At 46.8% G+C, this 144,179-nt stretch overlaps 1 protein-coding gene across 4 annotated transcripts; it reads left to right on the top strand.

Moving 5' to 3' along the window:
* Nucleotides 1–35,074: 35,074 nt before the first annotated feature.
* Nucleotides 35,075–120,053, top strand: CCNT1 (cyclin T1). 4 transcript variants are annotated; one of them, XM_063952748.1, is made up of 10 exons: nucleotides 35,075–35,319; nucleotides 38,364–38,445; nucleotides 62,873–63,001; nucleotides 72,221–72,281; nucleotides 76,165–76,227; nucleotides 79,564–79,662; nucleotides 81,482–81,527; nucleotides 98,577–98,740; nucleotides 100,894–100,964; nucleotides 109,062–120,053. In XM_063952748.1, the coding sequence occupies exons 1-10, from the start codon at nucleotides 35,087–35,089 to the stop codon at nucleotides 110,220–110,222; spliced, it is 2,109 nt and encodes a 702-aa protein (XP_063808818.1). In that variant the 5' UTR covers nucleotides 35,075–35,086; the 3' UTR covers nucleotides 110,223–120,053. The 4 variants fall into 4 exon arrangements, 3 of the variants coding, with proteins under 3 accessions (XP_063808818.1, XP_063808819.1, XP_063808820.1); XM_063952750.1 differs by lacking the exon at nucleotides 35,075–35,319 and adding an exon at nucleotides 36,193–36,373; XM_063952749.1 differs by lacking the exon at nucleotides 79,564–79,662.
* Nucleotides 120,054–144,179: the final 24,126 nt, after the last annotated feature.

The following is a 144,179-nucleotide window of genomic DNA, read 5'->3' on the forward strand; positions in this document are numbered from 1 at the left end:
TTTACTTTAGTAAAGAAGTAATGTAATTTTCCCTCCACCTCAGGAGCAGTCTCTTGGAGGGAGTCTGATTTAACCTGAAAAGAAATTTCAGATTCCCAAAAGGAATTCAGGCAGCTTACCTTTTTCCAAAAAAGGTGGGAGTCACCCCGTATTTTAGACAGGCCCCTGTCATAAAAGAGAAAAGGTGTTTCTCACTGCGCCTGGAATGGCTTCACTTAAGGAGCCGACAGACCGCAAGTGAGTGAGGTGATCTATTGATGTGGCCAATGGGACACTACTCAGGCCTACCATTGTCTTTGAGTGGGTGAGTAGTGGTATTGAAAAGTGGTCAGAAAACTTGTCATTAGACATTGACACAATAGATGGAGACGAGATACTCCTAACGATAGGTCATATCAAAGACCCTGCTGCGTACGTACTAGAAACCATGAAATATATTGGTTTCTTGGGATCAAGAACCGCTACCATGGCAGTATCGGCTCGGAGGGCGTTGTGGATTCGCCAGTGGAATGCTGATGCAGATTCCAAAAGAAATATGGAGGCTCTCCCTTATAAAGGTGAGGCCTTGTTTGATGATGGGCTGGATGCGTTAGTCTCGGCGGCTACAGCAGGTAAGTCGACATTCTTGCCTTATGCTCCTACACCAGCGAAAAAGACACATCACTCTCACATACAGTCCTTTCGGCCCAACAAATACAAACAGCCCAAAGGTTCCCCCTTTTTTGCAGGTAGGGGAAGGGGAAAAGGAAAGAAATCTGCAGCGTCTCCCGGATCGCAGGAGCAGAAGTCCACCCCTGCTTCTGCCAAATCTGCAGCATAACGCTGGGGCTCCCTTGCGGGAGTCCACTTGGGTGGGAGCCTGTCTGAAACTTTTCAGCCAAATCTGGATTCAATCTGGCCTGGACCAATGGGTCTTACAAATAGTGTCCCATGGGTACAAACTAGAGTTTCAAGATGTCCCCCAATGCCGATTTTTCAAATCGACCTTGCCAGCTTCTCTTCTGGGAAGAGAGGCAATTAAAAAATTATGTCAGGATCAGGTCATTGTTCTGGTACCCTTGGCACAGTAAGGAGAAGGTTTTTTAGTCAAGCCTCTTCGTAGTTCCGAAGCCGGACGGCTCGGTCAGACCGATTTTAAACCTGAAAAATCTGAATCTCTTCCTGAAAAGGTTCAAGTTCAAGATGGAATCCCTGAGGGTAGTGATTTCCAGTCTTCATGGTGTCAGTAGACATAAAAGATGCTTGCAAGGTATGGGAAAACTTATTGGGCGCTAGAAGGGAATCAGGCAGCCTGGGATACATCTACGGGGTTTTCCTTCTTTCCCCCAAAAATACAAATGTAAAGGGATGGTGATGTACCTTGGGCGCCTACCCTTTCTGTGGACTTATGAGAGGGCCAAAACAATGGTCACCTTATAATACTGGTAAAGTATCTGTATGATTGGAAAACTAATAACGTACAGTGTAATAATAAAATTAACACATAATTTACCGACATGGAGACTTAACGAGACATTATTGAAGATACCTAAGTTCCAAGACCTAATTAAAACTGAGCTTCGGGAATATTTTGAGGTTAATGTAGAAAGTGACTGCAGTATAGCCACTATATGGGAAGCCCATAAGGCGGTCATCAGAGGATCCATTATCAAATTTGCATCCCACCGTAAGAGAAACCGGGAAAGCCAAATTACACTGTTAACAAATAACATTGCAACATTGGATCAGGAACACAAACGTACATGCTCCAAAAAAACTTTAGCCGAACTTTCTAAAGCACGTGATGGCCTACAATCACTTCTGGCGGAAAATATCGAGCGCTCGCTTCGATGGGCTAATCAATCGTTTTATGACAAAAGTAACAAAGCACACACATTGTTGGCCAATCGCTTACGGGCCAAAAAGGCTAACCAATGCATCCATTCTATAAGACAACCCTCAGGTAACATTACCTACGACCCAAAAAAAATTAATAGTGTCTTTTTTGATTACTATAAGACACTCTATAACCTTGAACCCCTGTCTGACCCTTTAGCACAAGCCGACCAAGCAAAACAATATCTAGACTCGTGCGCTCTCCCTCGGTTAGACGAGGAGACTAACTCAGCTCTCAATGCTGAAATCTCTGCTGAGGAAATTGAGGCTGCATTAAAAACCCAGAAACCCTCTAAAGCACCCGGTCCGGATGGCTATCCGATGGTGTACTATAAAACCTTCGCCCCTCAACTCATTCCTCACATGGTTTCTCTGTTTAATAAAATACTACAGGGTACTCCTTTTCACACTGACTCCACGACGTCCCGCATTATAGTAATCCCGAAACCCGGAAAAGATCCCTCGCAGTGCTCTAATTATAGACCCATTTCTTTGATTAATACCGATCTCAAACTTTTTGCCAAAATACTGGCTACACGTCTAAACACTGTGCTGCCATCATTAATAGATCCTGATCAAGTAGGGTTTGTTCCTGGCCGCCAGGCCTCGGACAACACCAGGCGCATAGTTAATTTGATTCATCAAATAAACATGACGAAAACACCAGCGATTGCTTTAGCGCTAGATGCCGAAAAGGCATTTGATCGCATCTCTTGGCCCTTTTTGTTTTCTACCTTATCAACATTTGGCTTCCATGGTAATTTCATCACTGCAATAGCGGCTCTCTATTCTAACCCCTCATCTGCGGTCTTGACCAATGGCTTGAGCTCACCTCGATTTAGCCTGAAGAATGGTACACGGCAGGGTTGCCCCCTCTCGCCCCTACTTTTTGCCCTATGCATTGAACCTCTTGCGGCCCGAATCAGACTTAATACCGACATTGGGGGTGTTACAGTGGGACAGAACTCGTATAAAATATCTTTGTTTGCAGACGACGTGTTCTTGACTCTCTCTAACCCTCTGATATCTCTCCCTAACCTACAGAAAGAATTACTCTTATATGGTTCCCTATCTGGTTACAAAATAAATCACACCAAATCTGAGGCCCTTACATTTAATATTCCATCTCATACCCGTTTGATTTTAACTTCCTCCTTCCCCTTTCTTTGGAGACCTTCGGCTATTAAATACCTTGGCATATTTATTACTAAATCCTACACCAGCCTATACCAGGCTAACTATGTTCCCATGATTAAAACTCTCACTCAAGATCTAGATAAATGGGACCGTCTATTTGTTTCATGGATCGGGAGGATCAATGCCCTAAAAATGAATCTCCTACCACGTATTCTTTACCTGTTTCAGACCATTCCAATAATGGTACCCAGAGTGACTTTGGCTTCCCTACAATCAATGTGCAACAAATTTATTTGGGCTCATCGTAAATCTCGACTGAGACGATCGTTGTTGACTAAGAGTGCCTCCTCGGGGGGCTTGGGATACCCTGACCTTCAGGCTTACTTTAACGCCTGTCACCTCAATCATATAGTGTCCTGGCATTCCCCCCAAGGTAACAGAAAATGGGTTGATATTGAGAACTCAATATATCAGGGTATACCCCTCAACTCACTTCCATGGCTCCCCAGGTCCTGCAGACCAGCCTCGGCCTATTCAGCTCCCACGATTAAATTCACCCTTGGACTGTGGGACAAACTCCGCAGCACTCACAATCTATCTTCATACCCCTCACCTTTATCGCCTATTTGGGGACACCCTGCCTTCCCCCCAGGCTGCGAACGTAGAATAGCGGCCCCATGGCAATCCCAGGGTGTCACAAGATTTATACATGTTAAAGGTCACTCAGCACCGACCTCTTTTGGAGATTTTCAAGAGCGCTTTGGTATCCCTTCCTCGTGTCAATACCATTATGTCCAAATTCTTAGCTTCCTCAAATCTCAGCTTAAAACTACCCCTTTGAAATCACCCACCTCCTTTGAACATATGTGTCTACTTTCAATTGGCAAAAAGGGGAATATCTCAACAATATACAACTCAATCTTGGCTCCAGATCCCCCGACCCGTGAACCCCATGAATTAGCTTGGGAATCAGATCTCTCCCACTCGCTGGAAGATGATCAATGGGAGGAAATCAGAACACGCATAGCGAAAGCTTCTATTAGTGTGGCACTTAAGGAAACATGTTATAAGGTCTACACCAGGTGGTATCTGGTTCCTTCCAGACTTCACTCCATCTTCCCTACGACATCAGACTTGTGTTGGAGACTCTGTGGAGAGGAGGGCACCTTTTTTCACATATGGTGGACGTGCCCCTCTGTTCGCCCCTTCTGGAACACGGTTGGAGCACTTGTTGCTCAAACCTGCGGGCATAACCTTGCCCTCTCCCCTGAAATCGCTTTGCTTCACGCCCCCACACCGTCACTACCCAAAACCCAAGACAAGCTTACCATGCATATTTGCATGGCGGCTAAATCACTGATTGCTAAATGCTGGAAAGATCATAAACCACCCTCCAAGGCTGTACTATTGACCAAGATTAACCACATAGCCAATATGGAATATATTACAAGCCTAAGGAATAATACTGTGGCTCAGTTCCACAACGTTTGGTCTCCCTGGTACCTTGCACGCTCTTTATTGATGCCCGGACTCTGCTAACGGTGCCAACACTGCTCATAACACTATCTCCTCTAGCACTTCAATTATCCCTCCCCCTGTTATTAATACAGAGAACTGCTCCCAACCTCTTACTTTCCTATAGGCAACATCCACTACGTTCCTCCTTTATTAACATTTGTTTTCTTGCTTTTTCTCTCCTTTCCTCCTCTTTCTCTCTCTTGCTTTCACTCACCATAAGACTATACTCTGCTATGATACAGACTCGACTCGATATTTGAAAAAATAAAAAATAAAATGAGACTGATCAAGTACACACACAGAATTACACAGACCACATATTGCTATTACCTGTTAGCCTATATCACCATAAAACTGTCTTTATTGGTATGGTATAATATGTACACTGTATGTTGTTATGTTCAATACCTTAATCTGTACAACTGTGCTACTGTTACTGTTTTGATTATCGATCACTCTCAATAAAAAACCTAACTTTAAAAAAAAAAAATTAACACATAATTTAATACACAATTACATAAAACAACTTAAAAGCGTACCAATAAGGTAAGCTAGGAGCCGCAGGTGTTAAATAGGGCAGGGTGGTCCAAGCTTCACCCTGCTCTGGCTCCTAAGCTTAATAATGGGTCGATATCCCCGGATGGATGACAATACTTGTATAATTTTGTTCAAACAAAGCTGAAACGTACCGGTGAGGTAGCTGAGGAGCCGCAGGTGTTTATGAAAAGCAGGGTGGTCCAGACTTCACCCTGCTCTGGCTCCCAAGTTTACCACGGGTCGATGTCAGATGGATGAACAATCGGAGTTCCTTCTTTAGTCCAGTAGCCGAAGATCAGGTATCCAACGCGTTTCGAGATATATAATCTCTTCCTCAGGGCTTGATGGTTCCTTTCCTCTTCAGATTTGGATTGATTTTAACAGGCCTATTTCTACTTGAAATAGCCTGATCATGACACCTCCCCCTTTAAGATCAGCATGGGAGCAGTGGCACGTCAGGCCAGTACTGTTCTTTCATTTGTCTTGAAGACAGCAGTGTAAACAGGCAGAGTATTCACAGCAGTTTCAGGGTGCAGATTTCTCCAGGACAGAGAGCTACTAAAGGTGCAGCCTCTCCCACACAGTCCCCCTCTGTCCTGGAGAAATCTGCACCCTGAAACTGCTGTGAACCATCAAGCCCTGAGGAAGAGATTATATATCTTGAAACGCGTTGGCTACCTGATCTTCGGCTACTGGACTAAAGAAGGAACTCCGATTATTCATCCATCTGACATCGACCCGTGGTAAACTTGGGAGCCAGAGCAGGGTGAAGTCTGGACCATCCTGCTTTTCATAAACACCTGCGGCTCCTCAGCTACCTCACCGGTACGTTTCAGCTTTGTTTGAACAAAATTATACAAGTATTGTCATCCATCCGGGGATAAAAGATGCTTACTTGCATGTTCCCATTTATCCTCCTCACCAAGCTTATCTGAGATTCGCAGTACAGGATTGCCATTACCAGTTTCAGACATTGCCGTTCGGACTCTCCACGGCACCGAGGGTATTCACCAAGGTGATGGTGGAGATAATGGCCCTCCTTCGTTAAAAAGGAGTCAATATAATTCCTTATCTGGACGATCTCCTGATAAAAGCGAGATCCAGGGAACAGTTGGTGCAGAACATCGCACTCTCCCTGTCAATACTCCAACAACACGGTTGGATCATGAATTTTCCAAAGTCGCAGTTGGAACCGACGACAAGATTGTCCTTTTTAGGGATGATTCTGGACACAGAAGTATGGAGAGTATTTCTTCCAGTGGAAAAGGCTCTGGAAATGCAGAAAATGGTCAAACAAATATTGAAACCAACAAGCGTGTCGATCCATCAATGCATTTGGTTGTTGGGGAAAATGGTAGCAGCCTACGAGGCCATACAGTTTGGCCGATTTCATGCCAGAGTATTCCAGTGGGACCTGTTGGACAAGTGGTCCGGATCCCACCTACACATGCACGGGAAAAAAATCCTGTCCCCCAAAGCCAGGATTTCGCTCCTGTGGTGGCTACACAGTTCTCACCTACTATAAGGACGCAGGTTTGGGATTCACGACTGGGTCCTAATAACCACGGATGCAAGTCTCCGAGGCTGGGGAGCTGTCACACAGTGGGAAAGCTTCCAAGGAAAATGGTCAAGTCAGGAAGCCTGCCTTCACATAAACTTTCTGGAATTGAGAGCCATTTACACCTGCCTTCTACAAGTGGTACATCTTCTTCAAGATCCCGTGCAGTTCCAGTCGGACAATGTAACAGCAGTCACGTACATAAACAGGCAAGGCGGAACGAAAAGCAGAGCGGCAATGGCAGAGGTGACAAGGATTCTCCTCTGGGCAGAAAGCCATGTTAGAGCTCTGTCAGCAATTTTCATTCCGGGAGTGGACAACTGGGAAGCAGACTTCCTCAGCAGACACAATCTCCATCCAGGAGAGTGGGGCCTCCACCAAGAAGTCTTCGCAGAGGTGACAAGTCTTTGGGGAGTTCCTCAAGTAGACATGATGGCATCTCGTCTAAACAAGAAGCTTCAGAGATATTGTTCCAGGTCGAGAGACCCTCAAGCAATAGCAGTGGATGCACTGGTGACCCAGTGGGTGTTTCGGTCGGTATATGTTTTCCCTCCACTTCCACTGATTCCAAAAGTTCTCAAAATAATAATAAGAACAAGAGTTTGAGCAATCTTCATTGCCCCAGACTGGCCAAGGAGGGCTTGGTATCCAGATCTTCAGGAGTTGCTCATAGAAGATCCTCGGCCTCTTCCTCCTCGAGAGGACCTACTACAGCAGGGGCCGTGTGTGTATCAAGACTTACCGCGGCTACATTTGACGGCATGGCTGTTGAGTGTCGGATCCTAGCCCGAAAGGGTATTCCCAAGGAAGTCATCCCCACTCTTATTCAGGCCAGGAAAGGAGTAACGTCTAAACATTACCACCGTAATTGGAGAAAATATGTGTCTTGGTGTGAATCCAAGAAGGGTCCTACGGAAGAATTTGAGTTAGGACGTTTTCTCCATTTTCTGCAGGCTGGTGTGGAGGTGGGCCTTAGATTGGGGTCAGTCAAGGTCCAGATTTCGGCCTTATCAGTTTTCTTTCAAAAACAATTGGCCTCCTTGTCAGACGTTCGTGAAATGGGTTCTACACATCCAGCCTCCATTTGTGCCTCCAGTGGCACCATGGGACCTTAATGTGGTGTTGCAGTTCCTTCAATCAGATTGGTTTGAACCTCTGCAGGAGATAGAATTGAAGTTTCTCATTCGGAAAGTGGTGATGCTTTTGGCCTTGGCATCCGCAAGGCGGGTGTCTGAGTTGGGGGCCTTGTCTTACAAGAGCCCTTACCTGATCTTCCATGAAGATAGGGCAGAGTTAAGAACTCGTCAAAAATTTCTTCCAAAGGTGGTTTCGTCCTTCCACATAAACCAACCTATTGTGGTGCCAGTAGCTACTGACACTTTCACTGAGTCACAGTCTCTAGATGTGGTTAGAGCTTTGAAGATTTATGTCGCAAAAACAGCTCAATTACGGAAAACAGAGGCTCTGTTTGTCCTGTATGCTCCCAGCAAGATTGGGTGTCCTGCTTCTAAGCAGACTATTGCGCGCTGGATCAGAGGGACAATTCAGCACGCTCATTCTACGGCAGGCTTGCCGGTACCGAAGTCGGTGAAGGCCCATTCTACTAGGAAAGTGGGCTCATCCTGGGCGGCTGCCCGGGGCGTCTCGACTTTACAACTTTGCCGAGCAGCTACTTGGTCAGGGTCAAACACAGTTGCTAAATTTTATAAGTTTGACACCTTGGCCGATGAGGACCTCAAGTTCGGTCAATCAGTACTGCAGGGTCATCCGCACTCTCCTGCCCGTACTGGAGCTTTGGTATAACCCTGGTACTGAAGTGGACCCCAGCATCCTCTAGGACATATGAGAAAATAGGATTTTAATACCTACCGGTAAATCCTTTTCTCCTAGTCCGTAGAGGATGCTGGGCACCCGACCCAGTGCGTACTTTACCTGCAGTTTGTTCTTTATAGTTATAGTAAATGGTTCATGCCTGTTGGCGTGTGTCATGTTGAATGCCATGTTGTGCAGCATGGTTGAGGTGTGAGCTGGTACGAATCTCACCATTAGTATAAAAGTAAATCCTTTCCTCGAAATGTCCGTCTCCCTGGGCACAGTTCCTATAACTGAGGTCTGGAGGAGGGGCATAGAGGGAGGAGCCAGATCAGACCCTTGAAAAGTCTTAAAGTGCCCATGGCTCCTGCGGAACCGTCTATACCCCATGGTACTGAAGTGGAACCCAGCATCCTCTACGGACTAGGAGAAAAGGATTTACCGGTAGGTATTAAAATGCTATTATTTTTTGCAGGGCCCCACCTCCGTGCCTCTTACATTACCTCAACACTGGTTGTCATTGGCAACTTATCCACTGGCTCACTTCTCCACTCTTTTCACTGTTTCATGAATACACCCATATGACACTTTAGGCGCAAGATTTAAAGCAATTCAAAAACACTTGAAATCTTGCAGCAGAATTGCAGAAATCTCCTATGCTATGACATTTGATCCATAGAGTCTCTCTTAAATGAGGATGATAGTGGCAGATTGTAACTAGAGTCTGCAGCAGGTGCGCATCAAGAGAGGAGGAGGAGGCCCATGTGAAGTCTCCGTTCTCTCTAGCCAGCAGAGTAATAGACTCTGGGCACTAGGGTCACTAGGAGACCCTAGCGCTGTCCCAGAGTCTACTGCGCATGTGCAGGTCTTTGGGGAAATGTTTTCCAGTGAGCCTTCTACTACGCATGCACAAAATGCTGGAAAAGGTCTGCTGCAACATCTTTCTGGTCATTTCTGCAGCACTGCTGCTGCTGACGCAGGACTCCGGAGGGTAAGTATTGAAAAAATGGGAGCAGGGTGTTTGATTTGGGCCTGTAAGCACTGCACTCATTATATATACGCCAGTGGGCTGCAGCCCCCAGTAAAATCCACAACTCTACTGTGAGCCTCTAGTTAACCAGTAAGCATATTAGCAGTGCTCCATCCCTAGTGCTTTCTACTAATCGCACATCAGACAGGCCCAGGGGGAAGTGTTTTCTCCCCGTAGGATCTCCAGTCTGGACTGCAATTAGTGGAAAGCACTTGCAATGGAAAACCACCTCTTCTTTTCTCTGGTTTGTAGGAACTGCAATCCTTATATGCTTGTTTTTCTGTGCATGCTTGAATTTTGATCTATAGTAAAAAGGAAGGAAACGCCACTGGTGACAATAACTTAATGTCAAGGTTCACTGGGTGAAATATGAATGCTAGTAATTTGATAGTTGGGAAGAAGGAGCCAATTTACCAATACCCCTTTCACACCGTCACTTCGACCTGTGTTAACCCGGGTTCGTACCTCGTGTGAAAGGGTCCCTTAAAAAAATACCTGGGTAGCTACCTGGATTGTACATGGAAACGATCTCTGTAACGGGGCAGTATAATCGGGGTACAACCTGGGTCATCTGACCTGGGTTCCATTTACACTATAGAAAGAGCGGGTGTAGTATGGCATGCCGGCTGTCGGTGTCCCGACGCACAGCATACCAGCGCCAGAATCCCAACCGCCGGCATACTGACAGCATGGCAAGCGCAAATGAGCCCCTTGCGGGCTCGCCATGCTGCAGGCACGGTGTGTAGTATGGTATGCCAGCTGCCGGGGTCCCGACGCTCAGCATACCGGCGCCGGAATCCCAACCGCCGGCATTTTGACAGAGTCGCAAGCGCAAATGAGCCCCTTGCGGGCTCGCTGCACTCGCCATGCTGCAGGCACGGTGGTGTGCTAAGCTATCTATTCTCCCTCCAGGGGGGTCGTGGACCCCCAAGAGGGCGAAATGGTGTCGGTATGCCGGCTGTCGAGATTCTGGCGCCGGTATACTGAGTGCCAGGACCCCGACAGCCAGCAAACTGAAGACCACCCGGAAGAGCCGGCTCATCAGTGCTTGAAGCATTAACACTGCACCTGTGTGCAGTGTAAACGTCGCTGACCCGGAAATAACCTAGGTCAGAGCTGCGGTGTTATGGAGTCAGTCCCGGGTCTGACCTGGATTGGAACCGTGGCCCTCATTCCGAGTTGTTCGCTCGCAAGCTGCTTTTAGCAGCATTGCACACGCTAAGCCGCCTACTGGGAGTGAATCTTAGCTTAGCAAAATTGCGAACGAAAGATTCTCAAAATTGCGAATAGAAATTTCTAAGCAGTTTCTGAGTAGCTCGGGACTTACTCTGCCACTGCGATCAGTTCAGTCAGTTTCGTTCCTGGTTTGACGTCACAAACACACCCAGCGTTCGCCCAGACACTCCCCCGTTTCTCCAGCCACTCCCGCGTTTTTCTCAGAAACGGCAGCGTTTTTTCACACACTCCCATAAAACGGCCAGTTTCCGCCCAGAAACACCCACTTCCTGTCAATCACACTCCGATCACCAGAACGAAGAAAAAACCTCGTAATGCCGTGAGTAAAATACCAAATTTCTTAGGAAATTTACTTGGCGCAGCTGCAGTGCAAACATTGCGCATGCGCAGTTAGCGGAAAATCGCTGCGATGCGAAGAAAATTAACGAGCGAACAACTCGGAATGAGGGCCCGTGTTCCAGATCTCGGGTCAGACCTAGTAATTTGTTGTGAAAGGGATTTATATGTGAATACCACTAATTAATAATGTGGCTGGTTCGGGGAAGGAGGTCCAGAGTGTTTGTTGCTTAGCTTCAAGGAGGAGAATAGCACTTATCCCTTTTCCAAACATAACTCCAACATTCCAGGATCCAAACAGGTAACAACTGAGGGATTGGGAACAAAATGCAGATGATCAGGAGACCATCAGGGGCATCCTGACAGCAGAAATGTCGATTTGGTAATATGGGATGTTAAGGAGTCCAACCCAACCCTACGTCTCCCTATTTGGTGCCTAACTCCCCCCCCCACACACACACACACACACACACACACACACACCCTCACCCTAAACCTCCAGGCTGGTGCCTAAACCTAATCCCCCTCTCTTCACACCCTACACCTAACCATCTCTTCACACACTAAACCTACCCCCCCCCCCCCACCCGTGGTGCTTAACCCTAACCTTTCCTCCCTGCACCCTAAATCTAACCTGTCACAACTGAGGGCTGGTGCTGACCAGGGGGAAGCCTCAGCTGTAGGGGCTGAGGTATATGTGTACCTGGGAGGCAGTACAGGGTTCTTGGACATGCAGGGAACCTTTAGAACAAATGCCCGAAGGCGTGACCACGACAACAAGGGAAAGTTCAAAGGTTTTATTAAACACAGTTCAGAGGAAAACTGATGACTTGGTACTGGTAATAGGAAACACAGTTCAGAGAAATACTTGGGATCGATGACGGAACACCGATGGTGACTTGGAATCGATGACGGAACACCGATGGTTACTTTGGGATCGTTGGTAAGCTTTGAGTGAAGCTGGGGTCCGCAGAAAGAAATGCACTATTGTACTTAGAAGCACAGGTGAAGCATGAAGTAATGCTGGGGATCGCTGCTGGGAAGCCCGAGTTCAGACACAGGTGAATCAGGGTAGACTGTAGAGGGTTAATCACTGGAGTGTCGGGTTACACTGCAGAGTGTAATCACCAGGGAGTCAGGCTGTACTGCAGAGAAAGTTCATGGGAGAACTGCACACTGGAATCACTGAAGACAATTGAAGCACTGACATCTTTCCACCCCAGGAACAGGATATTTATACCTGCTGAGAAGCAGGGATTGGCTGGCTGATTAACCAGAGACCAGAGTGCAGCTGCTGTGTAATCAGGCTGAGAGCAGAGTGCAGCTGATAGGCTGAAAGGTAACATGTGATTAGGAAAACATGGCTGCGCCCATGGTAGCTTTTGGAGGGAAAGATTGTGTGTAACTTGAATGTGAGCTTTAACCATGAAGCTGCCAGTGTCACGATCCGGGTATCTGGACGCCATTTCTTACCCATCAGATGCCTCCTAAGGCTGGCTCAGCGCTCCAGGACCGGATCCCATCTGTTATCCTGATGTGTACATTCCTGTATCCTCTCCTGTCACTCTGGGACGCTGTCACAGTAAACGCCATATTACACCTGGCATGGCGTCTCCCGCGGCCTCCGCCGCCGTCCCTGAACTTCTGCATGCAGAGTGTCTGAGTGGCGATTACGTCAGCCGCGGCCTCCGCTGTGTCCGCGTGGTTGGATGTGCATCTGTCAGCCTGGCGTCTCCGGTGGCCGGCGCCGCCATTACTGTTTTCATTACCACATGGATTACAAACCAAACTTCCCTCCAAGTGTCTGCATGGGCGCAGCCATCTTGGATTCTGTCAGCTGATCATTTCCACCAATCTGTTCTCAGTATTGATAATCTGCATAATTGCCTAGCCAATCCCTTCCTTGCTGCAGGTATAAATACACTGTGCCTGAGCAAGGAAGGCGTCAGTGCTTTGGTTGTCAAACCTAGTTCCTGTTTGTCTCTCTCCTGTGATTGTCTTCCAGGTTCCAGCTCCTGTCTCAAGACTTCCACCATAGAGACCCGCACCAGCATTCCACCTGCGGTGTAGCCTGACTCTCCAATCCATTGTGGATTCATCTGTTTCCAGCTACAACATTACCTGCTTCCAGCTCAGCTTCCAGCAGAGTACAGCTTCCCTTAAAGGGCTGGTGTCCTTTCTACACTTTACCACTCTCCACCGGTATTATTATTTCTCCGCTCTCAAGTTCTACATTTCAGTTCATATTTCATCGCTCCCAAGTTCATTTATTATTTAACTGGTTCCAGCCAGTATCCACTCCGTGCTAACAACAGTCTGGTTCCAGCCAGTATCCACAGCAGCTGTTTTATCTTCAGCAACCCAGCTTTTCCTGGAACACCAGCTGGCACAATCCTGGGTTATCTCCATTGCTACAGTCGGGCCTGGTAAGGACTTTCCATCTAGAAGATCATAAGAACTATCTCACACTACCAGTGCCCTGTGGCTCCTGCCATCCTGTAGTACCCAGGAACTGTATTTATTCTTTGCTGACTTTTACGTTTTCTTTTACTGCTGCTGTGTTGCGGAGTTGTCATAATAAACATCATTGACTTTTATCCAAGTTGTCGTGGTCACGCCTTCGGGCAGTTATTATTCATGTTACTTACATGTCCAGGGGTCTGATACAACCTCCCAGGTTCCGGTACATCTCAGCCCCTACAACTGAGGCTGCCTCCCGTCAGCTCAGGCCCTCAGTTGTGACAGTAAGCACTGACCTAATGAATCCAGCCGGAGACCAGGATCAAGCGGCCAGGCCGATGCAAGAACTGGCAGCCCGACTAGAACATCAGGAGGCTGCACAGGGCCACATCATCCGCTGTCTCCAGGATCTCTCTACTCGGCTGGATGGGATTCAGACAACTCTCCGTGGATCAGGCGCGTCTGGTGCATCAACCACAGTGACTCCAGCTATAACCCCACCCACCTTACCCATTTCTGCTCCACGTCTTCATCTTCCAACGCCAGCAAAATTTGACGGATCTCCAAGATTCTGCAGGGGATTTCTCAACCAGTGTGAGATTCAGTTTGAGCTACAACCTGGCAATTTTCCCAGTGACCGTACAAAAATTGCCTACATTATTTCTCTTCTCAGTGGCTCAGCCCTTGATTGGGCATCACCGTTATGGGAGAGGTCCGACACCCTGCTATCTTCCTACACTGCCTTCGTGTCAACATTCAGGCGCATCTTCGACGAGCCAGGCCGGGTAACCTCAGCTTCATCCGAGATTCTCCGTTTACGCCAGGGGTCATGTACTGTAGGACAATATCTGATACAGTTCCAGATCCTGGCATCCGAACTGGCATGGAACGACGAGGCCCTGTATGCTGCATTCTGGCATGGCTTATCTGAGCGTATTAAAGATGAGTTAGCTACCAGAGACTTACCTTCTAAGTTAGATGAGCTAATCTCACTCTGCACGAAAGTTGATTTACGTTTCAGAGAGAGAACAACTGAGCGTGGAAGATCATCTGCTCCAAAATCTTCTGCTCCTCCTCCTCGTCAACTGTCACCATCTAAAGATGAGCCCATGCAACTTGGCCGTTCCCGTTTAACTCCTGCTGAGCGCCGAAGACGTCTCTCCGAGTCTCTCTGTCTCTATTGTGCAGCTCCGTCTCACACCATTAATGCCTGTCCCAAACGTCCGGGAAACTCCAAATCCTAGCTCGCCAAGGAGAGGGCCGGCTAGGAGTAATGATCTCCTCTCCATCTCCTCAAGATTGTAATCTCCCAGTCTCGCTTCAAGTTGCTCAACGTTATCGGAACGTCATTGCCCTCCTTGATTCCGGAGCAGCTGGGAACTTTATTACCGAAGCCTATGTTAAACGGTGGTCCCTACCCACCGAGAGACTTTTTTCGTCCATTTCTTTAACTGCCGTGGATGGCAGCAAAATTTTTGATGCAGTTATTTCTTTAAGGACTCTACCAGTTCGTCTGAGAGTGGGAGTTCTTCATTCCGAACTTATTTCTTTTTTAGTGATTCCAAGAGCCACACATCCTGTGGTCCTGGGCCTTCCATGGCTCCGTCTTCACAATCCTACAATTGATTGGACGACTACGCAAATCCTGGCATGGGGTTCCTCCTGTGCTGAGACATGTTTGTTTAAAGTATTGCCTGTCTGTTCTTCCTCCCCCAGGTCGTCTGATGTTCCACCTCCTCCATATCAAGATTTCACGGATGTGTTCAGTAAAGCTTCTGCTGATATCCTTCCTCCTCATAGAGAATGGGACTGTCCGATTGATCTCGTTCCAGGGAAGGTTCCACCTCGAGGCCGAACTTATCCGTTGTCTCTGCCTGAGACGCATTCTATGGAGGAATATATTAAAGAGAACCTAGCAAAGGGGTTCATTCGACCTTCTTCTTCTCCAGCCGGCGCAGGCTTCTTTTTTGTAAAGAAGAAAGATGGTGGTCTGCGGCCGTGCATCGACTACAGAGGTTTGAACGACATTACCATCAAGAACCGTTATCCTTTACCCCTGATTACTGAGCTCTTTGACAGAGTTAGCGGAGCTACCATCTTTACAAAGCTGGACTTGCGAGGTGCATACAATCTCATCCGGATCCGTGAGGGTGACGAGTGGAAGACCGCCTTTAACACCCGTGACGGACATTATGAGTACCTCGTCATGCCCTTCGGATTGAGCAATGCTCCAGCTGTCTTCCAGCATTTTGTCAATGAGATCTTCAGAGACATTCTATACCGTCATGTCGTGGTCTATCTAGACGATATCCTCATTTTTGCCAACGATTTAGAGGAACATCGTTTTTGGGTTAAAGAGGTTCTGTCCCGTCTCCGTGTCAATCATCTCTATTGCAAATTAGAAAAATGCGTCTTTGAAGTCAAGTCCATTCCGTTTCTAGGGTACATTGTGTCCGGTTCCGGACTAGAGATGGATCCTGAGAAACTACAAGCAATCCAAAATTGGCCGGTACCCTTAACCCTCAAAGGGGTCCAGAGGTTCTTAGGGTTCGCCAACTATTACCGAAAGTTTATACGAGACTTTTCCACCATTGTGGCGCCTATTACTGCTTTCACTAAGAAGGGTGCTAACCCGTCCAAGTGGTCTGAAGAAGCCATGCAAGCATTTCATCTTTTAAAACAAAGGTTCATCTCTGCGCCTGTTCTGAAACAGCCTGACATCGACTCTCCTTTCATCTTAGAGGTGGATGCCTCCTCCGTTGGAGTAGGAGCGGTGTTATCTCAGAGGGCTAAAGATGGCCATTTACACCCTTGCAGTTTCTTCTCCCGGAAGTTCTCCCCAGCTGAGCGCAACTATGCCATTGGCGACCAGGAGTTGCTAGCCATCAAGCTCGCTCTAGAAGAGTGGAGGTATCTGTTGGAGGGAGCTTCTCATTCAATCACCATACTTACAGACCACAAGAACCTTTTATACCTGAAGGGCGCACAATGTCTCAACCCTCGTCAGGCCAGATGGGCACTTTTCTTTTCCAGGTTCGACTTTAAACTCCAGTTCTGTCCGGGCTCTCAGAATCGCAAGGCCGATGCCCTTTCCCGCTCATGGGAGCAAGAAAATGAGTCAGAGTCTTCAGACAAGCATCCTATTATAAATCCGTTGGCATTCTCCACGGTAGGGATGGACTCTACGCCCCCATCAGGGAAAAGTTTTGTGAAGCCGATGCTAAGGAAGAAGCTCATGCATTGGGCCCATGCTTCCCGTTTTGCCGGACATACAGGTATCCAAAAAACCCTGGAGTTTATCTCTAGGTCCTATTGGTGGCCAACTCTGAAAAAGGACGTCTTGGAGTTTATTGCATCTTGCCCAAAGTGTGCCCAACATAAAGTATCCCGCCAGTCGCCTGCGGGGCAACTGGTTCCACTATCCGTTCCCCGTCGACCATGGACCCACTTGTCGATGGATTTCATTACAGACTTACCCATGTGCAACAAGTTCAATACCATCTGGGTGGTAGTTGACCGGTTCACCAAGATGGCACACTTCATTCCTCTCACCGGTCTTCCGTCAGCTTCCAAGTTGGCTCAAGTATTCATACAAGAGATCTTCCGACTCCACGGTCTTCCTGAAGAAATTATCTCAGATCGAGGAGTTCAATTCACAGCCAAATTCTGGCGAAGTTTATGTCAAGTCCTCCAAGTCAAGCTAAAGTTTTCCACGGCTTACCATCCTCAGACCAATGGTCAAACCGAGAGGGTGAATCAGGACTTGGAGGCCTTCCTCCGCATCTATGTGTCCTCCTCTCAAGATGACTGGGTTCAATTACTTCCCTGGGCCGAGTTCTGTCATAACAACCAGTATCATTCTTCATCTGCTTCAACACCATTCTTCACTAACTTTGGATTCCACCCTAAAGTCCCTGAGTTCCAACCGCTTCCAGCAACTTCTGTTCCCGCAGTGGATATCACCTTGCATCAGTTTGCCAATATCTGGAAGAGCGTACGATCAGCTCTGCTCAAGGCATCGTTCAGGTACAAGAAGTTTGCGGATAAGAAGCGTCGAGCAGTTCCTGCTCTCAAGGTGGGTGATCGGGTATGGTTATCCACGAAGAATTTGAGGTTAAGAGTTCCCAGTATGAAGTTTGCACCTCGCTATATCGGTCCTTTCAAGATTGAACAAGTCATCAATCCTGTTGCTTACAGACTCCAGTTGCCTCCCTTCTTAAAAATACCCAGGACATTCCATGTTTCCCTGTTGAAACCGCTGATCTTGAATCGGTTTCATTCCTCACTTCCTCCAACTCCGAAAGTCCAAACTCAACGAGGCGTTGAGTATGAAGTGGCCAAGATCCTGGACTCACGTCACCGTTACGGTCAACTACAATATCTTATTGACTGGAAGGGTTATGGTCCTGAGGAACGTTCATGGACCAATGCTTCTGATGTCCATGCTCCTGCCTTGGTCCGGAGATTCCATTCCAAGTTTCCTCAAAAGCCAAAGAAGTGTCCTGGGGCCACTCCTAAAGGGGGGGGTGCTGTCACGATCCGGGTATCTGGACACCATTTCTTACCCATCAGATGCCTCCTAAGGCTGGCTCAGCGCTCCAGGACCGGATCCCATCTGTTATCCTGATGTGTACATTCCTGTATCCTCTCCTGTCACTCTGGGACGCTGTCACAGTAAACGCCATATTACACCTGGCATGGCGTCTCCCGCGGCCTCCGCCGCCGTCCCTGAACTTCTGCATGCAGAGTGTCTGAGTGGCGATTACGTCAGCCGCGGCCTCCGCTGTGTCCGCGTGGTTGGATGTGCATCTGTCAGCCTGGCGCCTCCTGTCTCCGGTGGCCGGCGCCGCCATTACTGTTTTCATTACCACATGGATTACAAACCAAACTTCCCTCCAAGTGTCTGCATGGGCGCAGCCATCTTGGATTCTGTCAGCTGATCATTTCCACCAATCTGTTCTCAGTATTGATAATCTGCATAATTGCCTAGCCAATCCCTTCCTTGCTGCAGGTATAAATACACTGTGCCTGAGCAAGGAAGGCGTCAGTGCTTTGGTTGTCAAACCTAGTTCCTGTTTGTCTCTCTCCTGTGATTGTCTTCCAGGTTCCAGCTCCTGTCTCAAGACTTCCACCATAGAGACCCGCACCAGCATTCCACCTGCGGTGTAGCCTGACTCTCCAATCCATTGTGGATTCATCTGTTTCCAGCTACAACATTACCTGCTTCCAGCTCAGCTTCCAGCAGAGTACAGCTTCCCTTAAAGGGCCGGTGTTCTTTCTACACTTTACCACTCTCCACCGGTATTATTATTTCTCCGCTCTCAAGTTCTACATTTCAGTTCATATTTCATCGCTCCCAAGTTCATTTATTATTTAACTGGTTCCAGCCAGTATCCACTCCGTGCTAACAACAGTCTGGTTCCAGCCAGTATCCACAGCAGCTGTTTTATCTTCAGCAACCCAGCTTTTCCTGGAACACCAGCTGGCACAATCCTGGGTTATCTCCATTGCTACAGTCGGGCCTGGTAAGGACTTTCCATCTAGAAGATCATAAGAACTATCTCACACTACCAGTGCCCTGTGGCTCCTGCCATCCTGTAGTACCCAGGAACTGTATTTATTCTTTGCTGACTTTTACGTTTTCTTTTACTGCTGCTGTGTTGCGGAGTTGTCATAATAAACATCATTGACTTTTATCCAAGTTGTCGTGGTCACGCCTTCGGGCAGTTATTATTCATGTTACTTACATGTCCAGGGGTCTGATACAACCTCCCAGGTTCCGGTACATCTCAGCCCCTACAACTGAGGCTGCCTCCCGTCAGCTCAGGCCCTCAGTTGTGACAGCCAGAATCACAGTAAAGAGATTTGAGACAATGAGATGCAGCGTGCTGCACACAGACAGTGCAGATGGAATCCAGGCTTGGAACACTGGGACAGTCTCAGGAGGCATTTGGAAGGTAAATACTGATAAGGAATTACCTAGATCGTGACAGCACCCCCTCCTTTAGGAGTGGCCCCAGGACACTTCTTATAAGTTCTTTACCTGAACAAATGGAAAGATCTAGATTGAATCCTGATGAACTTGAACTGGCTGGGACCAGAGGAGACTGTACCGGATCTATGGACGAGACCAAATTAAGTCCAGACAACCTTGAACCGGTTGAGACCGGCGGAGACTTTAGACCGACGGATAGGACCGGATTAGATCCGAAGGTATTGGAATCGGCTGGAACCGAAGGAGGCTGATCCGGACAGACGTTGGGACCGGATTGGGTCCAGAAAAGCTTGAACCGGCTGGGACCGGAGGAGTCTTCGGATTGACGGTTGAATCAGCTGGAACTGAAGGAGTCTTTGGACCTACGGATGGAACCGGATTGGGTCCAGAGATATCGGAATTGGCTGGAACCGAAGGAATCTTCAGACAGACGGATGGAACCGGATTGAGTCTAAAGACAGTTGAATCAGCTGGAACTGAAGGAGTCAGAATCCGGTTAGAACCGGAATGAGTGGTATCCGAGTGTTCAGTTAGACCATCCTGGACCTGGTCCATGCTGGATGCCAACAGGGTGGTGCTCTCTGAAGACGGCAAACAGGAGTTCATAACTGCATCTGTAGCACAAAAATTTCCATCTGGGAACTTGGCTCTGGATACTTCCCTTGGGACTGAAACTTTGGTGACCCCTCCTGGGGTTGATGAATCAGACACCTCTCTCAGGGTTGTTTTCTCCAGCACCCCTCCTGGGGTTGACAGATCAGAAACTCCTTTTTGAGAAGACTTATATGCCCCTACTAGAGCTTGAACATTGGATACCCCTCCTAGGGCTGTAGACACAGACGCTCCTCCTTGGGCTGTAGACACAGACGCCCCTCCTTGGGCTGTAGACACAGACGCCCCTCCTTGGGCTGAGTAAAGAGCATCATCATTCCAGGAAAGTTCGGACGCTAGGATCTGGTACTGTACCAGATATTTACCGACTGTTCGTGTCCCCTGACGTAGCCGGAGGATATCAGAGGAGGCAGAGGTCACACGACCTGGTTCATCAAAGATGCGCCTGAAGGTTGCCACGAAATCTGCATATGAAGAGAGCAGGGCATCAGACTTCTCCCATAGAGGTGATACCCAATCGAGGGCGGAGCCACTGCGGAGGTAGATGATGTAAGCAACCTTGGTGCGGTCAGTTGGGAAACTGCCAGGCTGTAACTCAAAATATATCTCACACTGATTTAGGAAACCCCGACAGGCTTTTGGGGAACAATCAAACTTGGCAGGTGTCGGTAAATGGAGACAAGGAGCTGAAACGGGAATGGTGGGTGGGGATATCACCAAAGGTACTGCAGTCGGCACACTGGACGCCCCTTAACCACGGAGGGTTACTTGTATTCCATCCAGCCGAGAGGAGAGGTCCTGGAGACAGCGGATCACATGGCCCTGTGCAGTCTCCTGACGTTCAAGGCAGGCTGCAAGTTCTTGCATCGGCCTGGTAGTTTGGACCTGGTATCCGGCCGGCTCCATTAGGTCAGTGCTTACTGTCACAACTGAGGGCTGGTGCTGACCAGGGGGAAGCCTCAGTTGTAGGGGCTGAGGTATATGTGTACCTGGGAGGCAGTACAGGGTTCTTGGACATGCAGGGAACCTTTAGAACAAATGCCCGAAGGCGTGACTACGACAACAAGGGATAGTTCAAAGGTTTTATTAAACACAGTTCAGAGGAATACTGATGACTTGGTACTGGTAATAGGAAACACAGTTCAGAGAAATACTTGGGATCGATGACGGAACACCGATGGTGACTTGGAATCGATGACGGAACACCGATGGTTACTTTGGGATCGTTGGTAAGCTTTGAGTGAAGCTGGGGTCCGCAGAAAGAAATGCACTATTGTACTTAGAAGCACAGGTGAAGCATGAAGTGATGCTGGGGATCGCTGCTGGGAAGCCGGAGTTCAGACACAGGTGAATCAGGGTAGACTGTAGAGGGTTAATCACTGGAGTGTCGGGTTACACTGCAGAGTGTAATCACCAGGGAGTCAGGCTGTACTGCAGAGAAAGTTCATGGGAGAACTGCACACTGGAATCACTGAAGACAATTGAAGCACTGACATCTTTCCACCCCAGGAACAGGATATTTATACCTGCTGGGAAGCAGGGATTGGCTGGCTGATTAACCAGAGACCAGAGTGCAGCTGCTGTGTAATCAGGCTGAGAGCAGAGTGCAGCTGATAGGCTGAAAGGTAACATGTGATTAGGAAAACATGGCTGCGCCCATGGTAGCTTTTGGAGGGAAAGATTGTGTGTAACTTGAATGTGAGCTTTAACCATGAAGCTGCCAGAATCACAGTAAAGAGATTTGAGACAATGAGATGCAGCGTGCTGCACACAGACAGTGCAGATGGAATCCAGGCTTGGAACACTGGGACAGTCTCAGGAGGCATTTGGGAGGTAAATACTGATAAGGAATTACCTAGATCGTGACATAACCCTTTTTCCTGATAACCTAACCCTAAGTCCCCCCAGGGGTTGCCTAAAACCACCCACCCCCATCCCTGCTGTAGTACTTACCCTGGCCACTGTGTTGACGATTCTGGTGTCGGTATTCTGCCATGTGTCAGGATTCCGGCACCAGGATGGTAACCGCATTCTCAACTGAGCCTAAAGCTGTTCATACACTGCAGAACAGTGAGCCAACCAGCCAACAGAGAAGGACATAAAACTATTTTGTGTTTAAGTACCATCCCCAAGATACCTCATTATGGTATGCAAATATTCCAAAATACTGAAAAATCCAAAATATTTCTGGTCCAAGGTATTTTGCAGATGGATAACTCAACCTGTATTAAATTAATGTGAATACAACAATGGTGCTGTGATCTTCTCATTTAACAAAAAATAGCCAGAGATTCTCCCAAGTGTATTTTAATTATTTGTAATTTGTAACTTAAAATGTTGATTTTTGTGTGCTCTATACATTTCAGAGATATATTGCTAAAATGTATTTACACATCCCTTATGTGAGGGTGATATACATAATTAAATGTAATGGCTAAGGGACTATAAAGTTGCTTAGCTGTGAAGTATATTAGTGTGAAGTATGAGGATAATATTAATATGAACATCGGAGCTATACGGAGATAAACAGGAGAGAAACAGAAGGACAGCAGACTATGGTGGTCATTCCGAGTTGTTCGCTCGCTAGCTGCTTTTAGCATCATTGCACACGCTAGGCCGCCGCCCTCTGGGAGTATATCTTCGCTTAGCAGAATAGCGAACGAAAGATTAGCAGAATTGCTACTAAAAATTTTCATGCAGTTTCTGAGTAGCTCCAGACCTACTCCTAGATTGCGATCACCTCAGTCCGTTTAGTTCCTGGTTTGACGTCACAAACACGCCCTGCGTTCGGCCAGCCACTCCCCCGTTTCTCCAGCCACTCCTGCGTTTTTCCCTGGCACGCCTGCGTTTTTTAGCATACTCCCGGAAAACGCTCAGTTACCTGTAGAGATGTGCCCTGTGGGCACATCAGTGGTGCTGTCACTGGTTGGGGACAGCGCTGGGGCAGCTTGTCTGTCCCCAGCGCTGGGTGCGTGGCGGCAGCGGGTGTCCGGTGCAGGGATTACCCTTTTCCCTGCACCGGACCAGAGGCTGCGGGGGCATTTGAATGTTGGCGCCCTCCGTGAGCCAATCGCGGCTCCCGGAGCGGCAGCCAATCGGAGAGGGGCACGGCGAGCCAATCGGCGCTCGCCGCGTCATAGGCCCCGCCCCCGGCGTCTGACGCCGGGCGGGAGCATGAATTTAAGACCGCGCGCGGGAGCGCGAAGAGAGGAAACGCCGCGAGGAGGAGACGACGGGAGGCCACGCCGAAGAGCGGTGAAGAGGTCCTGAGGCCGCGGAAGAGGCCAGAAGACGCCAGGCCCCTTGAAGAAGATGTCCAGCGGCGGCTGGACGCGGAGAAGAGACGGAGGCGCCGCTGGCCAGGACGGGTCAGCGGCAGAAGAGGGTGCCGGAGACCCCCGGATTAGGTGAGGCCTCAGTGAGGCTAACCTTCCCCCTCCCCTTTTCCTCCCTCGACCACCAAGGACGGGCATTAGGCCCGAGGGCACAATTCGGGCACTAGGCCTGGGCGCAGATAGGAGGTTGGGGGTCGTCATTGGATTAGGTGGTTTGGGCATTAGGCCCAAGCCACCAGAAAGCGGCACAGTAGGCGGGCATTAGGCCCGGGGCAAACGCAGGCAATAGGCCTGGGGGACATTTGAGGGCATTAGGCCCTAGTGCAGTTGGCGGCCGCTAGGGATACTAAGGTGACGCTGGGTACTAGGCCCAGGTCACCCAACGGGCAACAAGTTAGGCGGGCGCTAGGCCCGTGGGTGAAGTCAGGCCTCCGGCCTGTGTGCAGCTAGGGGGCGCTAGGCCCAGTGAATAAGACCCCCGAGGTGAATAAAGGTGGCACTGGGCGCTAGGCCCAGGCCACCCTGAGGTATTTAGGTAGGTAGGCCTGAGGCCCACATAAGGGAAGGTACAGGAGGTGGGTAGGCCGTGCGGTGCCCACCCCCTTTCCAGCGGGGGGGGGATTTAAAGGGACAGCACCGTGTGATCTTGTATTCCGATATTGTGATGTATGTTGTTACCGTGCAGGGCAAAGTGTATGCGTTGTTTAAGTTGTGCATAGTTGTGTTGCACCACCCACACGAGCTAGTTTGAGGGCTCTGTTTATGTAGCTAGTGTAGCGGACGCACACTAGGGTAGTTCTTGGCCCTGCACGGCTGTTTCTCTTTGCCTCCTTACAGGGACCTGTAAGTGGAGAAGATCGGAGTGCAAGACTTGTGACGGTGAGTAGCATCCGTGTACGTTTGTCCCTTGTCTGTCCCCGAGCGCCGGAGTCGGGATTGCTCACGGACGTGAGAATCCTTTTCATCACACTACGTGCGAGAGCGCGAGTGTGTGAAATCTGGGTGGCTGAGGCTTTGTGCCTGTGATGACCTTTCACCCAACCGGTGAAGGTCGCCGTCACCCCTGGGGTATCCCCTTTTCCGGTGGAAGAAGGGTTGATACCCCCCTTGAGGTAACCTATTCTCTCCTCAGCTCGGTCGTCGGTCAGCTCCGAGAGGGAATCGCCGTGTCCGGATCCGATTGAAGATTGCCAGGTCCGTTGAAGGTTCCGGTACCTGAAGGTGAGAGAGAGCGGCGCCCGGTGAGTACCGAGACTACACCTGCACGGCAGCAGGCACCACCACACGCGCAGCCGCACCTCTTACATTTTGGCGTAGTCGGCAGGATCAAGGATACCGGATCACGGACACGATGTGGAACGCCACCAAGAAGACCTCCCTGCGGACGGCTCCGGAACAGACCCACCCACGGACGCGTGCGGACCAGAGCGACTGGGTGACGGTGTCTTGGGCAGACCTCCTGAAGATGGTGCAGCGGTCGGTCCAGCGTGAAAAGGAAGGGCGCCGGGAGAAGGGGCGCAAGAAGGCTGCTGTGACGCCCTGCAAGAAATGTCGGCAAACAGGGCACTTGGCGAGAGACGTCCCCAAAGAAGGTGGTCCAGGAAGCGGACCGAAGATGTCAGAAGGGCCAAGCGAAGAAGGAGTCCTGGTGTTTGCTCTGCGGAAACTACGGGTATGAGCATAACAGTTGTCCCTGGGACGAAGAGTTGAGCCAAGACGAGGTTGATTCCCGGTGTGAAAGCTGTGGAGATCCCCGACATCGGCTCCTGGAATGTCCATGGACTGAAGACAGGATGGACTACGAGGCCACGGTGAAGCAGATGACGGAGTCTCGTCAGCAGCTTTGGGACCGGGTGGCTGCAGAGCCTGTGTGTGCGCTCTGCGAGGCGAGAGGACATGCGCTTCCCGATTGTCCGTGGAATGAAGACCGGATGATTGCGGATGGTCGCGCCCAGAGATGGGAGGAGGAAACCAGGGAAATGGAGCGGAAGACCCTGCTTGAAGGTAGTTCGCAGGTGCCCATTTCCTCTGAGCCGGAACCAACGGGTGAAGATTCCCCAGTGAAGGAGGTGGACCAGGAACCCGTCGTGGAGAAGGTGGCAGTGGCCCTCCCTTGTTGGAAGTGTCGGCGACCAGGACATGCGGCCAGTGAGTGCCCCTGGGAAGATGCCGCGGACCTACTCTGTCCCAAGAAAGTGACCCCAGTAAGGCAGAATCCTTTCCCGCATAAGGCGGAGGTGGACGACTGGTAGGTGAAGAGACCACGCTGCGAAGAAAAGCGTGAAGACCCAGTGACGGAGACGTCCGGAATCTCCTCGCGATGGAACCGTCCACGACCAGGACGTGCGGAACAGATGTGTCCTGGGTACCTAGAGATGCCAGCGGAAGCGAAGGAGTACGCTGAGGAAGTAACGATGCCAGCGGAAGCGAAGGAGTACGCTGAGGAAGCAGAGGTGCCAGCGGAAGCGAAGAAGTACGCTGAGGAGGAAAATAATACCCCAGTCCAGATATCGGAGGAGGACTCGGACTACGGTGAGCTGTCCGCCAACGAATCCCTCCAAGAACAGATGGAGGACGACTCTGGCATCGGAAGCGCCGACGAGAGTGACTGGCAGGATCGGGTGGAGTCGTGCTCCCAGTTGAATGCCCTCCGTGAAGAGGAGGAGGTAGTCCTGGAGCAAGAATACCTGCCGGAAGTGCCGAAATGGACGGACGTATGGGGAGAGGATCGCGATGCCGTGGGAGGACCCGTTCCAGAGGAAGACATGGGACCTTTGGAGATGCCCCACGAGGAGATGCGACAGATGGTGGTTGTTGCCCGGGAGGAAACGGATGCCCCGGAGGATTCCACTGTTGGGTGGTGGTCGGTACCACCCCCTGAAGACAGGGACGATGCCACAGACGATCTGAAAGGTCAAGAGTGGGTGACTGTTGTCCCCGTGGAGGAAGATTCCCCTTGGTGGCCAACGTCGAGCGACCGCGAGGAGATGGCACTCCCCCAGAGGATCCGCCGATGGAGGTCAGGAGGTAAGCAGAGGAACCCGGAGGTGGAAGGATGTGGGGTCACAGCCCGTCTGGGCTGGACCCTCAAACACAACCTCGCCGGAGGGATCTCGGAATTCCCTGACCCGCGGACAAGGGACATCGTGAGGAACTTTGTAGGGACTACAAAGGAAAAAGGGGGGAAATGTAGAGATGTGCCCTGTGGGCACATCAGTGGTGCTGTCACTGGTTGGGGACAGCGCTGGGGCAGCTTGTCTGTCCCCAGCGCTGGGTGCGTGGTGGCGGCGAGTGTCCGGTGCAGGGATTACCCTTTTCCCTGCACCGGACCAGAGGCTGCGGGGGCATTTGAATGTTGGCGCCCTCCGGGAGCCAATCGCGGCAGCCAATCGGAGAGGGGCGCGGCGAGCCAATCGGCGCTTGCCGCGTCATAGGCCCGGCGTCTGGCGTCAGACGCCGGGCGGGAGCCTGAACTTAAGACCGCGCGCGGGAGCGCGAAGAGAGGAGACGCCGCGAGGAGGAGACGACGGGAGGCCGCGCCGAAGAGCGGTGAAGAGGTCCTGAGGCCGCGGAAGAGGCCAGAAGACGCCAGGCCCCTTGAAGAAAATGTCCAGCGGCGGCTGGACGCGGAGAAGAGACGGAGGCGCCGCTGGCCAGGACGGGTCAGCGGCAGAAGAGGGTGCCGGAGACCCCGGATTAGGTGAGGCCTCAGTGAGGCTAACCTTCCCCCTCCCCTTTTCCTCCCTCGACCACCAGGGACGGGCATTAGGCCCGAGGGCACAATTCGGGCACTAGGCCTGGGCGCAGATAGGAGGTTGGGGGTCGTCATTGGATTAGGTGGTTTGGGCATTAGGCCCAAGCCACCAGAAAGCGGCACAGTAGGCGGGCATTAGGCCCGGGGCAAACGCAGGCAATAGGCCTGGGGGACATTAGAGGGCATTAGGCCCTAGTGCAGTTGGCGGCCGCTAGGGATACTAAGGTGACACTGGGTACTAGGCCCAGGTCACCCAACGGGCAACAAGTTAGGCGGGCGCTAGGCCCGTGGGTGAAGTCAGGCCTCCGGCCTGTGTGCAGCTAGGGGGCGCTAGGCCCAGTGAATAAGACCCCCGAGGTGAGTAAAGGTGGCACTGGGCGCTAGGCCCAGGCCACCCTGAGGTATTTAGGTAGGTAGGCCTGAGGCCCACATAAGGGAAGGTACAGGAGGTGGGTAGGCCGTGCGGCGCCCACCCCCTTTCCAGCGGGGGGGGGGATTTAAAGGGACAGCACCATGTGATCTTGTATTCCGATATTGTGATGTATGTTGTTACCGTGCAGGGCAAAGTGTATGCGTTGTTTAAGTTGTGCATAGTTGTGTTGCACCACCCACACGAGCTAGTTTGAGGGCTCTGTTTATGTAGCTAGTGTAGCGGACGCACACTAGGGTAGTTCTTGGCCCTGCATGGCTGTTTCTCTTTGCCTCCTTACAGGGACCTGTAAGTGGAGAAGATCGGAGTGCAAGACTTGTGACGGTGAGTAGCATCCGTGTACGTTTGTCCCTTGTCTGTCCCCGAGCGCCGGAGTCGGGATTGCTCACGGACGTGAGAATCCTTTTCATCACACTACGTGCGAGAGCGCGAGTGTGTGAAATCTGGGTGGCTGAGGCTTTGTGCCTGTGATGACCTTTCACCCAACCGGTGAAGGTCGCCGTCACCCCTGGGGTATCCCCTTTTCCGGTGGAAGAAGGGTTGATACCCCCCTTGAGGTAACCTATTCTCTCCTCAGCTCGGTCGTCGCTCAGCTCCGAGAGGGAATCGCCGTGTCCGGATCCGATTGAAGATTGCCAGGTCCGTTGAAGGCTCCGGTACCTGAAGGTGAGAGAGAGCGGCGCCCGGTGAGTACCGAGACTACACCTGCACGGCAGCAGGCACCACCACACGCGCAGCCGCACCTCTTACATACCTCCCAGAAATGCCCCTTTCCTGTCAATCACTCACCGATCAGCAGTGCGACTGAAAAGCGTCGCACGAACACCAGCAAATCTACAAAGTTTTGTGTTAAATAACTTAGTGCATGCGCATGCGCATTTTCCACCTAATTGCTGTGTTGCGAAAAACGGCAACGAGCGAACAACTCGGAATGACCACCTATCTTCCCCACCTCCACAACAGAACTGCAATCCACATACTACAGTGAGTTACCTAATCCACGACTACCAACGCCTGCAGACTGCACAGCCTGGACACTGAACTCCCTGTCTGATTTTAACAGCCCTACTGCTCTCACACATTGCTTTCTGCTCCTCAGTTATGCTATCTACATCCACTGTGTAACAATCTCAGCCTTTCTATTCCTTCCATTATTTCCCAAAAATTCCTGTTTGCACTGTCTTTGATTTTGCTATACCGCCCTTCTCATTGTTCATTCTATATTACACCCACTCCATTTTATATTATTCCTCAGAACAACACTACTGTTCTGGAACTATGGCTCCTCGATCCTGTCCCTTACCAAGCCTCACTGCTAGGTCACCCCTTCCCCCCCATTTCCAGACCACCCACATTCATTCAGAACCCAGCCAACCTGATCCCCATCTTCCCTCCCCCCTCCCTTCCTTTCTCCAGTGCACTCTGGAATGCTAGAACAATCTGCAACAAGCTGCCAACTATCCACGACCTCTTCATGTCCCACTCTTTTAACCTTCTCGCCATCACTGAAACCTTGCTCTCCTCCTCTGACACCACCTCCCCTGCTGCCCTCTCCTATGGAGGCCTCTCCTTCACCCACACGGTCAGACCTGATGACCGCCAGGGTGGAGGCGTGGACATCCTTCTCTCCTTAAACCGCACCTTTCGTGTCATCCCACCTGAGCCCTCCCTCACCTTCTCCACCTTTTAGGTCCACACTATCCGCCTCTTCTACCCCATTCACCTCCTTGTGGCAGTGATCTATTGCCTCCCTGGCCGCTGTTCACCTTTCCTTGATAACTTTGCTGCCTGGTTTCCCCAATTTCTCTCCTCCGACCTCCTCTCTATCATCCTCGGTGACTTTAACATCCCTATTGACATCACTAATGCTGCTTCCACTAATCTTCTTGCCCTTTCTACCTCCTTTGGACTTTCTCAATGGACCTCACAATCTCGGCCACTCCCTGGACCTTGTCTTCAGCCACCAATGTGATCTCTCTGACTTCTCAAACTCTTCCTTCCCTCTCTTTGACCAACATCTGCTTTCTTTCACCCGCTCATCTTCCCTTTTCCTCTCCACACCCAGACCCACCATCACCAGACGCAATCTCGGGTCTCTCGACCCCGCTATCCTGTCCTCCCTTGAGACTTTCCTCTCTCCTCTTTCCACTATGACTTGTCCCAACCAGACAGCCTCCTTCTATAACTCTTCCCTAACTGCTGCTCTTTACTCTGTGGCCCCCCCCTCTCCTCTGTCCCCCTCCGCTGCTCCAAACCCCAACCCTGGCACACCAAACTAACACGATGCTTACAAAAATGTTCACGCTCCGCCGAATGATCCTGGAAGAAGTCTCACTCTCTGGCAGACTTCTTCCATTTCAAGTTTATTCTCTCCTCCTACAGCTCTTCTTTTTCTCTCACCAAGCAATCCTTTTTCCAATTACTCATCTCTTCTCAGTCCTCCAGTCCACGCTGTCTCTTTGAAACTTTCAACACTCTCCTTCGCCCCCCTTCTCCCATCCTCCCTCACTGCCACTGACTTTGCCTCTTTCTTCATCTCCATATCCAACACAAAATCTCCTCCCGTCACCCCTCTGCTGCCCCTATTATCCTTCCCCTCCATCTATCCCACCCTGTCCTCCTTTCGTCTCACTACAGACAAGGAAGTCCACTCCCTCATCTTATCCTCTCCCCTCAACCTGCCCCCTGGACCCCCTCCCCTCCCATCTTCTCTGCTTCCTTTCCCCCACTGCCTGCTCCCACCTTGCTCACCTCTTTAACCTTTTGCTCCCTACTGGCATCTTTCCCTCACAATTCAAACATGCTCTGGTCTCAAAATACAAGGTTTGTCCCAGAGCTGCGCTTACAGGTTATAATGACAGCCCGTGTTCCCACAAAGAAGCCTTCACCACGACTTTACCTATACACCATGAAAATACCAAAGTGAGAACTCGTGGCGCTACTGTAACCACAAACACATTCAGAAAAGAGTGGTCTAATATTCACAGAGACCAAGATAAAATCCATTTACACAGATTTAAAACTGGATTCTAGAACAATAAAAGAAATAAACACAATAGTGTAATAAGAAATGATAAAAATCCAAGGCGTGCTTTTATTGGTTCCACTCACATAGATGAGGTTAATCTGTGCATATCATCCTCATAAGAGGTATATCCAGAAATCACCAGCAGGGTAGTAGTTGAAATTAATCTGTGCACATCATCCTCATGAGAGGAATATCCAGGAATCACCAGCGAGATACTGAAGACTTAAAAAGACCAATATAGTGCAATACAGCCTTAAAAGGAACAAAATTTAATAAAAAATACACTCACAATTTAAAAAACATAAAGGGCATATATCACCAAACAGATGGTGTGTCAATTGGTATCCCGCCGCTGCATCGACCCGAAATCCCTCTGCATCCAAAAGGAAATCCCAACTATCAGAGACGTTTGGTGTGGAGCCAATTACCAGGTATTAAGAGCGCAGGAATCCCAAATGGAAAATTGCTTAAACGCGTTTTCGGTCCTAAGACCTTCCTCAGATGCTTGTGAGTGTATTTTTTATTAAATTTTGTTCCTTTTAAGGCTGTATTGCACTATATTGGTCTTTTTAAGTCTTCAGTATCTCGCTGGTGATTCCTGGATATTCCTCTCATGAGGATGATGTGCACAGATTAATTTCAACTACTACCCTGCTTATGATTTCTGGATATACCTCTTATGAGGATGATATGCACAGATTAACCTCATCTATGTGAGTGGAACCAATAAAAGCACGCCTTGGATTTTTATCATTTCTTATTACACTATTGTGTTTATTTCTTTTATTGTTCTAGAATCCAGTTTTAAATCTGTGTAAGTGGATTTTATCTTGGTCTCTGTGAATATTAGACCACTCTTTTCTGAATGTGTTTGTGGTTACGGTAGCGCCACGAGTTCTCACTTTGGTATTTTCATGATGCTCTGGTCTCACCTATTCTAAAAAAAAAACCTCAACCCTTCATCACCCACTAGCTACTGCCCCATCTCTCTTCTCCCATTCGCCTCCAAACTACTTGAACAACTGGTCTACAGCCGTCTCATAAGCTACCTCTCTGACAACTCCATCCTTGATCCACTACAATCTAGCTTTCACTCACTCCACTCCACTGAGACTGCCCTGGTGTAAGTCACCAATGACCTGCTTACGGCCAAATCCAGGGGCCACTTCTCTCTGCTCATCCTTCTGGACATCTCTGCTGCCTTTGACACCATGGATCATCCTCTCCTCCTCCACACACTCCAAAATGTTGGCCTCTCTAGCACGGTCCTTGACTAGTTTACTTCTTACCTCACAAACCGCTCCTTCTCTGTGTCTGCCTTCGGCACCACCTCACCAATCCTTCCTGTTGGTGTCCCTCAGGGTTCTGTCCTAGGCCCCCTTCTTTTCTTCCTGTACACCTCTTCCCTGGGTGCGCACATTAACTCCTTTGGCCTTGAATATTACCTCTATGCTGATGACACACAACTCTACCTCTCCTCTCCTGATCTGTCCTCTCTCAGGTTTCCAGCTGCCTCTCTGCCATCTCCTCCTGGATATCTGAGTGCTCTCTGATGCTCAACATTGACAAAACTGAACTCATTATCTTTCCCCCAGCCAGAGTAACACCCCCTACCAATATCTCTATCACTGTTGACAACACCATCATCTCCCCCGTTCCCCAACTCCGCTGCTTTGGTGTCACTGTTGACTCCTCCCTCTCCTTTGCACCCCACATCCAAGCTCTGGCACAATCCTGTCGGTTCCAGCAACGCAACCTTGCTCGCATCAGGCCATTTCTTTCCCAGAGTGCAATTAAACTTATCATCCACTCACTGGTCATCTCACGACTCGACTACTGCAATGTTCTCACTGGCCTCACTTGCTCCCCTCCAATCTGTCCTCAACTCCGCAGCTAGGCTTATCTTCCTCTCCCACCGCTCCACATCTGCCACTCCCCTTCGACAAAATCTGCACTGGCTCCCATTCCTACAGAATCCTCTTCAAACTCCTCACCCTCACATACAAGGCCATCTCTAATTCCACTGCTCCCTACATCTCCAACCTCCTCTCCCTTCATACTTCCTCCCGCCCCCTATGGTCGGCCAATAACTGTTGCCTCTCCTCTACCCTGGTCACTGCCTCCCATACTCGCGTTCAAGATTTAGCTCGTGCTGCACCCCTTCAGTGGAACGCGCTCCCCCGCTCCATTAGACTCTCCCCGACCTTGGAATGCTTCAAATGGGCACTGAAAACCCACCTATTCATCAAAGCGTACCCTTCCGATGCATAACTTAGTGCTGAGGCTGCTCCTCCATCCCCCTGCCTCATGCCTTGAACATCTCTGCTCTGCTTACATACTGCCATCAGGCTACCTCCTGCTTGCTTGCATCTCATGCCATCTGTCGTCCCTTCCCACTAGATTGTTAGCTCTTCAGAGCAGGGCCCTCTTTCCTCTTGTTGCCAAAGCCCTCTTCTCGACACATTTCACTCACAGCTCTCTCCTACTCAGCGACCATCTTTACCCACTTTTTCTCCTGCTGGTAATGGCTCATCTCTATCTATGGCCGCCAGGCCCAAGTAGTACGATGATTACTCCCTCGCTACTTACATCTTAGCTGTATTATGTTTTGAGTATTGTGCTGCTCTTTGTTGCCTGTACTCTATTTTTGATATTTATTTACTGTAATGTTAAGTTTTGTCTCCCTGTACTGTCTTTTGTTCGGCGCTGCAAAACACTTGTGGCGCCTTATAAATAAAATGTAATAATAATAATAATAATGGGTGCACACAGATATTTCTAGGAAGGAAACCAACTGAAGTGATATATGGCAGCAGAGCACACAGACAATGCAAGGATAATTCTGCAAAAGGTGGTGTACCCATTAGCTGGTCTAGCACTTGCTGCCAGTGATTATTTCTCCACAACTCGCTAATTTGCATCTCAGTACAAAAAGGCTGTGTCTGGCTGCTGAGAAATTTTAAGTTCTGCTGCTCTAGCAAATCAAATTAATTATGCAGCAGCACCCTGGTATGTCATACCCCCTACCATCCTACCTGCTGGCTATAATGTCCCACTAGGGGGGCGTGGGGGTGGAGAGAGCACGTACTGTTGCTATGCACAATAAAAGAGCTGGTGAATAGATGCCATGCGCAGTGGGGGTGAGTCTGGCAGGGTTGGGTATGCGTGACCTCCGCCGGGATCGCGGTAGCAGAATGCCGGCGGGGATGGGGGGGGGGGGGGGTGATCGCAACAAGCCCCTTGCGGGCTCACTACACTGCAGGCTCGGTGGACACCCACGAGTGGGAATAGTCCCTGCTAGTTGGCATGCTGACTGTCTGGATTCTCAGGTCACATAACTACATCCTGCCTGGCAGCAGCCCAGCACCTTGAGAAGCGCAGAGTGACAGAAATGGGGTATGATGCAAAGCCATGACCCCTTGCCATAACACATACCCCTTTTTTAAACTAGCTTCATCCGAGCGAGCAGGTGTCCTAAATTCATATTCCCATATGTTAAGTGTTTTAAGTTGGGTACACACTCGAGCGATGTGTACCCAGCCGATATGTCGACTTGACGGGCCAACATATTGGAACCTGGGTACTCATTGGGCATGATTCAATTCTAAGAGAGTTGAATAGTGCTGGGACTTAGCTCCTAGGGATATTCAATACAGCGCAATGGTAAGTCAGAGAATGCCGTTCTTCCGAACTAAAGAGGGTGTTTTGTCAGGAGAAACGGCATTCTTCTTCGACTTAAGTGCCCGGCGCAATGCTGTTTCCGCAGCACTAAGGGCAGAAATCAGCATTGCGCCAACACTTTTGTTGGATTTCGACTCACACCCCTCTAGGGGTGCAAGAAGAAATCCCGTCGAGTGTCACAGGGTACTGTATTAAATAGCCCTGAGAGCTAATTCCCCGTGCTATTAAACTTTCTTCTAATTGCATTGTGCCCAATGAGCGATGTTAACCTTGGACGGAGTGATCATGTTCCATCCTCCTTTAGCATACTACAGGATGCCAGCTATATCAACTAGTTCAGTGGTTCTCAGACTTTGTCCTCAGGACCCCACACGGTTCACGTTTTCCATGTCACCCAGCAGGTGCACTGTGTATCACCAACTACCAGATTTTAAAAATCTACAGGTGACCTGCAAAACATGGACCGTGTGGGGTCCGGAGGACTGAGTTTGAGAACCTGTGATCTAGTTTCATATGCAGCACATCAGTTGAGGGAATAAACTAGCCCCACTATAGGTAATTGCCCCATCAGTAAGCTACTATCAGTTGAAGTGATATTTTATTTAATGAAGACCACGGAGCATGGGTTTCGGCATTTGCACATACGACACCATTAAAAACTGATGTGACACAGCGTCAAGCAAATCACAACAAGAACACTATATTAAAACAGGGAAACGGGTTTGTCACAGGGCCCCGCCCCCAAGCGGCTCATGACTTCCGGCGTGCGCGCTCTCCAAAGAACAACGGCGCCACCGCCTTTCCGGCTTCCGTACGTGCGCGTCCCCACCTGCACCGTCATGGCGCCGCCGAGCCGCTGGTACTTCACCCGGGAACAGCTAGAGCGCAGCCCGTCCCGCCGCGCCGGACTGGACCCGGACAAGGAGCTTTCGTACCGGCAGCAGGCGGCCAATCTTCTCCAAGACATGGGCCAACGCCTCAACGTGTATCCTTCCTAGGCCTGCCCACCGGGCCTTGGGGATGGAGGGAGGCCTGCAGCTGGGTGGCTGTGCCCGCCGCACGAGGGAAGCGGGTCACCCCGGCCCACACAGCGCGCTCTTGATGCAGTGATACACATGTCTCCATGTTACATACCCCTGAGCGGACGGTGCCGGCCAGCAGGGGTGACCCCGCGTCCCGACCTGTGCCGCAGCATGGAGTGATGCGGAATGGGCGGTACTTGTCATACTCTCCGTTTAAAGCGGGACTCCCGTGAATTACACATGTTCTGTGGCGGGCTTAATTCAAGCCAGCATGCCACTTTGTTTTAATTAGCCACAGAACCCGTGTAATTCATGAGTGTCCCGGTCTAAATGGATAATATGGTAAGGCTAGCAATAGTGGGCCATGGTGCCGGGCACACTGCAGTGTTTGCAGGCCACTGTATAATAAAGTCGGGGCAGTAGTGTGTGTGGTGTCATTCATTCCATGGTGTGCTGGCTGCCCTGTGCTGGGTGATGGCACACGAGGCAGCTATAGCGCCAGTCTGTGCTGTTATTTTTGTATACAGTATACTGTGGCCATTTTAATGGTTCGTTCATACTTCATGTCTATCAAATTAAAGCATCTCTGCACTTATTTCCCATAAACAGGCCATACACAAAAAAACCATTACAGCTCTTGTCCAGGTCTCTGCAGTTGTCATCACCTTGTCTTCATAATCTCCCCATTTCTTTCCGTACAGTGTGTACACTCATCTCAAGTCTGTCAGTTCTGCACAGTGTGTGTATGTTTGTGTCTATATGTAGTCTGAGGAGGGTATTTCCCCCCCCCCCCCCCAATTTCCTGACACATTTGTTTTTGAAAGTATAATACGCAATCCTATATACAGGTGCACACTTCAAGCGCTAAAACCAGAATTATATATCTGTTAAGCTCAAGTAATAAAAATTTCTAATCCAGAACTAGAATGAACATTAATCAGCATGGATGCTCATCTAACATGACAAGGTGACCTCATTCTGATAGGATCTTACACTAACCATTTACAATTTTACAAGGTGGGACTTCCCCTGTTTTGTTTTTGATCAGCTAGATACAGTATATAGGTAGAAAACCATGATGCTGTAATTAAAAATACCCCTGTTGCCTTTATATAAATATGATCTTAAAGTTTGCTACCTAATTTTAAAGATTCCTGGGTCAGGATGTAATGAAGTCCGAGTTCAGCGGCCGTGCTGGATTCCGTCCGAACTTGGACTTTTTTTTAAAGGGCAATCGCTTACAAAGCATGGTTAAGCATTGTAAATGATTGCCCCTTTTTTAAAAAAGTCTGGGTTCGGCCGGCATCCCACACAGCCCCTGAACTCGAACTTCATTACATCCTACCCATAGAATTCCTGCTTCTGAAAATGGTCACTTGACAACTGTTTATGCGTCAGTTTTTAAACGTACTTTAAAAAAAAAAAAGAAGACAATTGTTCAATGACCGGATGACCCAGTTATTTGAAATAAACACAAATATAGAATATTTCATATAAAAATCTTCATACATTTAGACTGCAAATGCAATATTAAAGTTGTAATCATAGAAAAGCTGAATGACATACATTAAAATGTTCTCTTGCAAGAGTTTTATGAAGTCTCACCATTGCCTGAAAAATGTGCAACTGCAATTTGTATGTTTTCCAGTCCTTGCTGTGACACCCATCATATGTAAGATTGTTGTCTTTTGTTTACCAAGAACTCTGTCGTCAGTTGTTGATAGAGATGGGGAAAAAATTAAACAAAATAAATATAAAAAAAAAAATATAGAGTGCAAGTGTGAGATAAAGCTTTTTTTCTAGTTTTACGCCACACACGCACTTTTTATAAATGTTTCTCACTGTTGGGCCCATTTATCACTAATCGCATTTGCAGTGCAGTATCTGCAATATTAGTGTCCAAAATCGTATTGCAGAATTCAGTTACACAGTTGAAATGTATGAAGTGGCACATGCTGCAATGTGTTCATTTCAGTGGCTGGACTCCTGCACATGCTTGGCCCACTGACCACGTATGCGCCGCAACCATAGCCAAGAAACCTCTCCCGGTGCTTTCTGCGAATTGTAGCCCATAGGTTGCCAGAGGCTAACTTAATCTTCAGATGGCCCAAGCCCCGGCTTGGTAAATCTGAAAGCATTGCGTCCCCCATAGAAACCTGTGGGGGCTGCGGCTACTGTAGTAAATGGAGGGATCACTGCAGATACTGGAGTTATCAGCTGCCGTCCTTCCTTAATACATTGGGTTGATACTAAATAGATGTAGCGAGGGTTCATTCAACCTGCGATGCAGCCGCACATGTGTGTGCATGCATCGTGGGCTTGCCTCACCACACCAGAGTATGCCAGGGTGCGTCTATTCACACCCAACGACCACACCATGCACGCTCCTGTTCGCAGGTATCGTTTTTGTGAACAGCTTGGTGTGATGCGGCTACATCGCACGTTGGATGCACCTGGCAACATTACCCCCCCCCCACAAATATCTAATGATAAATGGGCCCTTAAGTCTAATATAGTCCTAGTGCTGCAAAGTGAAGTTAGATTCCTTGTTAATTCAAACTCCCAAATAGTACGTCACCATGATTCCACCCTCTGTATCCCCACCTGTACATTATATTAGCCGTCACTCACACCACCCAATGGGGCAGATGTATTAACCTGGAGAAGGCATAAGGAAGTGATAAACCAATGATATGTGCAAGGTGATAAAGGCACCAGCCAATCAGATCTTAACTGTTAATTTACATATTGGAGCTGACTGGCTGGTACCTTTATCACCTTGCACATATCACTGGTTTATCACTTCCTTATGCCTTCTCCAGGTTAATACATCTTCCCCACTGATGGTAAGAGTTTTACAGTTCATCCTGATAACTCAGACTGCTATTATTGGTGAATTAAATCTGCTCCTCATTCACTTGCTGGAACCTCAGAATTATAAGCAGTGTTATTGTTTTGGTTTATTTATACAGTAAATCTAAGATTTTCCTTAATTTTAATCATACAGATCTCAACTGACAATTAATACGGCTATTGTATACATGCATCGCTTCTACATGGTCCAGTCATTCACGCGGTTCCACCGTAACGTAAGTGATTGTGTTTGTTTTCTCCAAAAGGCGTTTCATCATTTAGAAAGTTTAAGGACCAGCTCATAGTATGATTTCATTAAAAACTACAGACTAAGGGGGAAATTAAATTGTTTTATGCGTCCGATCTTCCGTCTAACATGACAGGAGATCGCGGGGCGCAATTCCATTTCTCTGACGTCCTAGTGGATGCTGGGAACTCCATAAGGACCATGGGGAATAGACGGGCTCCGCAGGAGACTGGGCACTCTAAAAGAAAGATTAGGTACTATCTGGTGTGCACTGGCTCCTCCCTCTATGCCCCTCCTCCAGACCTCAGTTAGAATCTGTACCCGGCCAGAGCTGGATGCACCTAGTGGGCTCTCCTGAGCTTGCTAGAAAGAAAGTATTTGTTAGGTTTTTTATTTTCAGTGAGATCTGCTGGCAACAGACTCACTGCTACGTGGGACTGAGGGGAGAGAAGCAAACCTACCTGCGTGCAGCTAGCATGTGCTTCTTAGGCTACTGGACACCATTAGCTCCAGAGGGTTCGAACACAGGGCCTGACCTCGATCGTCGGTTCCCGGAGCCACGCCGCCGTCCCCCTTGCAGAGCCAGAAGACAGAAGAAGGAGATAAAATCGGCGGCAGAAGACTCCGGTCTTCATTAAGGTAGCGCACAGCACTGCAGCTGTGCGCCATTGCTCCCACTGCACACCACACACTCCGGTCACTGTAGGGTGCAGGGCGCTGGGGGGGGGCGCCCTGGGCAGCAATAAGTATACCTTTTGGCAATATATACACATAATACAGTCTGGAAAACTGTATATGTGTAAGACCCCCGCCATTTTTAGTCAGAAACAGGACAGAAGCCCGCCGCTGAGGGGGCCAGGCCTTCCTCAGCACACCAGCGCCATTTTCTCTTCACAGCTCCGCTGGAAGGAAGCTCCCCAGGCTCTCCCCGGCAGTATCCTGGTACACAAAGGGTGAAAAGAGAGGGGGGGGGGGCACATAAATTTAGGCGCAAAAATTTGTATATACAGCAGCTACTGGGTAAACACTGAGTTGTAGTGTAATCCCTGGGTTATATAGCGCTGGGGTGTGTGCTGGCATACTCTCTCTCTGTCTCTCCAAAGGGCCTTGTGGGGGAACTGTCCTCAAATAGAGCATCCCCTGTGTGTGTGGTGTCGGTACGCGTGTGTCGACATGTCTGAGGTAAAAGGCTCCTCTAAGGAGGTGATAGAGCGGATATGTGTGTGAGAGGGTGTCTCCGTCGACAACGCCGACACCTGTTTGGATATGTGTAAGTGCTAAAGTGAATTTATTGCACAAAAGGTTAGGGAACAGACAGGAAATCTACCCATGTCTGTCCCTATGTCACAGAGACCTTCAGAGTCTTTCAATGCTCACTATCCATAATAACAAACCCTGGTATCGACATGGAGTTTAACTCCACTGTCGACTACGATAATGCAAAGTTACAGCCAAGATGGCTATAAGGTATTCAATATATGATTATTGAAATAATAGATGATTTGCATATCACTGATGACTCATCTGTCCCTGACACGAGAGTACACATGTTTAAGGGGAAGAATGCTGAGGTAAATTTCCCTCCTCTCATGAGGAAAAAGAGCGGGAATCTCCAGACAAGAGACGGCAGCTTCCCACAAGAGAATTCTCAGGCTGTATCCTTTCCCCACTAGGGCCAGGATATGTTGAGAATCTTCCCATGGGGTGTCCTGTTTGCACAGACGGTAGCACTTGCTATTCTCAGGGATCCTGCAGATAGCGTGCACATTCTAGTATACTACCCAGACCAGCGATTGTGTCGGCATGGGTTTATAGCGCTGTTGCAGTGTGGACAGGTACCTTATCAGCAGAGATGAGACCCTAGTATGCAATATAAATATATTAAAGATGCTGTCTTAAGTGATAGATATATAGTTATAAAGCATGCCCAAAGAGACATGAGTATACTGGGTCCTAGAGTCAAAGCTATGTCGATCTCTGCTTGACGTGTCCTGTAGAATATGCATTGGACAGATGATGCCGACTTAAGAGGCAAATGGAAGGCTGAGGATTGTGTGGAGAAGGGTTCTCGGGCCTGGTCTCCACAGCTATCGCTGGTAATTCTGCTAGTTTGCCTTATTTCTCTATCGTCCTAGTGGATGCTGGGGTTCCTGAAAGGACCATGGGGAATAGCGGCTCCGCAGGAGACAGGGCACAAAAAGTAAAGCTTTAGGATCAGGTGGTGTGCACTGGCTCCTCCCCCTATGACCCTCCTCCAAGCCTCAGTTAGATTTTTGTGCCCGGCCGAGAAGGGTGCAATCTAGGTGGCTCTCCTAAAGAGCTGCTTAGAAAAGTTTAGCTTAGGTTTTTTATTTTACAGTGAGTCCTGCTGGCAACAGGATCACTGCAACGAGGGACTTAGGGGAGAAGAAGTGAACTCACCTGCGTGCAGGATGGATTGGCTTCTTTGGCTACTGGACATTAGCTCCAGAGGGACGATCACAGGTACAGCCTGGATGGTCACCGGAGCCTCGCCGCCGCCCCCCTTGCAGATGCTGAAACAAGAAGAAGGTCCAGAATCGGCGGCATGAAGACTCCTCAGTCTTCTTAAGGTAGCGCACAGCACTGCAGCTGTGCGCCATTTCCTCTCAGCACACTTCACACGGCAGTCACTGAGGGTGCAGGGCGCTGGGAGGGGGGCGCCCTGGGAGGCAATGAAAACCTATTTTTGGCTAAAAATACCTCACATATAGCCTCCGGGGGCTATATGGAGATATTTAACCCCTGCCAGAATCCGTTAAGAGCGGGAGACGAGGCCGCCGAAAAAGGGGCGGGGCCTATCTCCTCAGCACACAGCGCCATTTTCCCTCACAGAAAGGCTGGAGGGAAGGCTCCCAGGCTCTCCCCTGCACTGCACTACAGAAACAGGGTTAAAACAGAGAGGGGGGGCACTAATTTGGCGTTAAAAATATATAAAAAAGATGCTATAAGGGAAAACACTTATATAAGGTTGTCCCTATATAATTATAGCGTTTTTGGTGTGTGCTGGCAAACTCTCCCTCTGTCTCTCCAAAGGGCTAGTAGGTCCTGTCCTCTATCAGAGCATTCCCTGTGTGTGTGCTGTGTGTCGGTACGTGTGTGTCGACATGTATGAGGACGATGTTGGTGAGGAGGCGGAGCAATTGCCTGTAATGGTGATGTCACTCTCTAGGGAGTCGACACCGGAATGGATGGCTTATTTAGGGAATTACGTGATAATGTCAACACGCGGCAAGGTCGGTTGACGACATGAGACGGCCGACAAACAATTAGTACCGGTCCAGACGTCTCAAAAACACCGTCAGGGGTTTTAAAACGCCCGTTTACTTTAGTCGGTCGACACAGACACAGACAGGGACACTGAATCCAGTGTCGACGGTGAATAAACAAACGTATTCCTTATTAGGGCCACACGTTAAGGGCAATGAAGGAGGTGTTACATATTTCTGATACTACAAGTACCACAAAAGAGGGTATTATGTGGGATGTGAAAAAACTACCGTAGTTTTTCCTGAATCAGATAAATTAAATGAAGTGTGTGATGATGCGTGGGTTCCCCCCGATAGAAAATTTGGGCGGTATACCCTTTCCCGCCAGAAGTTAGGGCGCGTTGGGAAACACCCCTTAGGGTGGATAAGGCGCTCACACGCTTATCAGAACAAGTGGCGGTACCGTCTATAGATAGGGCCGTCCTCAAGGAGCCAGCTGACAGGAGGCTGAAAAATATCATAAAAAGTATATACACACATACTGGTGTTATACTGCGACCAGCGATCGCCTCAGCCTGGATGTGCAGAGCTGGGGTGGCTTGGTCGGATTCCCTGACTAAAAATATTGATACCCTTGACAGGGACAGTATTTTATTGACTATAGAGCATTTAAAGGATGCATTTCTATATATGCGAGATGCACAGAGGGATATTTGCACTCTGGCATCAAGAGTAAGTGCGATGTCCATATCTGCCAGAAGATGTTTATGGACACGACAGTGGTCAGGTGATGCAGATTCCAAACGGCACAAAGGTGTATTGCCGTATAAAGGAAGAGGAGTTATTTGGGGTCGGTCCATCGGACCTGGTGGCCACGGCAACTGCTGGAAAATCCACCGTTTTTACCCTAAGTCACATCTCTGCAGAAAAAGACACCGTCTTTTCAGCTTCAGTCCTTTCGTCCCTATAAGAGTCATATCTGCCCAGGGATAGAGGAAAGGGAAGAAGACTGCAGCAGGCAGCCCATTCCCAGGAACAGAAGCGTTCCACCGCTTCTGACAAGCTCTCAGCATGACGCTGAGACCGTACAGGACCCCTGGATCCTACAAGTAGTATCCCAGGGGTACAGATTGGAATGTCGAGACGTTTCCCCTGCGCAGGCTCCTGAAGTCTGCTTTACCAAGGTCTCCCTCCGACAAGGAGGCAGTATGGGAAACAATTCACGAGCTGTATTTCCAGCAGGTGATAATTAAATTACCCCTCCTACAACAAGAAAAGGGGTATTTTTCCACACTATATTGTGGTACTGAAGCCAGAAGGCTAGGTGAGACCTATTCTAAATCTAAAAAAATTTGAACACTTACAAAGGTTCAAATCAAGATGGAGTCACTCAGAGCAGTGATAACGAACCGGGAAGAAGGGGACTATATGGTGTCCCGAGACATCAGGGATGCTTACCTCCATGTCCCAAATTTGCCCTTATCACTAAGGGTACCTCAGGTTCGTGGTACAGAACTGTCACTATCAGTTTCAGACGCTGCCGTTTGGATTGTCCACGGCACCCCGGGTCTTTACCAAGGTAATGGCCGAAATGATGGTTCTTCTTCGAAGAAAAGGCGTCTTAATTATCCCTTACTTGGACGATCTCCTGATAAGGGCAAAGTCCAGGGAACAGTTGGAGGTCGGAGTAGCACTATCTCGGATACTGTTACAACAGCAGGGGTGGATTTTAAATATTCCAAAATCGCAGCTGATCCCGACAACAAGTCTCCTGTGCTTAGGGATGATTCTGGACACAGTCCAGAAAAAGGTGTTTCTCCCGGAAGAGAAAGCCAGGGAGTTATCCGAGCTAGTCAGGAACCTCCTAAAATCAGTGCATCATTGCACAAGGGCCATGGTAAAAAAAATAAAAAAAAAAATGGTGACTTCCTTCGAAGCAATTCCAGTCGGCAGATTTCATGCAAGAACTTTTCAGTGGGATCTGCTGGACAAATGGTCCGGATCGCATCTTCAGATGCATCAGCGGATAACCCTATATCCAAGGACAAGGGTGTCTCTCCTGTGGTGGTTACAGAGTGCTCATCTTCTAGAGGGCCGCAGATTCGGCATTCAGTTTTGGATGTTGGTGACCACGGAGGCCAGCCCGAGAGGCTGGGGAGCAGTCACACAAGGAAAAAATTTCCAGGGAGTGTGATCAAGTCTGGAGACTTTTCTCCACATAAATATAGCTAAGGGTAAATTTATAATGCTCTAAGCTTAGCAAGACCTCTGCTTCAAGGTCAGCCGGTATTGATCCAGTGGGATAAAACATCACGGCAGTCGCCCACGTAAATAGACAGGGCGGCACAAGAAGCAGGAGGGCAGTGGCAAAAACTGCAAGGACTTTTCGCTGGGCGGAAAATCATGTGATAGCACTGTCAGCAGTGTTTCATTCCGGGAATGGAAACTGGGAAGCAGACTTCCTCAGTAGGCACGACCTCCACCCGGCAGAGTGGGAACTTCATGGGGAAGTTTTCCACATGATTGTAAACCGTTGGGAATTACCAAAGGTGGACATGATGGCGTCCCGTCTGAACAAAAAACGGGACAGGTATTGCGCCAGGTTAAGAGACCCTCAGGCAATAGCTGTGGACGTTCTGGTAACACCGTGGGTGTACCAGTCGGTGTATGTGTTCCATCCTCTGCTTTTCATACCTAAGGTACTGAGAATTATAAGACGTAGAGGAGTAAAAACTATACTCATGGCTCCGGATTGGCCAAGAAGGACTTGGTACCCGGAACTTCAAGAGATGCTCACAGAGGACTTATGGCCTCTGCCGCTAAGAAGGGACTTGTTTCAGCAAGTACCATGTCTGTTCCAAGACTTACCGCAGCTGCGTTTGACGGCATGGCGGTGGAACGCCGGATCCTAAGGGAAAAGGCATTCAGGAAGAGGTCATTCCTACCCTGGTCAAAGCCAGAAAGGAGGTGACCGCACAACATTATCACCACATGTGGCGAAAATATGTTGCGTGGTGTGAGGCCAGGAAGGCCCCACGAAGAAATTTCAACTCGGTCGATTCCTGCATTTCCTGCAAACAGGAGTGTCTATGGGCCTCAAATTGGGGTCCATTAAGGTTCAAATTTCGGCCCTGTCGATTTTTCTTCCAGAAAGAATTGGCTTCAGTTCCTGAAGTCCAGAAGTTTGTCAAGGGAGTATTGCATATACAACCCCCTTTTGTGCCTCCAGTGGCACTGTGGGATCTCAACGTAGTTCTGGGATTCCTCAAAACAAAATTGGTTTAAAACCAGTCAAATCTGTGGATTTGAAGCATCTCACATGAAAAGTGAACATGCTCTTGGACCTGGCCTGGACCAGGCGAGTGTCAAATTGGTGGTTTTTTTCTCAAAAAAGCCCATATCTGTTTGTCCATTCGGACAGGGCAGAGCTGCGGACTCGTCCCCAGTTCTCTCCCTAAGGTGGTGTCAGTGTTTCACCTGAACCAGCTTATTGTGGTGTCTTGCGCCTACTAGGGACTTGGAGGACTCCAAGTTGCTAGATGTGGTCAGGGCCCTGAAAATATAGGTTCCAGGACGGCTGGAGTCAGGAAAACTGACTTGCTGTTATCCTGTATGCACCCAACAAACTGGGTGCTCTTGCTTCTAAGCAGACTTTTGCTAGTTGGATGTGTAATACAATTCAGCTTGCACATTCTGTGGCAGGCCTGCCACAGCCAAAATATGTAAATGCCCATTCCACAAGGAAGGTGGGCTCATCTTGGGCGGCTGCCCGAGGGGTCTCGGCTTTACAACTTTGCCGAGCGGCTATTTAGTCAGGGGCAAACACGTTTGTAAAATCCTACAAATTTGATACCCTGGCTAAGGAGGACCTGGAGTTCTCTCATTCGGTGCTGCAGAGTCATCCGCACTCTCCCGCCCGTTTGGGAGCTTTGGTATAATCCCCATGGTCCTTTCAGGAACCCCAGCATCCACTAGGACGATAGAGAAAATAAGAATTTACTTACCGATAATTCTATTTCTCGGAGTCCGTAGTGGATGCTGGGCGCCCATCCCAAGTGCGGATTATCTGCATTACTTGTACATAGTTACAAAAATCGGGTTATTATTTGTTGTGAGCCATCTTTTCAGAGGCTCCGCTGTTATCATACTGTTAACTGGGTTCAGATCACAGGTTGTACAGTGTGATTGGTGTGGCTGGTATGAGTCTTACCCGGGATTCATAAATCCTTCCTTATTGTGTACGCTCGTCCGGGCACAGTATCCTAACTGAGGCTTGGAGGAGGGTCATAGGGGGAGGAGCCAGTGCACACCACCTGATCCTAAAGCTTTACTTTTTGTGCCCTGTCTCCTGCGGAGCCGCTATTCCCCATGGTCCTTTCAGGAACCCCAGCATCCACTACGGACTCCGAGAAATAGAATTATCGGTAAGTAAATTCTTATTATTCCTGCACAGCCTAAGAAAGCACAACATTATTAAATGCAGCCTTTCGTATAAAGAAACAAGAAAGTCTGAGGGGCGTCCTTTCTTGTCAGAGCCGGGCAGCTAGTTCCCAGGAACAGAAGTCCTCCCCGGCCCCTACAAAAATCCACCAATGTCGCTGGGGCTCCACAGGCGGAGCTAGGCCCGGTGGGGACACGCCTTCGTAAGTTCAGCCACAAGTGGGTTCACTCCCTGTTCGATCCGTGGGCAATAGATATTGTGTCTCAGGGATACAAGCTGGACTGTGAGAAGATGCCCCCTCACCGACGGCCCTGCGGGCTTCCCCCCAAGAGAGGGAGCCAGTGTTATCTGCAATTCACAAATTGTATCTTTAACAGGTGGTGGTCAAGGGTCCCCTCCTTCAACAAGAGGGTGTTATTATTAGACCATGTTGTAATCCCGAAACCAGACGGTTCGGTCAGACCCATATTGAATTACAAATCCCTGAACATATACCTGAGAAGGTTCAAGTTCGAGATGGAATCGCTAAGAGCGGTCAGTGCAAGCCTAAAAAGGGGGAGACTTTATTGTGAATCGGGACATAAGGGATGCATACCTTCAGGTCCCCATTTATCCACCTCATTAGGCGTACCTCAGAATTGCGGTACGGGATTGTCATTACCAATTTCAGATGTTGCCGTTTGGTCTCTCCACGGCCCCGAGAATATTCACCATGGTAATGGCGGATATGATTGTGCTCCTGCGGAAGCAAGGTGTCACTATTATCACGTACTTGGACGATCTCCTCATAAAAGCGAGATCAAGAGAGCAGTTGCTGAACAGCGTATCACTGTCTCTGGAAGTGTAACGGCAACACGGCTGGATTCTATATATTCCAAAGTCGCAGTTGTTTCCTACAGCTCATCTGCCTCTCCTAGGCACGATCCTAGACACAGACCAGAAAAGGGTTATCTCCCGATAGAGAGAGCTCAGGAGCTCATGACACTGGTCAGGAATCTATTAAAACCAAAACAGGTGTCAGTGCACCACTGCACTCGAGTCCTGGGAAGGATGGTGGCATCATACGAGGCCATCCCCTTAGGCAGGTTCCATGCGAGGACCTTCCAATGGGACTTACTGGACAAGTGGCCCGGATCACCTCTTCAGAGGCATCGGTTAATCACCCTATCCCCCAGGCACAGGGCGTCTCTCCTGTGGTGGCTGCAGAGTGCTCACCTTCTCGAGGGCCGCAGATTCGGCATTCAGGACTGGATCCTGGTGACCACGGATGCAAGCCTTCGAGGGTGGGGGGCAGTTACACAGGGAAGAAATTTCCAAGGTCTGTGGTCAAGTCAACTGACCTGCCTTCACATCAATATCCTGGAACTAAGGGCCATATACAACGCCCTAAGTCAAGCGGAGATCCTGCTTCGCGACCAACCGGTTCTAATCCAGTCAGACCGCAGGGGTTCATGTAAACCGCCAAGGCGGCACAAGGAGCAGGGTGGCGAGGGTAGAAGCCACCAGAATTCTTCGCGGGGCGGAGAATCAAGTAAGCGCACTGTCAGCAGTGTTCGTTCTGGGAGTGGACATCTGGGAAGCAGACTTCCTCAGCAGGCACGACCTCCACCCGGGAAAGTGGGGACTTCATCAGGAAGTCTTCACGCAGTTTGCAAATTGATGGGAACTGCCTAAGGTGGACTAGATGGCGTCCCACCTCAATAAAAAGCTAAAAAAGGTTTTACGCCGGGTCAAGGGACCCTCAGGTGATAGCTGTGGTCGCACTAGTAACACCGTGGGTGTTCCAGTCGGTCTCTGTATTCCCTCCTCTTCCTCTCATACCCAAGGGCTGAGAATTGTAATAAAAGGAGGAGTGAAAACAATATTCTTTGCTCCGAATTGGCCAAGAAGGACTCGGTACCCGGAGCTGCAGGAAATGCTCTCAGAGGTCTCAGGGCTTCTGCCTCTCAGACAGGACATGTTGCAACAGGGGCCCTGTCTGTTCCAAAATTTACAGCGGCTGCATTTGACGGCATGGCGGTTGAACGCCGGATCCTAGCGGAAAAGGGCATTCCGGATGCAGTTATTCCTACGCTGATAAAGGCTAGGAAAGACGTGACAGCAAGACTTTTTCACTGTATATGGCGAAAATAGGTTGCTTGGTGTGAGGCCGGGAAGGCCCTACAGAGAAATTCCAGCGGGGTCGATTCCTGCACTTCCTACAGTCAGGAGTGACTATGGGCCTAAAATTAGGATCCATAAAGGTCAAGATTTCGGCCCTATACATTTTCTCTAAAAATGAACTGGCTTCACTGCCTGAAGTTCAGACGTTGTTCCGGGGGTGCTGCATATTCAGCCTCCTTTTGTGCCACCGGTGGCACCTTGGGATCTTAACGTTGTGTTGGATTTCCTGAAATCCCACTGGTTTGAGCCACTTAAGACCATGGAGCTAAAATATCTCACGTGGAAAGTGGTCATGCTATTGGCCTTAGCTTCGGCTAGGCGTGTGTCAGTATTGGCGGTTTTGTCATGTAAAAACCCTTATCTGATCTTCCATATGGACAGGGCAGAATTGAGGACTCGTCCCCAATTTCTTCCTAGGGTGGTATCATCGTTTCATTTGAACCAGCCTATTGTGGTGCCTGCGGCTACTAGGGACTTGGAGGATTCCAAGTTGCTGGACGTAATCCGGGCTTTGAAAATTTATGTTTCCAGAAAGGCGGGAGTCAGAAAGTCTGACTCGCTGTTTATTCTGTATGCAGCCAACAAGGTTGGCGCTCCTGCTTCGAAGCAGACTATTGTTCGCTGGATCTATAGCACGATTCAGCTGGATCACTCTGCGGCTGGATTGCCGCATCCAAAATGGTGAAAGCCCATTCCACAAGGAAGGTGGGCTCTTCTTGGGCGGCTGCCCGAGGGGTCTCGGCTTTACAGCTTTGCCGAGCTGCTACTTGGTCGGGGTCAAACAAGTTTGCTAAGTTCTACAAGTTTGATACCATGGCTGAGGAGGACCTTGAGTTTGCTCATGCGGTGCTGCAGAGTCATCCGCACTCTCCCGCCCGTTTGGGAGCTTTGGTATAATCCCCATGGTCCTTACGGAGTTCCCAGCATCCACTAGGACGTCAGAGAAAATAAGAATTTACTCACCGGTAATTCTATTTCTCGTAGTCCGTAGTGGATGCTGGGCGCCCGTCCTAAGTGCGGACTCTCTGCAATACATGTATATAGTTATTGCTTAACTAAAGGGTTATTGTTATGAGCCAGCCATCTGTTACTGAGGCTCAGTTGTTGTTCATACTGTTAACTGGGTATGGTTATCACAAGTTGTACGGTGTGATTGGTGTGGCTGGTATGAGTCTTACCCTGGATTCCAAATCCTTTCCTTGTTGTGTCAGCTCTTCCGGGCACAGTTTCCTTAACTGAGGTCTGGAGGAGGGGCATAGAGGGAGGAGCCAGTGCACACCAGATAGTACCTAATCTTTCTTTTAGAGTGCCCAGTCTCCTGCGGAGCCCGTCTATTCCCCATGGTCCGTAAGGAGTTCCCAGCATCCACTACGGACTACGAGAAATAGAATTACCGGGGAGTAAATTCTTATTTTTTCTCTGACGTCCTAGAGGATACTGGGGTTCCATTTAGTACCATGGAGTATAGACTGGTCCACTAGGAGCCGTGGGCACTTTAAGAATTTGATAATGTGGGCTGGCTCCTCCCTCTATGCCCCTCCTACCAAACTCAGTTTAGAAAATGTGCCCGGAGGAGCAGGTCACGCTTATGGAAGCTCCTCAAGAGTTTTTTGCATTTACTTTCTGTTTGTTTACAGGCAGGGCTGGTTGGCACCAGCCTGCCTGCTTCGTGGGCCTTAGGAAGGGGAACGGCCCAACTTCTTGAAGGGTTAATGGTCCCATTCCCCGCTGACAGGACACTAAGCTCCTGAGAGAAGTATTCGCAAGCCCCACCAAGTCGAGCGTACATTCCTGCAGCACGCCGCCACTCCTAACAGTGTCAGAAGATAGAAGACTGGTGAGTACTAAGCCGGCGTCCTGACTAGCGGGTCACCGGCCATTATGGCGGCACGAGGGTATGGAGATGCACGGCTTCTAACCAGGGCGGATTGCGTCTCCAGACACAGTACACAACTGCATCTCAGTACACTGTACACAGTATCCAAACTGCCAAACAGCCTTAAAACAGTTTTACTCCATTTTAAGCACAAAAATTTCCTCAGCCAGTATAAAAAAAGTGGGAAGACTACGCGCCATTGAAGGGGCGGGGCTTCACTATGAGAAGATCCAGCAGCTCACCGGCGCCATTTTCCCTCTGCAGTGGACACAGACGCTGACTGACAGGGACGCGCAGCTCCTTCGGTGTGACTCCAGATTACCTCAGCGGTACCAGGGGGTCATAGCAGGGGAGGAGCGATTTTAGTGTACTAAGTCCCAAATCTGGGTCTGCGACCTGGCTAAGCTTGGCATTAGCGATAAGGGTGCTGTGGGCTGGCTCCAAAATACTCTCTGTCTCTCTGGAAGCGCTCTTTGTGGGTTAATTGTGCTTTAACCTTTCCTGAGTGTGTGTGTGCTGTCACATTTACATTATGTCAGGCAAAGAGTGTGTTTCATGTACGGCGGAGTGTTCCTCTTCCCCAGGGAGCTCACTACTATGTACTCAGTGTAGTGCACCTTCTCAGGCTAGCGGGGCTGAACCAGTGTGTCTGGATTCCCTAAAAGGAATGATTTCTATTATCTAATAACTTGTCCCGCAATGAGAAAGAGACGCAATACTTACTTCTCTGGTGCAGCCTCCCTGAAAGACGCTGCTGATCGTAAGATTGAGAATACACTCAAATCCTTGTACACAGCTGCTGGGGTGGCTCAGAGACCTACTATAGCATGTGCGTGGATTACTAAAGCCATTGCTAAATGGTTAAGTAATCTTATTGAAGGGTTGGATTCCTTGGAGATTGTGTTACTCCTGCAACATATACAAGACTCTGCGAACTTTATGATGGAAGCCATAAAAGAAGTAGGTTTGCTTAATGCACGCACCACTGCTATGGCAGTGTCAGCACGCAGGGGCTTGTGGTTACGCCAGTGGACTGCGGACGTGGACTCCAGGAAAGGCGTGGAAGGCCTGCCCTTCACAGTTGAGTCCTTATTGGGAAATGAACTGGACAAATAGATTTCCAAAGCTACTGCGGGTAAATCCACATATCTTCCTTCTGCAGCTCCCTCAACCAGGAAGACCTACTGAGGACCTACCCTACAGTCCTTTCAGACTGCCAAGTTCAAGGGCAAAGTCAGAGGATCTTCTACTGCCACCAGAGGAGCCAGACGTAAACTACGCAAACCAGCAGCTGCCGGTTCTCAGGAACAGAGCTCCAGTTCTGCTTCCTCAAAGCCTTCTGCATGATGGGGGACCGTGTGGCCTGGAAGACTGGCAGGTGGGAGCCCGACTAAAGAATTTCAGTCACTTATGGACAACATCATGCCAGGATCCCTGGGTCATAGATCTTATTTCCCAGGGATACAGATTGGAGTTTCAGGAGCTCCCACCTCACAGATTCTTCAGATCAGGCTTACCAGCTTCACAAGAGGCAAGTACAACCTTACAGGATGCCATTCAAATACTGGTACAGACTCAAGTCATTGTTCCAGTTCCACCTCATCTGCGCAACAAGGGGTTCTATCCCAACTTTTTTGTCGTAATGAAACTGGACGGTTCGGTGAGACTGATTTTTAATCTAAAATCGTTGAACACGTACTTACGAGTGTTCAAATTCAAGATGGAGTCTCTGAGAGCGGTGATCTCAGGTCTGGAGGAGAGGGAATTCCTAGTGTCTCTGGATATCAAGGATGCGTATCTTCACATTCCGATGTGGCCGCCTCACCAAGCTTATCTACGCTTTGCACTACAGGACTGTCACTACCAGTTCCAGGCTCTGCCATTTGGTCTCTCCAAAGCACCGAGGGTGTTCACCAAGGTGATGGCAGAGATGATGTTTCTCCTTCGCAAGCAGGGAGTGAACATTATTTCGTACCTGGACAATCTTCTGATAAAGGCACCGTCCAGGGAAAGGTTGTTGGACAGCATTGGTCTCACAACCAGACTACTCCTGGATCACGGGTGGATTCTAAATCTTCCGAAATCTCATTTAGAGCCAAATCGGAGGCTCCCATTTCTGGGAATAAGACGGTACACAGAGTCACGGAAAGTTTTTCTTCCGTTGGAAAAGGCATTGGTAGTGCAGTCGATAGTTCGGGATGTCCTGAAGCCAACCCGGATATTGGTGCATCTGTGCATTCGTCTTCTGGGGAAAATGGTGGCCTCTTACGAGGCGCTTCAGTACGGAAGGTTTCATGCGAGGCCCTTCCAGCTGGATCTGTTGGACAAATGGTCCGGATCGCATTTTCACATGCACCAGAGGATCCGTCTGTCGCCAAAGGCCAAAATCTCCCTTCTGTGGTGGCTACATACTTCTCACCTAATCGAGGGCTGAAGGTTCGGGATTCAAAATTGGATTCTGCTAACCACAGACGCAAGCCTCAGAGGTTGGGGAGCGATCACCCAGGGGGTGCAGTTTCAAGGAAGATGGTCAGGTCAGGAAGTCGTCCTTCCAATCAACATTCTGGAACTCAGGGCTGTATACAACGCCCTTCTGCAGGCCTTATATCTTCTTCAAGACCGGTCCATTCGGGTTCAGTCGAACAATGTGACTGCAGTAACGTACATAAACCGCCAGGGAGAAACGAAGAGCAGAGCAGCAATGTCAGAGGTATCAAGAATTCTCCTCTGGGCAGAAAAACACGCTGTGGCATTGTCGGCGGTCTTCATTCCGGGAGTAGACAACTGAGAAGCAGACTTCCCCAGCAGACACGACCTGCACCCGGGGGAGTAAGGCCTTCACCCGGAGGTGTTCAGGTGCTTGACACGTCGATGGGGATTTCCACAAATCGACATGATGGCCTCTCGTCTCAACAAGAAGCTCAAACTGTATTGTTCCAGGTCTTGAGACCCACAGGCAGTGAACGCTCCGACAACTCCATGGGTCTATCAGATGGTGTACGTGTTCCCTCCACTTCCACTAATCCCAAGAATTCTGAAAAAAATAAAAAGGAAAAAAGTTCAAGCAATTCTCATTGCTCCAGATTGGCCAAGAGGGGCCTGGTACGTGTACCTTCTGGAGATGCTCCTGGAAGATTTGTGGCCTCTACATCTTCGCGAAGATCTCCTGCAACAGGGGCCGTTCGTCTATCAAGATTTGACACGGCTTCGTTTGACGGCATAGAGGTTGAAATGCTGATTCTAGCCAGGAGAGGGATTCCTGACCAAGTCATCCCGCCTATGATCCAAGCCAGGAAGGGGGTAATGTCTAAACATTACCACCGTATTTGGAAGAAATACGTCTCTTGGTGTGAGAGCAGAAAATATTCTGCGGTGGAATTTCATCTGGGATGTTTCCTGCTTTTTCTGCAGGTGGGTGTGGATGTGGGCCTACGTCTGGACTCCATAAAAGTCCAGATTTCGGCCTTGTCCATTTTCTTTCAGAAACAATTTGCGTCTCTTCCTGAGGTCCAGACGTTCTCGAAAGATGTTCTGCACATCCAGCCTCCCTTCGTGCCTCCCAGTGCACATTGGTATCTCAATTTGGTGCTGCCGTTCCTCCAATCGGACTGGTTTGAACCTTTACAGGAGGTAGACGTAAAATACTTACGCGGAAGACCGTCACACTGTTGGCCTTGGCTTCTGCAAGACGTGTGTCGGAACTGAGGGCATTGTCTCACAAGAGTCCCTATTTAATCTTCTGTGAAGACAGAGCTGAACTCAGGACTCTTCAGCAATTCCTTCCGAAGGTGGTGTCCGCGTTTCACATCAATCAACCTATTGTGGTTCCGGCTGTTACGGACACCTCTGCTACTTAAAAGTCTTTGGATGTTGTGAGGGCTTTGAAGGTGTATGTAAAAAGGACAGCTCATCACAGGAAATCTGACTTGCTGTTTGTTCTCTATGATCCCAATAAGATTGGGTGTCCTGCTTCTAAGCAGTCCATTGCACGCTGGATCAGGCTCACTATCCAGCATGCTTATTCACGTCAGGCTTGCCGGTTCCGAAATCTGTTCAGGCCCACTCGACTTGGTCGGTGAGTTCTTCTTGGGCGGCTGCCTGGGGTGTCTCGGCATTACAGCTCTGCCGAGCAGCTACTTGGTCAAGTTCGAACATGTTTGCAAAGTTTTACAAGTTCGATACTTTGGCCTCTGAGGATCTTCAGTTTGGTTAATCAGTTCTGCAGGACCCTCAGCACTCTCCCACCCAGTTTGTTTCTTTGGTACTTCCCCATGGTACTAAATGGAACCCCAGTATCCTCTAGGACAGGCCTGGCCAACCTGTGGCTCTCCACATGTTGTGAAACTACACATCCCAGCATGCCCTGCTATCGTTTTAGCATTCCCTAATAGCAAACCTGTGGCAAGGCATGATGGGACTTGTAGTTTTACAACAGCTGGAGAGCCACAGGTTGGCCAGGCCTGCTCTAGGACGTAAGAGAAAATAGGATTTCTCTAACGTCCTAGTGGATGCTGGGAACTCCGTAAGGACCATGGGGAATAGCGGGCTCCGAAGGAGGCTGGGCACTCTAGAAAGATTTATGACTATCTGGTGTGCACTGGCTCCTCCCACTATGACCCTCCTCCAAGCCTCAGTTAGATTTCGTGCCCGGCCGAGGTTGGATGCACACTAGGGGCTCTCCTGAGCCCTTAGAAAGAAAGTATAGTTTAGGTTTTTTATTTTCAGTGAGACCTGCTGGCAACAGGCTCACTGCAGCGAGGGACTAAGGGGAGAAGAAGCGAACTCGCCTGCTTGCAGCCGGATTGGGCTTCTTAGGCTACTGGACACCATTAGCTCCAGAGGGATCGACCGCAGGCCCAGTCCTTGGTGTTCGGTCCCGGAGCCGCGCCGCCGTCCCCCTTACAGAGCCAGAAGCAAGAAGAGGTCCGGAAAAACGGCGGCAGAAGACATCAGTCTTCACCAAGGTAGCGCACAGCACTGCAGCTGTGCGCCATTGCTCCTCATGCACACTTCACACTCCGGTCACTGAGGGTGCAGGGCGCTTGGGGGGGGCGCCCTGAGCAGCAATAAAAACACCTTGGCTGGCAAAAATACCACAATATATAGCCCCAGAGGCTATATATGTGGTAAATACCCCTGCCAGAATCCAGAAAAAAGCGGGAGAATAGGCCGCGGAAAAGGGGCGGAGCTATCTCCCTCAGACACACTGGTGCCATTTCTCCTTCACAGATCCACTGGAAGGAAGCTCCCTGGCTCTCCCCTGCAGTCTACACTACAGAACAGGGTAAAAACAGAGAGGGGGGGCACTAAATTTAGGCGCAATATATATATAATATAAAAAGCAGCTATAGGGGACATAACTCAGTTAGTCCCTGCATTATATAGCGCTCTGGTGTGTGCTGGCATACTCTCACTCTGTCCCCCCAAAGGGCTTTTGTGGGTCCTGTCCTCATTCGGAGCATTCCTTGTGTGTGTGCGGTGTGTCGGTACGGCTGTGTCGACATGTTTGATGAGGATAATGATGTGGAGGCGGAGCAGATGCCTTTAGAAGGGATGTCACCCCCTGCGGGGCAGACACTTGAGTGGATGGGCTTATGGAAAGTAATGAGTGCACGTATAGACTCCTTATATAAGAAAATCGACGACATGCCAAATGTGGGACAGCCGACTTCTCAGCTCGTGCCTGCCCAGGCGTCGCATGGGTCGTCAGGGGCTCTAAAACGCCCGCTACCTCAAGCAGACCCAGATGTCGACACTGATACTGACACCAGTGTCGACGACGATGAGTCTAACCTGATGCCCACTAAGGCCATTCACTGCATGATTGAGGCAATGAAAGAGGTGTTACACATTTCTGATATAACTACAGGTACCACTAAAAAGGGTATTATGTTTGGAGAGAAAAAACTACCCGTAGTTTTTCCCCCATCAGATGAATTAAATGAAGTGTGTGAAGAAGCGTGGGCCTTCCCTGATAAAAAATTGGTAATTCCTAAGAAGGTACTAATGGCGTTCCCTTTCCCGCCAGAGGATAGGTCACGTTGGGAAACACCCCCTAGAGTGGATAAAGCGCTCACACGTTTGTCTAAAAAGGTGGCACTACCGTCCCCGGATACGGCCGCCCTCAAGGAACCTGCTGATAGAAAGCAGGAGGCGATCCCGAAGTCTGTATATACACACACAGGCATTATACTTAGGCCAGCTATTGCGTCAGCTTGGATGTGCAGTGCTGCCGCTGCGTGGTCAGATAAACTGTCAGAAAATATTGACACATTAGACAGAGACACGATCCTGTTAACCATAGACCATATAAAAGACTCAGTCTTATATATGAGAGATGCACAAAGGGAAATCTGCCGACTGGCATCTAAAGTAAGTGCATTGTCCATTTCTGCTAGGAGAGGCTTATGGACTCGCCAGTGGACAGGAGATGCAGATTCAAAAAAGCACATGGAAGTGTTACCATATAAGGGTGAGGAATTATTTGGGGATGGTCTCTCGGACCTAGTTTCCACAGCAACGTCTGGGAAGTCAGCATTTTTACCCCATGTCCCCTCACAGCCTAAGAAGGCGCCGTTTTATCAGGTTCAGTCCTTTCGGACCCAGAAAAACAGGCGTGGAAAAGGCGGGTCCTTTCTGTCCAGAGGCAGAGGTAGGGGAAAAAGGCTGCAACAAACAGCAGGTTCCCAGGAGCAAAAGTCCTCCCCCGCTTCTTCTTCCAAGTCCGCCGCATGACGGTGGGGCTCCACAGGCGGAGCCAGGTACGGTGGGGGGTCGCCTCAAAAATTTCAGCAATCAGTGGGTTCGCTCACAGGTGGATCCCTGGATCCTGCAAATAGTATCGCAGGGGTACAAGCTGGAATTCGAGGCGTCCCCACCCCACCGGTTCCTAAAATCTGCCTTGCCGATTGCTCCCTCAGACAGGGAGGCGGTGCTAGCGGCAATTTACAAGCTGTATTCCCAGCAGGTGATAATCAAGGTACCCCTACTTCAACAAGGCCGGGGTTATTATTCCACACTATTTGTGGTACCGAAACCGGACGGTTCGGTGAGACCCATTCTAAATTTGAAATCCTTGAACACGTACATAAAGAAATTCAAGTTCAAGATGGAATCGCTCAGGGCGGTTATTGCAAGCCTGGACGAGGGGGATTACATGGTATCCCTGGACATCAAGGATGCTTACTTGCATGTCCCCATTTACCATCCTCACCAGGAGTACCTCAGATTTGTGGTACAGGATTGCCATTACCAATTCCAGACGCTGCCGTTTGGACTGTCCACGGCACCGAGGGTATTTACCAAGGTTATGGCGGAAATGATGATACTCCTTCGAAGAAAGGGAGTTTTAATTATCCCGTACTTGGACGATCTCCTAATAAAAGCGAGGTCCAAGGAACAGTTGTTGGTGGGAGTAGCACTATCTCAGGAGGTGCTGCACCAGCACGGCTGGATTCTGAATATCCCAAAGTCACAGCTGGTTCCGACGACACGGCTACTGTTCCTGGGTATGATTCTGGATACAGTCCAGAAGAAAGTGTTTCTCCCGGTGGAGAAAGCCAGGGAGTTGTCATCTCTAGTCAGAGACCTCCTGAAACCAAAACAGGTAACAGTGCATCGCTGCACACGGGTCCTGGGAAATATGGTAGCTTCTTACGAAGCAATTTCCTTCGGCAGGTTCCATGCCAGAATCTTTCAGTGGGACCTGTTGGACCAGTGGTCCGGATCGCATCTTCAGATGCATCGCTTAATAACCCTGTCTCCAAGAACCAGGGTGTCTCTACTGCGGTGGCTGCAGAGTGCCCATCTTCTAGAGGGCCGCAGGTTCGGAATACAGGACTGGGTCCTGGTGACCACGGATGCCAGCCTTCGAGGCTGGGGGGCAGTCATACAGGGAAGAAACTTCCAAGGACTATGGTCGAGTCAGGAGACTTCCCTTCACATAAATATTCTGGAACTAAGGGCCATCTACAATGCCCTAAGTCGAGCAAAAGCCCTGCTCCTACACCAGCCGGTGCTGATCCAGTCAGACAACATCACGGCAGTCGCCCATGTAAATCGACAGGGCGGCACAAGAAGCAGGATGGCGATGGCAGAAGCCACAAAAATTCTCCGATGGGCGGAGAATCATGTACTAGCACTGTCAGCAGTGTTCATTCCGGGAGTGGACAACTGGGAAGCAGACTTCCTCAGCAGACACGACTTCCACCCGGGGGAGTGGGGACTTCACCCAGAAGTCTTCCAGATGCTGGTAAACCGTTGGGAAAAACCACAGGTGGACATGATGGCGTCCCGTCTCAACAAAAAGTTAAAAAGATATTGCGCCAGGTCAAGGGACCCTCAGGCGATAGCTGTGGATGCTCTAGTGACACCGTGGGTGTACCAGTCGGTTTATGTGTTCCCTCCTCTGCCTCTCATTCCAAAGGTATTGAGAATAATAAGAAAGCGAGGAGTAAACACAATTCTCGTGGTTCCGGATTGGCCAAGACGAGCGTGGTACCCGGAACTTCAAGAGATGCTCTCAGAGGACCCGTGGCCTCTACCGCTCAGACAGGACCTGATACAGCAGGGGCCCTGTCTGTTCCAAGACTTACCGCGGCTGCGTTTGACGGCATGGCGGTTGAACACCGGATCCTAAAGGAAAAGGGTATTCCGGAAGAAGTCATTCCTACGCTTATTAAAGCCAGGAAAGATGTTACGGCAACGCATTATCACCGCATATGGCGAAAATATGTTGCATGGTGCGAGGCCAATAAGGCCCCAACAGAGGAATTTCAACTAGGTCGATTTCTGCATTTCCTGCAAGCAGGAGTGGATATGGGCCTAAAACTAGGCTCCATTAAAGTACAGATCTCGGCTCTGTCGATTTTCTTTCAAAAAGAACTAGCTTCAGTACCTGAGGTTCAGACTTTTGTAAAAGGAGTGCTGCATATTCAGCCCCCGTTTGTGCCTCCGGTGGCACCTTGGGATCTCAACGTGATGTTGAGTTTCTTAAAATCACATTGGTTTGAGCCACTAAAAACCGTGGATCTGAAATATCTCACGTGGAAAGTGGTCATGTTATTAGCCTTGGCTTCAGCCAGGCTTGGCGGCTTTATCATGTAAAAGCCCTTATCTGATTTTCCATATGGATAGGGCAGAGTTGAGGACTCGTCCCCAATTTCTCCCTAAGGTGGTGTCAGCGTTTCACCTGAACCAGCCTATTGTGGTGCCGGCGGCTACTAGTGAATTGGAGGACTCCAAGTTGCTAGACGTTGTCAGGGCCCTGAAAATATATGTTTCCAGGACGGCTGGAGTCAGAAAATCTGACTCGCTGTTTATCCTGTATGCACCCAACAAGCTGGGTGCTCCTGCTTCTAAGCATTCTATTGTTCGCTGGATTTGTAGTACAATTCAGCTTGCACATTCTGTGGCAGGCCTGCCACAGCCAAAATCTGTAAATGCCCATTCCACAAGGAAGGTGGGCTCATCTTGGGCGGCTGCCCGAGGGGTCTCGGCTTTACAACTTTGCCGAGCAGCTACTTGGTCAGGGGCAAACACATTTGCAAAATTCTACAAATTTGATACCCTGGCTGAGGAGGACCTGGAGTTCTCTCATTCGGTGCTACAGAGTCATCCGCACTCTCCCGCCCGTTTGGGAGCTTTGGTATAATCCCCATGGTCCTTACGGAGTTCCCAGCATCCACTAGGACGTTAGAGAAAATAAGAATTTACTCACCGGTAATTCTATTTCTCGTAGTCCGTAGTGGATGCTGGGCGCCCATCCCAAGTGCGGATTGTCTGCAATACTTGTAAATAGTTATTGTTAACTAAAGGGTTATTGTTGAGCCATCTGTTGAGAGGCTCAGTTGTTTTCATACTGTCAAACTGGATATAGTATCACGAGTTGTACGGTGTGATTGGTGTGGCTGGTATGAGTCTTACCCGGGATTCAAAATCCTTCCTTATTATGTCAGCTCGTCCGGGCACAGTGTCCTAACTAAGGCTTGGAGGAGGGTCATAGTGGGAGGAGCCAGTGCACACCAGGTAGTCATAAATCTTTCTAGAGTGCCCAGCCTCCTTCGGAGCCCGCTATTCCCCATGGTCCTTACGGAGTTCCCAGCATCCACTACGGACTACGAGAAATAGAATTACCGGTGAGTAAATTCTTATTTTTAATTACCTGCCGGTAAATCCTTTTTATCGTAGTTCGTAGAGGATACTGGGCGCTCGCCCGGTGCTTTGTTCTGCAATGTTACTTGGTTAAGTATTGTTGGTTCAGCTGTTGCTGTTCCTGTTTCCAGTTTGGTTAGCATGGCTTTCCTCTGTTTGTGTGTGCTGGTTCGGAATCTCACCACTATTCTTATCTATCCTTCTCTCAAAGTATGTCCGTCTCCTCTGGCACATTTTCCTAGACTGTGTCTGGTAGGAGGGGCATAGAGGGAGGAGCCAGCCCACATTATCAAATTCTTAAAGTGCCCAAGGCTCCTAGTGGATCCGTCTATACCCCATGGTACTAAATGGAACCCCAGTATCCTCTACGGAGTACGAGAAAAGGATTTACCGGTAGGTAAATGAAATCCTATTTTTTATCTTCTTTGTGCCCAGATAGACCGGGTATAGCAGCATAAAACGGCTAAACCCGACCAAAGTGCTGGTCATGATGCGAAAAGTGCCATTTGGGAGCCCAAACAGGCCAATTTTTGCTTCTTTGAGCTCACCAGCACGGGGAGCTGCGAGCTGAAATGCTGGCGCCGGTAGCTGTTTGCGTCCGATCAGAGCAACAATTGAATCGCTCAGTCAGATGCCATCTAGTGGCTCCTAACCCATAAAACATTTGAATTCCCCCCTAAATGTCTGGCATTGCCATACACCAGGCCTGGCCAAATAGTGGCTGTCCAGCTGTTATGAAACTGCACATCCCAGCGTGCCCTGCTACAGTTTTAGCATTCCGAAGTAGCAAAATTGTGTTAGGGCATGCTGGTAATTGAAGTTCCATAACAGTTAGAGAGCCACAGATTGGCCTGGCCTGCCATACACTATCAGATATTTGGTTGTTTTATGGGCGAGTATATCCACTGTCCTATCCAAGCTGCAGTTGTCACATTTGTAGTGCATGCTGCAAGATTTCCCATACCCAACAGTACAATAATTGCTGCTTGGTCATGGCCATATATTATGCATTTATCTGCCTGATGAGCTGATAATTGGCTGACCGGGCTAATAATTGCACAGCGTATGGCCACCTTTACTGAGAACTTTAAGAAGTGTTTAAAAGCAAATTACCTGTATCTCCATTTTTATCATGTTTTTCTTCTACTGTTTCCATCTAAAACCTGTATCACCAGACACTGGCGTATCTATAAATGGGTACAAGGTGTGCGGTTTAGCTGGACCTACACGGCACACCCTGCACCCATTACTTGAATACTTACTCCTCCGGAGTCTTGCGACGTTGGCAGCAGCGCTGCACAAATCACCGGTAAAATGGAAACTTTCGAGACGGGCATTTTCCTGGTGTTTTGCCCAGTGAGGAAATCACTGGGAAAATGTCCGCGGCACCATTTACCTGGAGACCTGCGTATCTCCTAGTGACCTTAATACTCACAGAGTCACTGCGCTGCCAGCTAGAGAGGAGGGGGCCTGGAACGAGACTGCTAATAGGAGGAGGCCTGCGTGCAGTCTTGGTCCAGGCCTCCTCCTCTCTAGCTGGCAGCGCAGTGACTCTGTGAGCATTAAGGTATATACATACGTCCTTGGCCCCAGAGTAGTAAAATTGTGTAAATGAAGCTGTTTGGCGTTCATGCAGAAAACTGCTTATTGGTTTATGGTGTGAAATTAGTCAATACTTATTTGCTTACTAAATAAGTTTGGCACTTGTTTTCAAAAAAAGCCCCTGTAATAGTTCTTAATGTCTCAGCATTAGGGAGTGCTATCACTTATTGATTGAAATGTTTTTTTTTTTTTTTTTTTTTTTTAAATAAAGATAGATAAAAAGCAGCGGAAAGGGCAAGCTATTATTTGATTATTTTGTGCACTGGGAACAATATCAAATTAATAGCAGTTATATTTGAACTTATTGCACCTTGTGCGCTACGCCAAAGAATAGCCTCTCCTTTTTGTGTATATGTGTGCAAAATGGCACAAACATACAGATGTGTCCGCCTCCATCGCTGCTGCGGTCTTGTTAAACAGTCCTTCTAGTCATTAGCTTGTGTACTAACGCCGGGTGACTTTTTGTGCATTTTCTCTGATGATTAAAATGATATGCGGTATGCCTGTACTGGTTGTGACTTCAGCTCTATCTGCATAAGGAATGCTACACTTCAGTGTTTTCCTTGAAATTACTGTAACGTAGCATTTCATATGCAGGTACAGCCACAGTCACACACAAAATATAGGCATGCCGTATATTATGCTAATCAGCCGAGTCTGCTTTTGCATCTTATTTGCATAGAGATGTGAATAAGGATAATTTTCAGCACAAAAGACACCCACCATTAGCATCGCTGCACGGGAACTGTTGGCTCACTCACACCAGGCATCTCGCAGTGCGTGGCGTATTGAGGCTAGATGTATGAGGATACATCTGTAACTCCTACTTCCTCCAGCACGCTCCTTGTTTCTCCATAATAAGCATCTGTCTGGATGTAGCCGAAGACACCACATTTATTAAGCAATTACGCATAAGAACAAAACATGTTATCAGTTGTCTTTTGTTTCATCACAGACTGTAGCACCTGCTGCTCTGTTTTTGGCAGCGAAGGTGGAGGAACAGCCGCGGAAGTTAGAGTATGTCATCAAGGTTGCTCATGCTTGCCTGAATCCTCAGGAACCTGCGCCTGACACTCGAAGTGAGGTATGTATCAGTTACCTTGACTTTTCTTCATTCCCAAACAAGTTGCATTGTGTACATCTGATCATGCTTTTTAATATTTTTGTATAGTTTTCAAAGCTTCCAAAAAAGTTGCTTTAGGAAGTCAGACATATGTAAAGATATTAGACTTTACAAGAAGCACATTTTTATAACTTCTTATACTTTCATTATCATTGTGTACTGCTATACATTTTCAGTTTTTCTCTAACATCCTAGTGGATACTGGGGAACTGTACTTTAGTACCGTGGGGTATAGATCGGGTCCACTGGAGCCTGGCACTTTAACAAAACCTTTAGTGTGTGTATGTGTGTGCTGGCTCCTCCCCTCTATGCCCCTCCTACCAGACTCAGTTTAGAAAAATGTGTATTCAAGGAGTCGAGTGCATTCCTCTGGTGCTCCAGAGAGTTTTCCTTAAAATTATTTTAGTTTATTATTTTCAGGTAGTACTGGTTGGCAACCAGTCTACCTGCTTCGTGGGACTCAGAGGGGGGACCGAACCAACCTCCTGAGGGTTAATGGACACTGAGCTCCTGAGGTTCTGTTCATACACCACACTGTGTGTGCCCACACAAGCAGCAAGCCGCCACCCTCTAACAGATGCCGAAGAGATGCAGGTGCAGTGAGTGTTATCACCGGGGCCCCCAGTGCGGTTTGGCAGCATATCACGCGGCGTTCACGGGCCACGAGCTGCGGTGCCCGCCGCGGACTACACTGGCTAAGAGGAGTTATATACTCCACAGGGTGCCCAGCACTATCAGTTAACATTCTGTTATGTTTATATACATAATAAGCCAGTATAAACTTATAGGGACCGCGTGCCATTACGGGGGCGAGGCTTCCCGGAGAGCGGGACCAGAGGCGGGAAGGCGCCATTTCCTGCTGCTGCGGATCACAAGGCTGCATGCACGCTGCTCCTCCACGGACCCAGGCTGTTACAGGCGCTGTACTGGTACCAGGGGCTCATAGCAAGGGGGAAGCACATCAGCGGTAGCGCCGCTGCTTAGGTAGTGTGATCCATATACACAGCTATACGCTGCGCTGCTGTGTTGTGTGCTGGTCTCCTTTTTTTCTCTGTGTCACTGCAGGGGCTCTCTGGGGTCTGTGTGGGAGTGTGTTTGTCTGATCTGCCTGATTTAGATGACACAGGTGATATGCTGAGAGGGAGGTTCTTACCATACCCGATCAGGAGGCAGAACCAGATGAGGAATTGTACTTTAATGTAAAGCCAAAATCCCCAACCACGTTTCCTGTATCTAAGGAATTCAACTCCCTGGCCAGGGAGGCATGGGTGAACCCTGACAAAAAATGTAAAACTCCTCAGAAGTTATTATCTTCTTTACCCCTCCCTGCTGAGGACAGAATGTTGTGGGAAACCCCTATCAGTCGATACGTCTGTATCCAGTCTGTCAAGAAAATTGGTACTGCCGGTGCCTGGGGCAATAACCCTAAAAGACCCAGCTGACCGTAAATTTGAGACCACTCTCAAGGCAATTTATACAGCAGCTTGCGTAGCACAACGTCCCACTATAGTCTGTGGTTGGATTTCCAGAGCAGTGGTCAAATGGTCTGATATTATTATAAATGGTTTTGACTCGCTGCCCCAGGATGAGATCATTACGCTGCTGCAACATATTTAGGATGCTGCAAATTTTATGAGCAAAGCTGTTAAAGAATTATATCAGATAAATGGCCGTACTACTGCTATGGCAGTTTTGGCCCGCAGGGCTCTGTGGTTATGTCAATGGTCAGCGGATGCTGATTCCAAAAAGGGGGTAGAAAATCTTCCCTTTACAGGTGATGCCTTGTTTGGAGACGAGTTGAATAAATGGATTTCTCAGGCTACGGCGGGTAAGTCCACCTATCTGCCGTCGGCTGCACCTCCTGCTAGATGCTCTTACTCAGGCCCCTCCTTGCAGTCCTTTCGTGTGGCAAGATTCAGAGCCAGAGGCCAAGGGGCCTCCAGTGCTCCTAGAGGATCTCATGGTAAGTCCAGAAAACCTGCAGCTGCAAATTCCTTGGACCAAAACCCCGGAACCTCTACCATAAAATCTTCCGCATGACGGTTGGCCCAAACAGAAGGGCGACTTTCCAGTAGGTGCTCGCCTTCAACACTTCGCCCACGTGTGGGCACAGTCCTGTTGGGATCCTCGGGTGAGGGACCTCATTTCTTACGGATACCTGCTGGAATTTCAAACACTCCCTCCTCACAGATTTTTTAGGTCAAGCTTACCAGCTCTACCCACTGCAAGAGTTACCTTGCAAGAAGCCATTCAAAAGCTTTTACAGACGGGAGTTGTGGTTCCTCTTCCGTTGTTCACCAAGGGGTTTTGCGTCTTTTTGTTGTGCCAAAACAGGACGTTTGGTGCGGCCCATCTTGAGTCTGAAGGTTTTGAACCCTTATCTGCGGGTTTTCAAATTCAAGATAGAGTCCCTGCAGGCAATGGTGTCCAGTCTGGAGGAGGGGGAATTTCTTGTGTCACTAGACGTCAAGGATACTTACCTACACATCCATATGTGGCCTCCTCATCAGTCTTACCTCAGGTTCGCCATCTTGGACTGCCACTTCCAGTTTCAGGCCTTACCCTTTGGTCTCTCCACAGCTCCAAGGTTCTTCACAAAGGTCATGGTGGAGATGATTCTGCAACTGCGCAAAATGGGTGTCAACATTGTCCCATACTTGTTTGATCTCCTGATAAAAGCATAGTCCAGGGACTGCCTGCTGCAAATCATCGACCTGACAACTCGCCTGCTGACGGAACATGGATGGATCCTGAATTTTCAGAAATCTCACTTGGAACTGTCCCAACGTCTGCAGTTCCTGGGAATGATACTGGATACGGTGTCTCAGAAAGTGTTCCTCCCTTTGGACAAGGCCTTAGCTCTCCAAGCTGTGGTGCACTCAGTACTCCGACCCCGCAAGGTCTCGATACATCTTTGCATATGCTTGCTGGGCAAGATGGTAGCCACATACGAAGCAGTCCAATACGGCAGGTTTCATGCCAGACCTTTTCAGCTGGATTTGCTGGACAAATGGTCAGGGTCTCACCTGCACATGCATCAGATGGTGACCTTATCCCCGAAAGCACAGATTTCTCTATTGTGGTGGCTACAAAGGCTGGAGTTTCAATACCCAGTTGTGGATTCTACTAACGATGGATGCCACCCTCCGGGGTTGGGGTGCTGTGACTCAAGGGGCCCAGTTTCAGGGGAAAAAGTCGAGTCAGGAATCGGCACTGCCAATAAACGTCCTGGAACTCAGGGCAATTTACAGTGCCCTTCATCAAGCCTCCTATTTCCTCTATCAGGCCATCCAAGTTCAGTCGGACAATGCCACGGCGGTGGGGTACATAAACCGACAGGGAGGAACAAGAAGCAGAGCAGCAATGCGAGAAGTGTCAAAGATACTCCTCTGGGCGGAGGCCAACGCAAAGGCCATCTCAGCCATATTCATTCCAGGAGTGGACAACTGGGAAGCGGACTTCCTCAGCAGGCACGGCCTCTATCCGGGGGAATGGGGCTTTCATCCTCAGGTGTTTCAACAATTGGTTCATCAGTGGGGGTGTCCGCAGATAGACCTTATGGCTTCTCGTCTCAACAAGAAGCTACGCCATTACTGTTCCAGAATGAGGGATCCGCAGGCTGTGGGAGTGCCCCATGGCCTTACCAGTTTGTTTACCTGTTCTCTCCAATCCCGCTCGTTCCAAAAGTTCTAAAAGAATCAAAAGGGAAAGCGTTCAGGCAATTTTAATTGCCCCGGATTGGCCTTGACGGGCCTGGTACACAGACCTCCTGACCATGTCTCTGGAGGAACCCTGGCCTCTGCCTCGTTTAAAAGATCTTCTTCCGCAAGGGCCGTTCGTCTTTCCAGACTTACAGCGGCTACGTTTGACGACTTGGAAGTTGAGAGGGAAATTCTAGCCAGAAGAGGCCTTCCCTCCAAGGTCATTTTCACTATAGTACAGGCCAGGAAAGCGGTTATGTCAAAACACTACCGCCGTATCTGGAAGAAATATGTTTCTTGGGGTGAGCGTAGAAAGGTTTCTCCCGTGGAATTTCGAATTGGTCGTTTTCTGCTTTTCCTGCAAGCAGATGTGGATTTGGGCCTACGATTGGGCTCCATCAAAGTGCAGATCTCGGCGCTCTCAATTTTCTTCCAGAAACAACTTGCATTGTTGCCGGAGGTGCAGACTTTCCTGACAGGAGTTCTTCATATGCAACCGCCTTTCGTCCCTCCCACGGCTCCGTGGGATCTCAATGTAGTTTTGTCCTTTCTTCAGTTGGACTGGTTTGAACCTTTACGAAAGGTGGAATTGAAGTTTCTCACCTGTAAGACTGTCGTGTTGCTGGCATTGGCATCTGCAAGGCTTCTCTCTGAATTGGGGGCCTTATCCTGTAAGAGCCCGTACTTGATTTTTCATGAGGATAGGGCTGAACTCAGAACCCGACCTCAATGTTTGCCTAAAGTGGTGTTCGCTTTTCACGTGAATCAGCCTCTTGTGGTTCCGGTGTTGTCTGACGCTTCTGTGGGCCCCGAGTCCTTGGATGTGGTGAGGGCTCTGAGGATTTAGATCAAAAGGACGGCCCTTCATCGGAAATCTGACTCACTGTTTGTCCTTTATGATGCCACCAAGATTGGTCGGCCGGCTTCTAAGCAATCTGTTGCTCGTTGTCTATTCAACTAGTCTATACTTCGGCGGCTCTGCCTTTGCCGACGTCTGTTCAGGCCCACTCGATGAGGTCGGTGGGTTCTTCCTGGGTGGCTGCCCGGGGTGTCTCTGCTTTACAGTTGTGCCGAGCTGCTACTTGGTCTGGTTCAAACACATTTGTGAAGTGCTATAGGTTCGACACCTTGGCCAAGGATGACCTTCAGTTCGGTAAGGCGGTTTTACAGGGGTCACTGCACTCTCCCACCCGTTTTGGGATCTTTGGGACTTCCCCACGGTACTAAAGTGCAGTTCCCCAGTATCCACTAGGACGTTAGAGAAAATAGAAATTTAATACCTACCAGTAATTCCTTTTCTCGTAGTCCGTAGTGGATGCTGGGCGCCCGCCTCAGTGCTTCGTTTCCTGCTTACTGGCTGTAAGTGTTTTGGTTGGTCCGCCGTTGGGTTAGCTTGCTATCCTTTTTGTTATGGACGTTGCTATCCTCTGTTCTGGTTTGCGCTCTTTTGTTGATTATGGTTGTGTGTTGGCTTGTTGCCTCACCGCTGTTGTATTTGTTTCTTCTCTCATGGTATGTATGTCTCCTCGGGCACAGTTTCCTAGACTGAGTCTGGTAGGAGGGGCATAGAGGGGAGGAGCCAGCACACACATACACTCTAGGTTTTGTTAAGGTGCCAGGCTCCAGTGGACCCGATCTATACCCCACTGTACTAAAGTACAGTTCCCCAGTATCCACTATGGACTACGAGAAAAGGAATTACCGGTAGGTATTAAATTCCTATTTTTTCATTGTAGCTCCTAAAATTGGGGTGCAGCAGTATCGATTAGTGTTCATGTGTAATTATATTGTGATTTTTTTTTGATTCTCACACCATTTATCAGTTGGTCTCTGGATTAGTTTCTTTGTCCCATGTTTTATATTTAAATGGCTTTTATTACTGAGAGATTTTTTTTCAAATTGAGAACAATAAAATGTAGTTCCGTTTGTCACCGGATTGATGTACAGTGTAACGCCACACGTAGATGGCCTAAGTGAGTGATTTCTAGTAGCTCGCCCCTTCAGGGCTCTAAGTGCTCTCGGAGTAGGATGGTACGCACACACCACCTGCTGTCATTTTCTGAATGGAATTATAAACATGCACTATAATCAGCTGGTTGATTTGAATATGACCAATATCTAGCATCACAGTAGTCACTGGGTCGTATAAACTGTCATGCTGCTAGCATTGCATATGTAAGAATCATGGTTGTACAATCCAGCTACAGATTAACCCGATAATTACATATTTAATAAGGGGCTGATTCTAAGTTGGGAGCAAAGCAAAAATAGAAGCAACTTTGTACATGAACATTTGCAAGGTGTGCAAATACATTTTTTTATTATTTTTGTATGCAGGGTGCTTTTGGAGATAGCCCAAAAATGCTGAACAGCATTATTTTTACACTGATATTTAGATATGAGCTAGAAGAAGACCAAACCTATACCTCTGTCTCTTTTAGATCTGCGATACCTGCAATGCAACATAGGGCCTAATTCAGACCTGATCGCTGCAGCAAATTTGTTGGCTAAAGGGCAAAACCATGTGCACTGCAGGGGCTCAGATATAACGTGCAGAGAGAGTAAGATTTGGGTTATTTTGTTTCTTATTTTTACACTGCAATTTAGATTTCAGTATGAACACACCCCACCCAAATCTAACTCTCTGCACATGTTATATCTGCCCCACCTGTAGTGCACGTGGTTTTGCCCATTAGCTAACAAATTTGCTGCATGGTTTTGCTAAAATGATGCAGACCACACATTGCATTGGGGTTGGGCCAGTAAACACAGATAAACGTACTAGTAATGTATGTAATATATGTGCTGGTTGCCTTACCTCAGGATCCACAGCAATGTGAGTTTCACAGTCGCTGCTGTACATAAGATGCAACATTCGACTTCACTTCTTCCTAAGCCTGCCCCGAGACTCCCATTGGCTAGTTTCACTGGAGTCTGGGGACGTGCTTTTAGAGGAAAGGCAAGCTGAGTGTTGCGTCCTGTGTGCATTGGCGGCTCAGTGACACACAGCGCTGCTGATCCCCGAGGTAAGGCAGCCAGCATAGATGTTATATAGGGGCAGATGTATTAAGCCTGGGGATAAAGCAGTGATAAGTGGAAGGTGATAACGCACCAGCCAATCAGCTAACCAATAACTGTCATTTTTCAGACCCATAATGACTGGCTGGTGCATTATCACCTTGCACTTATCACTTCTTTATCACTGCTTTATCACTTTTCCAGGCTTAATACATCTGCCCCATAGAACATTACATGATGTGTGTTAACTGGCTTTTGCAGCCCACAGGCAGCTGCCACAATTGTTCCCAACTATCAATCAGCCCCTTAGTGCTTAATAATGTACTTAGCCTGGCATCCCAGTGTAACATTAGGATATTAGTTAAACAACTATGTTTTAAGTGAATTGTGCTGGCTGTAATAGTCAGAGGACATTTGTTTGGATAAAGATTGGCTAAGGAGGGGAAGATAGAGCAATAGTAGTTAAAGCCTGGGTATTACATGCAAGGATCAATATGGTTTATGAATAAATAGTAGGAAAATGTTAATACATTTTTTTTTTTCTTCAGATCTATGGTATCAATGTTAGGTTAAGTTATGTGTTTAAAAGCATTTGGTTTTGCAAAGTAGCTATATAGTACCTGTCTTTTTAGTAGTTTCCATCTACACATTGTTAATTTATCATATCTAGAAGGCAGTTAAGATTCTGAAGATCTACTTACTATTGTCTAGCTTATTAGAATATTTTATACAGCTCTTACTGCTGTTTTTTACAGAGTATGTCATGCTTGTAATTTGGATTGTTGGTAGCTTAGGTTGTTTTCATTTGGTGTAAAGCACAAGTCAAATGGCTCACTAGGAGCAATTGAGTGCTTTTAAAAGTGAGGATGAGGAGCTTAAACTTGATTCTGTAGGGGAACGGGAGTTTATGAAGGAGTTCAGAGAGGAGCGATGAGAAAGGAAGAAGAGGTGGGCAGCATTATTGAGAATAGCTTTAAGTGGGTTGAGATGAAGACCAGGGAGACGGGTCTTGCAGTTGGCCAGGAGGAAGATGACAAGTGCATGAATAAGAGATTTGGTAACCTACAGGGTCCGAACTGATCCTGCATATTTCATGTCTGGATTAAAGCAACAAGACTTAGAGATAGAATAAATATGGGGGTTGAGCGAGAGGGAGGAGTCAGGGATGACACCCAGGCAGTAAACTTGAGGGACAGGATAGAGTATTGTTAGCAAATAGAAAGAGTTAGGTCGTAGTGAAAAAAAAAGACCCTGGAGGTGGAGACAATATGCTATGTCTTAGACATGTTGGGGGTTTTATCGTTTCAATCTCCCATCTAAAGCGACGGGAGATCAGGGGGCTATATTCAAATATTGTTGTGTTTTTCGTGCCATTCGTACCCAAAGTGCCGCCACGGGTCACTTTTCGCACATTTCTGCTTGGTAGCATGGGGGGCTGCGAGCTGAAATGTGTCTCCCCGCAGCTAATCACGACTGAACGGAGCAACAATTGAATTGCTCTGTCGGCACCATCTAGTGGGAGCCACGGGGAAAACAATTGAATTCCCCCCCATTGAGTTTAAAAAAAGTACTGGGACATCCCGGAAGACATTGCAGCGAGCCACATGGAGATGAGAGAGAGGGTGGAGGGTAGAGGTCAGGGGTGGAGAAGTAGATTTGTGTATTGTCAGCATAAAAGTGGTATTGTAGACTTGCAGGGCGGGGAACCAAGAACATAGTCTAGAGGACCACATTGGGGGTGGGGGTTTGAGACAGAGAAGGAATAGTTAGAGCGGTATGAGGACAGCCATGAGAGAACATGGTCATGGAGCGCCAAGGGAGTATGGAAGGTTTGAAGATGGAAAGAGTGGTCAACAGTGTCAAAGTCAACAGATAGGTCAAGGAGGATAAGTTTGGGAAACTGAAACTTACTGTAGCAATGATAAAGGCAGCTGTGACCTTGTTAAAGGCCCTCTTTACAAGTATCTAAATTAATGTTTCTGGATTTAAATAGCTGTTGTTGCTACACTGTTCTAAACATGCGTTCATCATGCTTTTCTCTATCATAACATAGGTACAGATGAGTTGTCAGTATAACCAGATGTCAAATCATATTTCCTAGAGTGTTTTAGTAGAAAAGAGAGGTTAAATGTATTACCTTCATGTTTGCATGTAGCAATGTCTTTCACTGGATCTTTTGCCTCTGTTGTTTGGGACCAATACTTGCCATGCAGGTTCACCAACTGGATATGGTCTGTTCTTCCTTATAGTTCAGTGTATTCAGCAACAAATAGGACCACCTAATTCTGAATATTTTTTTGCTGTTTCACTGCATTCAGTCAGCAATATAAGGTCCTCCAGATGCCTGTTTCATTTACAGGTTATGCAGAACCATGACCAGTAGGTGGCCCTGCCTGTATACCCTGGTTGTTTTGTACAGAGTGCTTCCCAGTGAGTAATTTGCCTGTCCTCTCAACAACAGGCATACCTGCAACAAGCCCAAGACCTGGTCATTCTAGAGAGCATTATACTGCAGACCCTGGGTAAGTCTTCCAGAATGGCTGGAAATGGGGAGCCTCGGAAGCCCTGAGAAAGCCTTGTCCTCAGCCCTGGAGCAAGACTGACCTGGAGGAAGCAGAATAGGAATTTGTGCTGAATGCATTGCATTTACAGCATGGTTGTGTTGTCATGTGCAAATTTTTATCTTTCTTACACTACATATTCACTGGTGTTAAAATCTGTGTTTACGATGCATTTCTAAAGCAGGATAAGAGCATGAAAATGAATGTGAATATAAAAATCCTTGTTCCAAATGAGGCAGTGCATATTTGCGTTTTTTTATGTGTCTTTACTTCTTATGAAAGCTTCTTTCAGTTCCATTCCATTTAAGTGTGTCATCGTAGTTGAAAACTTATGCTTGTGTAAATGGAAGCGCATTGTAAATGCAGTGAGATGAGGTTAAGAAGTGCTTACATAAGCGTTTCACATACATTTGGCTGGAACTAGGGGGTAAATTTACTAAGATGGGAGTTCTATTTAAAATGGGATATTGCCCATAGCAACCAATCAGATTCCAGGTATTATCTTTTAGAAGGTGCTAGGTAAATGAGAAGTAGAATCTGATTGGTTGCTATGGGCAACATCCCATTTTAAATAGAACTCCCATCTTAGTAAATTTACCCCTAGGTACGTTAATAATATGCAAATAGAATGTACTTCTATGCACATAATAAACACATAAATACACTGTGGTATGTGTTTTAACGTACAATTAACAAAAATTATTGCAAACATCAGTTTGTACAAAGCCTTAAGCTGATAACTCTGTTTTTTATTAATGCATTCTTTATTTAAGAATCCAGGTCACAGTGAAAAAACAGTAGCCCGAAACATTAACAAACTGATCTGACAAAGGGGTAATACACCGCAAATCAAGCAAATGTTTTTCTGAACAATCTATATAATAGGTAATGACACACTGAAAAGACGTATAGACAGACCAACATAAGGAAAGCTAAACGGGGAAGGATTGACAACTTTGCTTTATACTTGGGATATGGTCATTAGGTCGACACCACGTAGGTCGACCACTATTGGTCAACATGCATTAGGTCGACAGGGTCATTAGGTCAACATGTACTAGTTCGACAGTCCAAAAGGTCAGCATGAATTTTTCACATTGTTTTTAAAATTTTTGGACTTTTTCATACTTTACGATCCACGTGGACTACAATTGGGAACGGTAACCTGTGCCAAGTGCAGCGGTAGCGGAGCGAGGCACCTTGCCCTAAGCATGGCGAGCGAAGAGAGCCATGCGAGGGGACGCGGTGCACTAATTGGAGTTCCCGGTCACATTACAAAGAAAACAACACCAAAAAAGTTTTTAAAAATCCTCATGTCGAACTTTTGACGTGTCGACCTAATGCATGTCGGCCAATAGTGGTTGACCTAATGACTGTCGACCCAATGACCCATATCCTTATACTTAGTGTTAGGCTTTGTACAGCCTGCCATTTCTAATGTGTTCTTGATTTCATATCAAAGCACATAGTAACCGTTATTAATATTTGTACACACCTGTTTCTGAGTGATCTTTTGCTACTGCGGGTGCTTGAAAATCCCTTTGAACTCCTACGGTGCTTGCATTACCCAGAGTGTATGCACATAGGCGCTGGTGTGATTGAGATACACGGTATCAGAAATGCCCAGGAAACATAATGGGGAGGCGGCTAAGTGCACGCACACAGATGGTCCATCCTATGGGTGTGTTATGGGAATGTCCTGGGTATGTCAGTAAAGTGGTGGTGCACACAGATGCTCAATCCCTCAAATAGAGCCATTGCAGATGGAGAAATTGCACCTGCCGTAGGGCTGGTGCAAGTTTACATGGTGTCCCTACAGCTGCTGAAAGTGGATGTCCCAGTCCCAGCACATTCGGGCGCACAGATGTACGCCAGGGAAGGACTTTGTAATGGCATTTGTGTAAAGTCACAGACAAGCAGCTGTGTCCCTGTCTACCTCAGCCCATTTATATGTATACACATGTTCAAATTACCTATTTAAACATTACTTGTTCAAATCAAATGTATGTGGGAATGCATGTGTAAACCACCGCATCTCTTGGCATCTGCATTTAGATGAGTGCAAGTTTTCAACTACGTTAATTTACATTTGATGTACTGAATTGGAATGAGTGTAAAAAAAATTAAAGCGCTACTGTGCAACCAGGGTTGACTGGTTTAAAAAAAAAAACACTTTTTTTTTATTATGCAGTACATTGTGACTTCTAAAGAAAGCCTATTATGCGAAGTGTTTTTATTCAAAATGTTTAATGCCCAGTGCTAATACTTTTTGTGTGTGTGTGATTGAAAAGTGCTTCTGCACTTTCCATTTTGTATTACTATTCAGATTTATTTAATAAGTAATAAGTTGGACTAATACTTAACATTAACTTGTTCTTATTTTCAATTCCATATATATCTGAGTGCACTTTGTATGTTTTAATATGTTTACTGAATCTACATATATTCAGATGTATAGTCCAACAACAAAGAGAAAGGAGGACTGTGGTGTTGGGACATATTCGGATGTAATAAGAGTGATGAGCAGTAAAAAATTGGTTTTATTGAAAGATGCCAAATGAATCATATCAAAGCCTAATAACTTTGGATTGTTAAAGTTAGAAAGCATAAAAACATGGTTGATCAAAGTTTCTAATACATAGCAATGTTTTACGTTATTAATATAATAAACAGATTAAATTTTTTTCCCATTAAAACATTCATCCGAAAAAATTAAATTTTAAATAAAAAAAAAAACGGTTATTTGTTTTTTTAAAACAATTCCCCCCCCCCCCGCCCCCAACCCTATGTGCAACACATATTACACACATGTGAAAACGCAAATTTATGTAGCTGACTTCATTCTGGAGTAGTAACATTTTTTAAGGTGTAAAAATTACACTGACCCACTACAACTGATCAGCAGCTTTTATGTGGTATAAGGTGGACGGTGAATGAAAGTGCCTTGATTTAGGGACAGTTGTGTGTCTGAAAGCAATGTCAGTAAAGGCCCATACACACTGGGCGATTTTGAGCTGAAAGCAGCTCACTTTTGGTGTTCTGAGCTGCTTTCAGCTCAAAACCGCCCAATGTATATGGCCTAGCTTCATAAACGGCGGGGCCAACGGCTTTCCATAGCGTCCTGCTGTGGAAAGCCGTTCACCTCTGCTGATTTCTCTGGGCAAGGGGGGAAAATCGCTCAGTGTGTATGCACCTTAAGTGTGCTCTTGTGTCTGGATTTCAATGTTGGTTTTTAAAAACATAATCATTATATTTTGTTTATGCTACATTACTGTAATCTTATACAGGTTGAGTATCCCATATCCAAATATTCCGAAATACGGACTTTTTTGAGTGAGAGTGAGATAGTGAAACCTTTGTTTTGTGATGGCTCAATGTACACAAACTTTGTTTAATACACAAAGTTATTTAAAATATTGTATTAAATGACCTTCAGGCTGTGTGTATAAGGTGTATATGTAACATAAATGCATTCTGTGCTTAGATTTAGGTCCCATCACCATGATATCTCATTATGGTATGCAATTATTCCAAAATACGGAAAAATCGCATATCCAAAATACCTCTGGTCCCAAGCATTTTGGATAAGGGAGACTCAACCTGTACTCGTGTTCTTAGTTATGCAATAAACCACACATACATAGTGGCTGATTACTCTTTAGTGTTTAAAAGCAACAGGTGCAGTGCAAACATATTGTAACAAAGATACCTAGTTTACTATTGTAGGAATAACAGGGGGACATGGTGAATTAATGGGAGATATCTGAATCTTTAGGTTTAGTGTATAGTCTTCAAACCTTAGTTTGTTCTCTGGAATACCTGTGACATGTCTTTTGTTTTTCAGGTTTTGAAATTACCATTGATCACCCTCATACTCATGTAGTGAAATGCACACAGCTAGTTAGAGGTAAGACTTCAGTCTGCAAATTGTCTACCATTATTTCTGTTACATAAACTTATGTTTCACTACATTAGTTGATTTCATTACATTTGTTAGTGTTTAGTTTATGCCTTACTTTGTACATTGAACATATTCTTGAAAATTGTAAGACCACTTTAAGGCCCTGATTGAGGTTTATAAGCAAGTCTGCCACATTGCGTTCTCGTAAATAAATGTGAGTCTTTACTTTTATCTATGTGTCTGCAATGCCCTTATCAATCTACTTGTGAAAATTATCATTGCTATCAAAATCTGATGGATCTATGTGCATGCCCTTCTCTGAATAGCCCGTGATTCTGACTATGTACCCACAGTACGTCCTTATTCTAGAGTTCCCTCTACGATTTTTTTGGGGTAGGGTGCTGATCACCAATTAGGGATTATTTTAATTTTGAAGGGCAACATTTTGGAAGTGTCGCTAAAGCTGAAATTTACAGTTTACAGTATCTTATATCGGAACCCTTCCTTTCATATTTTTATTTATGTTCTTACGTACTTTTGCCTCAAGCAGTGCACAACAAAACGTCTGGCAAATCACAGGACAGGTGTTTTAGCTCTAATAAGGCAACTTAAAATTTTTATATATATATATATATATATATATATATATATACACACACACAGAATCAAAGAATTATTTTTTTCTAGGTACAAGACCATGTGTGCTACTACTTGGTGGATGTGATAATTTTGCTGTATTTGTTGCAGAGGTTGGCTGCCGTATTAAGTTGAGAGTAAGTTGTCTAAGCTAGAGAACAAGTCAGCTAGTGTAGGGATCATACATATGGAGGAATACAGGAAAGAATACACCATATGTGGAAGGAACAAGAATACAGTAACAGAAAAATAGGAGCAAGTTTTATAGATGCAGAAACCCAGATGTTCAGCCATCACTTAAACGTACAGAAATCCTATTCGCACATGGTCTTAAAGTCACCTGTCACGAACAGTCTCAAAACTCAGTGAGACCACAAAACGTCTGCTATCACCATGTGCAGTTTAACACTAAGCTAGTTTCTGCCCATTTTTTCAAGTACTGGGCAACAGGAACAATATTCAAGTTACAAATCATTGAAGTGTGAACCACGCTCAGACACACACCTGTTATGTGCTAGAGGCAGAACTCTGGACCTTTCTTCTGGAGCCTTAGGCCAGGTTACACATCAGAACGCCAAATCAGGCCAATATCGTTTAAGTGAGTACCCACCATTCGAAACTGCAGAGTTTCTAAACAAAACCAGTGTCCGTTACTGTTAAGAGATTGCAGATCTCTGATGGGGTCAAGGGGGGGATCCAGTCTTTTGCCATCAGAGTAGATAGGCAGCACGGACTGTAACCAATCGGATTGTAGATGAGGCGGCACCAAAACTGCTTAATCCAGTCACTGATGTCTCCGGACTCCATTGGTCATCTCCATTCAGCTGGAGGTCAGTTTGGCAGCTGGAGAGGGGAGTCAGTTCCCCTTAAGGGCAGGGTGCATTTTACTATTCTAAAGGTTAGAGCGGTAGCCTACTTTACTTACTAGCTAATTCTAATGCAAAAATTTGCCCTTGTACAGTATGCTGAACTTTCATGCGTCTGCATGTGGAATGCTGTACCACCAACTGATTTTCCCTCTGCAGCCACAACCTTCATCAGTACTGGACATGCACCCACTTCATGCTGGGTATAAAACATCCGTCTGAAACAGATATTGGATCTCTGTTAGCACACTACTGAAGTTGGCTTACACACCACACCCATGATGCTCCTACTAAATGGAACATTTCTGTATGCCTGCATGGCGGATGCCTAAAAATGCCTATTTTATGGAAAGAGTGCTTGCCAATTTCTTTCAACAGTGCATGAGCAATGTGCTGAAATTCGCAAGAGCTGTTTGTAAACCCACTTTCCTTTGACCCGGAATCAGGGCCGGTGTGTAGTGTGCACTAATATGCTCTTTCCCAGGTGAAAGGGGCATAGAGGAGGAACTATTTTTTTTGTCAAAAACATCTTAGCCAGTACACTGAAAAAATGCTGCCTACTAACTTTTGTGGTATGCATATCTAGGTACCACCGACTGTCACCAGAAGTCCTTGTTTGTTCTCTACAATACTGTTCATGACACAAACAATACACCATAGCTTTATTGAAACATGAAACTCAACTGTTTATAATCGTAGGGACTTTCTTCTCAAGATATGAAAAGCATGAGTGAAGTACACTGAATAAGTAAAAAAGCCAAGTGTGGACATTTCAAATTGGTAAAAAGTCCTGAATTCAGAGGAACACAGCATCAGTATTAAAGTTTCAAATTACAATAGTTACAATATTACAATATTTGTTTAAATATTTCACATTCACGTAACCAGTATCTATATACAGGGAAAAGAAAATACAGAATATTGAGTCCTTCTAAACAAAAAACAAACAAACCACACAGCAGATTATTTTCTTAGAAGAGAACACCACTTTATGAAGAATGGGCATAAGTGCCACTACACTTCCCTACTGGCACCATATCCTCAGTGATACGTTTCTGGAGGGGTCACCCAGTCAACTCTAAGAAACATTTTAAAAACTTCTTAACAAAAAACCCAGAAACTGACCATGAATCGGTGACTACATTAGGTGAGCGCAGCCGGCAGTCACCCTGGAAGTAGAGCCTGAAATAGAGTTAAGTAGTTAATTTCTTAGGTTACTGGGGCAAGATTGTCACATGGGGTGTGAGGTAATCCCCACACCAGAGACAAGCAGACCCATGCTTTGACTGGGCCACAAGGGGGGCATGCTCTTTCCCAGTAGCAAAGCATCCTCCTTGGAAGACTTTTACTTACTGAAAAGCCCACCAGAAATCACAGACTTCTGATCCTCAGTGACACCAAAAGTTGTCGGTCCATACTCAGCTTTGAATGTGGGACACTTTTGCTTTTGCAAATAAGATATCCATCTTTTACCAGGTGGTAACTGAAATAACAGAAATTGAGAAAACAACATGAATCATTGGATTCATTGCGTAGTGTGTGATCAGTTGTAATGAAGTAGGGAATGTTTTCTTGGCACACGTTTTCAATACCAATTGAAAATCAATGAAATGCCACAGCCTGTGTGAGAGTACTGCTACTGACCATGTTCATCCTTTTATGGCCACAGTCTACTCATGGTGTGGTTCATTGGAACCTAGACTATGAAGCTCCTCCAACAGACATGGGGTTGGAGCTACTGGAGTTAGCCCTTCTGCAAGCCCTTAATATTCAGGATCCAGTAGAACCCGAGTCCCTAGAAGTTTCCCTTTAAACTATTTTCTTTCCATTCTCCCCACAGTTGACAGAAATCTTGAGCGAGGCCTGGTAGAGACTGGATACGAGGTTCAGGTTCCGCGGAGGTTTCAGTTCAACTATCCCATCTCGGAAGAAGATACTGGTAAATGGGAGATCCCACTTAGAATGAATGACCCTATTCCACACTATTCTTGAAGGACAGCACAGATGGGAAATTTAAAGAGATTTATAAAGAACTCATGGTCAGAGCAGGCTCATCATTTGGGCCTATTGTAAGAGCCACTTAGGTAAAGCGGTAGAAAAAGTGGGCTGAGCAAGTCAGTGAGGGCTTACAATCTGGGACAGAACCCAAATAATAATTAGCCCTTACTAGGACATTTAAAGGAAGCATCAGAGGGAAATGCAGTCCTTTAGGCTTGTCTCAATCAGTGCAGAATCTTTGGCTGTGGCGTAGCAACCAGACACACATTCTTGTTTAGATCCTGTGAGGAAGATACAGAGTCCAAAAGGGACTCTGGATGTTTTACTATTTGAGGGGACTGTCTTTTCCACTCCCAGAATTTCTCAGTCAGCCATTAGGGGAAACTGGAACATGCTGACACAGGGTATAGACTGTTCCCAGCCCATGTCCAATCCTAAATCCCATAGATTTGGGTCCTTTTGTCTTTCAGAGTAATTGAGAGGATTTTCTTTTATATGCCATTCCATTTCCCCTTGTGGTGGTCACCAAAGGAGTTTTCAGACATGGCAGAGAAGACTTCCAGGTGCTAAGCCTTCTGTAAATCAGACATATGATGAGATTTCTCCCCACCTAGATAAATCTGTGGTGGGAATCAGTCTCTTCATTTTCTTCAGATTTGTGGGTCAGAACCATTATAGAAAGAGGTTATGCCTTGGAGCCTCCACACAGGCGATTCTTTTCTGTGCTCCTTTTGAGGGAAGGGACCAGGAATTTGTCCCTTTTTGGAGACATCCAGTCCCTGCTGTTGCTGGACATGACTTTTTAATGGAATGTCATTATCAGTCAGAGCCCTGCCCTGTGGTTTGTCCACAGCACCAAGGATATTCATGAAAGCTATGCTGGTTATGGTAGCTCTCGAGGACAAAAGGGGTAACTGTCATACTGTGTCAAAGTGGCCTCGGCCTCTCTTCTCCTAACACATTTGCAAAGTACAGCGGAATCACATGGCTAGGTAATAAACTTCACAAAAGTCGAGCCATGTCGATCATAAAATTATATATTTGGGTCTTTTATTTGAGTCTTGTTCCAGAGGAAGTAGGTTCTGAAACCTTACAAAAGAAATTGTATATTGTTTTGAAGTGGTGCAGTGCAAGCTTCCATACTTGGATCTTCCAAAACAAAATTCTAGTCAAGTGGTCAAGGTCAGACTCTGTTGTGGCTCGACACCATTGGTCACTGTCTTCTCAGTCCCTGTGGTGACTGAAGAGTCAAACTTTCACCAAGTGTTGCCCCCTTTCCATCTGGAATTAGACCATCTTGACCACCTATGGCCGCATGCAAGGATGGGTAGCAGTGATACTGAACCTACGACATAAGGAGGAGGCAAAGCTACCTATAAACATTTGCAATCTCAGATAAACGAAATCCGATAAATGGATTTAACCATAATTAGAAAAAAAATGTTTTTGTACTTTAATTCTGGTTCTATTAGAGTTTTCACTATATTGTGTTTTAGAAATTGCTATGGTTTCTATTTTCTTGACACCCCATCCTTCCTAATTGGCGGCTTTGTGGGGTATGGATTTTTGATCAATATATATGGGTAGTTATGTGTACATATATTACGTGTAAGTACATACCATTTTATTTTACACAGATATGATAGATTCTTTAAAAATTAATGTTTTCCTTGTTATTTGCTTCCAGTGGTATATTTTTAAGTCATGAAATTCCGTGTAATTACAGCACTTTAATCAACTTTCTCTGTCTCTTTTCTCAGCGAGCAAGGACCTGGCCCAGACATCCTACTTCATGGCAACCAACAGGTTAATTTATGAACGTGTATCTGAGGGTGTGGGGTGAAGGAAAGTGCTTTTTTTAAGGTACAGGTGACAAGGAACTGAGTGGTAACATGGAGTGTGAGACCTATGGCCACAGTTAAGAAAAATGGTATCAAACTATAGATTTATAACCAAATTCACCAATATAAACTTTTGTAAGTCTGCATATAGAAACGCCAGATTTATAATAATTGTCTATTATATTCACTCATGATTTCATAGTTTTCTTTTTGAACCATCTGGGGGACGCTGCGCACTTACTGATGGGTTAGAGTAGGGGTGGGCAAAATACGGCCCGCAAACCGATCCTGTCCGGCCCACTGCCTCCCACCAGCGAGCAATGACAAGCGGCCCGAACAGCTGAGCTGCTTGTCATTGCTCTGAGCTGCAGTACCTCCAAGCTGCCGGCGGCGCCTCTCTCCCCTGCTGCTGCGTTGTAGCAGCCTCCTCCAGAGTCCCCAGTGACAACGGCTGGGTTCAGCCGAAAAGGGGCGGAGCTACGTGCCTAGGAGGGGGCGGGGCTATAGGGACCTCAGGGGGCGGAGCTACACGGGACAAGAGCCAGACTTGTACAGAATAGGTCCATCCTTCCTGCCACTGCCAGCCAGCCAGATCAGTAAAGTTAATGGGAGAAGTGAGTGAGAGAAAGAAAGGTGTGTGTGTGTGTGTGTGTGATAGTGTGCGTATATTTGTATGTGCGGGCAGTGGCGCCAGTCTGTTTTTAGGTTTGGGGGAGAGATCTTTAGCTCTCGCTGTACCAACCCCTCCCGTGTTCTGTCACCATGTCACCCCCGTGTTCTGTCACGTATAACCCCCCCGTGTTCTGTCACTGTCACACTCCCCCCCCCCCCCCCCCGTGTTCTGTCACTGCGTCACACCCCCCGTGTTCTGTCACCGTGTCACCCCACCGTGTTCTGTCACTGTGTCACACCCACCGTGTTCTGTCACTGTGTCACACCCCCCCGTGTTCTGTCACCGTGTCACACCCCCCGTGTTCTGTCACCGTGTCACCCCACCCCGTGTTCTGTCACCGTGTCACCCCCACCGTGTTCTGTCACCGTGTCACCCCCACCGTGTTCTGTCACCGTGTCACACACCCCGTGTTCTGTCACCGTGTCACCCCCACCGTGTTCTGTCACCGTGTCACACACCCCGTGTTCTGTCACTGTCACCCCCCCTCCCCGTGTTCTGTCACTGTGTCACACCTTTCCCCAGGGGCCATAAGACACTGGATAATTTGCTTGCTGCACAATAATTATCCTAAATAAAATGTTAATGTGTAAAAGGGGGCTCTACCTGCTGTAATGTGTAAAAGGTGCTCTACCTTCCATACTGTGTAAAAGGGGCTCTATCTGGTGTAATGTGTGTAAGTGGCGCTGTGTGGCGCAATTTGAATAATGGAGACTATTGTGCAGCCTAATATGAATCTGTATTATTTTTTGCCCACACCCCTTCCACATGAAGCACGTCCCTATATTTTTGGCAAGTGGGGGGAGCTGCTATTTTGTATGTGGCCCTCGGATACTGACAGGAAATGTCAAGTGGCCCCTCAGCTGAAATAATTGCCCACCCCTGGGTTAGAGTGTGTGGGAAGGGAGTTTGGCACAGAACCTATAGAAAACTAACTCCTCCCCCCTCTAACCCCTCCCATCTGCAGCCTGTTCGGGACTCACCTCAGTTTTAGTTTTGTGCCTGGAGAGTACAGGCACAGTTTTTATGCCTATTGTTTTTAGTTAGGTTTCATTTGTTTGTTTAGATTTTTTGTTGAATACTTAGTCCCTGTATACAGGTGACAAGTATGCTTAGAGTGGGATTACATAGATAAATGCAGTTTTTCAGCAACAGTACTACTTACTTAGACGACCTGTTGCTGAAGGCTCCTTCACAGACACTTCTTCACCAACAATTGCAGCTCACAATAGACACCCTGCAGTCATTCGGGTGGATCAGGAATTTCCCAAAATCTTCACTGCTTCCCTCTCAGAAGATGGTGTTTCTAGGTCTCCTGTTTGATACCAGGAGTCAGAAAGTTTTTTTTTGTCAGCCACTAGGGGACACTGGCACAACTTCAAGACTGTGGGTGTGATGATGGTGTCTTACAGGGAGCTGGCACTTTAAATAAGGCTCCTCCCCCTCTATACCCCATCATCCCTCAGTTTTGAATTTGTGCCGAGGGAGCTGGTCAGCTGCTGACTGAGCTCCTGCTCAGTTATATTACTTCACTTTATTTCATTTTTTTTTTTCTTTTACTTCTTTCTTGGGACTTAGTTCCCTTAGCCTCAGGAACCCTTCATCACTTATCCAGAGAAGTGGGGTTCGGGTCACACACAAGCAGCAAGCTGCACAGGAGAACAGCGCTTAACCAGAGAAGCACTGTTCCTCCCAACACAGCCGCATCTTGAGGCTCTGGTTTGGTGAGTGAGCCTGCTTGTAGGAACACGGCTGGCCTCCGTCCCCTCCTCTGCCCGGTCATACTGCCGTGCTGACAAACCTAGCGCGGCAGCGTGGGGAAATAGTGCGCGCCTGCTCCCAGCTATCTTTCCAGCGACGGCGTTGAGGTCTTCCTGTACTGCCGTGCTGACAGTACACAGCACGGCAGTGTGGGGTAAGAGTGCAGCGTCCGCTTCCAATTTGTCCTCCTCTCCCAGCTGTGTCTGCAGGCCAATCCAGCAGCAGCGATAGCGATGTGCGGGGCTGCGCATCGCTATCGTTATCGCTGTAGGGGGTACACACGGAGCGATAATGCTGAAATTCTAAGCAATCTAGTCAGATTGCTTAGAATATCGCTCCGTGAGTACCCCCCTTAAATCTGGAATTGGAGAGATAGTCCAGCACCCGCTAAAGTCTAAAGGCCAGTACACACTAAAGAGATGTGTGTTGAGCGATCTGTCACAGACCGCTCAGCACACATCTCACCCCCCGCTCAGCACAGCTCAATGTGTGCTGAGCGAGGGGGTTGCTCATTTCACCCAGCAGGTGAAATGAGCGATGTGCTACATTGGTCTTGCATGCAGGCCAATCTAGCACTGGCGATAGCGATGCGCAGGGTTGTGCATCGCTATCACTGGGGGGCGTATACACGAGAGATCTGTGCTTAACTTCTAATCAATCTAGTCAGATTGCTTAGATTTTGAGCACGGATCTCTCCGTGTGTACCCCTCTTAATTTATAGAGGGGGAGGAGGACATCAGTTTATTGTTTAATTGAGGCATCCACTCAAAATGGTGGGGACCTGGTGAGATGGGTGCCTCTGCATAGGGGATGGGGGCAGAGTTGGCGGGTTTTCAGCCTGTCAGTCAAACTCATTCCTCAGCTAGGCAGCTCATTAATGGCAACAATTGTTTCTTTCTCCTCAGGAATCTGCAGGTGCACATTGCTACAGAGTTCCAGAAACTTAAAAGCCTGCACAAACTACAGGCTGGTGGCTGAGGGAATTTAGAATAGGGGAGTCCGTCAAATACCTCCCTCTAGCCTATTGACTTTCCTCTCTCTTTCTCTATATTATTGAGAGTGCTGGTGGAAAATTGTATGTGTCTCTAAAATGGCAGGCAAGGGACCAGCGAATAAGGCGTCGCAAAAATTGTCTGTGCAAAGTGTAACAAAAAAGCTCACACAGACGTTTCCGACCTGTGTGAAGCATGTGCTTTGGAGGTTACGTTAGTTAACCTGTCCCAAGGCGCTAATTTTGCCCCCTGGGCGGTAGCGCTAACTGCAACCATCTCATAATTACATACTGAAGCTGCTGCTTTAAGGAAGACTCGTGAGACGGTTAAAGAGATTCTTCAAAGTGATGTACCTTCTATTGCTACAGAACCACCTTGGGTATCAGGATTAGCCAGGTCGGTAGAGGGTCTCACAAAATGCCTGGACTTGTCCAGTAAACAGCCACAGACAGTGTCCAAGGCTAAGAAATGTCCAGTGCACTTAATTCTTCAGTCTGATGACTCCGGAGAAGAACTTCTTTCTCAGGACGAAGCTGAGGGGGACAATCGTGAGTTTGGCTAAATTACAGACGCAGATGACGAAGTTCAACCAGAACCTTCTCATGGGGTTCAACCTCTTATTTTAGCTATAAGACAAGTTTTTTTATATTTCCGAGACTACAACACCAGAGTTGCCAGATACGGCGTTATTTGGTAGAAAACATCGTTCTTCGTTCACGTATCCTTTTTCAAAAAAGCTGGATGAATGGGAGAAGTCACCTCAAGTGGACTCCTCTCTTTCCAGGTTGTCAAAGAAAACGGCATTACTCGTTCCGGGAGCAACTTCTTTGAAAGACCCTTCTGACAGGAAGTTGGACACCATGTTGAAGTCCATCTATTTGACTGCAGGAGTTGCAGTTAGACCAACCTTGGTGAGTTCTTGGGTGAACAATGCAGTGGAGCATTAGGCCACTAAGTTGATTAAAGATTTACAAGAGGGGGTTCCGTTAGAAGACGTAGTTATCCTAGAGTAACACATTAAAGAATCGGTTATATACTTGGGAGAAGCGGCTAGAGATATCGGACAAGTTAACTCAAGGATCTCAGCAGCAACTATTGAAGCCAGAAGAGCCCTTTGGCTGAGGTCATGGCAAGTAGACATGGAATCAAAAAGAGCGGCGGAGGCACTTCTGTTTACAGGTGACATTCTTTTTGGAAAAGAACAAGACACGTTAATTCTACAAGCTATGGGTGGTAAATCTACCTTCTTACTGACCCTTCCACCACCATCTAAATGCTCTTATACTGGAAACTCTTTTCGATCCTTTCGTTCCACTCAACCTTTTAGAGGAAGAGCTACACCCTTGCGAGGTAGAGGTCGTGGCAATCAACCAGTCGCTGCTCCTCGTCAAGACCCAAAGCCTACAGAAAAGACCGTGACATGACGGTCTCCCTTCCCACTGGGGCCCAGGTACGGTAGAGCCCGCCTTCTAAATTTTCAGGATGCCTGGTTCAAAATATCCGACAATGCGTGGATTCGCAACATCATCTCCCAAGGATACAAGTTAGATTTTGAAGTTTTACCGCCAAATAAATGTTTTAAGACAAGTCTTCCCATCCTTCTGGACAAATGTTTAGCTCTTTAAGATGAAATACGGACCTTAGTAGAATCAGCTGTGCTAATGCTGGTACCATTGACTGAGTCAATGGAAAAAGGGTTACTATTCCAATCTTTTCGTAGTTCCAAAACCAGAAGGTATGGTAAGACCAATCCTGAACCTGAAATCATTAAATCAGTTTCTGTCTTATAACCGGTTCAAGATGGAGTCGCTCAACTCAGTGATTTCGAGCCTGGAACCCAAGGAATTTATGATTTCTCTAACGTCCTAGTGGATGCTGGGGACTCCGTAAGGACCATGGGGAATAGACGGGCTCCGCAGGAGACTAGGCACTCTAAGAAAGAATTAGGACTACTGGTGTGCACTGGCTCCTCCCTCTATGCCCCTCCTCCAGACCTCAGTTAGAATCTGTGCCCGGAAGGAGCTGGGTGCATTTTGGTGAGCTCTCCAGAGCTTGCTATTAAGAAAGTATTTTAGTTAGGTTTTTTTATTTTCAGAGAGCTTTTGCTGGCAACAGACTCTCTGCTACGTGGGACTGAGGGGAGAGAAGCAAACCTACTAACTGCGGCTAGGTTGCGCTTCTTAGGCTACTGGACACCATTAGCTCCAGAGGGATCGAACACAGGAACCTAACCTTGGTCGTCCATTCCCGGAGCCGCGCCGCCGTCCCCCTCGCAGAGCCAAAAGACAGAAGCCGGCGGGTTGAAGCAAGAAGACGTCAAAATCGGTGGCAGAAGACTCCTGTCTTTATATGAGGTAGCGCCATTGGTCCCACACTAACCCACACACTCCGGTCACTGTAGGGTGCAGGGGGGGGGGGGGCGCCCTGGGCAGCAATTGAGTACCTCCTGGCAAAAAGCAGCATATATACAGCTGGGCACTGTAATATGTATGAGTCCCCGCCATTATTTTTACACAAAATCGCGGGACAGAAGCCCGCCGCTGAGGGGGCGGGGCTTCTTCCTCAGCACTCACCAGCGCCATTTTCTCTCCACAGCTCCGCTGAGAGTAAGCTCCCCAGGCTCTCCCCTGCAGAAGAAGAGGGTGAAAAGAGAGGGGGGGCACATAAATTGGCGTAAAAACAATATATACAGCAGCTACTGGGTTAACACTAAGTTACTGTGTGATTCCTGGGTCATATAGCGCTGGGGTGTGTGCTGGCATACTCTCTCTGTCTCTCCAAAGGGCCTTGTGGGGGAACTGTCTTCAAATAGAGCATACCCTGTGTGTGTGGTGTGTCGGTACGTGTGTGTCGACATGTCGGAGGTAAAAGGCTCCCCTAAGGAGGAGATGGAGCAAATATGTGTGTGTGAGGGTGTCTCCGTCGACAACGCCGACACCTGTTTGTATGTGTAATTAAGTGCTAAGGTGAATTTATTGCACAAAAGATTAGAGAACAGACAGGAAATCTACCCATGTCTGTCACTCTGTCGCAGAGACCTTCAGTGTCTCTCAATGCTCACTATCCAAAATAATAAACACTGATGCCGACGCGGAGATTGACTCCAGTGTCGACTACGATAATGCAAAGTTACAGCCAAAATGGCAGAAAAGTATTCAATATATGATTATTGTAATAAAAGATGATTTGCATGTCACTGACGACTCATCTGTCCCTGACACAAGGGTACACATGTTTAAGGGGAAGAAAGCTGAGGTAAATTTCCCTCCTCTCATGAGGAAAAAGAGCGGGAATCTCCAGACAAGAGACTGCAGTTTCCCACAAAGAATTCTCAGGCAGTATCCTTTCCCCACTAGGGCCAGGATACGATGGGAATCTTCCCCTAGGGTGTCACGTTTACCCAAAAGGTAACCTGTCGTAACAGCTATTCTCAGGGATCCTGCAGATAGCGTGCACGTTCTGGTACACTACTCAGACCGGCGATTGTGTCGGCATGGGTTTATAGCGCTGTGGCAGCATGGACAGGTACCTTATCAGCAGAGATTGAGACCCTAGTATGTATATAGATATACATATGTATATATATATATATATATATATATATATATATATATATATATATTAAAGATGCTGTCTTAAGAGATATGTATATATGAAACATGCCCAAAGAGACATGAGTATACTGGGTCCTAGAGTCAAAGCTATGTCGATTTCTGCTTGACGTGTCCTGTAGAATATGCAATGGACAGATGATGCCGACTTAAGAGGCATATGGAAGGCTGAGGATTGTGTGGAGAAGGGTTCTCGGACCTGGTCTCCACGGCTATAGCTGGTAATTCTGTTGTTTTGCCTTATATTCCTGCGCAGCCTAGGAAAGCACGACATTATCAAATGCAGCCTTTAGAACAAAGAAACAAGAAAGTCCGAGGTGCGTCCTTTCTTGCCAGAGGCGGGGGCAGAGGAAAGAAGCTGCACAACACAGCTAGGTCCCAGGAACAGAAGTCCTCCCCGGCCTCTACAATAATCCACCGCATGTCGCTGGGGCTCCACAAGGCGGAGCTAGGCCCGGTGGGGGCACGCCTGCGTAAGTTCAGCCACAAGTGGGTTCACTCCCTGTTAGATCCCTGGGCAACAGATATTGTGTCTCAGGGATGCAAGCTGGACTTTGAGAAGATGCCACCTCGCCGACGGCCCTGCCGGCTTCCCCCCCACGAGAGGGAAACAGTGTTAACTGCAATTCACAAATTGTATCTTCAGCAGGTGGTGGTCAAGATTCCCCTCCTTCAACGAGGAAAGGGTTACTATTCGACCATGTTTGTAGTACCGAAACCGGACGGTTCGGTCAGACCCATATTGAATTTAAAATCCCTGAACATATACCTGAAAAGGTTCAAGTTCAAGATGGAATCGCTCAGAGCGGTCATCGCAAGCCTGGAAGGGGGGGATTTTATGGTGTCTCTGGACATAAAGGATGCATACCTTCATGTCCCCATTTATCCACCTCATCAGGCGTACCTCAGATTTGTGGTACAGGATTGTCATTACCAATTCCAGACGTTGCCGTTTGATCTGTTCACGGCACCGAGAATATTTACCAAGGTAATGGCAGAAATGATGGGCTTCTGCGAAAGCAAGGAGTCACAATTATCCCATACTGGGACGATCTCCTAATAAAGGCGAGGTCCAGAGAGCAGTTGCTGATCAGCGTAGCACACTCTCGGGAAGTGTTGCAACAGCACGGCTGGATTCTGAATATTCCAAGGTCGCAGCTGATTCCTACGATGCGTCTGCCCTTCCTGGGCATGATTCTGGACACAGACCAGAAGAAGGTTTTTCTCCCAGCGGAGAAGGCTCGGGAGCTCGTGACTCTGGTCAGGGGCCTCTTAAAACCAAAACAGGTGTCGGTGCATCAATGCACGCGAGTCCTGGGAAAGATGGTGGCGTCTTACGAAGCCATTCCCTTCGTCAGGTTCCATGCGAGGAACTTTCAGTGGGACCTGTTGGACAAGTGGTCCGGATCGCATCTTCAGATGCATCGGCTGATCACCCTATCCCCCAGGGCCAGGGTGTCTCTTCTGTGGTGGCTGCAGAGTGCTCACCTTCTCGAGGGCCGCAGGTTCGGCATACAGGACTGGGTCCTGGTGACCACGGATGCAAGCCTCCGAGGATGGGGGGCAGTCACTGAGGGAAGAAACTTCCAAGGGTTGTGGTCAAGTCAGGAAACTTGTCTGCACATCAATATCCTGCAACTAAGGGCCATATACAACGCCCTGAGTCAAGCGGAGCATCTGCTTCGCAACCAAACGGTGCTGATTCAGTCAGACAACATCACCGCAGTGGCTCATGTAAACCGCCAGGGCGGCACAAGAAGCAGGGTGGCGGTGGCAGAAGCCATCAGAATTCTTCGCTGGGCGGAGAATCACGTGCAAGCACTGTCAGCAGTGTTCATTCCGGGAGTGGACAATTGGGAAGCAGACTTCCTCAGCAGGCACGACCTCCACCCGGGAGAGTGGGGACTTCATCAAGAAGTCTTCACACAGATTACAAATCGATGGGAACTGCCACAGGTGGACATGATGGCGTCCCGCCTCAACAAAAAGCTACAAATGTATTGCGCCAGGTCAAGAGACTCTCAGGCGATAGCTGTGGACGCACTAGTGACACCGTGGGTGTTCCAGTCGGTTTATGTGTTTCCTCCTCTTCCTCTCATACCCAAGGTGCTGAGAATCGTAAGAAAAAGAGGAGTGAGAACAATACTCATTGTTCTGGATTGGCCAAGAAGTACTTGGTATCCGGAACTGCAGGAAATGTTCACAGAGGACCCATGGCCTCTGCCTCTCAGACAGGATCTGTTGCAACAGGGGCCCTGTCTGTTCCAAGACTTACCGCGGCTGCGTTTGACGGCATGGCGGTTGAACGCCAGATCCTAACAGAAAAAGGCATTCCGGATGAGGTCATTCCTACGCTAATAAAGGCTAGGAATGACGTGACGGCTAAGCATTATCACCGTATATTGCGCAAATATGTTGCTTGGTGTGAGGCCAGGAATGCCCCTACAGAGGAATTCCAGCTGGGCCGTTTCCTTCACTTCCTACAGTCGGGAGTGACTTTGGGCTTAAAATTGGGGTCCATTAAGGTCCAGATTTCAGCCCTATCCATTTTCTTTCACAAGGAACTGGCTTCTCTTCCTGAGGTTCAGACGTTTGTAAAGGGAGTGCTGCATATTCAGCCCCTTTTGTGCCACCAGTGGCACCTTGGGATCTTAACGTGGTGTTGAGTTTCCTGAAATCACACTGGTTTGAGCCCCTTAAAACCGTGGAGTTAAAATATGTCACGTGGAAGGTGGTCATGCTATTGGCCTTAGCTCCGGCTAGGCGTGTGTCAGATTGGCGGCTTTGTCATGTAAAAGCCCCTATCTGGTTTTTCCATATGGACAGGGCAGAATTACGGACTCGTCCGCAATTTCTGCAAAAGGTGGTGTCATCCTTTCATTTGAACCAACCTATTGTGGTGCCTGCGGCTACTCGTGACTTGGAGGATTCCAAGTTACTAGATGTAGTCAGGGCTTTGAAGATTTATGTAGCCAGAACGGCTGGAGTCAGGAAAACTGACTCGCTGTTTATCTTGTATGCATCCAACAAGCTGGGTGCTCCTGCTTCAAAGCAAACTATTGCTCGCTGGATCTGTAACACGATTCAGCAGGCTCATTCTGCGGCTGGATTGCCGCATCCAAAATCAGTGAAAACCCATTCCACAAGGAAAGTGGGCTCTTCTTGGGCGGCTGCCCGAGGAGTCTCGGCATTACAGCTTTGCCGAGCAGCTACTTGGTCGGGTTCAAACACTTTTGCAAAATTATACAAGTTTGATACCCTGGCTGAGGAGGACCTTGTGTTTGCCCATTCGGTGCTGCAGAGTCATCCGCACTCTCCCGCCCGTTTGGGAGCTTTGGTATAATCCCCATGGTCCTTACGGAGTCCCCAGCATCCACTAGGACGTTAGAGAAAATAAGATTTTACTCACCGGTAAATCTATTTCTCGTAGTCCGTAGTGGATGCTGGGCGCCCGTCCCAAGTGCGGACTTCTTCTGCAATGCTTGTATATAGTTATTGCTTACATAAGGGTTATGTTATAGTTGCATCAGGGTTGATCTGATGCTCTATTGTTGTTCATACTGTTAACTGGGTAAGTTATCACAAGTTATACGGTGTGATTGGTGTGGTTGGTATGAGTCTTACCCTGGATTCCAAAATCCCTTTCCTTGTAATGTCAGCTCTTCCGGGCACAGTTTCCTTAACTGAGGTCTGGAGGAGGGGCATAGAGGGAGGAGCCAGTGCACACCAGTAGTCCTAATTCTTTCTTAGAGTGCCCAGTCTCCTGCGGAGCCCGTCTATTCCCCATGGTCCTTACGGAGTCCCCAGCATCCACTACGGACTACGAGAAATAGATTTACCGGTGAGTAAAATCTTATTATCTCTCGACACCAAGGATGTATATCTTAACATTCCGATCTGGGAACCTCACCAAGCATTTCTCAGGTTCGCGATTCAACAGGATCATTTTTAGTTCAGAGCCTTACCATTCGGACTGTCCACAGCACCCAGTGTTTACCAAGGTCATGTCAGTGATGATTGCTCACCTCAGATCATTGGGAATCACAATAATACCATACCTAGACGACCTCCTCCTCAAGGCTCCATCCGATCTCATTCTCCAGGAGCATGCTCTAGTAACATACAATGTGTTGGTAGAACATGGATGGATAATTTTTGGAAATCCAACCTTCATCCGTCACAGCGTCTCCAGTTTCTCTGAGTATACAGAAACTGGTCCGGGCTGTTCTCAAGCCATGATGGGTATCAGTCCATTTATGCATTCGTCGTCTTGGGAAGATGGTAGCTGCTTTCGAAACTCTGGAGTTCGGATGTTTTCATTCACGTCCTTTCCAGCTGGACCTGTTACATCAATGGTCTGGGTCGCATCTACACTTTAAACAGTTAGTTCGTCTAACTCCGGAGACACGACTTTTGCTTCTTTGGTGGCTCCAGCTGCACAATCTCACTGTAGACAGGCGGTTTGGTGTGTGGGACTAGATGCTCCTCACGACGGATGCCAGCCTCAGGGGATGGGGCACGGTTGTGTTAGACTCCCATCTTCAGGGCCACTGGTCTCCACAAGAATCGCTGTTGCCAATAAATGTGTTGGAACTGAGAGCGATCTACAATGCGCCGGTACAAGCCGCCCACATTCTTCGATCCAAGGCGGTAAAAGTTCAATCGGACAACGCAACTGCTGTAACGTATGTAAACAAACAAGGCGGAACGCACAATCGCCAAGCAATGCAAGAGGTGTCACGTATTATCCAGTGGGCAGAACGTAACACAGTAATTCTCTCGCCGGTATTCTTTCCAGGAGTGGACAATTGGGAAGCAGACTACCTCAAACCGTCAGGATCTACATCCGGGAGAATGGGCACTTCACAGGTTGTCCAGACATGGATCTCATGGCATCCCGTCTCAGTCATCAGCTAACAAGACACATCTCCAGATCCCGGGATCCTCAAGCGGAAGCGTACGACCTAGTTTACGTGTTTCCTCCGTTCCCTCTATTGTCTTGAATTCTCAAGAGAATCAAACTGGAGTCAATCACGCTGATCCTGGTGGCACCAGATTGGCTTCGGAGGGCTTGGCATTCAGACCTGCGCTTTCTTCTAGCGGATGATCCTTGACCTCTTCCTCTGTGTCCGAATCTACTCCAACAAGGGCCTTTCGGGCATCCAGATATACCACGGCTATGTTTAACGAGATGGCTATTGAGGTAGACATCCTGAAAAGAAAAGTAATTCCGGAATGTGTGATCCCCACAATGTTGCGGGCACGAAAACCGGTTACGGCAGCCCATTACCATATATAGCTTGGTATGATCGAAGAGGATTTCCATTGGATTCTTTTAGTCTCTCACGGTTCTTAGTGTTTCTTCAAACAGGATTGGGTTCCGGACTTCGTCTAGGATCCCTGAAGGTTTCAGGTTTCTGTTTTATCGATTTTTTTTCAGAAACGCCTAGCACTCCTGGCGGATGTGCAAACATTTCTACAAGGGGTTCTACGGGTACAACCTCCGTTTGTTCCACCTACAGCACCTTGGGATTTAAATCTGGTGCTGGAATTTCTACAGTCAACCTGTTTTGAACCTTTGGAAGAAGCTGACTTTTGATATCTTACTTGGAAGACTGCTTTTCTACTAGCCATAGCTTCAGCCCGGAGGGTTTTTGAATTAAGGGGGTCATTCCGAGTTGATCTATCGCTAGCTACTTTTAGCAGCCGTGCAAACGCATTGTCGCCGCCCACCGGGGAGTGTATTTTCGCTTTGCAGAAGTGCAAACGCTTGTGCAGCAGAGCGCCTGCAAAATAATTTTGTGCAAAACAAGACCAGCCCTGTAGTTACTCTTCGTGTGCGTTGATTCTAACGACGCAGGGACGGCTTTTGACTTCACACACCCGCCCAACGTTCGCCCAGCATTTTCCTCGACATGCCTGCGTCTTTCTAAGCACTCCCTGAAAATGGTCGGTTGACACCCACTTCATGTCAATCTTCCTGCGTTTGGCCGTGCGAGTGAAAGCTTCGCTAGAACCTGTGCAAAACCACAATGGACTTTGTACCCGTATATCGCGCGTGCGCATTGCGGTGCATGCGCAGAAATGATATTTAGCCGGATCGCTGCGCTGCGATCAACGGCAGCTAGCAATCAACTCGGAATGGCCCCCTAAGTGCCTTGTCTCGCAGACTTCCCTTTTTGACTTTTCATCCTGATCGGGTGGAGTTGAGAACACGTGCTTCTTTCCTTCCCAAGGTCATGTCGGCTTTTCACATCAATCAGCCTATTGTGGTTCCATCTTTGCAGGACGATTCTGGGACACCTTCTTTGGATGTTGTGAGAACCTTGAAGATTTATGTAGAGCGGACTGCGCCTTTCAGGAAGTCTGATGCTTTATGATGTCCCTCGTCGCGGGTGGCCTGCTACTAAGCAGACCCTGGCCCGCTGGATTAAGTTGACTGTTCGTCAGGCCTATCTCCAGCAGTCTAGGCGACCGCCAGTATCCATTGCTGCTCACTCTACGCGTTCAGTTGGGTCTTTGTGGGCCGCTAGTATGGCGTTTGCGATCTCCTGCCCAGGGGGGAACTTTGGGACGTCCCCACAGTCTTGAAGTTGTGCCAGTGTCCCCTAGTGGCTGACAGAAAAAGGAGGATTTTGGTACTTACCGATAAATCCCTTTTTCAGAAGCCATAGGGGACATTGGTCGCCCGCCCGTCGCTGTTCTCTTACCTTCCTTGTTGTTAAGTTGTGTTTAATTGTTATATGCTCTCTTCCCTCGTATAGTTTCTGTTCTCTTGTTCCTGTCTCCTCTCGGCTAATTCATAACTGAGGGATGATGGGGGATAGAGGGGGAGTAGCATGTTTCACTTCTTAGATTATTTAAAGTGCCAGCTCCTGTAAGCCACCATCATCACCCCCACAGTCTTGAAGTTGTGCCAGTGTCTCCTGAGGCTTCCGAAAAAGGGATTTATCGGTAAGTACCAAAATCATCCTTTCTGCCTCAGGACAAAGTTCAGGACCTGCAGTCCAGAATCCGATCCCTGTTGCAATTGCTGCTGGTCTCAGTTCTCAGATGTATGCAGGTGTTTGGCAAGATGGTAGCAACGTTTGAGGCAGTGCCATATGCCAGGTTCCATGCTCGACCCCTTCAAGCTCAAATTCTCAGCTCTTAGACTCGAACCGGACCACACCTGGACTTGCAATTGTTCCGCTTGTCAGTTCAGACTCGTCAGTCTCTCCATTGGTGGCTTCACAGTCACAATCTGACCAAGGGAGTGCCGTTCACTATTTGGTCTTGGATGTTGGTCACCATGGACGCCAGCCTCACGGGTTGGGGGTGGTGTTTCAAACTCAGCACTTCAAGGCCTCTGGAACAGGAAAGGAATCAACGTTACAAATCAGCATCTTGTAATTGAGAGCGATCCGGTATGCTCTGCTTCAGGTACAAACCAGCGTCCGGGGTCATCCGGTACGCTTTCATTCAGACAACACCACGGCAGTGGCTTACATTAAACAGACAAGGAGGAGCTCAAAGCTGGAAAGCCATGAAGGAAGTCTCCCATACTCTCCAGTGGGCGGAACGTTGGGTTCCGGCCATCTCTGCAGTTCTCATTCCAGGAGTGGAAAACTGGGAAGCAGATTTCTTAAGCCGTCACCCAGTCCATCCAGGGGAATGGGAGCTTCATCAAGAGATGTTTCTTACTCTGGTGTCTCTGTGGGGAACTCCCGAAATTGATCTCATGACATCTCGTCTCAACAAAAAGCTCCCTCTGTACTGCTCACGAACTCAGGCTCCTCAGGCAGCGCTGATTGATGCCTTGACAGCTCCATTGCGGTTTCAACTGGGATATGTGTTCCCATCAATTCCTCTAATTCCACGCCTACTTCAGCGCATCTGGTGAGAAGGTCTGCCGGTTATTCTCGTGACTCCGGACTGGCCTTGTCAACAGTGGTACACTCTTCTGCGCAGAATGGTGACCAAGGAACCTTTCCATCTACCTCTGTGACCAGATCTTCTTCTACAAGGACCTTGTCGCCACCCCGATTTAAATTGTCTGGCTTTGACGGCATGGTTCTTTGACGGCCGGTGGTGAAAACTGTGCTTCAGGCTAGGAAAGCAGTCAACTCTCTAATTTATCACAGGGTGTGGCGTATCTACATTGCTTGGTGTGAAAAACGCTGGTTGTCGCCGGACCTCTTCCGCTTACCTCGCCTGTTGTCTTTCCCTCAGGGTGGTCTGACTAAAGGGCTTCGTCTTTCTTCCCTTAAAGGACAGGTTTCTGACTTGTCTGTGCTTTTTCAGAAAAGATTGGCTTTCCTTCCGGAGGTCCAGAAGTTTCTTCAGGGGGTGCTCAGGATTCAGCCTCCACTTATCCTCCACCTGGGATTTGAATTTAGTCCTTAAGGCTCTTCAGAAGCCTCCGTTTGAACCACTGGAATATGTAGAATTACTGTTCCTTACTCTTAAGGTGGTTTTTCTTTTGACCATTGCTTCGGCCAGACGTGTTTCAGAGATAGCGGCGTTTAGTGCAGGCCGCCTTTCTTGGTTTTTCATGATGATAGAGTGGTCTTGCTTGTCGGCTTTCCACCTGAATCAGGACATTGTACTTCCGGCGTTTGTTCCAACTTCCTCCGGTGAGGATAGTCATTTGGCATTATTGGACGTTGTTACGGCCTTGCACTTTTATTTGTCTTGTATGGAGTCTATTTGCCGTACAGATACCTTGTTGGTTTTGATTGACGCACCCAAACAAGGCTGGCCAGCCTCTAAGAACATGGTGGCTCATTGTGTGGCTTCTGCTATTCGGCAGGCCTATGTGTCCTCTACTGTTCCTGTTCCTGACCCCCTGAGGGCTCATTCGACTAGGGCTATTGGGGCCTCCTGGACTGTTCGTGGAGGTGTGTCTGTCAAGCAGCTGTGTAAAGTGGCGACCTGGTCGTCCGAGCATACTTTCACGAAGTTCCGTCGTTTTCATACGTTTGGTTTGGAGACTGCCTCTGTTGGGCGTCAAATTTTACAGACAGCTATGCCGTCTGGTTCTCCCTCGTCTAACTAGCTTGCTTTGGGAAATCCCATCAGTAAGTGCGCAGCGACCCCCAGATGGATGAAAGAGAAATTGGGATTTTTGTTTACTTAGTTTAAAATCTCTTTCTCTGATAACATCTGGGGGACGCTGCGATCTCTCCCGTATTTTTGACTGGTTAATTGGTAATGGTCTGTTCTGTCTCTTTCGGCTTTGCTAAACGTTAACCGAGGTGATTCCTGAACAGGCTGCAGATGGGAGGGGTTAGAGGAGGGAGGAGTTAGTTTTCTATAGGTTCTGTGCCAAACTGCCTTCCCACACACTCTTAACCCATCAGTAAGTGCGCAGTGTCCCCCAGATGGAATCAGAGAAAGAGATTTTACGGTAAGTAAACAAAAATCCCAATTTCTAGTGGGTGGGTGTAGAAAAACCTGTGGCCCATCAGAGCACTGGGATGCTCACAGCAGCTTGAGATTAGTGTGTTGACCTTGTGGGAGATGAGATGAGTGTGCTTACCCTGGGGAGTCTGTGACCTGTGCACTCCTGAGTTTGTTACTGTGGCCGGGGTTGCAGGATGAGTGACAAGGGAAGTGTCTTGATTTGATAAGGAGAATGGAAGGAAGCTGATAGCCACAGGCTGACGGCGAGTCAAGTAGCAGCTAAGTTCTGTTGGAACCTTTCACACTAATACAAAGTAGGTTCGAGATGCAAGCAAAAGCAAAAAAGATAAACCTCTGTTATTAACCGCAACATACAGAACTAAGTATTGTGCCAGTCCCTTAATGCCAATCTCCAAGCAACACACATTTGTGTTGCCGGCTCTACATGGGGAAGATTATGTTGTCTGACTCGCCTCTATATGAAGAAGTTTTGCCGAATGCATCTTGTGTTTACACATGGTTATTAAGATAAGATCATTGTTAAATGCTGAAGGTGTTGTTATCACCTCTAATACTAAATCTGCTATTTCCTATAGCCTGCATTTAACCACGTTCAGCCTTCAGTACACCCCTCCGGTAGTGGCTTGTGTCTGCATCCATTTGGCCTGTAAGTGGTCTAACTGGGAGATCCCTGTATCAACAGACGGAAAGCCGTGGTGGGAGTATGTGGATGTGACAGTAACATTGAAACTTTTGGATGGTTCGTATTTATATTTTATGATTTCTATATGTCTTAAAGTCAGTGATGTACTGCCCTGCATTTATAAAATTAAAGTTATGCGAATATAAGTGTGATACCTCGCGGCCACCAACATTACAGATTTCTCCTCACACCCCATAGAGGTGCACAGGAAAATCTGGTTTGGGAAACCATAAGCAGCCACACATCACTGCTAAATGAATACCCCAATTACTAATTTCAGAATGTGTGTGAGGGTGTAAAACTCTCTTGGCCATTGGAGTCTGCAGAATATAACCTTCTAGGACCAGATGTTGGCAAAATAACTTTTATGTCTGTGCAGTTTCCACAAACAAACTGCACCATAACAAACTTCTTTCTTTAGGAAAGACACACTTTTTATGTACAGTATGTAAGGGATACTATCTATTTGGTATTCAAAATGCAGTTGATAGCTTTGTTAGAAGAAGTTATTTTTGTGTTAATAATGTCGCTTCTGACAATTACTTTTGTGCTATGCGAAAATGATGATGTTAAAAACTGCATCTTGTGCAATCAATTTGCACCTTACACTGAGCCATTAAAGAGAGCATGTCACACTTTGCGAGTAACATGAGTGCTTTGTCTGGTGGGAGGAGAGTATAGATAGCATATGCATTATGCAAATGCAGGGACATGATTTGAGAGTTGTCCCGTTCTGTGCAGTATACGTGCAGCTATGACGTAAGAATTCCAACTTGAGAATGATGTTCTATATGTATTATGTATGGTACTATCTGCATTACTAGTTAATAGTGAAGAGTACCAATGGGGAATAAAATGACTTTGGCTCTTTGTCAAATGAAAGTTAAAAAAAAAATCTCTTTATTGTCAAAAACAGAAAAACATAGTACAGTGTTACAGGAGAAAGGGTATTGGAAACTAGTGGGAGTACAACAGTCACTGATCAGTATAAGTAGTTATAGTATATACAGGAGAGCACATTGAACTTGTTAAAGAATGATTGGGTGAAGTGGGGGAGTGACCCATATTGAGACAATGGGAAGGGTATAAAGGTTAGGATGGTGTGGCAGAGGTGAAGTTAAGGAAGGAAGGGGGGGGGGGTTGGGGAAGCGATGTGGAATGAGGAGCGAGTATCGACAAGGCAAGAACAAGGTAGGGGAGTAAACTGACTGGTCAACATAGGCAGGGACACCCCATGTAATGCACTCCACGGGATCTAGACGGCGTGAAATTTATTGATACTGTTGTTCAGGAGCCCCGCAGTATACGCCATTCGAGACACGAACCACACACGATTCACCACCTCTTGGTTGGGGGTGTTACGTGAGTGATTTAACACCTTATTGTGCAAGTAGTGTAGAGAATCTGTTTAGCAGTATGTTTGGTGATATGGCGAGGTGGAAGACAGAGCAATAGATGTGTAGGGTCAAGAGATAGCGAGTGGCCCGTAGTGTGTGTTATGTGGGATTTAACCATGGTCAGGAAGGGGTTAAGGGTGGGGCACGACCACCAGATGTGTAAAATTAAATTAAAAAAAGCCGGATTGGCCACAATGCAACAAGCAAAGAGGAGAATCATTAGGGCACATTTTGTATAAATGTTCTTGAACCAGATAACATCTTGTGAGCATTTTATAACAGTTTTCCATGATGGGGACCCTGATAAGAGGATTTGAGAGTGTTGGAGCGTATCATGACCCAAGTCTTCAGGCCTAGCTTGTTACCAAGATGAAGTTCCCAGTCCTGTTCATGGGGCGAGATGGGGGCAGAGTCTGGAGGATGATAAAGACGGGAAATGGCACCTATGTCTATAGCATGGTATAAACAGTAACACTCAATGGATGACAGTTTTCAAATGGGGGAAGTCGGGAAGACGGAGTGAATAAAGTGACGCACGAGCTAAACTTTTCAATTTCCACAACTTAGAGTAAGACAAAGGCTCTTTGTTTACATAACCTTGTCTTTAGCACCAATAAAATATAGGAGCAGCCAAAAAACTGACCTGATGCTAAGTAAATTAACTACAGAGCTGATTATTTAAAGATCATGCCTAGAAAAGTAGAGCACATATCGTTCTTATCCCTATTGGTAGATGATTTGCTATTTACAGTTATGAGAGTTTGCATTTCAGCCTTATATGCCTTGATTTAATAATATACGTTTTCTTTGCAGAACTGACACATGAGTTTCTTCAAATCCTAGAGAAAACTCCCAATCGTTTGAAGGGCATAAGGAACTGGAGAGTAAGCCAACTAAGTTATATGTTTATTATAATCATTTGTTGAGCACAATGGATAATATGATAAAGTGCTCTCTTACCTTTATTTGCATTATCTGCACTAATGGGCAAATGTACCAATTCAGTATGCATTTTGGAAATCGTGTGTTTTATATTACACTTATATTTTCTCTATCGTCCTAGTGGATGCTGGGGTTCCTGAAAGGACCATGGGGAATAGCGGCTCCGCAGGAGACAGGGCACAAAAGTAAAGCTTTCCGATCAGGTGGTGTGCACTGGCTCCTCCCCCTATGACCCTCCTCCAAGCCAGTTAGATTTTTGTGCCCGGCCGAGAAGGGTGCAATCTAGGTGGCTCTCCTAAAGAGCTGCTTAGAAAAGTTTAGCTTAGGTTTTTTATTTTACAGTGAGTCCTGCTGGCAACAGGATCACTGCAACGAGGGACTTAGGGGAGAAGAAGTGAACTCACCTGCGTGCAGGATGGATTGGCTTCTTGGCTACTGGACATCAGCTCCAGAGGGACGATCACAGGTACAGCCTGGATGGTCACCGGAGCCTCGCCGCCGGCCCCCTTGCAGATGCTGAAACATGAAGAGGTCCAGAATCGGCGGCAGAAGACTCCTCAGTCTTCTAAAGGTAGCGCACAGCACTGCAGCTGTGCGCCATTTTCCTCTCAGCACACTTCACACGGCAGTCACTGAGGGTGCAGGGCGCTGGGAGGGGAGCGCCCTGGGAGGCAAATGAAAACCTATTTGGCTAAAAAATACCTCACATATAGCCTCCGGGGCTATATGGAGATATTTAACCCCTGCCAGAATACACTAAAGAGCGGGAGACGAGCCCGCCGGAAAAGGTGCGGGGCCTATCTCCTCAGCACACAGCGCCATTTTCCTTACACAGCTCCGCTGGTCAGGACGGCTCCCAGGTCTCTCCCCTGCACTGCACTACAGAAACAGGGTAAAACAAGAGAGGGGGGGCAAAATAGTGGCAAAAATTATATTATAAAAGCAGCTATACAGGGAGCACTTATTATAAGGCTATCCCTGTCATATATAGCGCTTTTGGTGTGTGCTGGCAAACTCTCCCTCTGTCTCCCCAAAGGGCTAGTGGGGTCCTGTCTTCGTTAAGAGCATTCCCTGTGTGTCTGCTGTGTGTCGGTACGTGTGTGTCGACATGTATGAGGACGATATTGGTGTGGAGGCGGAGCAATTGCCAAATATGGGGATGTCACCTCCTAGGGGGTCGACACCAGAATGGATGCCTTTATTTATGGAATTACGGGATAGTGTCAACACGCTAAAGCAGTCGTTTGACGACATGAGACGGCCGGACAATCAGTTAGTGCCTGTCCAGGCGCCTCAAACACCGTCAGGGGCTGTAAAACGCCCTTTGCCTCAGTCGGTCGACACAGACCCAGACACAGGCACTGATTCCAGTGGCGACGGTGACGAATCAACCATATTTTCCAGTAGGGCCACACGTTATATGATTTTGGCAATGAAGGAGGCGTTACATTTAGCTGATACTACAGGTACCACTAAACAGGGTATTATGTGGGGTGTGAAAAAACTACCTATAGTTTTTCCTGAATCAGAAGAACTAAATGATGTATGTGATGAAGCGTGGGTTGCCCCCGATAAAAAGATGCTAATTTCAAAGAAGTTATTAGCTTTATACCCTTTCCCGTCAGAGGTTAGGGCGCGCTGGGAAACACCTCCTAGGGTGGATAAGGCGCTCACACGCTTATCTAAACAAGTGGCGTTACCCTCTCCTGAGACGGCCGCACTTAAAGATCCAACAGATAGGAGGATGGAAAATATCCAAAAAAGTATATACACACATACAGGTGTTATACTACGACCAGCTATAGCGTCAGCCTGGATGTGCAGTGCTGGAGTAGTTTGGTCAGAGTCCCTGATTGAAAATATTGATACCCTGGATAGGGACAATGTTTTACTGTCTTTAGAGCAAATAAAGGATGCATTTCTTTATATGCGTGATGCACAGAGGGATATCTGCACACTGGCATCACGGGTAAGTGCTATGTCCATTTCGGCCAGAAGAAGTTTATGGACGCGACAGTGGTCAGGCGATGCGGACTCAAAACGGCATATGGAAGTTTTGCCGTATAAAGGGGAGGAGTTATTTGGAGTCGGTCTATCAGATTTGGTGGCCACGGCTACAGCCGGGAAATCCACCTTTTTACCTCAAGCTACTCTCCAACAGAAAAAGACACCGACTTTTCAACCGCAGCCCTTTCGTTCCTTTAAAAACAAGAGAGCAAAGGGATATTCATATCTGCCACGAGGCAGAGGAAGGGGGAAGAGACACCAACAGGCAGCTCCTTCCCAGGAACAGAAGCCCTCCCCCGCTTCTACAAAAGCCTCAGCATGACGCTGGGGCTTCTCAAGCGGACTCGGGGGCGGTGGGCGGTCGTCTCAAGAATTTCAGCGCGCAGTGGGCTCACTCGCAGGTAGATCCCTGGATCCTGCAGATAATATCTCAGGGGTACAGGTTGGAACTAGAGACAGATCCGCCTCGCCGTTTCCTGAAGTCTGCTTTACCAACGTCCCCCTCCGAAAGGGAGACGGTTTTGGAAGCCATTCACAAGCTGTACTCTCAGCAGGTGATAGTCAAGGTACCTCTTCTACAACAGGGAAAGGGGTATTATTCCACTCTATTTGTGGTACCGAAGCCGGACGGCTCGGTAAGACCTATTCTAAATCTGAAGTCCTTGAACCTGTACATAAAGAAGTTCAAGTTCAAAATGGAGTCACTCAGAGCAGTGATAGCGAACCTGGAAGAAGGGGACTTTATGGTGTCCTTGGACATCAAGGATGCGTACCTCCACGTTCCAATTTACCCCTCACACCAGGGGTACCTCAGGTTCGTTGTACAAAACTGTCACTATCAGTTTCAGACGCTGCCGTTCGGATTGTCCACGGCACCTCGGGTCTTTACAAAGGTAATGGCCGAGATGATGATTCTTCTTCGAAGAAAAGGCGTATTAATTATCCCATACTTGGACGATCTCCTAATAAGGGCAAGGTCCAGAGAACAGCTAGAGAGGGGATTAGCACTGTCTCAAGAAGTGCTAAAACAGCACGGCTGGATTCTGAATATTCCAAAATCCCAGTTAATGCCGACAACTCGTCTGCTGTTCCTAGGGATGGTTCTGGACACGGTTCAGAAAAAGGTTTTTCTCCCGGAGGAAAAAGCCAAGGAGTTGTCCGAGCTTGTCAGGAACCTCCTAAAACCAGGAAAGGTGTCTGTACATCAATGCACAAGAGTCCTGGGAAAAATGGTGGCTTCTTACGAAGCAATTCCATTCGGCAGATTCCATGCACGAATTTTCCAGAGGGATCTGTTAGACAAATGGTCAGGGTCGCATCTTCAGATGCACCAGCGGATAACCCTGTCTCCAAGGACAAGGGTATCTCTTCTGTGGTGGTTGCAGAGTGCTCATCTATTGGAGGGCCGCAGATTCGGCATACAGGATTGGATCCTGGTGACCACGGACGCCAGCCTGAGAGGCTGGGGAGCAGTCACACAAGGAAGAAACTTCCAGGGAGTGTGGACGAGCCTGGAAACGTCTCTTCACATAAACATTCTGGAACTAAGAGCAATCTACAATGCTCTAAGCCAGGCAGAACCTCTGCTTCAAGGAAAACCGGTGTTGATCCAGTCGGACAACATCACGGCAGTCGCCCATGTAAACAGACAGGGCGGCACAAGAAGCAGGAGTGCAATGGCAGAAGCTGCAAGGATTCTTCGCTGGGCAGAGAATCATGTGATAGCACTGTCAGCAGTGTTCATCCCGGGAGTGGACAACTGGGAAGCAGACTTCCTCAGCAGACACGACCTTCACCCGGGAGAGTGGGGACTTCATCCGGAAGTCTTCCACATGCTGGTAACCCGTTGGGAAAGACCAATGGTGGACATGATGGCGTCTCGCCTCAACAAAAAACTGGACAGGTATTGCGCCAGGTCAAGAGATCCGCAGGCAATAGCTGTGGACGCGCTGGTAACGCCTTGGGTGTACCAGTCGGTGTATGTGTTTCCTCCTCTGCCTCTCATACCAAAAGTATTGAGAATTATACGGCAAAGAGGCGTAAGAACGATACTAGTGGTTCCGGATTGGCCAAGAAGGACTTGGTACCCGGAACTTCAAGAGATGATCACGGAAGATCCGTGGCCTCTACCTCTAAGGAGGGACTTGCTTCAGCAGGGTCCCTGTCTGTTTCAAGACTTACCGCGGCTGCGTTTGACGGCATGGCGGTTGAACGCCGGATCCTAAAGGAAAAAGGCATGCCGGAAGAAGTCATTCCTACTTTGATTAAAGCAAGGAAGGAAGTAACCGTGCAACACTATCACCGCATTTGGCGAAGATATGTTGCGTGGTGCGAGGATCGGAGTGCTCCGACGGAGGAATTTCAACTGGGTCGATTCCTACATTTCCTGCAATCAGGATTGTCTATGGGTCTCAAATTGGGATCTATTAAGGTTCAAATTTCGGCCCTGTCGATTTTCTTTCAAAAAGAATTGGCTTCAGTTCCTGAAGTCCAGACTTTTGTTAAGGGAGTGCTGCATATACAGCCTCCTGTGGTGCCTCCAGTGGCACCGTGGGATCTCAATGTGGTTTTGGAATTTCTAAAATCTCATTGGTTTGAACCACTAAAAAAGGTGGATTTAAAATATCTCACATGGAAAGTGACCATGTTACTAGCCCTGGCTTCGGCCAGGAGAGTGTCAGAACTGGCAGCTTTATCTTACAAAAGCCCATATCTGATTTTCCATTCGGACAGGGCAGAACTGCGGACTCGTCCGCATTTTCTCCCTAAGGTGGTGTCAGCATTTCATCTGAACCAGCCTATTGTAGTACCTGCGGCTACAAGTGACTTGGAGGACTCCAAGTTACTGGACGTTGTCAGAGCATTAAAAATATATATTGCAAGGACAGCTGGAGTCAGAAAATCTGACTCGTTGTTTATATTGTATGCACCCAACAAGATGGGTGCTCCTGCGTCTAAGCAGACGATTGCTCGTTGGATCTGTAGCACAATCCAACTTGCACATTCTGTGGCAGGCCTGCCACAGCCTAAATCTGTAAAGGCCCACTCCACAAGGAAGGTGGGCTCATCTTGGGCGGCTGCCCGAGGGGTCTCGGCATTACAACTTTGCCGAGCAGCTACGTGGTCAGGGGAGAACACGTTTGTAAAATTTTACAAATTTGATACTCTGGCTAAGGAGGACCTGGAGTTCTCTCATTCGGTGCTGCAGAGTCATCCGCACTCTCCCGCCCGTTTGGGAGCTTTGGTATAATCCCCATGGTCCTTTCAGGAACCCCAGCATCCACTAGGACGATAGAGAAAATAAGAATTTACTTACCGATAATTCTATTTCTCGGAGTCCGTAGTGGATGCTGGGCGCCCATCCCAAGTGCGGATTATCTGCAATAATTGTACATAGTTATTGTTAACTAATTCGGGTTATTGTTTAGGAAGCCATCTTTCAGAGGCTCCTCTGTTATCATACTGTTAACTGGGTTTGATCACAAGTTGTACGGTGTGATTGGTGTGGCTGGTATGAGTCTTACCCGGGATTCAAAATTCCTCCCTTATTGTGTACGCTCGTCCGGGCACAGTACCTAACTGGCTTGGAGGAGGGTCATAGGGGGAGGAGCCAGTGCACACCACCTGATCGGAAAGCTTTACTTTTGTGCCCTGTCTCCTGCGGAGCCGCTATTCCCCATGGTCCTTTCAGGAACCCCAGCATCCACTACGGACTCCGAGAAATAGAATTATCGGTAAGTAAATTCTTATTATTTAATCGTACACCTTTTTCGCCCAAATATGGGAGTTAATTCCAAGTTGATCGCAGCAGGAAATTTTTTAGCAGTTGGGCAAAACCATGTGCACTGCAGGGGGGGCAGATATAACATTTGCAGAGAGAGTTAGATTTGAGTGGGTTATTTTGTTTCTGTGCAGGGTAAATACTGGCTGCTTTATTTTTACACTGCAATTTAGATTGCAGATTGAACACACCCCACCCAAATCTATCTCTCTCTGCACATGTTATATCTGCCTCTCCTGCAGTGCACATGGTTTTGCCCAACTGCTAACAAAGTTCCTGCTGCGATCAACTCAGAATTACCCCCATTGTTTATTCTCCTGAAAGGTACGTCTACTTTCAGAAGCATATATATTGTAATAAAACTCTCTGTTAGTGTTACTCTGTATATTTTGTCATAGTGTCTAGAATAGTAATCTTAAAATACAAATGCAAAATAAACACAACAATGATGCAGAGTGCAAATAGCCACCAATAACTTTGGAAAGCAAATATAAAATAAAATAAAATACAATAATTCTTACAAAAGAAAAGAAAAAGGTGAATGCTGAGAAAAAGTGGCACAAAAACAAAGGCATTTTTATTAATAAAACCCCATGGTATAGGAAATTAGTGATAATTAACCAGAATGCCATTAGGTCCTCACAATAGCATCCAGATCATTTGGCACATCACTCACTATGTTGTGAAACCACAGTAACCATATTTTTTGTATTTAGCTGGATAGCCGCCTGTTCTCATTTAACATTGTGCTTCCAAAATGAACGTTTGGGAGGCATATGAATTTCCACATAAGCACAGTAAAGCAAAGAAAAAAATCTCCTGAGGCGAATCACTCTAACAGATGCTTGTCTAACTAAACAGACAACAATTACTTATTGCTACATAACCCTACCCTGATATCTGTTTCACTGGAACCTAACGCTTTCATTGAAAGCTGATTCCACTGAGCCCAGGAGAGCACCTTCTGGTTGGGGTATGGGACATAATGATACATCTGGTTAAAAAAACCAATGCAGTTTGTGCAGAGGTATATTAATAATAATCATAGGAGTCAGGTATGTTCAGAGGGCGGCATCCCAATCCTCCATTGCACACCTTCCTTACTGACCGTGGCCCGTCATGCCAGGGGATGAGATGTTAACTCTGGGGTCAGTATCCAGTGATTTCCAATGGAGGAAGGTGACTCCTAGCAGCGCTGTATGAAAGTGTAAGCCTCTCTAGCCTTGTTCGATGGTGGTAGTGGGAGTCTCCCTTCTTGCAGCAGCCCTGATACTCACTTTCCCTTCTGTGTGGCCAGTAATTGTGTTGGAGTCTGACCACTGTGTCATACAAAGGCAGAATTAACAGTGGTAATTATTGTCGCAGTGCTGGTGATCCACTCTGGAGGGTGACCAGTAGCGGTTTCTGTGCTGGGTGCCGGGTACAGGTCAGCTGACATAATTCTCACTGCCTAAAGCAATAGAGCACAAAGAGACTGTTGAAATGTATATGTCAAATTAATTAAAAACTTCTAATGCCTAATTTTGTAATTTAGGGGGATTTCCATGGGGTTCTGAGCAAAACTCCAACATTTTTAGCTCAAAAAATCGATTTTGCACTACTTAACACCAGCTCTGAGCTGGTGAAGAGAAATCCGCGATAAGCCCTATCGAAACTTATCGCGAAACCACGATTTTGTGGCCAAATAGGATACCGCCCTATGTGTTTGTACATGTGTGTATGTGTGTGTTCCTGTGTATGTGTGAGGCAGACAAATTTTCAAATTTGTTCACTTCAAAAAGTACCTTTTTCTTTCATCCACACTGGCAGGCATACTGTAGCTAACCTTGGTATGTAGAGGGGGCTGTTGCAGGAGAAGACATTCAGAACCAGCAAATCCATTGCAGTGTCTAAAATAGCATTTGGTCATCCAACCATTAAAACACTATGGGGGGTATTTATCAAAGCTCAGAGAGAGAAAATTGTGAGAGATAAAGTACCAACCAATCAGCTTTTGCCCTAACATTTTACAGGCTGTGTATGAAAATTGGCAGTTAAGAGCTGATTGGTTGGTGCTTTGTCTCTCACAATTTTATCTCTCTACAAGCCTTGATAATTACCCCTCTTTGAGCGTCAGTGACCTCATTTGTTCATGTTTCTGAAATAAAATTGTTTACAGCTTCACGAAAAAATTAACTAGGTAATTATTAAATGTATTCTTACGTTGTTTCATGTTACTTGTAGTTTTCAATAATCCTTTTCTGTTATGCAGATCAATCAGGCAAACCAAAAACCCAAAGAGGATGGCTGTGAAGATGAGGATGGTAATGACAGCCTCTCTGAGCAGACAATACTACGAATGCTTTCCCGCAGTGGTGTGATGAGCAACTCCCCCTTTTCTGATTCTTCTTCGCAGTCATTCTCCGTATCAAACCTGGATTCTGGAATATATGGAGGATCATGGGGCGCTCCACTAAATAACCAGCTTGAGCAAAATAGGACTAGTGAGCACAATGCATGCATAGACCAGTCTCAGTTACCGGTCAACAAACCAGCACCCATTGCTAAAGTTTCTCTGAAGGAGTATCGTGCAAAACATGCTGAAGAGTTAGCTGCACAGAAACGCCAGCTGGAACATATGGGAGCCAGTCTAAAGGAACAGTATGCATGTGCTGCGCAGAACCTTCTTATTCAGCAGCAGAGAGATCGTGACAGGGAAAGTCACACCTCACCTATCATTCTGAAGATACCTTTGCATGAAGTAAGCCATGAACGGACAGAGAAGTCCACCAGCCTGAAATTGCGTCTCCCTGTGTCCAACAGGGAGAAACCAGAGGAGGGGAAAATCCGCATTAAGGTGCCAAATGAGGAGAGCAGTGGTAGTAGCAGCAGTAAGAGTAGGGACAAGCACAGGAGCGGCTCTTCATCTTCACACCACCATCATCACCACAATAGCCAATCCCACCGGCAACATAATCAGGACACATCTAGCAGCTCAACTAGCAAACGCTCTTCTATTTCTCTAGCAGCAGCTTCTCACAAATCATCAGCACCTTCACGAAAAAGGCCCCCATCAGAAGATATCTCCAGTCACGAACTTCCTCCTCACAAAGTAAGCAGGACTTCTAAACTTCCCTCAGCCAACTTTCCAGTGGCACAGGCACCGCACAGAGCACGGAGCAGTCATGACAAAACAGACAGAGAGCCCTCTGGTGCCAATGGGCACGGTGCATCAAAAGTCATTGATTACCAAGACACTGTAAACATGTTACATTCACTGCTGAGTGCACAGGGAATGCAGCCCATGCAACCCCCACAGTATTTGCATCAGTATGGGGAGTATCGCAGGCCTAGGCCTAGCAGCACAGACAAACCCAGGCCGCCACCCCTACCTGCTGAGCCCCCGCCACCTCTGCCGCCACTCCCCAAATAATTGCTAGCTCTGCAGGTTTACCCTGTAAGACTAGCTTAAAGGAGTTATGTAGCCACTTTCTCAGCACTATTTTACCAGCATATTGTTTTTTCCTGTGCTCTTCCATGTACTTTTTGATCAAGTATATCATGTCTTAGGTTACATTTTAAAATAATGATCTTATTACTTGTCATTTCCATGTTTCTTTAATCTCTATAAACTTCAAAGTATGCCTGTTGTATTTTCTAGATAATGGTCTGCCGGAATCACCGTAGCTTCTTATTTTACGCTTATTTATGTTGTTGACTTTTCTTTGTTGCTGCTCTTCAAACGGGTTATAGGTTGTAAACAAATATGCCTTGGAAGCAGTGTTGACCCAGAGATCAAAATGCTGTGTTATAGAGTTTATCTAAGCGGAAGATTAGAGGTACAGTTTGTCTTGAATTGTTGGCATGTTACAGTATTTGAAGTGTGTCATTTTCTCATCTCAGGATTTATCTGAAGCTCCTCTGCATGCCAGGTGGCGTCACTGTGTATCATGTAGGATGAGTGTTTACATATGCCACTTCCTAAAGAGGTTTCGGAGCATTGTGAAGATAGAGTGCTCTGAATAGATTCTTTGTGTATTTAAGCTAGTTTACCATTGCTGGTCTTAAGTCTCTTTTCTATTCTGCACCGGATTGGTTGGCATATTTGATGATTACTTACATTCAGTGGGGGGGATTTTTTGCACTGTTAATTTCCTTGTATTTTAATGTTCAGTCTATACTGAAGAATTGCTGTAATATTATTGAGGCGTATGGGCCATTTCATGTAAGGCTTATCTGTTATCTTCTGTGTATGTTTTATTGAAAGGGGATATAAGATCAGGTTAGAGAACAATGGAAGAAAATGATACAAACTCAGAAATGACCACTTTTCATAATTGAGGGGTAAATATAGTAGGCTGTGTTTCCATAACAGTTGCTAATGGCTAAATGATCATTTTTCTAGCTCGGTTGGTCCCTCCCCTTCACTACATATAACATTTTCCTGGCAACATCAGTTATTTCTTGACTTACTAAACAGTGAGATATTAGTTCCATAAAAGAATTTCTGGTAATGGTAGATTCTCAAAAAGATCACTTCATCATTCTGCTGTTTTCATAACAGAGCATCAGAGCTAATGGATTAATATACTTAATAACTAAAATATGATAGAATACAGTGTTAATTGTTAACCATGTTTTCCATTGTTGATTTATTAAGTAAATGTTAATGATATTATCCATACTGCTATCCCCGTTCAGTTATAGCCACCCCTACTGCTCTTGGACAGTGTTGAAACTGATACATATGCTGTATCTATATGACCTTAAGTTAAAATGTTATTACACAGTGTCTCAGTTGCACTGTGGAATCACTGGTAATGCAATCTGATTTCCCTAAATGAACAGAGGCAGCATGTTAGTCCAGCTGAAGGTGGGTACACACAGCGATATGACCGACATGTCGACTACATCACTCAGTGTGTACGCTCAGTTTGCGTGCTCCTGCGGTCGCATGCAATGTCGTCAGGGTTGATGTGCTGTAGCATGTTAATGAAGGATGGAACATGATCGTTCCGTCATTCATTAAAGTCACCCCAGTGTGCACGGGCAATCTGGGCTGACGGGGATTCGTTCCGATGTCCGAATGACTCCCCGTCGCTCCAGTGTTGTACCCAGCTTTAGTCTTGTGATATTATGACATGAAATGTCCATCCTCATTCTAAAAGTACATGCTTTGCTGCTTTTGTTAGTATGCAATGGCTACTTGTACTTCATCATTTCAACTCTTCTTACATTGAAATTTCACATTATTTTTTTTATCTGCACGTACGGACAAAATCAATGTGAAATCTGCCAAATGTTATGGGTAATGGAACCCAAGACACAAACAGCTTTATAGTTGACCTCCCTTATGTAAGGCTGTTCATTTCTGCGTAAAATTTTAAAAAAGGTGGGTACCAGACACACTACACCAGAGATTGTAAGGGGCTCATTCACCATGAAATATTTGCAAATATTCAGTATCACCCCCATGTATGAAGTATGGATCGCAGAAGATCAGCCCCCCTCCATTTTCAACAGCAGCTGCAGATACAGTGCAAGGCATTCCTGAGCTTGGCCCCCGCAACTAAGGCCATTTGAAGATGGCATTAACCCGTCAAAGCCTATAGGCTACAAGTCGTAAACTTAGCGTGCAGAAGGTTCCTCTGAAACCCTCCCCGTAAATCAGTGGCACACATGCTTGGCCAGTGGACCATTCATGAGTCCCTCAACCACTCTGAGCACATCGCAGGGTCGAGGTCCTTATGGAACCCCTTTCCTTGTGGGTGTTTAGTGTTACATCCCGGTGGAATAATAGCATACTGCAGTGTGATTCTGTGCGCTAATATCATGCCCAGATCATGTTGCGAATGCGATTATTGATAAATGGGCCCCTATCAGTCTAAAGAACTTAAATGCTTTAATCACATGACAAATGATCCTCTCAATTTAAGTGATTGAAGTTGGAGTTATCCAGTAAGTATAAACACCAGTTATTTTAAATGTTATTTCACTCAGTAATACATCTTCTTACATAGTAATATGCTAGACTGGCTTTACTTGAACGCTGTTCATTTGCTGTCATTTATCATTCTGTTGTGTGATTCCTGTATAAGGAACATAAATGAATCCATCAGTTGCTAATAGCGCTTAGTGTGAAGGTCTTCCTTGTGCAGATTTTTTTTTATTGCCAGAATACTGTATTGTCCTATTCCTGCAATGCCACTTCATTATTCTCAGTGGGATAATAAGGTTGGAGATTAGGGTTTATTTCCCATTTGCCTTGGGATAATGAAACTATTGTTAAACTACAGTCCAGGTTCTATAAGGAGAAGTATTCCTAAACATAGACACAAGCCTTAATACACTACCTAAAAAGAATCAGATTTGACCCTTTGTTGCTGAATGTTGTGTGGTTACATAACACCAGCCTTTAGAGAGGAGATACTGTTGTCTGCTGTACCTGATAATTAGAGATCACTCTTCATAAACCGTTTAGGGTTATGTACCATATATTGAATTAATTACATTTTTATAATCTTGGCCCTGTATCATCCAAGACACTCAACATGGATACGTAAATGCTATGTATATGGGAAAGTATATTTGGCCTAGGCGAAAGCATCATATTCTGAATTTGTTTTGCTTGAGAAAGAGCATTAGCAGTGTACATTTTGGGAGCAAATATGTTTTTACACTGTGCCTCTGACCCAGGATATTGGCTGGGCAACTCAGGTCCTTGCTTGGTGTGAAAGGGACTACCTGGGCTTGGTGCCCCCAGAATTCATGGGACTGATCCGGTTAGTCTTCATTGGGAAAGCCAACATGGATCATGCTAAAGGTATGCAGAGCCGGATTCAGCCTGGAGTGTGAACTTGGTTTCAAGCAGCTGGACACGGTTTTAAACTGTGTTCAAAAATCCAGGTTGGAGCCAGGTTATTGGCGTGAAAGGGGTATTACTTTAGCTTTTTTGATTAGTAGAATAGCTCTTTCTAAACATAACCTTTTGGTTATTAAAGTGTACTGCATACAGCCTACAGTTGTACCACTGCATATTCCCTAGGTTGTGTACAGAGGGGTAGGACATCAAATTCTTCATTGAGGAAACCGGTACTGAGTGAAGAGAGATGCAGATGTTTAAACAGATTGTGTAAGGGGCAGCAAGGAAGAAACATACACCATTCCATATACTCGCCATCAAGAGTAAAAAAAACACATTTTATATCTATATATATATCTATATCTATATATATATATATATATATATATATGTGGTTTCTTTTTTTTCTTTCTTTTTTTCATTTTGCACCAAAAGCCCATTACATAGGACTATCCTTGACATTTTAGTTTTATTGTAACTTGATCATAAATTTCAGCCACCAATAATAAATATATATATATATTATATCCCTTCTAGAAGAGATACTCATTATAATTATAATTTTGCTTACATTTTGTTAAGTTCTTTTATTTATTTTTCCTTTCTGAGCAACAATTCAATATGGAAAATTTTGAAAGAAATATATGTTTATGGATAATGAGATTGGTATATCAATAGCGGGAGAACTATATTTCTTAGTAAATATAGTTAACATGTCTATGCAACGTTAGAGTGATAATTGTAGTTAGGTGGCTGCTTGATCTCCTGGCATCTCCTTAAATAACATAAAAAGAGGTCAATCCAACTACCTGCGAGCACATCAAATGTGCGAGTTACCGCGGCAACAGCCACACTTTATGGCAGCCTGAACTTACCCAAAACTGCTCACCGCCCCATAGAGCTGCAAGCAGTTTTGCGTGAATTCGGGCTGAGATTGGACAATGAGATGCAGTACCATTGCCTGCGTTTTAGCGCCATGGCAATGGCTTCTCGCACCCTTTGTGGGTTATTGGATTGACCCCATAATTAGTTATACTGTACCTACTAAGACATGAACACCAAGATGTTTGCTATTGACATCTGTAAACTGTCTTTTAACATCACAAAATCAGTGTGATGCCCAGGAATGACCATTATTGGGTATGCATGAGAATCCGTCCAACAAATAATTGCTGTCGTTCTGTATGTGTGCTGCACTAATAGAGTTTTAAGTGAATTGGCCACTTGGTTTGAGCGATGTATGACCAGATTTACCCAGTTTGCTCACTCATAATAGTGATCAAACTGAGAATGGATCTTGTTACTTACAGGAAGGAAGGGATCAGCCTATGTGTGACCAGCATTCTGAATAACTATAATATTTTACAGTTTGTGTACAATAGGATTTTTTTTCTTAATTGGTCAATGTTATTTTCACATAAAAAATAAAATACTTATTTGGTAGTTTCCTTTAAAAAGTTTAGACATGAGTCATTCATATATGGTACAAAGGGTAAATTAATGTATGATGGGATATACAGTATGTATAGATTCCAAATTTCCTACTTATTGACATCTACTAGCATCTTGTGTCTGCTCATGTTCTAAGCTATGGCAGGAATGGCTGTAAAGGGTTCAAGAGTAAAAGGTGTATGTAATAGTAATTCTAAAACCCGCGCTCAACATATTAATAGGCAGGATTTTAGAATGCACAGAAATCATTCATGCTGGAGTAGACTGATAATTGAAGATCTTCACACGTCAGTAATTCATACAGTTTACCTGTGTAAAACTGATTATTTGCTGCACAAAGTCATGTCAAGATTCGCTTGACAAATCAATTGCAATAGGCAGTGGTTTTGGTGTGCATTCAAGTTAGATTTACTGTGGCATAACATACACAAAGAGTGTCTGCTTTGTTTTTCAGTAGGGATGCGCTAAATGAATTTATTTATCTTTTTAGGATTCAGACAAATACACAATTGCTTTACAAAAGAGTCTGCTTTATTGCAAATGAATTTGCATGTTACAGGGAAACAGAAGTCTAATGCTGGTCCGACAATCATTTTATCTGACAAGCTGAAACCAGCAGATATTGTGGTCACACACTGAGATATTTCACAGTATATGGCAACGATATCTGCATTCCTTCACAGGGGAGGAACGGTCTCCTTGGCCCTCTTCTTGTGAAGGAACAGCGGAAATGTTGGGACGTCGGCCACTGCAGCTCAAACACTGCCAGATGTGGCAGACTAGTCATTGAATCTTTCAGGCATATTGGACGATTTCAGCATGTCTGACAGACCGATAATTAGTGGTTGGTCATGGCAAAACACTGTACAATTATCTCGGCAATCCGCTGTCGGATCTGCCAGATAATTGTGTAGTGTATCTCCAGCATAACTGATATCAGGGTTCCGATGCTCTTGTCCAATTTCATAACATTCTAGCAGAACCTGAAACTTGCTTAAAATTTTTAAGGATTTAGCGCATCCCTAGTGTTTCTTGTATTTTCCCATGAATGGAAAAGAGAAACCTTACCTTACTAACATGGATATTATATAGTCTCTGCCTACTAAATTACAGGATGAATATGTTCAAAAAGCAGCCTGTGATCTGCCATTCAGCATTGCAATGTTTTCCCTTTTTCGGGTGTTACGAATTGGAATTACTAATTGATCTATTACAATTTATATTTCTACATAGATCCATAATACTGGTTACATGCACAGTAAACCAAGAAGTAATTCTTTTCTGTTCCCAGAAAACAAGACAAAAGTAATAAAAATAAAATAAAAAAAGATCCAAAAGTGAATAAAATATAAAGAAAATTACCATATAAAAATATGAAAATAAACTTAAAGTATGAAAAAAACTAAAATTTTAACCTGCTGTAATTAAGGATTTGCATACTGATGTTGATTAATAAGTGGTAAGCTTACTAGTATATGAATATTGCTTTTGATTGTTGTGAAAGATTTTTACTGTTTTATTTGTTATATGAAACGAACTTAAAAAAATCAGCAAGAAACATAACTGAACTGTTTTTCTCTAAAGTTACAATCAGTCCCTGCAATAAAATGAATTGACAAGAACTGTGTGAGTTTGGGTATGGAGGTGTTTGAACATAATAGTATTATGTACTTTGGCGTATAGTATTGTGTTCCTACCAATGTCTGCTTTGGAGTCTGAAATGGACCTAAAAACTAAATCTGAAGATCACGTGTATATCATAGCTAAGAAATGCCTAGCCTGTTAGGTATTATTTATTTTTGTAATATATTTCTGAAATATTTTTTTTCCTCTAGTGAAGAAACAAGGGTATGTGGCACTGAGACTCTGGTTGATATTTAGATATGGGCAGGGGAGCATGCTGCAAAGTAAGTTGTATAGGTAGAATAATCAGTAACTGTCATATTGTAATATAATATAGTGGTAGTAATGGAACCTTTGCCTCATTAGGTCTTCTGACCAGGCAAATAATTTCTTTTTTCTTTTCTTTTTATCCTTATGAAGGTAAATATTTTCCAAATACCCTTAATGTGTGTCTGTTTATACCAATTGCTTCCTTTGATGTGTACATTTGTATGAAGTCCTCTCCATGATCTGTAACTTTTAATCAACTTCATAAGTCTTTAAATGTTGGAAAGTTCCCCTTAGTTCTGTTTATAACTTATTTTAAACAGTGAATTTGAGTTTAATTTAACGAGTAGAAGTGCCCATTGAATCTGTCTGTAGTACCCCTTGGTTGGGGTAATGGGCTAAATGTTTAGAAATGCTTTTCTGCAGTATTGTGTATGCCTCTGTTTTTTGACCTGTGGCTTGTTTTGACACATTATTGTGTAGTTATAGAAATTAATTTTTACTCCCAGAAAAGCAGATAAAGCAAAGTAATCAGGCCCGTAACCATGTATTTATGGAAATGTATATGCCACGCCGTAACATTTTATCCCCAATGAATCAGTTAATCAGGAAACTATAAGATGGAAAGTTCTGGATTCAATATGGAGAAAAGTTTTGCTGCTCAGATTGCTAAAGGGAATACTCTCCAAAAAATTATTTTTAGTATCTACCAGGCTGTAAACCATTTTTCATTGACATAATTTGTTAATGTGTAGACAGCAGATCACTCACTCTGGGCCTGATTTAGATTCACATGCAATCTGCTCCATCTGCAATTTTTAATTTTGCATAAGCTCAATAGGCTGAATGAAACGCACTTACACCTCTTTACAGATCTGCGGAGCTATTCACAGTAGCACAGAAGTCAGCCAGGTTCTATTGCTGCTAAATTGTTGTAACTGGGTGTTCGCACTCAGTATATTTTGCCTATTGGCCTATTCAGAGGTAAGTGCACACAAGATCAGGTCAAGATAAAGCTGGTTCGCTCAGATAGTGATGACAACTTCTCACAAGCAGATTTATATTCGGTCAATTTTGAATACAGGTGGAAATCCACAGCTAGTTTCAAGAACAGAATTTAACTACTTTGTGTACGACTCTGAATCAGGCCCTCTGTGATTGGAGGAAGATTAAATGTAGAACTCCACTCCTTTCCATGTGTTGCTGTCTACATAACAAGCAGAGATAATAAGCATTCATACATTTACAACAGACAGTAACAGAATCATCTACATTTCGCAGGTTTTAGTGTTTGGTACAGATTTCTTTAAATAAATGAAACCAATGAAATTTATAGCTGAACGGTGGTGTATTTACAGTATAATGGCACAAATAAGCCTGTATTTCCACTGTGGCACCTTCAAGCAGTGTCACCAGGTAACGGAAATGATTGTACACTCAGGGTGAGGCTTTAGAATGCAACACTGTACAGGTGATGCTTGGGTAGGAATAGGTTATGTATTTTGCATGGACAGGGAAGAATTGCATATTACATGTTTGAGACAAGTTTTTATACATGTGGAGCATTTTTGGTCATTGTTTTTCTTCGAGGGTTTTTTTTTTTTTTTTTTGCTGACTGCTCTTTTTCACAAAAATTTTTTCAAAATAAATGTTCTTATTGCTAATTAGGTCTAATAAATCAATGCTTTGTGGTTGTAAAATAATGATTTGGTTACCAAGGGGAAACTGCAGCTTATTCCCTTGATTGAACCGTTTTATTTTGTATTAAATGCATTTTATGTTTAGAGGAATTGCTTAATGTTATCCTAATCAAGCTATAATAGTTTATGTAGCATTATCAGGTCATATTGCATGGTATGTTGTATTTCTCATCGCCTTTTCAGTCTACAGTAATTTTGTCGATTGGCTAAAAATGTTTCATTGTACAATTTAAAATTTGCTTTATTGGGATGGAGGTACAAAAAAATGTCATTAGTTTTATTGACATTAAGGTACCAACAAAAAAAAAATCCTGCTCAAAATAATCTCAACTGAAACATAATCTTGCCCTGTTAGATTATTGTGCAGAGTGCTACAATTTACCCGTATAATTTATAGTACTTGCCTGTTTTAAACTCTAAAATGTGCTGTCATTGTGGGATGACAGATTTTTAAAGATGGGACTCTCCGTGATCTGTAACCAAGGAAACAAACTGTGGACTGTAATAAGTGTTTCCCTGGTTTTAGATGTGACTGTAGTGGAGTGGTAGTGGTAGATTTATTAAAGCTTCCAAAAATGAAAACGTGTTGCCCATAGCAACCAATCATATTGTGTCTATCATTGCATCCTAGAAAATGGTAGAATCTGGTTGCTATGAGCAACACCACCACTTTTCATTTTTTAGAAGCTTTAGTAAATCTACCCCATAGCCTATCTGTCAAATGGCAGCAAGTAATTAATTGAATTAATTCAAAGCTTTGTAGTTCCGACTTTTGCGCAACATAACAATTGCTAAGTACTATCAGTGTTGAGGAATTCTGCATTTACCCTACTACTTTCTCCTGTAGTTAGAATTTGCTATTAGCTAGAACCTCTGCATCGCCAGAGATGCTAAACCACTTATGTCATGCAGGATAGTGGCTTACGCCTCACAATTGTCACACTGCAGTCATTCAGACCATCTTGCACGTTTACACGTTTTACTAATGAAAACACCCTGAATCTTGGTGAAACATTTATTTTATTTTCTCATCAGACCAAAGAGCAAAATGGTTTTGCTGGGAGTAGGGAAGTGGGGAATGTCTCAGGAACAGAAGTGATATGGTGCTGGTACGGTACAGGGACATTTTGCTCATGGAGAACATTCTCTGCTGTGAGCATCCAGAGCCCAACAATAGTCTCTCCTTTTCTTGTATCTGTGGTGAAAATAACTGACAACAATGACAGCAAGGGCTTACTACTACAGCTTGAATGTTGTAAATTAATTTTATATTCCAGCCAAGAAATGTTTAATATCTTGCTATGAATACATTTCTATCTACCCATCACATTGAATAAATGTTTAAGCAGATATAAGAATGCTTCAGTTCTCACTTGTATTCCTTTCATGTTGCAAATGCATGTTACGGTGTGCAGCTAATCCTCATTATATCACTTTAAACTGAAAGAAATGAAGATGTGTGGATGAGACGTTTGCTGGATTTTCTTGGTGCTAAAGAGTACATGATGCCAGCCTGCCAGTAAAGGCTCAGGAATCCTCATATCTGTACAGCAGGGGTGAGGAACCTGCGGCCCTCCAGCTGTTGTTGAACTACACATCCCAGCATGCCCTGCAACAGTTTCAGCATGACCAAATAGCAAAACTAGCAGGGCATGCTGGTATGTGTAGTTCAGCAACAGCTGGAGGGCCAAGGGTTCCCCACCACTGCTGTACAGTGTTCTGCAGACATTATAGTATCTGTTGTCTTCCCAGTGGCCTATTAATAACATACAAAAAGAATAGAAACAAAAAAGTGTACAAAGTACTCACACGACTAGCCCTTGTAACTGTCACTAAACTAGAGAGAAGTACACATCATGTCTGAGTAAAAGGGAGAATACATTAATGACATGCTTTATAACATTAAAAGACGTTGCCAAAGACAAACCTAATCTGCCTCAAAAAATAATCTAGAATTCACTCTGATTCTCTTCACAAATAATAATAAATTAATCTTATTTAATCATCACATAGCAGAAATGCTGCAATATGTCTGGTCATGTAGCTACAAGGTACCTCGATCATTAAGGGGTATATTCAATAAGAGTCGGGTCCATTCCGACATGCAGTTGACGGAATGGACCCGACAATCCCTATTCAAAGAGCGGCCAAATCCGACTGTCGGATTTGGCCATTACCGGTGTCCTAACCTGCTGCTGCTGTCAGTGGCTGCGGGTGCGCTGACAGCGGCGCCGGGGGCTGTCAATAGCACCGCGGGGGAGAAGTCTGCGGCGCCGGGTGGGGGGGGGGGGGGTGGAGATGTCTGCGGCGGTGGGGAGAGCAGCAGAGGGGACGGGGGGAACAGTGGCTGCAGCAGCGTAACTGGAGGCTCATGGCAGCGTCCACCCGGCTCCCTCAAGCGGGACCTCGCTAGCTGGAGCCGGGTGAGATTGTCGGAAACGGGGCTAAAACCTGTTGGGTTTGGCACCGCTTCCGACAAGGCATGCTGATCAGCGTGCATTCCGACAGCATTCTGACAAGTCGGGTTTCCCGACTTGTCGGAAAAAATGGGGCCATAATAGGTCGGAACTCCTTCCGACCTAAAACTGTTGGATGCTGCTGTCTTTCCGACAAGACGGCAGTTTCCGACAATTATTGAATATACCCCTGTGAGTTTAAAGCAGTGGTTACCAGACTGGGTGGTATGGGTTGGTTATCCAGAACCACATCAGATTTGGTCCATGTGATAGGCAAAGCCGGATCTGGATGCTATCAGTTGTACAATAAGTGTACAAATCAAAGAGAATCTTAACCCTGTCCACCACCACATAAATGAACCTAAGGATGACAGAATTTCTCAAAAATAAACTTCTTATACTACAATTTTCAGCTGCTGCTTCCACTGCTACTATGCCAGACTAGTCAGCGCTACTACTGGACATTGCCTTTCATGGTGCACTCTGCTATTTTCTAATCCGTCTCACCAAGCAGTAGCTACTATATGCTACTAAACTGTAGGTGTTGCGGCTGCACTGTGCACGCGCCCAAGTACTTGCGTTGATGCTGTTTGCAGTGAGGATTTACTCACGGAGTAATTGACTGGAAGGGGCCATTTGGGGGAGGTAACGGGAGTGGCAGCAAAAATGCAACTGTCGTGACCGTGTTTGGGGTGTGTCTCCGTGTACGACTGCGATCCAGTACACACAAAACATGGCGCCAGTATTGCAGCTCCCAGTGCCGTTTTGCAAGACCATAGGGAGTGCATGTTCCTCGCATTTGCAATGCGGATAATGTATACGCAGTTTGAGTTGGTGCGGTGGTTCCGGTGAGTGTGTGTTAATTTCTGGGAATCTACTACACCTTGCGTTGGGTCTCATGCTAATAGCCTGGAAAATCGAGCTGCATAGGCATTAGCTTACAAAATGGAATCCGGACCAGTATTGCTGGCCGACCACAGGTACTGCATTCGGCATCTGACAAGACTTGGTTTATTTACAAAACAGCTTTTACAAGCTGCTGGCTTTTTGCGGTTTGGTCACAGGAAATAAAGCAAAGATTTTGTTAAACGCAGTACATGCCATACATTGCCATTAAAAAGCAATGGTTATTAAAATTGTACACTATGGCTTATCACGTTACTTATTATTCTGTACTGTGTTGCTGGCCAGAAGATGCTATTGCATCCTGCATAAAACACTAGTTGGGAGAGAGAAAATAGTAAGATAAAGTACTAGCCAATCAGCTTCTGTCTTACAGATTGTGAAAATTGGCAGGAGCTGATTGGTTGGTACCCACAAATCTGTGTTTATGTCTATAGCAAGTTGACATAAGAGACCTATAGCAGTCGATAACAGAGATTAGGATCTGTGCCTTGGCTTGCCGCCTCTTGTTAATAATTGAATTGCAACCTGGGTTTGTACTGCAGCAAGCCCCTTTGTTATAACGTTATCTTTTATATATTATTATAATTGTCTATGTATAATGTATTCACATGTATATTATTATGTGCCTTACACATGAAATAGCTGGCAAGAAAATATATAAATGTAAAAGATGACTATTATTTTGTTTGATCAAAGTGTTTGCGGGGAGTTAACTGATCAATCTAGACGTGAGCTAAAGAATTTCTTATTAACATGAAAAGAATATTAAACACTGAGTGCTCCATTTTTAACTCTAGTTATAGGACTTGACAACTTGTCATGCTTGCTCCAACAGCGCAAACCATACACCTCCTACTCGTTTCCCTATAATCACCTAATTTGCAGGGCATGTATTTAAACAAGGAGATTTATGGTAGACTTACCATGGTTAAATCTCTTTCTGCGAGGTACACTGGATTCCACAGGGAATATATCGGGGTGTAGAGATGGATCTTGATCCAGATGCACCAACAGGTTAAAGCTTTAGACTCCCAGAATGCATTGCGAGCCTCCTCTATATAACTCCGCCTCCAGGCACTGTGAGCTCAGTTTTAGTTAACCAGTCCAATGCAGAAGCAGGTAAAAGAGAATGCAGACGTTAGTCACATAGAACCACATTCTTATGACCGGAGGAGGGACCAGCGGCTAATGCCATACAAACCCAAAGAAGCTAAGTGCGTCAGGGTGCATGCCCTGTGGAACCCAGTGTACCTCACAGAAAGAGATTTAACCATGGTAAGTCTACCATAAATCTTTTCTGCAGCGGGGCACACTGTGTTCCACCGGGAATACATTGGGGATGTCCTAAAGCAGTTCCTCAAGGGAGGGGACGCACCTTAGCGGGTATGAGAACCCGGCGTCCAAAGGAAGCATCCTGGGAGGCGGAAGTATCAAAGGCATAGGACCTAATGAAGATGTTCACAAAGGACCACGTAGCCTCCTTGCACAATTGTTCTGCGGACGCGCCACGGCGGGACAGACCGAATAGAATGGGCCTTGATAGCAGCAGGAGCCGGGAGCCCAGACTGCGCATAAGCTTGTGCAATCACCATTCTAATCCATCTGGCCAAAGTTTGCTTATTCGTAGGCCAGCCACGTTTGTGGAAACCAAAAAGTACAAAAAGGGTATCTGACCTCCTGATAGAGGTAGTCCTCTCCACATAAACATGGATAGCCCTTACCGCATCCAAGGACCACTCTTTAGAGGATAAGTCAGAAGAGATGAAGGCTGGAACCACAATCTCTTGGTTAAGGTGAAAAGATGACACCACTTTAGGTAAGTAACCTGGGTGAGTTCTCAGAACTGCATGGTCACAATGGAATATCAGAAAGGGTGGATGACAGGACAAAGCGCCTAAGTCTTACACCCTCCTAGCTGGGGCAATAGCCAGCAGAAAGAGGACCTTGGCTGTGAGCCATTTAAGGTCTACCGACTCAAGAGGTTCAAATGGAGACTCTTGCAGTGCATTTAGGACAACAGACAGATCCCATGGAGCCACAGGAGGGACATAGGGAGGCTGAATCCGCAGTACGCCTTGAGTGAATGCATGAACACCAGGAATAGACACAATTTTCCTCTGAAACCACACTGACAAGGCAGATATGTGAACCTTGAGGGAGACCAGACGAAGTCCTAAATCCAGGCTTTGTTGCAAAAAAGCCAGAAGCCTGGAAGTACTAAACTTGTAAATATCGTAATTCTTAGCAGCACACCAGGTGAAGTAAGAATTCTAGACCCTATAATAAATCCGTACAGAAGCCGGTTTGCGGGCCTTTAGCATAGTTTGGAAAACCGCCTCAGAGAATCCTTTGGCCCTCAGGAGTGAAGCTTTAAGAGCCACGCCGTCAAAGCCAGTCTTGCCAGGTCCTGGTAGACACTAGGGCCCTGAACGAGGAGGTCTGGGCATTGAGGAAGTAGAAGAGTACGCTCTATCGATAGACCCTGCAGGTCTGAGAACTAATGACGTCGGGTCCACGCTTGAACTTCCGTAGTACCCGGGGCAGGAGTGACACTGGAGGGAACACGTAGAGCAGCCAAAAGTTCCATGGAATTGCCAGTGCGTCCACGAACGCTGCTTGAGGATCCCTTGATCCGAACACGGGAACTATGTGATTGTGTCGAGACGCCATTAGCTCTACATCTGGTAGGCCCCACTTGTCCACTAGGAGTTGAAAGACTTTCGGATGAAGACTCCAATCCCCGGTGTGTACGTACTGACAACTGAGGAAGTCCGCTTCCCAGTTGAGGACCCCCGGAATGAACACTGCCGATATTGCTGGCAGATGGCGTTCTGCCCAGTAAAGAATTTTTTTTTTTTTAACTTCAAGAATTTTTATTGAGGAAAAACATCAATTTTTATGGGGTACAGAAAAAAGAAAAGGGGAAGAGTAGTACATCATATAACATATTATATAGGCATACAGTAAAACCGAAATAAAAAGGAGGGCTACAGGAGGGGGGGGAGCGTCCAGTGAATGTAGAGAGCATGTACTCTCACGGGCTAGAGAGGAAACAGAAGATACTTCTCAAGAAATAGTGGGACAGAATACACCCTTCAGGCACTGATGGAATAGCATAGATCATAAAACGGTTGTACGCGGAGGGAGATAGCACCAATAGAGACACAGGTAAACATAAATTCCAGCACAGAGAAGGGAGGCAGTTAAAGAGGAGGAAAGTATGGAGGAATGCACAGAGGGCCCATCAATTCCCTAATATGAGAAGGAAGCAGTGTCGGTCTAAAATAATTTGAGGAGGAGTCTCAGTGGGCAGGCACAGCACCTCTTTACACACTGTCTGGTTCTATTAAGTTAGCTTGAGGGGGGTCGCTGGGGGAGGGTTTGCGAAAGTAATGGGAGCCCTCGTCACCTGTAACAAACTTGCCACAGAGACCAATTTTTCCGATGAGAGGGTGTGCTATTGAGGGGAGGGATATATTCAGTTTCCATACGGAAGTGGTGGTTTGTTTTGTGGATTACTTTTAGTAAGGTAGGGGGCGCAGGTTGTTTCCAGAGTTGGGCCAGGTTAGAGCGAGCGGCAATTAAAATGTGTCCTAATACATATCTGCTAGAGGGGGGGACAGAGGAGGGAACAATGTGTAATAACGCGAGGGCAGGGTCCGGGGTTAGGTGAGTATCGAGAACTCTATTAATCAGGTCAAAAACTGCAGACCAATATTCAAGAAGGTGTGGACAGGACCAAAATATGTGGAAGATGTGTCCCACAGAGCCGCACAGCCTCCAACATTTATTACTGCAGGAGGGCCAAAATCTGTGCAGTCGGTCGGGGGTCAAATATATTCTGTGGATTAGTTTTATGTGCATCTCGGTGTGGTTCAAGCAACGGGACATGGAGTGGGAGGCTAAGAAGACTTTTCGCCAATCAGTCGGAGATAACGTTCTGCCCAAATCCGATTCCCATTTCAATTGTGCGTTAGATTTGGAGGGGGAAATAGGAGTAATCAGCAGTTTATACCAGAACGTGATATCACCTCTAGATTTATTTAAGGAGAGACGGGAGAAAATCAGTTGTGAGGTCGTGTCCGATGACAACGCGGTATTGGGAATCGATCTCCACCAATGTGCAATTTGCAAGTAGTGGAACAGTTCCGAAGCGGGTAAGAAGAACTTAAGTTGGAGAGCAGGAAAGGGCAACAGAGAATGTCCATCAAGTAGAGCACCTAAACATGAAATACCTGCGTGTTTCCATTTAGAGAGGTTCAGATGTGGTATCATCTTTGTAAGTGTAGTGACAGAGATCTGAGTGAAACAGAAGGTAGGGTTCCGTTGAGTGGCAGGTAGCCTGTCCCAGGACGTTAGCGCAGCTTGTGTGGATGGAAGCAGGTGTGGGAAGGTGGGTCGGAGCGTTTTGGGTATGCGGAATAGATCTGCAAGAGGGAGCGGATGGGCTCGAGTCTGCTCAAGGTCCACCCAACCTAAGTGGGTGTTAACATTGAAATAGTGTTTAAGAGAAGCCAGGAGGCAGGCTTCTTGATATAGGGAGATGTTAGGAAGATATAGACCTCCTAGTGCTTTAGGTAGAGCTATTTTAGAATGTGCCAGGGAAGGCGGCTTCGAGGACCAAACATATCTAAGCATTAGAGAGGAGCAGATCCGGAGGGCCTTCTTAGGAAAGTTATATGGGATTGTGCGGAACAAGTACATTAGTTTGGGGAGAAGAGACATTTTAAATGCAGCCATACGGCCTAGCCAGGAGACCTCATAGGAGACCCAGGATTTCGCCAGGGCCTCAAGCGTCTCTATTAGAGGGGAAAGATTGGCAGTGAAAACATCGGGAGTATGGGTCGGGATATTAATACCAAGGTATTTAATCATATGATTCTGCCAATTATATGGGAAGGATGATTGGAGGGCTGGCAAGGAGTGGGAAAGGTTGATGGGTAAGGCGTCCATCTTAGTTGTATTGAGCTTATAATAAGAAGCCTGGCTGTATGCATCTAACGTAGAGTGGAAGAGAGGGAGGGTGTTGACAGGATCAGAAATAAAGAGGAGAACATCATCCGCGAAGAGGCTTAATTTGTGTTGGGAAGATCCAAATTGCAATGCTGGAAAAATAAGATTTTACACTTACCGGTAAATCTATTTCTCGTAGTCCGTAGAGGATGCTGGGACTCCGTAAGGACCATGGGGAATAGACGGGCTCTGCAGGAGACATGGACACTTTAAGAAAGACTTTAGATTCTGGGTGTGCACTGGCTCCTCCCTCTATGCCCCTCCTCCAGACCTCAGTTAGAGAAACTGTGCCCAGAGGAGATGGACAGTACGAGGAAAGGATTTTTGTTAATCCAAGGGCAAGATTCATACCAGCCACACCAATCACACCGTATAACTTGTGATAAACTACCCAGTTAACAGTATGAACAAACAACATAGTCTCGGTCCAAACCGATGAACTATAATATAACCCTTATGTAAGCAATAACTATATACAAGTCTTGCAGAAGAAGTCCGCACTTGGGACGGGCGCCCAGCATCCTCTACGGACTACGAGAAATAGATTTACCGGTAAGTGTAAAATCTTATTTTCTCTAACGTCCTAGAGGATGCTGGGACTCCGTAAGGACCATGGGGATTATACCAAAGCTCCCAAACGGGCGGGAGAGTGCGGATGACTCTGCAGCACCGATTGAGCAAACAGGAGGTCCTCCTCAGCCAGGGTATCAAACTTATAGAACTTTGCAAAAGTGTTTGACCCCGACCAAGTAGCAGCTCGGCACAGCTGTAGTGCCGAGACCCCTCGGGCAGCCGCCCAAGACGAGCCCACTTTCCTAGTGGAATGGGCCTTAACCGATTTTGGTAACGGCAATCCTGCCATAGAATGCGCCTGCTGAATCGTGTTACAGATCCAGCGAGCAATAGTTTGCTTTGAAGCAGGGCCGCCAACCTTGTTGGCTGCATACAGGACAAACAGTGCTTCTGTTTTTCTGATCCTAGCCGTTCTGGCCACGTAAATTTTCAAAGCCCTGACCACATCGAGGGACTCTGAATCCTCCAAGTCACGTGTAGCCACAGGCACGACAATAGGTTGGTTCATATGAAAGGATGAGACCACCTTAGGTAGGAATTGAGGACGGGTCCGCAACTCCGCTCTATCCATATGGAAAACCAGATAGGGGCTTTTATGTGATAAAGCCGTTAATTCCGAAACTCGCCTAGCCGAAGCCAAGGCTAACAACATGACCACCTTCCAAGTGAGAGATTTCAACTCCACTGTTTTAAGTGGTTCAAACCAATGTGACTTAAGGAAACTTAACACCACGTTAAGGTCCCAAGGCGCCACCGGAGGTACAAAAGGAGGCTGAATATGCAGTACTCCCTTCACAAAAGTCTGTACTTCAGGTAAAGAGGCCAATTCCTTTTGAAAGAAAATGGATAAGGCCGAAATCTGAACTTTAATGGAGCCTAATTTTAGGCCCAAATTCACTCCAGTTTGTAGGAAGTGAAGAAAACGGCCTAGATGGAATTCTTCCGTAGGAGCATTCCTGGCCTCACACCAAGAAACATATTTTCGCCATATTCGGTGATAATGTTTAGACGTCACGTCCTTCCTAGCCTTTATTAGCGTAGGAATGACCTCATCCAGAATACCTTTTTCCGCTAGGATCCGGCGTTCAACCGCCATGCCGTCAAACGCAGCCGCGGTAAGTCTTGGAACAGACAGGGACCTTGTTGTAACAGGTCCTGCCTTAGAGGAAGAGGCCACGGATCTTCTGTGAGCATTTCTTACAGATCCGGATACCAGGTCCTTCGTGGCCAATCTGGAACAATGAGAATTGTTCTCACTCCTCTTTTTCTTATTATCCTCAACACCTTGGGTATGAGAGGAAGAGGAGGAAACACATATACCGACTGGAACACCCACGGTGTCACTAGGGCGTCCACAGCTACCACCTGAGGGTCTCTTGACCTGGCGCAACACCTTTGTAGCTTTTTGTTGAGACGGGATGCCATCATGTCTATCTGGGGTAGTCCCCACCGACTTGCAATGTGCGCGAAGACTTCCTGATGAAGTCCCCACTCTCCCGGATGCAGATCGTGTCTGCTGAGGAAGTCTGCTTCCCAGTTGTCCACTCCCGGAATGAACACTGCTGACAGAGCGCTTACATGATTCTCCGCCCAGCGAAGAATTCTGGTGGCTTCCGCCATTGCCACTTTGCTCCTTGTGCCGCCTTGGCAGTTTACATGAGCTACTGCGGTGATGTTGTCTGACTGGATCAGAACTGGTCGATTGCGAAGTAAGATCTCCGCTTGACGTAGGGCGTTGTATATGGCCCTTAGTTCCAGGATGTTGATGTGAAGACAAGTCTCTTGACTTGACCAAAGTCCTTGGAAATTTCTTCCCTGTGTGACTGCTCCCCAACCTCGGAGGCTCGCGTCCGTGGTCACCAGGATCCAGTCCTGAATGCCGAACCTGCGGCCTTCCAGGAGGTGAGCACTGTGCAGCCACCACAGGAGAGATATCCTGGCTCTGGGGGACAGGGTGATCCTTTGATGCATTTGTAAATGAGACCCGGACCATTTGTCCAGTAGGTCCCATTGAAAAGTCCTCGCATGGAACCTGCCGAAGGGGATGGCCTCGTACGATGCCACCATCTTCCCCAGGACACGGGTGCAGTGAATCACTGAAACCTTTTTTGGCTTTAATAGGTTCCTGACCAGAGCTATGAGCTCCTGAGCCTTTTCCATCGGAAGAAAAACCTTTTTCTGTTCTGTGTCCAGAATCAGGCCCAAAAAGGTCAGACGCGTTGTAGGAACCAGCTGGGACTTCGGAATATTGAGAATCCATCTGTGCTGTTGCAACGTCCTCACTGACAGTCACACGCTGTCCAGTAACTTCTCTCGAGATCTCGCCTTTATGAGGAGATCGTCCAAGTATGGGATAATTGTGACACCCTGCTTGCGCAGGAGCACCATCATTTCCGCCATTACCCTGGTGAAAATTCTCGGGGCCGTGGAAAGCCCAAACGGCAACGTCTGAAATTGGTAATGACAGTCCTGTACCACAAATCTCAGGAACGCCTGGTGAGGAAGAAAAATCGGAACATGAAGCATCCTTTGTGTCCAGGGAAACCATCCAATCCCCCCCCCCCTTCCCCCCCCCCCCCCCCCCCAGGCTGGCGATGACCGTTCTGAGCGATTCCATCTTGAACTTGAACTTTTTCAAGTACAGGTTCAGGGATTTCAGATTCAAAATGGGTCTGACCGAACCGTCCGGTTTCGGAACCACAAACAGGGTTGAGTAATAACCCTTTCCTTGCTGGAGAAGAGGAACCTTGACTATCACCTGTTGCAGGTACAATTTTTGAATTGCAGTTAACACTAACTCCCTTTCTGACGGAGAAGCTGGCAGAGCCGATTTGAAAAACCGGCGAGGAGGCATCTCTTCGAATTCCAGCCTGTATCCCTGAGAAACAATCTCTATTGCCCAGGGATCCACCTGTGAGTGAACCCAGACGTGGCTGAAAAGTCGAAGACGTGCCCCCACTTGAGCTGACTCCCCCAGGGAAGCCCCCAGCGTCATGCGGCGGATTTTGCAGATGTAGGGGAGGACTTCTGCTCCTGGGAACTTGCTGTGTGCAGCTTTTTTCCCTTGCCTCTACCTCTGACAAGAAATGACGATTTCCGTACCTCCTTGCTTTTATTTGAACGAAAGGACTGCATTTGATAATGAGGTGCCTTCTTAGTATGTTGCGGGGGAACATAAGGTAAGAAATAAGATTTACCGGCCGTAGCAGTAGAGACAAGGTCCGAGAGGCCTTCTCCAAACAACTCCTCCCCCTTGTAAGGCAACAACTCCATATGCCGCTTTGAGTCGGCATCCCCCGTCCACTGTCGGGTCCACAAGAGTCGCCTAGCAGAAATAGACATAGCATTTATTCTGGAGCTTAGTAAACAAATGTCTCTCTGAGCATCCCGCATATATAAAGCTGCATCTTTGATATGCTCTAGGGTCATTAGAATGGTATCCTTCTCTAGGGTGTCAATCTCCGTAGATAAGGAATCTGTCCATGCTGCGACAGCACTACAAACACAGGCCGATGCCATAGCCGGCCTAACAGTAGTACTGGAATGTGTGTAAATGTACTTCATGGTAACCTGCTTACGATCAGCAGGATCCTTGAGGGTAGCTGTATCCTGGGAAGGCAGTGCCACCTTCTTGGACAAGCGTGTCAGCGCCTTGTCAACTTTAGGCTAAGATTCCCATCGTATCCTGTCCTTTTGTGGAAAGGGATACGCCATAAGAATCCTTTTGGGAACTTGTAGTCTCCTATCTTGAGATTCCCAAGCCTTTTCGCACAATTTGCTTAGCTCAAATGAGGACGGAAAAGCGACCTCAGGCTTTTTCCCTTTATACATGTGTACCCTCGTGTCAGGGACAGGGGGTTCTTCAGTGATATGCAAAACCTCTATAATGGCAATAATCATGTAACGAATACCTTTTGCCACCTTTGGCTGTAATTTTGCATCCTCATAGTCAACACTAGAATCTGAGTCCATGTCGGTATCTGTGTCAGTAATCTGGGAGAGAGTGCGTTTTTGAGACCGAGAAGGTCCCGGTGCCACTGGGGCAGGCATGGTCTGACTACCTGACTGCTCCCTAGCCTCAGCCTTGTCTAACCTCTTATGCAATAAATTTGCATTCAAGACATTCCACATATCCACCCAGTCCGGTGTCGGCGTTGCTGACGGCGACCTGACAACCATGCACTCCCCCTCCTCCTTAGGTGAGCCTTCATCGTCAAACATGTCAACACACGCGTACCGACACACTCCACACACACAGGGAATCTCTTATCTGAAGACAGGTTCCCCCCTAGGCCCTTTGGAGAGACAGAGAGAGAGTATGCCAGCACACACCCCAGCGCTATATGACCCAGGAAAAAAAACAGTATGTTTACCCAGTAGCGCTGCTGTAATGTATAATCGCCAAATATGTGCCCCCCCCCCTACTTTAAAACCCTCTTTCACCGTGTGTCAAGCAGGGGAGAGTCCGGGGAGCTTCCTCTCAGCGGTGCTGTGGAGAGAAAATGGCGCTGGTGAGTGCTGAGTGAGAAGCCCCGCCCCCTCGGCGGCAGGCTTCTGTCCCGCTCAAACTTAATAAAATATGGCGGGGGCTCTTTTATATACATGTACAGTGCCCACCTGTACATGTATATAGTCATTTGCCATAGGAGAGGTATTCTATTGCTGCCCAGGGCGCCCCCCCTGCGCCCTGCACCCTTACAGTGACTGGAGTGTGTGAGGTGTATGGGAGCAATGACGCACAGCTGCAGTGCTGTGCGTTACCTCAGTGAAGCACCCGAAGGCTTCTGCCGCCTCAGTAGTCTTCTTTCTTCGTTTCTTCCGGCTCTGTGAGGAGAACGGCGGCGCGGCTCTGGGATGAACGCCCAGGACGAACCTGTGTTCCACTCCCTCTGGAGCTAATGGTGTCCAGTAGCCGAGAAGCAGAGCCTATCATTTAAGTAGGTCTGCTCCTCTCTCCTCAGTCCCTCGATGCAGGGAGTCTATTGCCAGCAGAGCTCCCTGAAAATAAGAAAAAAAACCTAACAAAATTCTTTCTTAGCAGGAAACTCAGGAGCGCTCCCTGCAGTGCACCCATCTTCCTCTGGGCACAGTCTAAAACTGGGGTCTGGAGGAGGGGCATAGAGGGAGGAGCCAGTGCACACCCAGAGTCTAAAGTCTTTCTTAAAGTGCCCATGTCTCCTGCGGAGCCCGTCTATTCCCCATGGTCCTTACGGAGTCCCAGCATCCTCTAGGACGTTAGAGAAATGGGGATTATTCCGGATTGAGATGGCTAGAGGTTCAATTGATAAGACAAAAATTAGGGGAGAAAGAGGACACCCTTGTCTGGTACCGTTGGTGATTGGAAAGGAGTCGGAAAGGAATCCATTGCTGAGCACCCGGGCCGTGGAGAAACTATATAGCGCCAAAACAGAGGACAAGATACGATCTCTAAAGCCAAAACGAAGAAGAACCTCACGCATATATGTCCAATTCAATCTATCGAAGGCCTTCTCAGGGTCCAGGGACAGCAAGAACGCCCTGGCCATTTGAGAGTGAGTCGATCAAGTTAAAGACTCTGCTCGTGTTATCTGATGCTTGTCTCCCAGGTACAAAACCTGTTTGGTCCGGGTGCACCAGCAATGGAAGAAATTGGTTAACCCGGGTCGCAATCAACTTGGCATACAGTTTAATGTCGCAATTGAGCAGTGCTATAGGTCGATAGTTGTGTACGTAGGCCGGATCCTTGCCAGGCTTGGGAATGGTAACTATACGTGCTTCTAAGAGTTCTGGCTGGAGGGTGCCCAGACCCGAGAACGCGTTGAATAGGGCAGTCAAGTGGGGGGTAAGGATGTCTGGAATGCAATATAAAAGTCAGCAATAAACCCGTCCGGGCCAGGGGCCTTATTTCGGGGAGAGGTTTTAATAGCATCATAGATTTCAGCAGGGGACCATGGGGCATTAAGTGCGGACACCTGCTCTTGAGTGAGAGTGGGAAAGGGAAGCTCATCCAGGAAAGAAGAGATAGAGAGAGGAGTGGGTTGCGGGGTTGAGGAGTCAGCCAGCAAGTTATAAAGTTTGGCATAGTATTGTGCAAACAGGTTTGTTATATCCTTAGGGTTTAAGACCTTTTGTTTTGAGGGGGAGTAGAGGAATTTGATTTTGTTTCTAGCCTGCTGGGCTCTGTCAAAGTCGAAAAATATTGTAATGCATACATCATGTACTAACCACACACACATGCCCGCTGCGCGTGCACTTGTTCCGCCGTGCGTGCACATATACGCAATTTGCGTATAATCGCTCCCGCTATCCTGCACGTGGTATGGGTATTTACGGCGGAGTTTGTGAGCGCATAGAGGGTTATCAGAACATTACATATTTAACCCAAATAGTGCACATTTTACACATAGCTCCCCTGCACCACATCAGCAAGTATCAACAGTTTAAATGATTCTAGGACTAAGGGATTCACCTTTGCATGATAGGAAGGGACAGACTAAGGTTATAAGGTGATGTCTAGTATCCAGCTGTAGGGTATTTTAAGGGTAACATTCCGGTGTTGGTTAGAGGAAGATCGCATGTTCCTGTGTATAGTTACTGTATGTGCAGAAGTAGAATATAGATATAAACTGTATTTACTGTATATTATGTATGCGTCAGGAATCCAGAGGAGACCACCCACAAGAGCAGTTGGGAAAGACATCGCCCACCTTTTCAAATCAACCTATGACCTCTCCTGTAATGTAAAGATGCATCTCAGTGTCCAATGAACAAAGGGATTACAGTAACCATTGTATTGTTTATGGAAGTTGTGTATAAAAAGCCTATTGCTGCCTTGCCGGTCAGAAGACTCTAAACGCTATCTACCTGATGAGCGGAGGACTGGTCCAGGTTGCGCAAGCGAATATTCTCACGTATGTACATTGACTGTAGCCATTATTCTGTTGTAGATTTATCTTGTTAGCCTTGTAGTGTATAATTTGTATTGTTATCCCCTTTCAAATAATCCACTGTGGTGTTAGAACCCAGCGGTTAACTACAAATCGGTGTTGTGTCCTCATTTCCCTGCTAGGGTTTAAAGTGTATTTAATTGTATAAGGTTTAAGAGTATTGATAAGGTGTACGCACTGCGGGTACTTTATACCGTCAGCGCTGCGTAAGGTTTAAGGTATAACATCATTGCATTGCATTACTAATGAGGTTTAAAGTTTATCAAGAGTGTGTGCGCACGCTGTGCGTACTTTGTACCCCAGCGTGGCGTGTGTACGCTAAGTCCGTACAACGTACGGGACTCTGTACGCAAATAGCGTACAAAGTGCGTAGCGTGTATCTTAAGTATAGCGGCCGCAGTGCGGAGTCTCCATGGTAAGAGTGTGATTTAAGGTATAGCTTTATGGTTTAAGATAATATCGACATTATCAATTGGGGGCAACGTCCGGTTTTTCCTCATACCCACAACCTAGCAGGTTAAAGCAGACTTTATCTATCAGCAAAAGGCGGACAGGTATCCCACGTAAGCCTTCTCCTGGTTGATGGATACACTGGTAAACCCTATCTCAATTGCTGATAAGATAGGCGTCTGCTCTGCATGGTTTGTAGGGATGCTGGTGGGATCCGTAAGGTAAATACGCAAAGCTATTTAAAAAAAAAAAATATCTGAATTTCTGTTTGGCGCCAAATGCGCACACAACACACGCATACACCTGTACTTTGTATACCTGCTCGCATTGTTGCCATAAGTAGTGATTATTAGATTCATTTTTGACCTGTGCTGAGAAATTTGTTGCTATTTAGTTAAAACAGATTAGATATTAAGGAAGTAAAACGTAAAACACAAATACAGTCTGGCCTAGTTAAACAGGTTTATACAGAAAGATACTGTGTTGTGTTAAGTAAACGATTATAGGTAATATCGCTTACATTTATAGTAGTGTGGGATTTGTACTACTGCGGACGTACGGTATTTGTACACGTGTCTCGGACAAAGTACGGGACTGCGTACACAACGTAAAGACGTACGCACGGTCGCGTGTTTACGCAACGTGCGTAAAGGTACGGCCGCTAAGTACAAATTACACAATAGCATTGTTTAGTTTAGGCGTGGGACGGTAGCCACGCGATAATAGCACAAATTGCTCAGTGTCCAAGATTTAGTTTAAATAAAACTTTTTTTTACTGTATCACCTCTGGTACTAAGGCTGTTTATCTAAATGAAAGTTAATTTTCTGTACAGAAAAACCAAAGTGTATTTGAGTGAACGAGCGTGAGTGTGCAAACATAACAAAGGTTTTGTGGACCCAGGGAATTCGGGATCCCGTAGAAGTGGTACACCGAGTGAGTGGAGGCTCGGTGGCGTGAGGCAGCTGACTCATGTTAATATAGATTAAAGTACAAAGGAGCAAGGTAGTAGATATCGCAGACCAAAGGTCAGCGAAGGTTTAGAGTATCGCAGACCAAAGGTCAGCGAAGGTTTGGAGTACCGCAGACCAAAGGTCAGCGAGGTTTTTGTTTAGATACCGCAGCCCAGGGGGTTAGCGAAGAACCCATATAGGCCCGTTTTGATACGCTCCGGCTGAGGTTTCGCAGCCTGAAAAATCGATTCCATTGATCGTACGGCGGATAAGTAACAGTTACCTGTACGCTGTGCGATTGGACCGCGCGTTCGTGAGTGCAATACTTAGCGCAAGGTGATACCCTTTTTACGAGCTTTGCGTAAAATCGCGGGATCATTAGCGCTGGGTGTAGCATACGCAAGCGTGATTTGTGTAAAAAAATTTTGTTTTAAGGGAGTTTTCGCTGGTCTCTCTCAGGAAATCTCCAACAACCAATATTTACTGGAAAGGGTAAGTCACTCCCAGATACTTCCAGTAAATAGAGGTTACGTAGGGGCCCTAGGTTGGGTACATTGCCTGCGCTATCAACAGTGTATGGTAGTATTGGCCAATGGTGGCGTGAGTGGGGGAAAGCACTCAGAGGACTTTCACCGTTGCCTTATATTGAGTATTTTGTTTTTTTGTGGGAATTAGCTGAGAAGGCAATACCTGCAAAATATGGGGGCCAGTTGCTCAAGTAAGGGACGGTCAACCAGGGTTCAGGTTGACAAACCGCGACCCAAAGGATCAGCGAGGTACATAATGTGTGAGAAGTATGGATCACACACAGAGGTTTTATGCAATGAATGGGAACGTATGACTGCGGAAGATAGGGAACCATTCCCTAAGGTAGGCAGTTTTGAACCAGAGGTATTGCAGAATTTAAGGGTTAGGATATGTCTGATAAAATCCCAAAAGAAAAGGGTCAGACACACAAACTGTTTAAATTTATGGCAGCAAGAGGGCGATATGCAAGAGAAATTAACATATGCAGCCGGTTCCAAACCTTGCGTGAATGAGAACACAAACACACCATTGTCGACACAGGTCGAAGGGGAACAGGAGGCTACAGTCAATGATACATCCGTAAATGACAGTAATATGAAAGAGCAATCTATTAACCCTAACTTTTGCAAAATGTATCCTGTTTTGAAGTCTCTCCAAGGTTTTAGGTCACAGGAAGATAAAGGATTCAGCCAAATCGCAGCTCTCCTCCAAGCAGTCATGTTGCAGGAAACTCAGGTGGGACCTGTCCAACCAGGTAGTGCAGTAACAATATTTCCCAATGAAAGAACGGGTGAGGTCACAGCTACCGGTAAGTATGAGACAGTTCATTGCACAGAAACAACAACACCACACAGTAAACAGATTAGGAACGGAATGGTAGAATTACACCCTGTCTTGGAAATAGTAACTCCCAATGGGGGAACTTGTAGTCAGGAAGTAGTCCTCACCAAGAATAATGCAATGTATTGCCCGTGGCCCAGAGATGAGCTGCAATCAATCATTTCAGAATTCCCCGACCCTCGGAAGCATTTAGCCAGATGTCAGAAATTTATCAGAGATCTGGGTAATGCGTATGAACCGACAAACAAACACTGGCGGTTATTTTTGAAAGCATGCCTACCCTCTAATATTGACACCCAAAAATTAATCACTGATTGTAGGTTAGAGTTGGATAGTCCTATGACTGACCGAAACAATCAGGAAAATATAGAATGAATTAACAGACAACTAGAGTTGTATTTCCCCACAACTGATAAATGGAGGAAAATTTTCTCCATAAAGCAGAGGGAAAACGAAATGGCATCTGAATATTTCCATCGGGCCCTACACATAATGGATAGATACATAGGGGTATCGGATGCAGGGAACGATGAAAATTACAGAGAGGTGGCTGTCTCTGCGCTGATGGACTGACTCGATAAGACAGTGAGGGACAGAGTACAAACCTCTTTGCCTGGTTGGAGAGGGGTCACAGTAGCTTGCCTTAGAGAGTGCGCAATTGAACACCATAGGAATATTGCTAGGCGTAGAAAACTGCAAGAGGAGAAGCTGAGGATTGAAAGTATGCAGGCTCTTACACCAATGTCTCATCAGCCCAAACCCCAAAACCCTAGTAGTAACAAAAGACCGAGAATATGTTACATTTGTAAAAATGAAGGACATGTTGCTAGAGATTGTAAGAGTAGTAGAGCACATAGCCAATATAGACCCCTAGACGGAATAAACAAGCCACGTTATTAAACACATAGACGGGATCAAGGGACATATAGTAAGGAATCACGATACAGTATAGAAAAACACAGATTCGGTTAATGGGAAGAACAGAATAAATGCAACCTTACCCTTTGGACAGAATTTACGGAGATTAGGAGGAGTCTTCTAAACTTCTGCTTCTCTCTCTCTAGCAGAAGTGACCTCTAAGTAATTTAACAGGAGTTTTGTTAGAGATGGTATACATATAGAGTGCTCCCACCCAGGGAGCACAAAATATGTTAAGATATCCATGAAGACTAATGTTGCATTTCACTGTTTTAGATGCATGTCCATCACAGGTAGAGGAAATTATCTCAAAAATACCGGGTTCCCTATGAACTTAGAATGGACAAGAAACTGGATTGATGGCTGGGATAGTCCCAGTAGAGATATAACACACATAATTTTTTTTAAGGGGAACAGACCGATTAGGGAATCATTCCCCGTAGTGCCCAATCCAGATGTCAAACTTTGTAAAATCTTCTTTGTTACTAAACTCTGTGATTTGTCTTCAAAATTTCCTCTTCATCTCTGACGTTCACCGACAGATTTACAGCTCAAACGTCACATGTCTACTCGGTCTTTTCAGAGGTCTGCCCAAACCCAGTATATCTCACCAGCATCACTGTGCCTGGCCATGCACAAAGGGTGGAGAGTGGAAATACTGGTGAAGGGAGACTGTGCATAGATACCGATAGACATGATGGTGTGACAGCCTGATGGTGAACGCAAATCTGACAAATTTTCTTTTTATTATTTCCTCTCTCTTTTTCATTTTCCACGGATGGTTTACTTCACACAACTGATAATACACAACAGTTAAACACATTGTAATGCAAGATTTATGTTCCCTACAGAAAGGTCGCTGACTCGGAGAGAACATCGTATCACTGGAGTGTCTGTTCCGGGAAGGTGGAGAGGCAGTACTGTTGAGACGGTACCTGAGCACGGAGAACAACAAGACCAGAGGCGGTTGTCGCACCAGTTTTCTTTTTCCTTTTTTATTTTCTCCATCTCCCATTACCCTCCTTTCCTCCCCCTTCTTGTTCCCTTTCTCTTCCCTTAACAAGATGGACTTACCCCAAGAGACTGCGTTCCGGGTTTTCCTGTTAACCCGGTTGTTGACCAGAGCAGTCTGTTTCGGTGAGAGTACCAGAGAGGTCGAGAAAGGATCTGGAATGGGTTCTGATGGCGAGGATGGATTTGTAGAATTCCAAGAGCAACACATCACTCGAGCAAAGGCGAGTATCAGAAAACGATCTGGTAGTCAGGGAGCTAGGAGGCACTGTGAAGGGTTATTGGCTGAGGAAAATTGCATTTGCAGGAATTGTGAGAACATAGTTGAGGATGGGTGCATCCAGAGATGTCAGTCCAGCCTTAATATCAACATGGACCGTCATCCATTGAGTGATTACCACTCACTAGTGGGTAAGGTCTTAAACCAGACAGAATGCTGGGTGTGCTCACAAGTACCTCAAGGTCAGAGCAAGTCAGGATTAGTACCGTACCCTTTAGCAATAGATGAGGTACTCGAATTACGGGGCGGGAGACCGGTGGACAAGAAATGTAATATTTCTAGGCCCCCTAGTTTGAAGCTCCACCAGTATCATGTAGATAGATCCTTAGTGTGTTTCAACATTTCCAATTCCCGAAAGCCGGGAAATTGGGAGGTGACATGGAATAACCAAACCATGGCATTTTCGCACAGAGCTGATAGGATACCCGTAGACTCTGAACTTATACGCCAAATAGCCAACAGTGGAAGGTATTTCTTTTTCATCCACTAGGGGTCACTGGAGTACTCTTGGGATATGGACGGTTCCACTGGAACTAGGCACTGAACAGTTAAACTTTGACTATACCTCCCCTCCATATCCCAGAGTACCCCAGTGTTTTTTCGGTGCTCACAGAGCAACTAGGCTTGTGGAAGTGGATCCACAATTATTGATTTTTCTCTTTGATTATTTTTGAAAACATCCCTTTCCCCCTTCCAAGAAGGCGAGGGTTTGGGATAGTGAAAGCTGCTCATGCAGCTGTGGGTGTCGGACCTCTCTAGAAGAGCTCCCTCATTTCCACGTGCAGGACACCTGCAGTAAAAGGCTGACAGTGCTTGCAGAGAAGCCCCGTCATTGCCCTCACCACAGGGTCCAGGTATGTGTTTGGGGCGGTCAGCTCATGCTGCCGCCCCGCTGTATGGGATTACTGTGTCTGTGTATTATGCCGTGCGCTGCCCGCAGCCGCCAGCCGCCGCTTTCAGCGCCGCTGTGAACACCTCTCCCGCCGCGCTCAGCCACGCTGGTGCATAGCCGCTCCACGGCTCCATGCGGCATATCGTATGGCACTTCCGAAGTCATAGCAGCGGTCTCCGGATACAGAGTAGCGGTACACGGAGCACGGGGGAGAGAGGGAGGCACACACTTCTTTATCCAGGGTGTATGGTTCTAACACAGCCAGCAGCGCTGTATAGATAAGTAACAGGATGGCATATATACATTTAAGTATAATCTGCTGCACAAGTTAAATGTTTGCACTTTGTGATATTCTGTGTGCATGGGGACATATTAAACCATGCTTCCTGTTTTTCCTGTTTCTCTCCAGATTTTCCTGTAATACATCTCTCCACCATTGAAGGCGCAGGGGTGTTAGGGGGATTTTGGGATCAGGCATATTACTGGCACACTTGGCCAGATATATAGAGACACCTTAGTACTATTTACTGAGTCGCACAGGTTTTCTCTCTCTTGTCTTTGTTTTTTTTTATTATTATTTACATAATGAGTAAGACACCAGCAAAGTCTAAGAAGCAGTTTTTCTGCAATGTCTGTAAGGGTGTATTACCTGATGGATTTACCACATGTAAAGTATGTGTGGTAAATTCCGAAACAAATACAACTCCTGCTCCCGTTCCAAATCCAGTTTCTACCCCGGACCCGCCATGGGCTATATTAGCAGATGTTTTAGCTGGTTTGCAATCAGAGTTGGCCGCCTCTCAACAGGAGCGAGAGGCGGCAAGATCTGAATCTAGGGTGAGACCGCTAGAACTTCCTGAGGGGTCTCAGCCTTACCAAAGGTCCAGATCCTCTTTGACTAAAGGGGATAAGTTTCATTTTTCTTATAAACTACCGGTTTCTGCTATGTTACTGTCTGATGATTCTTCACCAGACCTCACTGTACAAGATGTGGGTGAGGAGTGCGAAGTAGACCAGCAGTCAGATGGTGACGATTTTGACAGGCCGGGTATTGATAATCTCATCAGAGCAGTGCATCAGTCTCTGAATTTTACAGAAACTGAGGAGCCTCTGACAAATGATGAGGTCGTTTTTACTAAACGACAGAGAATTCCAATTTGTTTTCCTGTGTCAGAATCTCTTAATAAAATGTTACTAGAAACAAGGAAGAATCCGGATAAACGGTTTTCTGTACCTCACAGATTTAGGTCTAGCTATCCGTTTCCAGATTCTATGACAGCTACATGGGAGAATCCGCCGTTGGTGGATTCATCTGTGTCTAAACTTACAAAGAAATTAACCATACCAGTACCAGCTACAACTACACTCAAGGACCCTTCGGACCGTAAAATAGAGGTTATGCTGAAGTCCATGTATACAGCGGCAGGAGTGCTGCTTAGACCTGAGTTGAGTGGCATTTGGGTAACTAAAGCTCTAATGGTATGGATAACAGAACTCAGATCTGCCTTAACTGATGATCATCTTATACTTCTCGCTGATCAAATCTGGGAAGCGGCTGACTATGTACAGCTTCTACTGACGTCTGTCAGCTCACTTCTCGCCTTTCATCATCACTAGTCACAGCACGACGTGCGCTCTGGCTACGTTCTTGGCGAGCGGAGACAGAGGTCAAAAAAGGAATAGAAGCATTACCTTATGAGGGCGAGAAGTTATTCGGTCCTGAATTGGACAAATGGATTTCTGAGGCCACGGGAGGGAAGTCGGTTTTCTTACCATTTCCTCCAACAGTGCCTAGAAAAAGATATTCTAAACCGGCGTTCAAATCTTTTACACCTCAGTCCTTTCGCGGGCGTGGCAGGGGAACGGCCACACCAGGTAGTCGAGGTCGGGGACGTAGTTTCCAACGAGCCAATACCACTCGTCAGGATACTAAAGTCACCGGTAAGCCAGTGGCATGACGGGCTCCCAGCCCATCTCGGTTCTCCTATTGTAGGAGCACGTCTTCAGTCATTCCAGTTGGCGTGGCTTCAGACGTCCACAGATGGGTGGATCCGCAATCTAGTTTTAACAGGTTACAAAATAGAGTTCGACTGTCTCCCGCCAATGCGGTTTTTCAGGACAGGACTGCCTCTGTCGGACGACAAGAGGGCGATTCTGCAGACTGCCATTCAGTCTCTGCTGGACGCAGCAGTTTTGGTTTCGGTCCCTGTGCACCAACAGGGTCAGGGTTATTATTCCAGTCTGTTTGTGGTACCGAAGCCGGATGGCTCGGTCAGGCCAATATTGAACTTAAAGGGCCTCAACCAGTACGTCACTTACTACAGATTCAAAATGGAATCTCTACGATCAGTAATTGCAGGTCTAGAGCCACAGGAGTTTATGATTGCGCTGGATCTCAAGGATGCGTACTTACACATTCCGATTTGGCCTCCTCATCAAAGGTTTTTGCGGTTTGCAATACGACAGAACCATTACCAGTTTCAGGCTCTACCATTTGGCCTCGCGTCAGCGCCTCGGGTATTCACCAAGGTGATGTCTGTGATGATAGCTCATCTCAGATCTCTAGGAGTGATAATAGTTCCATACTTGGACGATCTACTCATCAAAGCTCCGTCTCAACAAATCCTCCTTCAACAGACATTGCTGACATACAATGTACTGGTTCACCACGGTGGGATTGTCAACTTCAAGAAATCACATCTAGTTCCGTCCCAACGACTTCAATTCCTAGGTATGATTCTCGATACGGTAGACCAAAGGATCTACCTACCCGAGCAGAAAGTACAGGTCATTCGACATCTGGTACAATTAGTGCTCAAGCCACGCACAGTCTCGGTTCATTTGTGCATTCTCCTCTTAGGTACAATGGTGGCGGCTTTCGAAGCACTTCAGTTCGGAAGGTTTCACTCACGTCCTTTTCAACTGGATGTGCTCGCACAGTGGTCAGGCCCGCACTTACAGATTCACCACAGGGTAAGGTTGTCTCCAAGGACCAGAGTGTCTCTACTCTGGTGGCTCAGGGTACAGAATCTAACCGCAGGAAAACAGTGCAGCACCTGGAATTGGATAATTCTCACGGCAGACGCAAGTCTCAGAGGTTGGGGAGCTGTAGTTCAGAATCTTCAGCTCCAGGGTCTCTGGGCGGATCACGAAAGATTGCTGTCTATAAATGTCCTGGAACTCCGGGCAATTTACAATGCGTTACGACAGGCAGTGCACATGCTGCAGGCTCAGGCAGTCCAGGTGCAATCAGACAATGCGACGGCGGTCGCATACATCAACAAACAAGGCGGAATGAGAAGCCGCATGGCAATGCGGGAAGCAGCTCGAATCCTCAATTGGGCCGAGTATCACCAAGTGATATTGTCGGCAGTATTCATTCCGGGAGTGGACAACTGGGAGGCGGATTATCTCAGTCGTCGGGATTTCCATCCAGGAGAATGGGCATTAAATCCAGACGTATTTCTCATGCTGGTCCAGAGGTGGGGTCACCCGCAGGTGGACTTGATGGCATCTCGCCACAATCATCAAACGCCCCAGTATGTATCCAGAATGAGAGATCCAGAGGCAGTGGCGGTGGATGCTCCACCGTTTCCGCTGCTCCCTCTATTGCTAAAACGGATCAAAAGAGAGTTCGTCACAGTCATACTAGTGGCGCCTCATTGGCCACGGAGGGCTTGGTTTTTGGATCTTCGCGGATTACTCGCAGACGATCCTTGGCCGCTCCCACTACGTCCGGACC

This window comes from Pseudophryne corroboree, chromosome 2 (genome assembly GCF_028390025.1).
Source record: "Pseudophryne corroboree isolate aPseCor3 chromosome 2, aPseCor3.hap2, whole genome shotgun sequence".
NCBI classification, from domain to species: Eukaryota; Metazoa; Chordata; class Amphibia; order Anura; family Myobatrachidae; genus Pseudophryne; species Pseudophryne corroboree.

What these genes read in the sequence shown, in the direction of transcription:
- CCNT1 (XM_063952748.1), top strand. Translation starts at nt 35,087, where the DNA reads ATGACTTCCGGCGTGCGCGCTCTCCAAAGAACAACGGCGCCACCGCCT. An exon ending in ATGCACACAGCTAGTTAGAG is followed by an intron (nt 76,228 to 79,563) that starts GTAAGACTTCAG and finishes TTCTCCCCACAG; the next exon opens with TTGACAGAAATCTTGAGCGA. An exon ending in CATCTCGGAAGAAGATACTG is followed by an intron (nt 79,663 to 81,481) that starts GTAAATGGGAGA and finishes CTCTTTTCTCAG; the next exon opens with CGAGCAAGGACCTGGCCCAG.